Source organism: Phyllobates terribilis, unplaced genomic scaffold (genome assembly GCF_046119375.1).
Source record: "Phyllobates terribilis strain yellow unplaced genomic scaffold, ASM4611937v1 Scaffold_1__5_contigs__length_1240528914, whole genome shotgun sequence".
Classification (NCBI taxonomy): domain Eukaryota; kingdom Metazoa; phylum Chordata; class Amphibia; order Anura; family Dendrobatidae; genus Phyllobates; species Phyllobates terribilis.
In genome coordinates, this window is record NW_027362761.1 from 1,155,939,753 (window position 1) to 1,156,073,593 (window position 133,841).

Below are 133,841 nucleotides of genomic sequence, written 5' to 3' on the forward strand. Positions count from 1 at the left end.
TGATGGAGGTCTGTATAGATGGATTAATAGAACAAGTCCCACACACTGCTAGAAGCCCAAATATTTTTTCAGAGGTAGATGCAGAAAAAAATTATATTCAGTTTGCAACCTGATGGAGGTCAGTATAGATGGACTAATAGAACAAGTCCCACACACAGCTAGAAGCCCAAATATTTTTTCAGAGGTAGATGCAGAAAAAAATTATATTCAGTTTGCAACCTGATGGAGGTCTGTATAGATGGATTAATAGAACAAGTCCCACACACTGCTAGAAGCCCAATATTTTTTCAGAGGTAGATGCAGAAAAAAAATATATTCAGTTTGCAACCTGATGGAGGTCTGTATAGATGGATTAATAGAACAAGTCCCACACACTGCTAGAAGGCCAAATATTTTTTCAGAGCTAGATGCAGAAAAAAATTATATTCAGTTTGCAACCTGATGGAGGTCAGTATAGATGGACTAATAGAGAAAGTCCCACACACAGCTAGAAGCCCAAATATTTTTTCAGAGGTAGATGCAGAAAAAATTATATTCAGTTTGCAACCTGATGGAGGTCTGTATAGATGGATTAATAGAACAAGTCCCACACACTGCTAGAAGGCCAAATATTTTTTCAGAGCTAGATGCAGAAAAAAATTATATTCAGTTTGCAACCTGATGGAGGTCAGTATAGATGGACTAATAGAACAAGTCCCACACACTGCTAGAAGCCCAAATATTTTTTCAGAGCTGGATGCAGATAAAAATTATTTTTAATTTGCAACCTGATGGAGGTCAGTATAGATGGACTAATAGAGAAAGTCCCACACACAGCTAGAAGCCCAAATATTTTTTCAGAGGTAGATGCAGATAAAAAATATTTTTAATTTGCAACCTGATGGAGGTCAGTATAGATGGACTAATAGAACAAGTCCCACACACAGCTAGAAGCCCAAATATTTTTTCAGAGGTAGATGCAGATAAAAAATATTTTTAATTTGCAACCTGATGGAGGTCAGTATAGATGGACTAATAGAACAAGTCCCACACACAGCTAGAAGCCCAAATATTTTTTCAGAGGTAGATGCAGAAAAAAATTATATTCAGTTTGCAACCTGATGGAGGTCTGTATAGATGGATTAATAGAACAAGTCCCACACACAGCTAGAAGCCCAATATTTTTTCAGAGGTAGATGCAGAAAAAAAATATATTCAGTTTGCAACCTGATGGAGGTCAGTATAGATGGACTAATAGAGAAAGTCCCACACACTGCTAGAAGGCCAAATATTTTTTCAGAGCTAGATGCAGAAAAAAATTATATTCAGTTTGCAACCTGATGGAGGTCAGTATAGATGGACTAATAGAACAAGTCCCACACACTGCTAGAAGCCCAAATATTTTTTCAGAGCTAGATGCAGAAAAAAATTATATTCAATTTGCAACCTGATGGAGGTCAGTATAGATGGACTAATAGAACAAGTCCCACACACTGCTAGAAGGCCAAATATTTTTTCAGAGCTAGATGCAGAAAAAAATTATATTCAGTTTGCAACCTGATGGAGGTCAGTATAGATGGACTAATAGAACAAGTCCCACACACAGCTAGAAGCCCAAATATTTTTTCAGAGGTAGATGCAGAAAAAAATTATATTCAGTTTGCAACCTGATGGAGGTCTGTATAGATGGATTAATAGAACAAGTCCCACACACAGCTAGAAGCCCAATATTTTTTCAGAGGTAGATGCAGAAAAAAAATATATTCAGTTTGCAACCTGATGGAGGTCAGTATAGATGGACTAATAGAGAAAGTCCCACACACTGCTAGAAGGCCAAATATTTTTTCAGAGCTAGATGCAGACAAAAAATTATTTTTAATTTGCAACCTGATGGAGGTCAGTATAGATGGACTAATAGAGAAAGTCCCACACACTGCTAGAAGGCCAAATATTTTTTCAGAGCTAGATGCAGAAAAAAATTATATTCAGTTTGCAACCTGATGGAGGTCAGTATAGATGGACTAATAGAACAAGTCCCACACACAGCTAGAAGCCCAAATATTTTTTCAGAGGTAGATGCAGATAAAAATTATTTTTAATTTGCAACCTGATGGAGGTCAGTATAGATGGACTAATAGAACAAGTCCCACACACAGCTAGAAGCCCAAATATTTTTTCAGAGGTAGATGCAGAAAAAAATTATATTCAGTTTGCAACCTGATGGAGGTCTGTATAGATGGATTAATAGAACAAGTCCCACACACAGCTAGAAGCCCAATATTTTTTCAGAGGTAGATGCAGAAAAAATATATATTCAGTTTGCAACCTGATGGAGGTCAGTATAGATGGACTAATAGAGAAAGTCCCACACACTGCTAGAAGGCCAAATATTTTTTCAGAGCTAGATGCAGAAAAAAATTATATTCAGCTTGCAACCTGATGGAGGTCAGTATAGATGGACTAATAGAATGATGCTATGCCCAAAAGATTTTACTTCACTAGGTGCAGTAAAAAAATTGGTATTCTATACACAGGTGGTATATCTTGCAACACAGATAGGCTACTCCACTGACTAACACACTCTGCAATAGGCCAAAAAGGATTAGCTTTGCTAGATTCAGCCAAATGCTGTGAAAAAAACTTGCACAGCACTGGCACAGACCTGCCTGGCAAAAACTGATAGGAACTGATATAACCTAGTCCTGAAAAGGACTGCAATTACAATTAGTCTTTACTCTCACAATCTATCTATTTAAGAGCACAGACCTGCCTGATAAAAGTCGTAGGAAATGCTGTAACCTAGTCCTTAAAAGGACTGCAATCGCAACTATTCCCTACTCCCAAGCTATCTGTAGATTTGTGCGAAAATTGGCTTGAAATTAACAAGGTATAGCGCACACAGCAACAGCGGTGCCGTCTAACACGCAGCTGCAGCAGTGAGAAAATGGTGGCGACGGGGAAAATGGCTGGGTCTTATAGGGCAAGGACATGTGACATACACAGCCAATGACACATGCCCTTGCTTGTGTGAAAAAAAGCACTTCGCTCCGTGTGTGCGCTGCTGATAGGCTGACAGATTGCACCTCCCCACTGTAAATGCGGGAAAGAGAAAAAAAAATGGAGATCTTCATTATTCCTGCAGAGATCCATCCCCTGCCCCTCCCCCCACCCCGCTGTACACTCAAACTGCGTATTAACATTAATTTTCATCATTACTGAGAAAAAATCCAGTTATGATTTTGGTGCACGAACAGTTGTCGAACATAACCTCGAACAGCCGAATTTTTCTCAAATCGCTCGTGTTCGCCGAACGGCTCGAACACCGCCCAAAACAGCTCGAATTTGAGATTGGCAAACAGTTCGAGTAGAACAACGCTCATCTCTAGTCCCCACTATGCTGCCCCTTCTCTTTACTCTACCCTCCATTTACTATGTGACCTAAAACTGCACCCCACCCCTGTTTACAGTAAAAGTCACTTTAATCTTCAGCTGTAATATGGAGCACTTACCTACCCCACTGTCTTTGCTGCTTCTGAGGAACTGCAGTATAACGTCATCAAGGTGATGAAGCACCATCACACCGACGCATATCAGGGCAGGGAGCTTACAGACGTGAATACCATTGAATCGAGGGAGCAAGAAACTGTGACATTGTCCTACACTCAACCAGTTCTCCAAACTGGCTATCATTTTAACATCCAGTTTGGTCAAAACTGTGAGATCTGTCCCAAACAGATCCATGAGAGCACAGGTGTATCTAGGTTTTCTGGCATCCAAGGCAATAATTCAGTTTGATGCCACCCCCCCCCCTTCCCCGATTTGCACACTTAGTTGCATGCCGACGAGCTGCTCTCCCTAATTTTCTCAATGTTCAGCGAAAATCAGAGAAGTTGGAAGATGAGGTAGTTGTCACATTACCGTAAGTATGAAAATCGCATTTGACTGAAGTGGCCATATGATATCCACAAGGAACTCTAAAAAAGAAATTTATTCAGCAAGCAGAGCTGAATCCTGACAGTGAGGATATTGCACACTGTTAGGATTGGCTACAGGGCTTCATTTTAAAATTAAAGGGCTTGTCCAGGTTTGAGATAAAAGTCTGCAGTCACTCTATTTGACTGCAGGCTTCTGAATTCTCACAGCGCATGCACTGCACACTTTTGGGTTTCTCCCTTGCACAAGTATGCGATTTGTATACTTCTGGCCACATTCTAACTAGACGTGTCCGGCCTCACTCAATTCATTTTCATTGAGTGAGGCCACACATGTCTAGTCGGCACTTGATCACATGTATGTAAATTGCCAGCACCAGAGAATTGTGAAAGCGTGCCGTGCACATTGGGAGAATTCAGAAGTCTGCAGTCACATAGAATTGAACACTGTGAGCCGGCGCGCTGCACGTTCTGTGAGCCGGCTATCAGCTTGACAGCTGGCTCAGAGAATGGCCAACTCCCAGTCCGGGGGTGGCTATATCCAGCCGCCGGGGGAGACACTTCAGATCGCTGCATTAGGCAGCCCGACTGCACCCGGAGCGCAATACAGTATTAAATCTAGCATTAAATGTGCTTATTGCATTCTATTTTAATTGCCTCAGTGTTTTCTTAAAATACAATGCTACATACTGGTGAGAGGGGACTAAGAGAGTGCTAATGAAAGTTAGGAGGTGCAAAATATTTGCTTTGCTCTGGACACTAGCAACCCACGCTATAGCAAAGTATTTTTAATAAATTTTCTACAACAGCAGAGCAGTCTTTCAGACAATTGGACAGTCTTTTAGGGAGGCATACACAAGGAAACAAAATACATTCCCTTTTCAGGTAAAAAGAATATTTACCTTTTCACATCCGTGTCTTAGAACAACAATGACAGCGGATATCAACCATGAAAAAATGAATAGTGCTCTAGGTATGTCAGACTAGAGATGTGTGTGCTTTTATCGTACAAGGGAATAACAAGTACTGTATAAACACTTGTTACATCAGACTGTCAGTTTTTACCATTTGTTATTATTATTTTTACATATACAGTGGTGTGAAAAAGTGTTTGCCCCCTTCCTGATTTCTTATTCTTTTGCATGTTTGTCACACTTAAATATTTCAGATAACAAAGCAAATTTAAATATTAGACAAAGATAACACAAGTAAACACAAAATACAGCTTTTAAATTAATGTCTTTATTATTAAGTGAAAAAGAAATCCAAACCTACAGGGCCCTGTATGAAAAAGTGATTACCCCCTAAACATAATAACTGGCTGGGCCGCCCTTAGCAGCAACAACTGCAATCAAATGTTTGCGATAACTGGCAAGGATTCTTTTAAAACGCTCTGGAGTAATTTTGGCCACTCATCTTTGCAAAACTGTTGTAATTCAGCCACATTGAAGGGTTCCTGAATATGAACCATCTTTTTAAGGTCATGCCACAGCATCTCAATCAGATTAAGGTCAGGACTTTGACTAGGCCACTCCAAGGTCTTAATTTAGTTTTTCTTAAGCCATTCAGAGGTGGACTTGCTGGTGTGTTTTCAATCATTTTCCTGCTGCATAACCCAAGTGCGCTTCAGCTTGAGGTCATGAACAGATGGCCGGTCATGCTTCTTCAGGATTTTTTGGTAGACAGCAGAATTCATGGTTTCATTTACCACAGCAAGTCTTCCAGGTCCTGAAGCAGCAAAACAGCCCCAGACCATGACACTACCACCACCATATTTTATTGTTGGTATGATGTTCCTTTCCTGAAATGCTGTGTTACTTCTACACTAGATGTAATGGGACATACAGTGGGGAAAATTAGTATTTGATACACTGCCGATTTTGCATGTTTTCCCACCTACAAAGAATGGAGAGGTCTGTAATTTTTTATTGTAGGTGCACTTCAACTATGAAAGACAGAATCTAAAAAGAAAAAAACAGAAAATCACATTGTATGATTTTTAAATAATGAAATTGCATTTTATTACATAAAATAAGTATTTGATCACCTACCAACCAGCAAGAATTCTGGCTGTCACAGACCTGTTAGTTTTTATTTAAGAAGCCCTCCTACTCTGCACTCAATACCTGTATTAACTGCACCTGTTTGAACTTGTTACCTGTATAAAAGACACCTGTCCACACACTCAATCAATGGGCAAGACCAGAGAGCTGTCTAAGGACACCAGGGAAAAAATGATAGATGTGCACAAGGCTGGGATGGGCTACAGGACAATAGGCAAGCAGCTTAGTGAGAAGCTGTTGGCACAATTATTAGAAAATGGAAGAAACACAAGATAATTGTCAATCTTCCTCAGTCTGGGGCTCCATGCAAGTTATCACCTCGTGGGGTAAGAGTGATTCTGAGAAAGGTCAGGAATCAACCCAGAACTACATGGGTAGACCTGGTCAATGACCTGAAGATAGCTTGGACCACTGTCTTAAACATTACCATTAGTAACACACTACACCGTCATGGATCAAAATCCTGCAAGGCATGCAAGGTCCCCCTGCTCATGCCAGCACATATCCAGGCCCGTTTGAAGTTCACCAATAACCACCTGGATGATCCAGAGGAGGCATGGGAGAAGGTCATGTGGTCAGATGAGACCAACGTAGAACTTTTTGGTATAAACTCCACTCGCCATGTTTGTAGGAAGAAGAAGGATGAGTACAACCCCAAGAACACTGTCCCAACTGTGAAGCATGGTGGGTGAAACATCATACTTTGGGGGTGCTTTTCTGCAAAGGGGACAGGATGACTGTGTAGTAGAAGTGGAGGCGATGGTTTTCACCCCTGTTACTCTAAAGGGTTAATTGTTTGTTCCTGTAGATAGAACCCTCTGGGACTACAGTTTGGCCTAGGTAGAGTTAACTGAAACGGCCGGTCCATTAGAGTTAGTGTGAGGAACTGGAAATAGAGTTCAGTCAGTGTCGTGCAGTTCAGTAATAGCCAGCAGGCTCCAATTAGGGGCTGCTAGGGACAATGTTGGCCTAGAATCCCAGGCAGTGTATGGCCAGGGAACCCCTCCACATGAGTCCCCTTTGCCGGTCTGGGAATCTTAAGGTAGACTTCGGGACCTGGGGGCACATTCTGTCTGCGAGGCTGCAGAAGAATTCAGGACTAAAACTTTAAGAGGCGGAGTGAGATGGGATCCGGATATACTGTCAATGGTGAGGAAGAATTCCTGGAGCTAGAGAAGAAAGCAACAGGGATGCTTCATCTAGAACCGGGGCTGAAGTTGTATCCGGTACCTGTGGCAAAGATGACAATCCGTTGGGCCTTTTCCTTTATACCTGCCTGTAAATACTGCCAGTTACCAAGTAAATTTCTGGTTGTTTTTATGAACTCTATGTCCTCTGAATTGATTGCTGCCCTGGTTCCAGAAGACAAATACCTGGAGTCAGAAAAGGCCTTCAGGCCAGAAGTAAGTGGGGAGCGCCACATGCACAGCAGCACACCAGGACGGGGACACGATTTGTCTGTAGGGTGCCAAAGCAAGTGGAAGCACAGCTCACCCACGACTAGCTTTTTTGGGCACCTTAAAACTGCACCGTATTGAAGGGAGAATGGATGGGGTCATATATTGTGAGATTTTGGCCAACACCTCCTTCCCTCAGTAAGAGCATTGAAGATGGGTCATGGCTGGGTTTTTCAGCATGACCCGAAACAGAGCCATGGCAACTAAGGAGTGGCTCCGTAAGAAGCATTTCAAGGTCCTGGAGTGGCCTAACCAGTCTCGAGACCTGAACCCAATAGGAAATCTTTGGAAGGAGCTGAAACTCAATGTTGCCCAGCGTCAGCCCCGAAAGATCATGAGAAGATCTGTATGGGGGAGTGAGCCAAAATCCCTGCTGCAGTGTGTGCAAACTTGGTCAAGAACTACAGGAAACATCTGACCGTTGTAATTGCGAACAAAGGTTTCTGTACCAAATATTAAGTTCTGTTTTTCTATTGTATCAAATACTTATTTCATGTAAAAAAAAATGCAAATGAATTATGTAAAAATCATACAATGTGATTTTCTGGATTTTTCTTTAAGATTCTTTCTCTCACAGGTGGAGTGTACCTACTGTATGAAAACAATTACAGACCTCTCCATTCTTTGTAGGTGGGAAAATTTGCAAAATCCGCATTGTATCAAATACTTATTTTCCCCACTGTACACCTTCCAAAAAGATCAACTTTTGTCTTGTCAGTCCACAAAGTATTCTCCCAAAAGTCTTGGCGATCATCAAGATGTTATCTGGCAAAACAGAGATGAGCCTTTAAGTTCTTTTTGCTCAGCAGTGGTTTTTGTCTTGGAACTCTGGCATACATGCCATTTTTGTCCAGTCTCTTTCTTATGGGGGAGTCATGAACAATGACCTTAACTGAGCCAAGTGAAGCCTGCAGTTCTTTGGATGTTGCTGTGGGGTCTTTTGTGACCTCTTGGATGAGTCGTAGCTGTGCTCTTGGGGTAATTTTGGTCAGCCAGCCACTCCTGGCAAAGTTCACAACTGTTCCATGTTTATTTATTTATTATTTATTTATTTTACTCACTTATATAGCGCCATTAATTCCACAGCGCTTTACAGACATTATCTTTGTTTTCAGCATTTATGGATAATTGCTCTCACTGTGGTTCGCTGGAGTCCCAAAGCTTTAAAAATTGCTTTATAAGCTTTTCCAGACTGATAAATCTCAATTACTTTGTTTCCCATTTGTTCTTGAATTTCTTTGGATCGCAGCATGATGTCTAGCTTTTGAGGATCTTTTGGTCTACTTCACTTTGTCAGGCAGGTCCTATTTAAGTGATTTCTTGATTGAGAACAGGTGTGGCAGTAATCAGGCCTGTATTTGGCTAGGGAAATTGAACTCAGCTTCCCAAAGATGTGAAAAACCACAGTTAATTTATGATTTAAGGGGGGAATCACTTTGTCACACAGGGCCCTATACAATGGGGAAAAAAAGTATTTAGTCAGCCACAAATTGTGCAAGTTCTCCCACTTAAAAAGATGAAAGAGGCCTGTAATTGACATCATAGGTCGACCTCAACTATGAGAGACACAATGAGAAAACAAATCCTGAAAATCACATTGTCTGATTTGGAAAGAATTTTTTTTCAAATTTTGGTTCACCACTGATTGCTTTGAAATTTTGACAATGTTGCATTCGAATACACGCATGTTTTTATATACCTACTATGTTTTTATTTACCAGCTGTTGGATGCAAAAGCAACAGCGAGAGGTGGGGTGTTACGAGCTCAGTTCCAGGCTGACTCTCCCGGCCGCTCGACATTCTCCCCACCTTAGTGACATCTCATTCATAAACCCTTCATCCTCTCCTTCATTCGCCCCAGCCGCTGCCTGTGCTCTGCTCCCTTCGTGTCCCCTGTGGGGGTTGTGGGGAAGGGGAATGACGATACAGTCTGTTCGAGGCCAAAAGACGCTGCTGCTCATCACCACCACCGCCTGAGAGTCGGCCACCTCTGCTCTCCGGCACCCCTGCTGCTGCAGCTTCTTCTTCTCCAGCAGGTGAGTCTTATTTCCAACTGCACAACAACAAGCGGGGGAGGGAGGGAAGGAGAGAGGGAAGCTGCACGGAGAGGCACAGGCTGCGGCCTCCGCTCTGGTCGCTGAGCTGGGCCTGAGCCTCACCTCAGTGGGTGGATAGCGAGCGACTGCAAATCCCACTGCGCCAACGGCGGGGCCGGCGCTGTGATCTGGCTGGTATAAGCCTGGAACTTGTCAAGCAGATCACCCCCTCCTCCTGTGCCGCCTGCCTTCATCTCTGCGCCCCCTCCTGTCACATTCCCTCTGTACTAGGGAATTGCATAACTAGCAATCCCTGACATGTCCGGCTCCATTGTGACACCTGACAGCAAGTACCGACCTCTTTAATGACCTGTGCTGAGTACAGGCCTGCAGGGGTCACAGGGTACAGGCTGCCACCATCCCTGCCTGATGGGCACAACTATCAACAGCGCCAGCATTGCCCCATCTGATTGATATATATCTCTATATAAATAAAAATATAAGTATATATTATATATATATATATATATATATATATATATATATATATATATACATATATATATATATATATATATATATATATATATATATACAGTACAGACCAAAAGTTTGGACACACCTCATTTAAAGATTTTTCTGTATTTTCATGACTATGAAAATTGTACATTCACACTGAAGGCATCAAAACTATGAATTAACACATGTGGAATTATATACTTAACAAAAAAAGTGTGAAACAACTGAAAATATGTCTTATATTCTAGGTTCTTCAAAGTAGCCACCTTTTGCTTTGATGACTGCTTTGCACACTCTTGGCATTCTCTTGATGAGCTTCAAGAGGTAGTCACCGGAAATGGTCTTCCAAGAATCTTGAAGGAGTTCCCAGAGATGCTTAGCACCTGTTGGCCCTTTTGCCTTCACTCTGCGGTCCAGCTCACCCAAAACCATCTCGATTGGGTTTAGGTCTGGTGACTGTGGAGGCCAGGTCATCTGGCGTAGCACCCAATCACTCTCCTACTTGGTCAAATAGCCCTTACACAGCCTGGAGGTGTGTTTGGGGTCATTGTCCTGTTGAAAAATAAATGATGGTCCAACTAAACGCAACCCGGATGGAATAGGATGCCGCTGCAAGATGCTGTGGTAGCCATGCTGGTTCAGTATGCCTTCAATTTTGAATAAATCCCCAACAGTGTCACCGGCAAAGCACCCCCACACCATCACACCTCCTCCTCCATGCTTCACGGTGGGAACCAGGCATGTAGAGTCCATCCGTTCACCTTTTCTGTGTCGTACAAAGACATGGTGGTTGGATAAAAGATCTCAAATTTGGACTCATCAGACCAAAGCACAGATTTCGACTGGTCTAATGTCCATTCATTGTGTTCTTTAGCCCAAACAAGTCTCTTCTGCTTGTTGCCTGTCCTTAGCAGTGGTTTCCTAGCAGCTATTTTACCATGAAGGCCTGCTGCACAAAGTCTCCTCTTAACCTTCGTCAGGCTGCATCATTTTACAACGTTAACAGGCTGCAGAGGTACAATTGTACCTTCATATATACCTCCACTGTGGGAAGACTTTCTCCTTTACTTGGTTTCAGAAACTAAAGTTCATTCAGCTACAAATGTTATGCTGATATCTATTGGCCAGTGTTGTTACTGCTCACTTATGTTGCTGTCAATTAAGTTGATTCAAACTGGGAGTGGCTTCTACTTCTCTTCCTGCCTCCCTCCTCTCAGTAGCCATTTTGCTGTTCATCTCATTGCTGTGAGCACACACATTTCTAGGCTTGTGAAGTCTTCAATTTCTTGGATACGAAGGTAGGAAAGTCTCACAGCATCTAACAGCCAGTTATACCTTCATTCGCCTTATGTGGGGACAGAACAGTCAAAAATTGTCTTTGAGCCTGGACTTGGCTTACATATATTTTGTATGAAACTTATCACTATAGGTATGATTTTTATACGAAAAATGGATAATAATTAGTATCTACATATTGTTTTACGATGTTTTACTTATATTCAGCACAAAATAAAGATGGTGGCTCTGTTACAATTTTCCTATTGGTCGAAAAAACAGTCGAAGATGGAATGAAAAGTCTGAAACCGTATACGGTTTACATAATATATAAATGACATTTATAAATAATTATCACTAGAAATAATTTACTTTTTTATCTGCACTTTAGAATTGAATTTCATTCTACTTGCCACGTGTTACTGAACTAAATTCGGAAGCCAAAATTCATCTACCAAGTCATCATGAGTGATAGTGATGCTGGATCTAGTTTCCGCCATAATCCAAGAAAACGTGTTTGTAGGTTAGTATCATTTTGTGAAAAGCCAATAATGTAGTATTGTGTAGTATTTCGGAAAATTATTTATTTTTCATTTTTTCATATTTACAGATTTACGTCTGACGAAATAATGCGAATGCTAGAAGAATCTGATTCTGAGCATGAGGAAGAACCATATGTTGCATCTGATGATGAAAACTATGTACCACAAGTGGATGTTACTGAAGAAGATTCAGACATTGAACAAGAAATGGTCATAGAGCAGGAAAAAGAATACGACTCAGACGAAAGTGTTGAGGATGAGTCTGTGCCTCAAAGTGCAGGCGACATTTGGACTGCTAAGGATAAAACTCAATGGTGTAGTGATCCACCGCCAAATGCACAAACAAAATCTCGTAATGTCCTACGAAAAAGAGGTGGCCCTGCAGCAATCAGCAACCTGTATACAGAAAAGAGCTATTCAAGTCAATCATGACTCCAGAGATGTGTGACATCATATTACGAGAAACGAATCGAAAGGCCAAGAGAGATTGTGATGCTTACAACAACGAACGGGTACAACGTTTTCCTGATTCTTCTGAACGGCCACCACAAAAAACATTCAAGCAATTTACTGAAACTGAACTCCATGCATTTTTGGGCATACTGATTGCTGCTGGTGTGCACAGAGACAACAAAGATAATCTGGAGGAAATGTGGAATGTTGCTGCTCTGCCTCTTATACGTGCAGCCATGTCTCGTGACCGCTTCAAGATGATACTCAGATTTATCAGATTTGACAACGAAAATACACGTGCAGAACGTGTGCAAACAGATAAAGCTGCACCAATACGGGACATCTGGACAATGCTGAACAGAAATCTGGAGAGAGCCTACAAGCCATATAATTGTATCACCGTCGACGAGCAATTATTTCCATTTAGAGGCCATACTAAATTTACCCACTATATACCTTCAAAACCAGCTAAATATGGCATAAAGATTTTCTGGGCTTGTGACTCGTCAAACGCCTATCCACTACAAGGTCAGCTCTACACTGGGAAACCAACTGATGGTCCTCGACAAGTAAACATTGGTGAACGAACAGTATTGGACCTAGTGAGCTCGTATAAAGGCTCTGGAAGAAATGTCACCACCGATAACTTCTTTACAACCATGGAACTAGCTAAGGTATTGAACTCCTGGAACATGACACTAGTTGGTACAGTGAGAAAAAACAAAAGGTTCCTACCTAGCAACATGCAGCCTGCCAAAGAAAGGCCTGTAAACTCGACATATTTTGCCTACAATCATGATGCAACAGTCTGTTCATATGTACCAAAGAAGAACAAATCAGTCGTGCTTCTATCATCTATGCACATGACGGGAGAAGTTGAAGAGACACTAGCAGCCAAGCCAGAGATAATAAAATACTACAACAAAACAAAAGGCGGAGTTGATGTTATGGATAAAATGTTGGGAGAGTACACTGTGAAACGACGAACATTACGTTGGCCTCTGGCATTTTTCTACAATATGATTGACGTCACTGGGTTAGCATCCTACATCATCTACAGAGAACACAATCCAAGCTTCAGGACAAAGGATCAACGAAGAAAGTTCCTGAAAGATCTCGCAAATCAGCTGTGTATGCCTGCAATTGAAGAACGTAGTACAAACCGAATGATGGTGAGAAACCATTTTCTTCGAGGTGCAGTAGAAATGGTGCTTGGACGATGCATTCTGGTAGCATCGCAAGCAGCAGCTGGCCCTCAAATACCTCATGGTAGTCGTGGACCCTCCCCTGTTGTTGGTAGTTGCTATGTCTGCCGAGACCTGAGGTGAAAACAACGTAAGACTAGAAAGTCTTGTGTGGTTTGTGTGAAACCCATTTGCGATGAACACTCGGTAGCAAAGACAACATGCATTACTTGCGAAGAAAATAAATAAAAAAAGTTTCTTACATTTTCTTTTATAATGTAAATGAACAGTTTTTTTACTTGTTTCTAATAATAAAATAGCATTATCATTAAAAAAAATATTATTCTTTTTTCCTTGCATTATCTTCATTCAAAATATATGAGGGTACATTTGTACCTATGCAGCTTGTTATGGATGCAAAAATATCTCGACCCCTTATCTCAGAAGGGGGTGGAGACATTTTATTGAAATTTGGCCAATATATTCTGGACCAAAACTGCAGAGATGTCACGAAATTTCAGCCCTCTACGGCTTTTCGAAAAAAAGTTATTGCAATTTTAAAACGGAATAGTTACAATTGTATCTACTCAGCCGGACGAAGGTTAACAGTTGTTGAAGAGATGTGTCTGCTGCTAGAACTCTGTGTGGCATTGATCTGGTCTCTAATCTGAGCTGCTGTTAACCTGCGATTTCTGAGGCTGGTGACTCGGATAAACTTATCCTCAGAAGCAGAGGTGACTCTTGGTCTTCCTTTCCTGGGCGATCCTCATGTGAGACAGTTTCTTTATAGCGCTTGATGGTTTTTGCAACTGCACTTGGGGACACTTTCAAAGTTTTCCCAATTCTTCGGACTGACTGACCTTCATTTCTTAAAGGAATGATGGTCACTCTTTTTTCTTTACTCAGCTGCTTTTTTCTTGCCATAATACAAATTTTAACAGTCTACTCAGTAGGACTATCAGCTGTGTATCCACCAGACTTCTGCACAACACAACTGATGGTCCCAACCCCATTTATAAGGCAAGAAATCCCACTTATTAAACCTGACAGGGCACACCTGTGAAGTGAAAACCATTTCCGGTGACTACCTCTTGAAGCTCATCAAGAGAATGCCAAGAGTGTGCAAAGCAGTCATCAAAGCCAAAGGTGGCTACTTTGAAGAACCTAGAATATAAGACATATTTTCAGTTGTTTCACACTTTTTTGTTAAGTATATAATTCCACATGTGTTAATTCATAGTTTTGATGCCTTCAGTGTGAATGTAGAATTTTCATAGTCATGAAAATACAGAAAAATCTTTAAATGAGAAGGTGTGTCCAAACTTTTGGTCTGCATTGTATGTGTATATATAATCAATTTAAATACAAATGAATGTTGCATTTGAATGCACGCATGTTTTTATATACCTACTATGTTTTTATATACCAGCTGTTGGATGTAAAAGCAACACATACTATACCCCAACAAAAAATATCGTATACCCACAAGCATTGTGAAATTAAATATTTTAGAAATGTGCGCTTTCTCTTTTCTTTGTTTTCCATTTAACCAGACTGAGCCACAGCAACGCGTGGCCGGGTACAGCTAGTATCAAATAAAAAAAAATTAAAACCGCCAAAAAAAAAGTCCAAAAAAAACATCAGAAAAGACACTTCTTAGAAAGCAGTTTTCTTGAAGCGTTTTCTGCTTCAAAAACAATGTGGGTATGCTGGCATCTTTAACAAGACGTGTGCACATATCCTTATTGTGCAGGCAGATTAAACCAATAGATAATGTATTATTTTTTTTAGATACAGAAATGCCCATGTCGTGCTCCCTCCTTATTCAGCGCCTGTTGCAATTGCCCAGTAACACCTCTCAACCATAGCCTTTAGGGATGGGTGTACTTGGTAATTGTCCAGTTGGTGTGATTTACACAAATCAGAGTATACTGATGTAGGAATGGGGATAGATATGTACAGTAATGGATATCATTTTTTAGGGGAGAGGGATAGGAATTTATGGGCAAAGTCCATTATCAGTTGTGTCATACTCCTTCCATTTTTGGATGATGGATTGAACAGTGATCCGTGAGATGTTCAGTACTTGGGCTATTTTTTTTTTATAACCTAACCCTGCTTTACTCTTCTCCACAACTTTATCCCTGACCTGTCTGGTGTAATCCTTGGTTTTCATTATGCTGTTTGCTACCTAATGTTCTCAAACAAATCTCTGAGGCCTTCACAAAAGGTGAACTCAAATTAATAACTATGTGACTTCTGGAGGTAATTGGTCACTCGTGATTTTTTTTAGGGGTATCAGATTAAAGGGGTCTGAATACAAATGTACCATATTTTTCGGACTATAAGACGCACCTAGGTTTTAGAGGAGGAAAATAGAAAAAAAATGTAAGCAAAAAATGTCCCCATGATGCCCTGTTAAGGGGGAGGGGGTCTGTTGCTGACAATGTATTAGGGGTAATGTCCCCCAATTCTGTTAATATCCCCCATCCTGGTATGCATGGCCCCCACATCTCTCTTCCTGGTATGTATGGCATCCTTCATCCTGGTATGTATGCCCCCCCCTCACACCCATCCTGGTATGTATGGCACCTTCATCCCTCTTCCTGATATGTATTGCACTCTTTATCCCTGTATATATGGCCCCCCTCATCCTGGTATGTATGGCACCCTTCATCCCTTTATGTATGGCCCCCTCATGCCTCATCCCTGTATGTATGACCCCCCTCATCCTTGTATATATGGCTCCTCTCATCCCTCTTTCTGGTATGTATGGCACCCTTCAACCCTGTATGTATGGCCCCCCTCATCCTGGTATGCTTGGCACCCCCTGTTCCCAGTCACGCTGCACAGAAAAAAAAAATATATATATATATATACTCACCTCCTCTCTGCTCCATCGCTGTGTCCCGCTCTGCCTCCTCAGGGTTCTCACTGTGTGAGCCGGGCATGGCGTAACTGCCATGCGCCCTCACACAGCGAGATGCTGTGCTGGAATAGTCACTGCTCCCCACGCCGGGACTGCGTGCGTGGGGAGCAGTGACCATTCATTCTCCCTAATAGTGCGCACACTGCGGCTCTTGCAGTGCTCAGTGGTCAACATGCCCGCTATTAAAGACCATGAATATTCAGCCCCGGCGTGGGGAGCAGTGACTATTCCGGCATAGAATGGGACACAGCGATGGAGGAGAGAGGAGGTGACTATAATTGTTTTTTTTTTTCTGTGCAGCGCGACGGGGATCAGGGGCTGCCAAGCATACCAGGATGACGGGGGCCATACTTACAGGGATGAAGGGGGCCATACATACCAGGAAGAGGGATGAAGGTGCCATACATACCACAATGGGTGTAAGGGGGGCCATACATAACAGAATGAAGGGTGCCATACATACCAGGAAGAAGGATGAGGGGGGCCAAACATACCGGGATGAGGGATAAGGGGGGCCATACATACAGGGATAAAGGGTGCCATACTTACCTGGAGCCACGCTGCAGGCACAGTGTGCCGGCTATTAAGGAAAATGAATATTCACTGCTCCCCACACCCATGGGGCACACTGACAGCTGAGCAGCATCTGAAACAACAAATACTGGAAGCCTGTGCTAGCATTTCTTCTGCGGTGTTGCTATCAGTGTGTCAACAGTGGGAGAAGAGGGTTGCATTGACAATCCAACACAATGGGCAGCACTTTGAACACATTTTATAAGCACGTTTTTTAGCACCTTTTTAGCAATCCGCCATTGTGTGCACATATTCTTTACTTTACACAATCTTAGGTCTTGTTTAGTTTCATAAGCTCCTGCACTTGGTTCTTCTGACGCTTATCTGATCTGCGGACTGGATTCAGATAGGAAGCTCTGGTATATGAATTTAATATAAAGGTCTGTGATCTGAATATATTTAGGTCGTTTTTTTAACAGGGTCTGAACATATATAATATTCAGCATTGCTACGTCTGCTGCAGAATTGCATGACTGCAGCCTATGCCTCAAAACTTTACAGAAGTGTGACCTTACCTGAATACCTGTATCTGGCAGTTCTATGCAAATTAGGTGGAGGCTTCTCTGCATGTGATTCTGCTTCCTTATACCGTACTTGTATATAATAAGCTCACAGCTGCCACAGATCTTGTATCCCTGCTGGTGGATGTACAGTACATTGAATGAGGGCGGCTCATCAACAGAAGGATTTTAATGTGGACGTAGGAGTCAAAATAATTGTAAGTCAATTTACTTTGTAGTTTTCCTCTAAAACATTTCAAAATACATCTGATAACATAGTATAAAAGTGCAACGTGCAGAAAACAATTCAAAATATGGATATAATAGGAAGAATGAGATGTTTCAAAACCGCACAGCTTTTCGCTGACATGGGAACTTTTTTTTAGCTTTTACCTCTTATCATATTTGCTTGCTTTATTAGTTGTGGGCATGTTGTTCTCATCTACTTTAGTATTTTCTGTGACTGGGCTACATACTGTATCTTGTTTTCCTTGGTGGCTCCAGGGAGACGCCTGGACTCTATTTTTAATGATCAAAGTGTGATAATTATTAATTAACTGTGGCACTATGCAGTGTTCCTGAGTCCCAAAATCTGTAAGAGGGACACTGAACTAGATTAAAATAATGTTATAAAACTAGAATGTCACATACATAATAATGATGACAATTGTAATACTGTTAATTATTGCACACAGCAATAGCACAGTAAAGAGATAATAGATACACCATCAAAATGCGTGATTCATGCAAATATTGACAAACAGTGATGTCACAGTACAGGGATAATACACACATTTATGTCACAGTACAGGGATAATAAGCACAGTGATGTCACAGTACAGGGGTAATAATCACAGTGATGTCACAGTACAGGGATAATACACACAATGATGTCACAGTACAGGGATAATAAGCACAGAGATGTCACAGTACAGGGATATTGCACACAGTGATGTCACAGTGCAGGGATAATAAACACAGTGATGTCACAGTACAGAGGTAATAAACACAGTGATGTCACAGTACAGGGATATTGCACACAGTGATGTCACAGTACAGGAGTAATAAACACAGTGATGTCACATTACAAGAATAGTAAATACAGGGCTGTCACAGTAAATGAATCTTAAACACTGTGATGTCACAGTACAGGGATAATAAACACAGCGATGTCACAGTAAAGGGATAATACACAGTGATGTCACAGTACAGGGATAATAAACACAGCGATGTCACGGTACAGGAATACTAAACTCAGTGATGTCACAATACAGGGATAATACACACAGTGATGTCACAGTACAGGGATAATACACAGTGATGTCACAGTGCAGGGATAATAAACACAGTGATGTCACAGTACAGAGGTAATAAACACAGTGATGTCACAGTACAGGGATATTGCACACAGTGATGTCACAGTGCAGGAGTAATAAACACAGTGATGTCACATTACAAGAATAGTAAATACAGGGCTGTCACAGTAAATGAATCTTAAACACTGTGATGTCACAGTACAGGGATAATAAACACAGCGATGTCACAGTAAAGGGATAATACACAGTGATGTCACAGTACAGGGATAATAAACATAGCGATGTCACAGTACAGGAATACTAAACTCAGTGATGTCACAATACAGGGATAATACACACAGTGATGTCACAGTACAGGGATAATACACAGTGATGTCACAGTGCAGGGATAATACACAGTGATGTCACAGTACAGGGATAATAAACACAGCGATGTCACAGTACAGGAATACTAAACACAGTGATGTCACAGTACAGGGATAATAAACACAGCGATGTTACAGTACAGGAATACTAAACTCAGTGATGTCACAGTACAGGGATAATACACACAGTGATGTCACAGTACAGGGATAATAAACACAGTAATGTCACAGTACAGGGATAATAAACACAATAATGTCACAGTACAGGGATAATAAACACAGTGATGTCACAGTACAGGGATAATACACGGTGATGTCACACTACAGGGATAATATACACAGTAATATCACAGTACAGGGATAATACACACAGTGATGTCACAGTACAGGGATAATACACACAGTGATGTCACAGTAAAAAATAATAAACACAGTGATGTTACAGTACAGGGATAATAAACACAGCGATGTCACAGAACAGGGATAATAAACACAGTGATGTCACAGTACAGGGATAATAAACACAGCGATGTCACAGTACAGGGATACTAAACACAGCGATGTCACAGTACAGGGATAATAATCACAGCGATGTCACAGTACAGGAATACTAAACACAGTGATGTCACAGTACAGGGATAATACACACAGTGATGTCACAGTACAGGGATAATAAACACAGTGATGTCACAGTACAGGAATTATACACACAGTGATGTCACAGTACAAGGATAATAAACAAAATGATGTCACAGTACAGGAATACTAAACACAGTGATGTCACAGTACAGAGATAATACACACAGTGATGTAACAGTACAGGAATACTAAACACAGTGATATCACAGTACAGGAATACTAAACACAGTGATGTCACAGTACAGGGATAATAAGCACAGTGATGTCACAGTGCAGGGATAATATACACAGAGATGTCACAGTACAGGGATAATATACACAGCGATGTCACAGAACAGGGATAATAAATAGTGATGTCACAGTACAGGAATAATAAACACAGTGATGTCACAGTACAGAGATAATACACACAGTGATGTAACAGTACAGGAATACTAAACACAGTGATATCACAGTACAGGAATACTAAACACAGTGATGTCACAGTACAGGGATAATAAGCACAGTGATGTCACAGTGCAGGGATAATATACACAGAGATGTCACAGTACAGGGATAATATACACAGTGATGACACAGTACAGGGATAATACACAGTGATGTCACAGTACAGGGATAATATACACAGTAATATCACAGTACAGGGATAATACACACAGCGATGTCACAGTACAGGGATAATACACACAGTGATGTCACAGTAAAAAATAATAAACACAGTGATGTCACAGTACAGGGATAATAAACACAGTGATGTCACAGTACAGGGATAATAAACACAGCGATGTCACAGTACAGGGATACTAAACACAGCGATGTCACAGTACAGGGATAATAATCACAGCGATGTCACAGTACAGGAATACTAAACACAGTGATGTCACAGTACAGGAATAATACACACAGTGATGTCACAGTACAGGGATAATAAACACAGTGATGTCACAGTACAGGGATTATACACACAGTGATGTCACAGTACAGGGATAATACACACAGTGATGTCACAGTACAGGAATACTAAACACAGTGATGTCACAGTACAGGAATACTAAACACAGTGATGTCACAGTACAGGGATAATAAGCACAGTGATGTCACAGTACAGGGATAATAAGCACAGCGATGTCACAGTACAGGGATAATAAATAGTGATGTCACAGTACAGGAATAATAAACACAGTGATGTCACAGTACAGGGATAATACACAGTGATGTCACAGTACAGGGATAATAAACAGTGATGTCACAGTACAGGGATAATACACAGTGATGTCACACTACAGGGATAATATACACAGTAATATCACAGTACAGGGATAATACACACAGCGATGTCACAGTACAGGGAAAATACACACAGTGATGTCACAGTAAAAAAAAAATAAACACAGTGATGTTACAGTACAGGGATAATAAACACAGCGATGTCACAGTACCGGGATAATAAACACAGCGATGTCACAGTACAGGAATACTAAACACAGTGATGTCACAGTACAGGGATAATAAGCACAGCGATGTCACAGTACAGGGATAATAAATAGTGATGTCACAGTACAGGAATAATAAACACAGTGATGTCACAGTACAGGGATAATACACAGTGATGTCACAGTACAGGGATAATAAACAGTGATGTCACAGTACAGGGATAATACACAGTAATATCACAGTACAGGGATAATACACACAGCGATGTCACAGTACAGGGATAATACACACAGTGATGTCACAGTAAAAAATAATAAACACAGTGATGTTACAGTACAGGTATAATAAACACAGCGATGTCACAGTACAGGGATAATAAACACAGCGATGTCACAGTACAGGGATAATAAAAACAGCGATGTCACAGTACACGAATACTAAACACAGCGATGTCACAGTAAAGGGATAATAAACACTGTGATGTCACAGTACAGGAATACTAAACACAGTGATGTCACAGTACAGGGATAATACACACAGTGATGTCACAGTACAGGGATAATACACACAGTGATGTCACAGTACAGGGATAATAAACACAGTGATGTCACAGTACAGGGATTATACACACAGTGATGTCACAGTACAGGGATAATAAACAAAATGATGTCACAGTACAGGAATACTAAACACAGTGATGTCACAGTACAGAGATAATACACACAGTGATGTCACAGTACAGGAATACTTAACACAGTGATATCACAGTACAGGAATACTAAACAAAGTGATGTCACAGTACAGGGGTAATAAGCACAGTGATGTCACAGTACAGGGATAATATATACAGAGATGTCACAGTACAGGGATAATAAGCACAGTGATGTCACAGTACAGGGATAATAAACAGTGATGTCACAGTACAGGGATAATAAACACAGTGATGTCACAGTACAAGAATAATAAACATAGTGATGTCACAGAACAGGAATAATACACAGTGATGTCACAGTACAGGGATAATATACACAGTGATATCACAGAACAGGGATAATACACACAGTGATGTCACAGTACAGGGATAATACACACAGTGATGTCACAGTATAAAAATAATAAACACAGTGATGTTACAGTACAGGGATAATAAACAAAGCGATGTCACAGTACAGGGATAATAATCACAGCGATGTCTCAGTACAGGGATAATAAACACAGCGATGTCACAGTACAGGGATAATAAACACAGCGATGTCACAGTACAGGAATACTAAACACAGTGATGTCACAGTACAGGGATAATAAACACAGCGATGTCACAGTCCAGGAATACTAAACACAGTGATGTCACAGTACAGGGATAATACACACAGTGATGTCACAGTACAGGGATAATAAGCACAGTGATGTCACAGTACAGGGATAATACACACAGTGATGTCACAGTACAGGGATAATAAACACAATGATGTCACAGTACAGGGATTATACACACAGTGATGTCACAGTACAAGGATAAACAAAATGATGTCACAGTACAGGAATACTAAACACAGTGATGTCACAATACAGGGATAATAAGCACAGTAATGTCACAGTAAAGGGATAATATAGACAGTGATGTCACAGTACAGGGATAATAAGCACAGTGATGTCACAGTACAGGAATAAAACACACAGTGATGTCACAGTACAGAGATAATAAGCCAAGTGATGTCACAGTACAGGGATTATACACACAGTGATGTCACAGTACAGAGATAATAAGCACAGTGATGTCACAGTACAGGGATAATATACACAGTGATGTCACAGTACAGGGATAATATACACAGTGATGTCACAGTACAGGGATAATAAGCACAGTGATGTCACAGTACAGGGATAATACACACAGTGATGTCACAGTAGAGGGATAATAAGCACAGTGATGTCACAGTACAAGGATAAGAAGCACCGTGATGTCACAGTACAGAGATAATACACACAGTGATGTCACAGTACAGGGATAATACACACAGTGATGTCACAGTACAGAGATAATAAGCACAATGCAGTCACAGTACAGAGATAATACAAACAGTGATGTCACAGTACAGGGATAATATAAATTGTGATGTCACAGTACAGGGATAATATAAACAGTGATGTCACAGTACAGGGATAATATACACAGTGATGTCACAGTACAGGGATAATAAACACAGTGATGTCACAGTAGAGGGATAATAAGCACAGTGATGTCACAGTACAGGGATAATAAGCACAGTGATGTCACAGTACAGAGATAATACACACAGTGATGTCACAGTACAGGGATAATATACACAGTGATGTCACAGTAAAGGGATAATATACACAGTGATGTCACAGTACAGGGAAAATAAACACAGTGAGGTCACAGAACAGGGATAATAAGCACAGTGATGTCTCAGTACAGGGATAATACACACAGTGATGTCACAGTACAGGGATAATATACACAGTGATGTCACAGTACAGGGATAATACACACAGTGATGTCACAGTAGAGGGATAATACAAACAGTGATGTCACAGTACAGAGATAATAAACGCAGTGATGTCACAGTACTGAGATAATAAACGCAGTGATGTCACAGTACAGGGATAATACACACAGTGATGTCACAGTACTGGGATAATAAACACAGTGATGTCACAGTACAAGGATAATAATCACAGTGATGTCACAGTAAAGGGATAATACACACAGTGATGTCACAGTACAGGGATAATACAAACAGTGATGCTACAGTATAAAAATAATAAACACAGTGATATCACAGTACAGGGATAATAAACACAGCGATGTTACAATATAAAAATAATAAACACAGTGATGTCACAGTACAGGGATAATAAACACAGCGATGTCACAATACAGGGATAATAAACACAGTGATGTCACAGTACAAGAATAATAAACATAGTGATGTCACAGAACAGGAATAATACACAGTGATGTCACAGTACAGGGATAATATACACAGTGATATCACAGAACAGGGATAATACACACAGTGATGTCACAGTATAAAAATAATAAACACAGTGATGTTACAGTACTTGGGTAATAAACAAAGCGATGTCACAGTACAGGGATAATAAACACAGCGATGTCACAGTACAGGGATAATAAAGACAGCGATGTCACAGTACAGGAATACTAAACACAGTGATGTCACAGTACAGGGATAATACACACAGTGATGTCACAGTACAGGGATAATAAGCACAGTGATGTCACAGTACAGGGATAATACACACAGTGATGTCACAGTACAGGGATAATAAACACAATGATGTCACAGTACAGAGATTATACAAACAGTGATGTCACAGTACAAGGATAATAAACAAAATGATGTCACAGTAAAGGAATACTAAACACAGTGATGTCACAATACAGGGATAATAAGCACAGTGATGTCACAGTAAAGGGATAATATATACAGTGATGTCACAGTACAGGGATAATAAGCACAGTGATGCCACAGTACAGGAATAAAACACACAGTGATGTCACAGTACAGAGATAATAAGCCAAGTGATGTCACAGTACAGGGATTATACACACAGTGATGTCACAGTACAGAGATAATAAGCACAGTGATGTCACAGTACAGGGATAATAAGCACAGTGGTGTCACAGTACAGAGATAATACACATAGTGATGTCACAGTACAGGGATAATGCACACAGTGATATCACAGTACAGGGATAATAAACACAGAGATGTCACAGTACAGGGATAATAAGCACAGTGATGTCACAGTACAGAGATAATACACACAGTGATGTCACAGTACAGGGATAATATACACAGTGATGTCACAGTACAGGGATAATAAGCACAGTGATGTCACAGTACAGGGATAATACACATAGTGATGTCACAGTAGAGGTATAATAAGCACAGTGATGTCACAGTAAATAGATAATACACACAGTGATGTCACAGTACAGGGATATTACACACAGTGATGTCACAGTACAGGGATAATAAGCACAGTGATGTCACAGTACAGGGATAATACAAACAGTGATGTCGCAGTACAGGGATAATAAGCACAGTGATGTCACAGTACAAGGATAAGAAGCACAGTGATGTCACAGTACAGAGATAATACACACAGTGATGTCACAGTACAGGGATAATACACACAGTGATGTCACAGTACAGAGATAATACGCACAATGCAGTCACAGTACAGAGATAATACAAACAGTGATGTCACAGTACAGGGATAATATAAACAGTGATGTCACAGTACAGGGATAATATAAACAGTGATGTCACAGTACAGGGATAATAAACACAGTGATGTCACAGTAGAGGGATAATAAGCACAGTGATGTCACAGTACAGGGATAATAAGCACAGTGATGTCACAGTACAGAGATAATACACACAGTGATGTCACAGTACAGGGATAATATACACAGTGATGTCACAGTAAAGGGATAATATACACAGTGATGTCACAGTACAGGGATAATAAACACAGTGAGGTCACAGAACAGGGATAATAAGCACAGTGATGTCACAGTACAGGGATAATACACACAGTGATGTCACAGTACAGGGATAATATACACAGTGATGTCACAGTACAGGGATAATACACACAGTGATGTCACAGTACAGGGATAATATACACAGTGATGTCACAGTACAGGGATAATACACACAGTGATGTCACAGTACAGGAATAATACAAACAGTGATGTCACAGTACAGAGATAATAAACGCAGTGATGTCACAGTACTGAGATAATAAACGCAGTGATGTCACAGTACAGGGATAATACACACAGTGATGTCACAGTACAGGGATAATAAACACAGTGATGTCACAGTACAAGGATAATAATCACAGTGATGTCACAGTAAAGGGATAATACACACAGTGATGTCACAGTACAGGGATAATACACACAGTGATGCTACAGTATGAAAATAATAAACACAGTGATGTCACAGTACAGGGATAATAAACACAGCGATGATACAATATAAAAATAAAAAACACAGTGATGTCACAGTACAGGGATAATAAACACAGCGATGTCACAGTACAGGGATAATAAACACAGTGATGTCATAGTACAGGGATAATAAACACAGCGATGTCACAGTACAGGGATAATAAACAAAGCGATGTCACAGTACAGGAATACTAAACACAGAAATGTCACAGTACAGGGATAATAAATAGAGCGATGTCACAGTACAGGAATACTAAACACAGTGATGTCACAGCATAGGGATAATAAGCACAGTGATGTCACAGTACAGGGATACTAAGCACAGTGATGTCACAGTACAGGGATAATATACACAGTGAAGTCACAGTACAGGGATAATAAGCACAGTGATGTCACCGTACAGGGATAAAAAACAGTGATGTTACAGTACAGGGATAATAAACACAGCGATGTCACAGAACAGGAAAAATAAACACAGTGATGTCACAGTACAGGGATAATAAGAAGAGTGATGTCACAGTACAGAGATAATACACACAGTGATGTCACAGTACAGGGATAATAAACACAGCGATATCACAGTACAGGGATAATAAACACAGCGATGTCACAGTACAGGAATACTAAACACAGTGATGTCACAGTACAGGGATAATAAACACAGCGATGTCACAGTACAGGAATACTAAACACAGTGATGTCACAGCATAGGGATAATACACACAGTGATGTCACAGTACAGGGATAATACACACAGTGATGTCACAGTACAGGGATAATAAGCACAGTGATGTCACAGTACAGGGATAATACACACAGTGATGTCACAGTACAGAGATAATACACACAGTGATGTCACAGTACAGGGATAATAAGCACAGTGATGTCACAGAACAGGGATAATACACACAGTGATGTCACAGTACAGGGATAATAAACACAGTGATGTCACAGTACAGGGATTATACACACAGTGATGTCACAGTACAGAGATAATAAACACAGCGATGTCACAGTACAGGAATACTAAACACAGTGATGTCACAGTAGAGGGATAATATACACACAGTGATGTCACAGTACAGGGATAATAAGCACAGTGTTGTCACAGTACAGGGATAATACACACAGTGATGTCACAGTACAGGGATAATAAGCACAGTGATGTCACAGTACAGGGATAATAAGCACAGTGATGTCACAGTACAGAGATAATAAGCCAAGTGATGTCACAGTACAGAGATAATACACACAGTGATGTCAGAGTACAGGGATAATATACACAGTGATGTCACAGTACAGGGATAATAAGCACAGTGATGTCACTGTACAGGAATAATACATACAGTGATGTCACAGTAGAGGGATAATAAGCACAGTGATGTCACAGTAAATAGATAATAAGCACAGTGATGTCACAGTACAGGGATAATACACACAGTGATGTCACAGTACAGGGATAATAAGCACAGTGATGTCACAGTACAGGGATAATACAAACAGTGATGTCGCAGTACAGGGATAATAAGCACAGTGATGTCACAGTACAAGGATAAGAAGCACAGTGATGTCACAGTACAGAGATAATACACACAGTGATGTCACAGTACAGAGATAATACACACAGTGATGTCACAGTACAGGGATAATAAGCACAGTGATGTCACAGTACAGGGATAATATAAACAGTGATGTCACAGTACAGGGATAATAAACACAGCGATGTCACAGTACAGGGATAATAAACACAGCGATGTCACAGTACAGGAATACTAAACACAGAAATGTCACAGTACAGGGATAATAAATACAGCGATGTCACAGTACAGGAATACTAAACACAGTGATGTCACAGCATAGGGATAATAAGCACAGTGATGTCACAGTACAGGGATACTAAGCACAGTGATGTCACAGTACAGGGATAATATACACAGTGAAGTCACAGTACAGGGATAATAAGCACAGTGATGTCACCGTACAGGGATAAAAAACAGTGATGTTACAGTACAGGGATAATAAACACAGCGATGTCACAGAACAGGGAAAATAAACACAGTGATGTCACAGTACAGGGATAATAAACACAGCGATATCACAGTACAGGGATAATAAACACAGCGATGTCACAGTACAGGAATACTAAACACAGTGATGTCACAGTACAGGGATAATAAACACAGCGATGTCACAGTACAGGAATACTAAACACAGTGATGTCACAGCATAGGGATAATACACACAGTGATGTCACAGTACAGGGATAATACACACAGTGATGTCACAGTACAGGGATAATAAGCACAGTGATGTCACAGTACAGGGATAATACACACAGTGATGTCACAGTACAGAGATAATACACACAGTGATGTCACAGTACAGGGATAATAAGCACAGTGATGTCACAGAACAGGGATAATACACACAGTGATGTCACAGTACAGGGATAATAAACACAGTGATGTCACAGTACAGGGATTATACACACAGTGATGTCACAGTACAGAGATAATAAACACAGCGATGTCACAGTACAGGAATACTAAACACAGTGATGTCACAGTAGAGGGATAATATACACACAGTGATGTCACAGTACAGGGATAATAAGCACAGTGTTGTCACAGTACAGGGATAATACACACAGTGATGTCACAGTACAGGGATAATAAGCACAATGATGTCACAGTACAGGGATAATAAGCACAGTGATGTCACAGTACAGAGATAATAAGCCAAGTGATGTCACAGTACAGAGATAATACACACAGTGATGTCACAGTACAGGGATAATATACACAGTGATGTCACAGTACAGGGATAATAAGCACAGTGATGTCACAGTACAGGAATAATACATACAGTGATGTCACAGTAGAGGGATAATAAGCACAGTGATGTCACAGTAAATAGATAATGCACACAGTGATGTCACAGTACAGGGATAATACACACAGTGATGTCACAGTACAGGGATAATAAGCACAGTGATGTCACAGTACAGGGATAATACAAACAGTGATGTCGCAGTACAGGGATAATAAGCACAGTGATGTCACAGTACAAGGATAAGAAGCACAGTGATGTCACAGTACAGAGATAATACACACAGTGATGTCACAGTACAGAGATAATACACACAGTGATGTCACAGTACAGGGATAATAAGCACAGTGATGTCACAGTACAGGGATAATATAAACAGTGATGTCACAGTACAGGGATAATATAAACAGTGATGTCACAGTACAGGGATAATATACACAGTGATGTCACAGTAGAGGGATAATAAGCACAGTGATGTCACAGTAGAGGGATAAGCACAGTGATGTCACAGTACAGGGATAATAAGCACAGTGATGTCACAGTACAGAGATAATACACACAGTGATGTCACAGTACAGGGATAATATACACAGTGATGTCACAGTAAAGGGATAATATACACAGTGATGTCACTGTACAGGGATAATAAACACAGTGAGGTCACAGAACAGGGATAATAAGCACAGTGATGTCACAGTACAGGGATAATACACACAGTGATGTCACAGTACAGGGATAATATACACAGTGATGTCACAGTACAGGGATAATACACACAGTGATGTCACAGTAGAGGGAAAATACAGTGATGTCACAGTACAGAGATAATAAACGCAGTGATGTCACAGTACTGAGATAATAAACGCAGTGATGTCACAGTACAGGGATAATACACACAGTGATGTCACAGTACAGGGATAATAAACACAGTGATGTCACAGTACAGGGATAATAATCACAGTGATGTCACAGTAAAGGGATAATACACACAGTGATGTCACAGTACAGGGATAATACACACAGTGATGCTACAGTATAAAAATAATAAACACAGTGATGTCACAGTACAGGGATAATAAACACACCGATGTTACAATATAAAAATAATATACACAGTGATGTCACAGTACAGGGATAATAAACACAGCGATGTCACAGTACAGGGATAATAAACACAGCGATGTCACAGTACGGGGATAATAAACACAGCGATGTCAAAGAAAAGGGATAATAAACACAGCGATGTCACAGTACAGGAATACTAAACAGAAATGTCACAGTACAGGGATAATAAACAAAGAGATGTCACAGTACAGGGATAATAAACACAATGATGTCACAGTACAGGGATAATAAGCACAGTGATGTCACAGTACAGGGATAATATACACAGCGATGTCACAGTACAGGGATACTAAGCACAGTGATGTCACAGTACAGGGATAATATACACAGTGAAGTCACAGTACAGGGATAATAAGCACAGTGATGTCACCGTACAGGGATAAAAAACAGTGATGTTACAGTACAGGGATAATAAACACAGCAATGTCACAGAACAGGGAAAATAAACACAGTGATCTCACAGTACAGGGATAATAAACACAGCGATGTCACAGTATAGGGATAATAAACACAGCGATGTCACAGTACAGGAATACTAAACACAGTGATGTCACAGTACAGGGATAATAAACACAGCGATGTCACAGTACAGGAATGCTAAACACAGTGATGTCATAGCATAGGGATAATACACACAGTGATGTCACAGTACAGGGATAATACACACAGTGATGTCTCAGTACAGGGATAATAAGCACAGTGATGTCACAGTACAGGGATAATACACACAGTGATGTCACAGTACAGAGATAATACACACAGTGATGTCACAGTACAGGGATAATAAGCACAGTGATGTCACAGAACAGGGATAATACACACAGTGATGTCACAGTACAGGGATAATAAACACAGTGATGTCACAGTACAGGGATTATACACACAGTGATGTCACAGTACAGAGATAATAAACACAGCGATGTCACAGTACAGGAATACTAAACACAGTGATGTCACAGTACAGGGATAATATAAACAGTGATGTCACAGTACAGGGATAATATACACAGTGATGTCACAGTACAGGGATAATAAACACAGTGATGTCACAGTAGAGGGATAATAAGCACAGTGATGTCACAGTACAGGGATAATAAGCACAGTGATGTCACAGTACAGGGATAATAAGCACAGTGATGTCACAGTACAGAGATAATACACACAGTGATGTCACAGTACAGGGATAATATACACAGTGATGTCACAGTAAAGGGATAATATACACAGTGATGTCACAGTACAGGGATAATAAACACAGTGAGGTCACAGAACAGGGATAATAAGCACAGTGATGTCACAGTACAGGGATAATACACACAGTGATGTCACAGTACAGGGATAATATACACAGTGATGTCACAGTACAGAGATAATACACACAGTGATGTCACAGTACAGGGATAATATACACAGTGATGTCACAGTACAGGGATAATACACACAGTGATGTCACAGTACAGGGATAATACAAACAGTGATGTCACAGTACAGAGATAATAAACGCAGTGATGTCACAGTACTGAGATAATAAACGCAGTGATGTCACAGTACAGGGATAATACACACAGTGATGTCACAGTACAGGGATAATAAACACAGTGATGTCACAGTACAAGGATAATAATCACAGTGATGTCACAGTAAAGGGATAATACACACAGTGGTGTCACAGTACAGGGATAATACACACAGTGATGCTACAGTATAAAAATAATAAACACAGTGATGTCACAGTACAGGGATAATAAACACAGCGATGTTACAGTAAAGGGATAATAAACACAGCGATGTCACAGTACAGGAATACTAAACACAGTGATGTCACAGCATAGGGATAATAAACACAGTGATGTCACAGTACAGGGATAATAAGCACAGTGATGTCACAGTACAGGGATACTAAGCACAGTGATGTCACAGTACAGGGATAATATACACAGTGAAGTCACAGTACATGGATAAAAAACAGTGATGTTACAGTACAGGGATAATAAACACAGCGATGTCACAGAACAGGGAAAATAAACACAGTGATGTCACAGTACAGGGATAATAAACACAGCGATATCACAGTACAGGGATAATAAACACAGCGATGTCACAGTACAGGGATAATAAACACAGCGATGTCACAGTACAGGAATACTAAACACAGTGATGTCACAGCATAGGGATAATACACACAGTGATGTCACAGTACAGGGATAATACACACAGTGATGTCACAGCACAGGGATAATAAGCACAGTGATGTCACAGTACAGGGATAATACACACAGTGATGTCACAGTACAGAGATAATGCACACAGTGATGTCACAGTACAGGGATAAAAAGCACAGTGATGTCACAGAACAGGGATAATACACACAGTGATGTCACAGTACAGGGATAATAAACACAGTGATGTCACAGTACAGGGATTATACACACAGTGATGTCACAGTACAGAGATAATAAACACAGCGATGTCACAGTACAGGAATACTAAACACAGTGATGTCACAGTAGAGGGATAATATACACACAGTGATGTCACAGTACAGGGATAATAAGCACAGTGTTGTCACAGTACAGGGATAATGCACACAGTGATGTCACAGTACAGGGATAATAAGCACAGTGATGTCACAGTACAGGGATAATAAGCACAGTGATGTCACAGTACAGAGATAATAAGCCAAGTGATGTCACAGTACAGGGATTATACAAATAGTGATGTCACAGTACAGAGATAATAAGCACAGTGATGTCACAGTACAGGGATAATATACACAGTGATGTCACAGTACAGGGATAATAAGCACAGTGGTGTCACAGTACAGAGATAATACACATAGTGATGTCACAGTACAGGGATAATGCACACAGTGATATCACAGTACAGGGATAATAAACACAGAGATGTCATACAGGGATAATAAGCGCAGTGATGTCACAGTACAGAGATAATACACACAGTGATGTCACAGTGCAGGGATAATATGCACAGTGATGTCACAGTACAGGGATAATAAGCACAGTGATGTCACAGTACAGGGATAATACATACAGTGATGTCACAGTAGAGGGATAATAAGCACAGTGATGTCACAGTAAATATATAATACACACAGTGATGTCACAGTACAGGGATAATACACACAGTGATGTCACAGTACAGGGATAATAAGCACAGTGATGTCACAGTACAGGGATAATACAAACAGTGATGTCGCAGTACAGGGATAATAAGCACAGTGATGTCACAGTACAAGGATAAGAAGCACAGTGATGTCACAGTACAGAGATAATACACACAGTGATGTCACAGTACAGGGATAATACACACAGTGATGTCACAGTACAGAGATAATAAGCACAATAAAGTCACAGTACAGAGATAATACAAACAGTGATGTCACAGTACAGGGATAATATAAACAGTGATGTCACAGTACAGGGATAATATACACAGTGATGTCACAGTAGAGGGATAATAAACACAGTGATGTCACAGTAGAGGGATAATAAGCACAGTGATGTCACAGTACAGGGATAATAATCACAGTGATGTCACAGTACAGAGATAATACACACAGTGATGTCACAGTACAGGGATAATATACACAGTGATGTCACAGTAAAGGGATAATATACACAGTGATGTCACAGTACAGGGATAATAAACACAGTGAGGTCACAGAACAGGGATAATAAGCACAGTGATGTCACAGTACAGGGATAATACACACAGTGATGTCACAGTACAGGGATAATATACACAGTGATGTCACCGTACAGGGATAATACACACAGTGATGTCACAGTACAGGGAAAATACAGTGATATCACAGTACAGAGATAATAAACGCAGTGATGTCACAGTACTGAGATAATAAACGCAGTGATGTCACAGTACAGGGATAATACACACAGTGATGTCACAGTACAGGGATAATAAGCACAGTGATGTCACAGTACAGGGATAATAAGCACGGTGATGTCACAGTACAGAGATAATACACACAGTGATGTCACAGTACAGAGATAATACACATAGTGATGTCACAGTACAGGGATAATGCACACAGTGATATCACAGTACAGGGATAATAAACACAGAGATGTCACAGTACAGGGATAATAAGCACAGTGATGTCACAGTACAGAGATAATACACACAGTGATGTCACAGTGCAGGGATAATATGCACAGTGATGTCACAGTACAGGGATAATAAGCACAGTGATGTCACAGTACAGGGATAATACATACAGTGATGTCACAGTAAAGGGATAATAAGCACAGTGATGTCACAGTAAATATATAATACACACAGTGATGTCACAGTACAGGGATAATACACACAGTGATGTCACAGTACAGGGATAATAAACACAGTGATGTCACAGTACAGGGATAATACAAACAGTGATGTCGCAGTACAGGGATAATAAGCACAGTGATGTCACAGTACAAGGATAAGAAGCACAGTGACGTCACAGTACAGAGATAATACACACAGTGATGTCACAGTACAGGGATAATACACACAGTGATGTCACAGTACAGAGATAATAAGCACAATAAAGTCACAGTACAGAGATAATACAAACAGTGATGTCACAGTACAGGGATAATATAAACAGTGATGTCACAGTACAGGGATAATATACACAGTGATGTCACAGTAGAGGGATAATAAACACAGTGATGTCACAGTAGAGGGATAATAAGCACAGTGATGTCACAGTACAGGGATAATAATCACAGTGATGTCACAGTACAGAGATAATACACACAGTGATGTCACAGTACAGGGATAATATACACAGTGATGTCACAGTAAAGGGATAATATACACAGTGATGTCACAGTACAGGGATAATAAACACAGTGAGGTCACAGAACAGGGATAATAAGCACAGTGATGTCACAGTACAGGGATAATACACACAGTGATGTCACAGTACAGGGATAACATACACAGTGATGTCACAGTACAGGGATAATACACACAGTGATGTCACAGTACAGGGAAAATACAGTGATATCACAGTACAGAGATAATAAACGCAGTGATGTCACAGTACTGAGATAATAAACGCAGTGATGTCACAGTACAGGGATAATACACACAGTGATGTCACAGTACAGGGATAATAAACACAGTGATGTCACAGTACAGGGATAATACAAACAGTGATGTCGCAGTACAGGGATAATAAGCACAGTGATGTCACAGTACAAGGATAAGAAGCACAGTGACGTCACAGTACAGAGATAATACACACAGTGATGTCACAGTACAGGGATAATACACACAGTGATGTCACAGTACAGAGATAATAAGCACAATAAAGTCACAGTACAGAGATAATACAAACAGTGATGTCACAGTACAGGGATAATATAAACAGTGATGTCACAGTACAGGGATAATATACACAGTGATGTCACAGTAGAGGGATAATAAACACAGTGATGTCACAGTAGAGGGATAATAAGCACAGTGATGTCACAGTACAGGGATAATAATCACAGTGATGTCACAGTACAGAGATAATACACACAGTGATGTCACAGTACAGGGATAATATACACAGTGATGTCACAGTAAAGGGATAATATACACAGTGATGTCACAGTACAGGGATAATAAACACAGTGAGGTCACAGAACAGGGATAATAAGCACAGTGATGTCACAGTACAGGGATAATACACACAGTGATGTCACAGTACAGGGATAACATACACAGTGATGTCACAGTACAGGGATAATACACACAGTGATGTCACAGTACAGGGAAAATACAGTGATATGACAGTACAGAGATAATAAACGCAGTGATGTCACAGTACTGAGATAATAAACGCAGTGATGTCACAGTACAGGGATAATACACACAGTGATGTCACAGTACAGGGATAATACACACAGTGATGTCACAGTACAGGGATAATAATCACAGTGATGTCACAGTAAAGGGATAATACACACAGTGATGTCACAGTACAGGGATAATACACACAGTGATGCTACAGTATAAAAATAATAAACACAGTGATGTCACAGTACAGGGATAATAAACACACCGATGTTACAATATAAAAATAATAAACACAGTGATGTCACAGTACAGGGATAATAAACACAGCGATGTCACAGTACAGGGATAATAAACACAGCGATGTCACAGTACAGGGATAATAAACACAGCGATGTCACAGTACAGGAATACTAAACACAGAAATGTCACAGTACAGGGATAGTAAACACAGAGATGTCACAGTACAGGGATAATAAACACAGCGATGTCACAGTACAGGGATAATAAGCACAGTGATGTCACAGTACAGGGATAATATACACAGTGATGTCACAGTACAGGGATACTAAGCACAGTGATGTCACAGTACAGGGATAATATACACAGTGAAGTCACAGTACAGGGATAATAAGAACAGTGATGTCACCGTACAGGGATAAAAAACATTGATGTTACAGTACAGGGATAATAAACACAGCAATGTCACAGAACAGGGAAAATAAACACAGTGATGTCACAGTACAGGAATACTAAACACAGTGATGTCACAGTACAGGGATAATAAACACAGCGATGTCACAGTACAGGGATAATAAACACAGCGATGTCACAGTACAGGAATACTAAACACAGTGATGTCACAGTACAGGGATAATAAACACAGCGATGTCACAGTACAGGAATACTAAACACAGTGATGTCATAGCATAGGGATAATACACACAGTGATGTCACAGTACAGGGATAATACACACAGTGATGTCACAGTACAGGGATAATAAGCACAGTGATGTCACAGTACAGGGATAATACACACAGTGATGTCACAGTACAGAGATAATACACACAGTGATGTCACAGTACAGGGATAATAAGCACAGTGATGTCACAGAACAGGGATAATACACACAGTGATGTCACAGTACAGGGATAATAAACACAGTGATGTCACAGTACAGGGATTATACACACAGTGATGTCACAGTACAGAGATAATAAACACAGCGATGTCACAGTACAGGAATACTAAACACAGTGATGTCACAGTAGAGGGATAATATACACACAGTGATGTCACAGTACAGGGATAATAAGCACAGTGTTGTCACAGTACAGGGATAATACACACAGTGATATCACAGTACAGGGATAATAATCACAGTGATGTCACAGTACAGGGATAATAAGCACAGTGAAGTCACAGTACAGAGATAATAAGCACAGTGATGTCACAGTACAGGGATAATACACACAGTGATGTCACAGTACAGAGATAATAAGCACAGTGATGTCACAGTACAGGGATAATATACACAGTGATGTCACAGTACAGGGATAATATACACAGTGATGTCACAGTAGAGGGATAATAAGCACAGTGATGTCATAGTACAGGGATAATACACACAGTGAAGTCACAGTACAGGGATAATAAACACAGTGATGTCACAGTACAGGAATACTAAACACAGTGATGTCACAGTACAGGGATAATAAACATAGCGATGTCACAGTACAGGAATACTAAACACAGTGATGTCATAGCATAGGGATAATACACACAGTGATGTCACAGTACAGGGATAATACATACAGTGATGTCACAGTACAGGGATAATAAGCACAGTGATGTCACAGTACAGGGATAATACACACAGTGATGTCACAGTACAGAGATAATACACACAGTGATGTCACAGTACAGGGATAATAAGCACAGTGATGTCACAGAACAGGGATAATATACACAGTGATGTCACAGTACAGGGATAATAAACACAGTGATGTCACAGTACAGGGATTATACACACAGTGATGTCACAGTACAGAGATAATAAACACAGCGATGTCACAGTACAGGAATACTAAACACAGTGATGTCACAGTAGATGGATAATATACACACAGTGATGTCACAGTACAGGGATAATAAGCACAGTGTTGTCACAGTACAGGGATAATACAAACAGTGATATCACAGTACAGGGATAATAAGCACAGTGATGTCACAGTACAGGGATAATAAACACAGTGATGTCACAGTACACGGATAATAAGCACAGTGTTGTCACAGTACAGGGATAATACACACAGTGATATCACAGTACAGGGATAATACACACAGTGATGTCACAGTACAGAGATAATAAGCACAGTGATGTCACAGTACAGGGATAATACACACAGTGATGTCACAGTACAGAGATAATAAGCACAGTGATGTCACAGTACAGGGATAATATACACAGTGATGTCACAGTAGAGGGATAATAAGCACAGCGATGTCATAGTACAGGGATAATACACACAGTGAAGTCACAGTACAGGGATAATAAAGACAGTGATGTCACAGTACAGGGATAATAATCACAGTGATGTCACAGTAAAGGGATAATACACACAGTGATGTCACAGTACAGGGATAATATACACAGTGATGTTACAGTATAAAAATAATAAACACAGTGATGTCACAGTACAGGGATAATAAACACATCGATGTTACAATATAAAAATAATAAACACAGTGATGTCACAGTACAGGTATAATAAACACAGCGATGTCACAGTACAGGAATACTAAACACAGAAATGTCACAGTACAGGGATAATAAAAACAGCGATGTCACAGTACAGGAATACTAAACACAGAAATGTCACAGTACAGGGATAATAAACACAGTGATGTCACAGTACAGGGATAATACACACAGTGATGTCACAGTACAGGGATAATAAGCACAGTGATGTCACAGTACAGGGATAATACACACAGTGATGTCACAGTACAGGGATAATAAACACAGTGATGTCACAATACAGGGATTATACACACAGTGATGTCACAGTACAAAGATATTAAAAAAAAAAAAGTCACAGTACAGGAATACTAAACACAGTGATGTCACAATACAGAGATAATACACACAGTGATGTCACAGTACAGGGATAATATACACAGTGATGTCACAGTACAGGGATAATAAGCACAGTGATGTCACAGTACAGGGATAATATACACAGTGATGTCACAGTACAGGGATACTAAGCACAGTGATGTCACAGTACAGGGATAATATACACAGTGAAGTCACAGTACAGGGATAATAAGCACAGTGATGTCACAGAACAGGGATAATAAGCACAGTGATGTCACAGAACAGGGATAATACACACAGTGATGTCACAGTACAGGGATAATACACACAGTGATGTCACAGTACAGGGATAATAAACACAGCGATGTCACAGTACAGGAATACTAAACACAGTGATGTCACAGTACAGGGATAATAAACACAGCGATGTCACAGTACAGGAATAATAAACACAGTGATGTCACAGTACAGAGATAATACACACAGTGATGTCACAGAACAGGGATAATAAGCACAGTGATGTCACAGAACAGGGATAATACACACAGTGATGTCACAGTACAGGGATAATACACACAGTGATGTCACAGTACAGGGATAATAAACACAGTCATGTCACAGTACAGGGATTATACACACAGTGATGTCACAGTACAGAGATAATAAACACAGCGATGTCACAGTACAGGAATACTAAACACAGTGATGTCACAGTAGAGGGATAATATACACACAGTGATGTCACAGTACAGGGATAATAAGCACAGTGTTGTCACAGTACAGGGATAATACACACAGTGATGTCACAGTACAGGGATAATTAGCACAGGGATGTCACAGTACAGGGATAATAAGCAGAGTGATGTCACAGTACAGAGATAATAAGCACAGTGATGTCACAGTACAGGGATAATACACACAGTGATGTCACAGTACAGGGACAATATACATAGTGATGTCATAGTACAGGGATAATATACACAGTGATGTCAGAGTACAGGGATAATATACACAGTGATGTCACAGTACAGGGATAATAAGCACAGTGATGTCACAGTACAGGGATAATAAGCACAGTGTTGTCACAGTACAGAGATAATACACACAGTGATGTCACAGTAGAGGAATACTAAACACAGTGATGTCACAGTAGTGGGATAATATACACACAGTGATGTCACAGTACAGGGAAAATAAACACAGTGTTGTCACAGTACAAGGATAATAAACAAAATGTTGTCACAGTACAGGAATACTAAACACAGTGATGTAACAGTACAGAGATAATACACACAGTGATGTCACAGTACAGGAATACTAAACACAGTGATGTCGCAGTACTGGAATACTAAACACAGAGATGTCACAATACAGGGATAATAAGCACAGTGATGTCACAGTACAGGGATAATATACACAGTGATGTCACAGTACAGGGATAATAAGCACAGTAATGTCACAGTACAGGAATAATACACACAGTGATGTCACACTACAGAGATAATAAGCACAGTGATGTCACAGTACAGGGATTATACACACAGTGATGTCACAGTACAGAGATAATAAGCACAGTGATGTCACAGTACAGGGATAATATACACAGTGATGTCAGAGTACAGGGATAATGAGCACAGTGGTATCACAGTGCAGAGATAATACACACAGTGATATCACAGTACAGGGATAATATACACAGTAATCTCACAGTACAGGGATAATATACACAGTGATGTCACAGTACAGGAATTATATACACAGTGATGTCACAGTACAGGGATAATATACACAGTGACGTCACAGTACAGGGATAATAAGCACAGTGATGTCACAGTACAAGGATAATACACACAGTGATGTCCCAGTAGAGGGATAATAAGCACAGTGATGTCCCAGTACAGAGATAATACACACAGTGATGTCACAGTACAGGGATAATAAGCACAGTGATGTCACAGTACAGGGATAATAATCACAGTGATGTCACAGTACAGGGATAATACACACAGTGATGTCACAGTACAGAGATAACAAGCACTGTGATGTCACAGTACAGGGATAACATACACAGTGATGTCACAGTAGATTGATAATAAACACAGTGATGTCACAGTAGAGGGATAATAAGCACAGTGATGTCACAGTACAGGAATAATAAGCACAGTAATGTCACAGTACAGAGATAATACACACAGTGATGTCACAATACAGGGACAATATACATAGTGATGTCATAGTACAGGGATAATATACACAGTGATGTCACAGTACAGGGATAATAAACACAGTGATGTCACTGTACAGGGATAATAAGCACAGTGATGTCACAGTACAGGGATCATAAGCACAGTGTTGTCACAGTACAGAGATAATACACACAGTGATGTCACAGTACAGGGATAATATACACAGTGATGTCACAGAACAGGGATAATACACACAGTGATGTAACAGTACAGGGATAATACACATAGTGATGTCACAATACAGGGCTAATATACACAGTGATGTCACAATACAGAGATAATACAAACAGTGATGTCACAGTACAGGGATAATACACACAGTGATGTCACAGTACAGGGATAATACACCCAGTGATGTTACAGTACAGGGATAATACACACAGTGATGTCACAGTACAGATATAATTAAAACAGTGATTTCACAGTACAGAGATAATAAACACAGTGATGTCACAGTACAGGGATAATACACACAGTGATGTCACAGTACAGGGATAATACACACAGTGATGTCACAGTATAAAAATAATAATCAAAGTGATGTCACAGTACAGGGATAATAAACACAGTGATGTCACAGTACAGGGATAATAAACACTGCGATGTCACAGCACAGGGATAATAAACACAGCGATGTCACAGTACAGGAATACTAAACACAATGATGTCACAGTACAGGGATAATACACACAGTGAAGTCACAGTAAAGGGATAATACACACAGTGATGTCACGGTACAGGGATAATAAGCACAGTGATGTCACAGTACAGGGATAATAAACACAGCGATGTCACAGTACAGGGATAATAAACACAGCGATGTCACAGTACAGGAATACTAAACACAGTGATGTCACAGTACAGGGATTATACACACAGTGATGTCACCGTACAGGGATTATACACACAGTGATGTCACAGTACATGGATAATATACACAGTGATGTCACAGTACAGGGATAATAAGCACAGTGGTGTCACAGTACAGAGATAATACACACAGTGATGTCACAGTACAGGGATAATACACACAGTGATGTCACAGTACAGGGATAATATACACAGTGATGTCACAGTACAGGGATAATAAGCACAGTGATGTCACAGTGCAGAGATAATACACACATTGATGTCACAGTACAGGGATAATATACACAGTGATGTCACAGTACAGGTATAATATACACAGTGATGTCACAGTACAGGGATAATGAGCACAGTGATGTCACAGTACAGGGAAAATACACACACTGATGTCACAGTACAGGGATAATAAGCATAGTGATGTCACAGTACAGAGATAATACACACAGTGTTGTCACAGTACAGTGTTAATATACACAGTGAAGTCACAGTACAGAGATAAAGCACACAGTGATGTCACAGTACAGGGAAATTACACACAGTAATGTCACAGTACAGGAATAATAAGCACAGTGATGTCACAGTACAGGGATAATAAACACAGTGATGTCACAGTACAGAGATAATACACACAGAGATGTCACAGTACAGGGATAATACACAAAGTAATGTCACAATACGAGATAATAAGCACAATGGAGTCACAGTAGAGGGATAATATACACAGTGATGTCACAGTACAGGGATAATATACACAGTGAGGTCACAGTACAGGGATAATATACACAGTGATGTCACAGTACAGGGATAATAAGCACAGTGATGTCACAGTACAGGGATAATAAGCACAGTGATGTCACAGTACAAGGATAATATACACAGCGATGTCACAGTACAGGGGTAATATACACAGCGATGTCACAGCACAGGGATAATAAACACAGCGTTGTCACAGTACAGGAATACTAAACACAATGATGTCACAGTACAGGGATAATACACACAGTGATGTCACAGTAAAGGGATAATACACACAGTGATGTCACGGTACAGGGATAATAAGCACAGTGATGTCACAGTACAGGAATAATACACACAGTGATGTCACAGTACAGGAATACTAAGCACAGTGGTGTCACAGTACAGAGATAATACACACAGTGATGTCACAGTACAGGGATAATACACACAGTGATATCACAGTACAGGGATATTAAGCACAGTGATGTCACAGTGCAGAGATAATACACACAGTGATGTCACAGTACAGGGATAATACACAAAGTGATGTCACAGTACAGAGATAATAAGCACAATGGAGTGACAGTAGAGGGATAATATACACAGTGATGTCACAGTACAGGGATAATATACACAGTGATGTCACAGTACAGGGATAATAAGCACAGTGATGTCACAGTACAGAGATAGTACACACAGTGATGTCACAGTACAAGGATAATATACACAGTGATGTCACAGTACACTGGTAATATACACAGTGATGTCACAGTACAGGGATAATAAGCACAGTGATGTCACAGTACAGGGATAATACACACAGTGATGTCACAGTACAGGGATAATATACACAGTGATGTCACAGTACAGGGATAATAAGCACAGTGATGTCACAGTACAGAGAATATACACACAGTGATGTCACAGCACAGGGATAAGACACACAGTGATGTCACAGTACAGGGATAATACACTCAGTGATGTCACACTACAGGGATAATACACAAAGTGATGTCACAGTACACGGATAATAAGCACAGTGATATCACAGTACAGGGCTAATATACACAGTGATGTCACAGTACAGGGATAATACACACAGTGATGTCACAGTTCAGGAATAATAAACACAGTGATGTCACAGTACAGGGATTATACACACAGTGATGTCACAGTACAGGGATAATAAACACAGCGATGTCACAGTACAGAAATACTAAACACAGTGATGTCACAGTACAGGGATAATACACACAGTGATGTCACAGTACAGGGATAACAAGCACAGTGTTGTCACAGCACAGGGATAATACACACAGTGATGTCACAGTACAGGGATAATAAACACAGCGATGTCACAGTACAGGAATACTATACACAATGATGTCACAGTACAGGGATAATACACACAGTGATGTCACAGTAAAGGGATAATATACACAGTGATGTCACAGTACAGGGTAATGAGCACAGTGATGTCATAGTACAGGGATAATACACACAGTGATGTCACAGTACAGGGATAATAAGCATAGTGATGTCACAGTACAGAGATAATACACACAGTGTTGTCACAGTACAGTGTTAATATACACATTGAAGTCACAGTACAGAGATAATACACACAGTGATGTCACAGTACACGGATAATACACACAGTAATGTCACAGTACAGGGATAATAAGCACAGTGATGTCACAGTACAGGGATAATAAACACAGTGATGTCACAGTACAGAGATAATACACACAGTGATGTCACAGTACAGGGATAATACACAAAGTGATGTCACAGTACAGAGATAATAAGCACAATGGAGTGACAGTAGAGGGATAATATACACAGTGATGTCACAGTACAGGGATAATATACACAGTGATGTCACAGTACAGGGATAATAAGCAGAGTGATGTCACAGTACAGGGATAATAAGCACAGTAATGTCACAGTACAGAGACAGTACACACAGTGATGTCACAGTACAAGGATAATATACACAGTGATGTCACAGTACAGGGGTAATATACACAGTGATGTCACAGAACAGGGATAATACACACAGTGATGTCTCAGTACAGGGATAATAAACACAGTGATGTCACAGTACAGGGATAATATACACAGTGATGTCACAGTACAGGGATAATAAGCACAGTGATGTCACAGTACAGAGAAAATACACACAGTGATGTCACAGTACAGGGATAATACACTCAGTGATGTCACAGTACAGGGATAATACACTCAGTGATGTCACAGTACAGGGATAATACACACAGTGATGTCACAGTACAGGGATAATAAGCACACTGATATCACAGTACAGGGCTAATATACACAGTGATGTCACAGTACAGGGATAATACACACAGTGATGTCACAGTTCAGGAATAATAAACACAGTAATGTCACAGTACAGGGATTATACACACAGTGATGTCACAGTACAGGGATAATAAACACAGCGATGTCACAGTACAGGAATACTAAGCACAGTGATGTCACAGTACAGGGATAATACACACAGTGATGTCACAGTACAGGGATAACAAGCACAGTGTTGTCACAGTACTGGGATAATACACACAGTGATGTCACAGTACAGGGATAATAAACACAGCGATGTCACAGTACAGGGATAATAAACACAGCGATGTCACAGTCCAGGAATACTAAACACAATGATGTCACAGTACAGAGATAATACACACAGTGATGTCACATTACAGGGATAATACACACAGTGATGTAACGGTACAGGGATAATATACACAGTGATGTCACAGTACAGGGATAATAAGCACAGTGATGTCACAGTACAGAGATAATACACACAGTGATGTCACAGTACAGGGATAATACACACAGTGATGTCACAGTACAGGGATAATAAGCATATTGATGTCACAGTACAGAGATAATACACACAGTGTTGTCACAGTACAGTGTTAATGTACATAGTGAAGTCACAGTACAGGGATAATAAACACAGTGATGTCACAGTACTGAGATAATACACACAGTGATGTCACAGTACAGGGATAATACACAAAGTGATGTTACAGTACAGAGATAATAAGCACAATGGAGTCACAGTAGAGGGATAATATACACAGTGATGTCACAGTACAGGGATAATATACACAGTGATGTCACAGTACAGGGGTAATATACACAGTGATGTCACAGTACAGGGATAATATACACAGTGATGTCACAGTACAGGGATAATATACACAGTGATGTCACAGTACAGGGATAATATACACAGTGATGTCACAGTACAGGGATAATAAGCACAGTGATGTCACAGTACAGAGAAAATACACACAGTGATGTCACAGCACAGGGATAAGACACACAGTGATGTCACAGTATAGGGATAATACACTCAGTGATGTCACAGTACAGGGATAATACACAAAGTGATGTCACAGTACAGGGATAATAAGCACAGTGATATCACAGTACAGGGCTAATATACACAGTGATGTCACAGTACAGGGATAATACACACAGTGATGTCACAGTTCAGGAATAATAAACACAGTGATGTCACAGTACAGGGATTATACACACAGTGATGTCACAGTACAGGGATAATAAACACAGCGATGTCACAGTACAGAAATACTAAACACAGTGATGTCACAGTACAGGGATAATACACACAGTGATGTCACAGTAGAGGGATAACAAGCACAGTGTTGTCACAGTACAGGGATAATACACACAGTGATGTCACAGTACAGCGATAATAAACACAGCGATGTCACAGTACAGGAATACTATACACAATGATGTCACAGTACAGGGATAATACACACAGTGATGTCACAGTAAAGGGATAATATACACAGTGATGTCACAGTACAGGGTAATGAGCGCAGTGATGTCATAGTACAGGGATAATAAATACAGTGATGTCACAGTACAGAGATAGTACACACAGTGATGTCACAGTACAAAGATAATATACACAGTGATGTCACAGTACAGGGGTAATATACACAGTGATGTCACAGTACAGGGATAATACACACAGTGATGTCTCAGTACAGGGATAATACACACAGTGATGTCACAGTACAGGGATAATATACACAGTGATGTCACAGTACAGGGATAATAAGCACAGTGATGTGACAGTACAGAGAAAATACACACAGTGATGTCACAGCACAGGGATAAGACACACAGTGATGTCACAGTACAGGGATAATACACTCAGTGATGTCACAGTACAGGGATAATACACAAAGTGATGTCACAGTACAGGGATAATAAGCACAGTGATATCACAGTACAGGGCTAATATACACAGTGATGTCACAGTACAGGGATAATACACACAGTGATGTCACAGTTCAGGAATAATAAACACAGTGATGTCACAGTACAGGGATTATACACACAGTGATGTCACAGTACAGGGATAATAAACACAGCGATGTGACAGTACAGAAATACTAAACACAGTGATGTCACAGTACAGGGATAATACACACAGTGATGTCACAGTACAGGGATAACAAGCACAGTGTTCTCACAGTACAGGGATAATACACACAGTGATGTCACAGTACAGGGATAATAAACACAGCGATGTCACAGTACAGGAATACTATACACAATGATGTCAGTACAGGGATTATACACACAGTGATGTCACAGTAAAGGGATAATATACACAGTGATGTCACAGCACAGGGTAATGAGAACAGTGATGTCATAGTACAGGGATAATACACACAGTGATGTCACAGTACAGGGATAATAAGCATAGTGATGTCACAGTACAGAGATAATACACACAATGTTGTCACAGTACAGTGTTAATATACACATTGAAGTCACAGTACAGAGATAATACACACAGTGATGTTACAGTACAGAGATAATAAGCACAATGGAGTCACAGTAGAGGGATAATATACACAGTGATGTCACAGTACAGGGATAATATACACAGTGATGTCACAGTACAGGGATAATAAGCAGAGTGATGTCACAGTACAGTGATAATAAGCACAGTGATGTCACAGCACAGAGATAGTACACACAGTGATGTCACAGTACAAGGATAATATACACAGTGATGTCACAGTACAGGGGTAATATACACAGTGATGTCACAGTACAGGGATAATACACACAGTGATGTCTCAGTACAGGGATAATACACACAGTGATGTCACAGTACAGGGATACTATACACAGGGATGTCACAGTACAGGGATAATAAGCACAGTGATGTCACAGTACAGAGAAAATACACACAGTGATGTCACAGTACATGGATAATACACACAGTGATGTCACAGTACAGGGATAATATACACAGTAATGTCACAGTACAGGGATAATAAGCACAGTGATATCACAGTACAGGGCTAATATACACAGTGATGTCACAGTACAGGGATAATACACACAGTGATGTCACAGTTCAGGGATAATAAACACAGTGATGTCACAGTACAGGGATTATACACACAGTGATGTCACAGTACAGGGATAATAAACACAGCGATGTCACAGTACAGGAATACTAAACACAGTGATGTCACAGTACAGGGATAATAGACACTGATGTCACAGTACAGGGATAATAAGCACAGTGTTGTCACAGTACAGGAATAATACACACAGTGATGTCACAATACAGGGATAATATACACAGTGATGTCACAGTACAAGGATAATAAACAAAATGTTGTCACAGTACAGGAATACTAAACACAGTGATGTCACAGTACAGAGATAATACACACAGTGATGTCACAGTACAGGAATACTAAACACAGTGATGTCACAATACTGGAATACTAAACACAGTGATGTCACAATACAGGGATAATAAGCACAGTGATGTCACAGTACAGGGATAATATACACAGTGATGTCACAGTACAGGGGTAATAAGCACAGTGATGTAACAGTAGAGGAATAATACACACAGTGATGTCACAGTACAGAGATAATAATCACAGTGATATCACAATACAGGGATTATACACACAGTGATGTCACAGTACAGAGATAATAAGCACAGTGATGTCACAGTACAGGGATAATATACATAGTGATGTCACAGTACAGGGATAATAAGCACAGTGGTGTCACAGTACAGAGATAATACACACAGTGATGTCACAGTACAGGGATAATACACAGTGATATCACAGTACAGGGATAATATACACAGTGATGTCACAGTATAGGGATAATAAGCACAGTGATGTCACAGTACAGAGATAATACACACAGTGATGTCACAATACATGGATAATAGACACAGTGATGTCACAGTACAGGGATAATAAGCACAGTGATGTCACAGTATAGGGATAATAAGCGCAGTAATGTCACAGTACAGAGATAATACACACAGTGATGTCAAAGTACAGGGACAATATACACAGTGATGTCACAGTACAGGGATAATATACACAGTGATGTCACAGTACAGGGATAATATACACAGTGATATCACAGTACAGGGATAATAAGCACAGTGATGTCACAGTACAGGGATAATAAGCACAGTGATGTCACAGTACAGAGATAATACACACAGTGATGTCACAGTACAGGGATAATATACACAGTGATGTCACAGTACAGGGATAACACACACAGTGTTGTCACAGTACAGGGATAATACACACAGTGATGTCACAGTACAGGGATAATATACACAGTGATGTCATAGTACAGAGATAATACAAACAGTGATGTCACAGTACAGGGATAATACACACAGTGATGTCACAATACAGGGAAAATACACACAGTGATGTCACAGTACAGGGATAATAATCACAGTAATGTCACAGTACAGGGATAATATACACAGTGATGTCACAGTACAGGGATAATAGGCACAGTGATGTCACAGTACAGGGATAATACACACAGTGATGTCACAGTACAGGGATAATATACACAGTGATGTCACAGTACAGGGATAATACACACAGTGATGTCACAGTACAGGGATAATAAACACAGCGATGTCATAGTACAGGGATAATAAACACAGCGATGTAACAGTACAAGAACACTAAACACAGTGATGTCACAGTGCAGGAATATTAATCACAGTGATGTCACAGTACAGGAATACTAAACACAGTGATGTCACAGTAGAGGGATAAGATACACAGTGATGTCACAGTACAGGGATAATAAGCACAATGATGTCACAGTACAGGGATAATACACACAATGATGTCACAGTACAGGGAAAATAAGCACAGTGATGTCACAGTACAGGAATAATACACACAGTGATGTCACAGTACAGAGACAATAAGCACAGTGATGTCACAGTACAGGGATTATACACACAGTCATGTCACCGTACAGAGATAATAAGCACAGTGATGTCACAGTACAGGGATAATATACACAGTGATGTCACAATACAGGGATAATAAGCACAGTGGTGTCACAGTACAGAGATAATACACACAATGATGTCACAGTACAGGGATAATACACTTAGTGATATCACAATACAGGGATAAGAAGCACAGTGATGTCACAGTACAGAGATAATACACACAGTGATGTCACAGTACAGGATAATACACACAGTGATGTCACAGTACAGGGATAATACACACAGTGATGTCACAGTACAGGGATAATACACACAGTGATGTCACAGTACAGGGATAATATGCACAGTGATGTCACAGTACTGGGATAATATACACAGTGATGTCACAGTACAGGGATAATATACACAGTGATGTCACAGTACAGGGATAAAAAGCACAGTGATGTCACAGTACAGGGATAATATACATAGTGATGTCACAGTACAGGGATAAAAAGTACAGTGATGTCACAGTGCAGAGATAATAAACACAGTGATGTCACAGTACAGGGATAATACACACAATGATGTCACAGTACAGGGAAAATAAGCACAGTGATGTCAAAGTACAGGAATAATACACACAGTGATGTCACAGCACAGAGATTATAAACACAGTGATGTCACAGTACAGAGATAACAAGCACAGTGATGTCACAGTACAGGGATAATATACACAGTGATGTCACAGTACAGGGATAATATACACAATGATGTCACAGTACAGGGATAATAAGCACAGTGATATCACAGTACAGGGATAATACACACAGTGATGTCACAGTACAGGGATAATATACACAGTGATGTCACAGTACAGGGATAATAAACACAGTGATGTCACAGTACAGGGATAAAACACACTGTGATGTCACAGTACAGGGATAATAAACACAGTGATGTCAATAAACTATTATTATTATTATTATATTATTATATGTCACAGTACAGGGAAAATACACACAGTGATGTCACAGTACAGGGATAATACACACAGTAATGTCACAGTAAAGGGATAATAAACACAGTGATGTCACAGTATAGGGATAATAAACACAGCGATGTCACAGTACAGGGATAATAAACACAGCGATGTAACATTACAAGAACACTAAACACAGCGATGTCACAGTGCAGGAATATTAAACACAGCGATGTCACAGTACAGGAATAATAAGCACAGTGATGTCACAGTAGAGGGATAAGATACACAGTGATGTCACAGTACATAGATAATAAGCACAGTGATGTCACAGTACAGGGATAATACACACAATGATGTCACAGTACAGGGAAAATAAGCACAGTGATGTCACAGTACAGGAATAATACACACAGTGATGTCACAGTACAGAGACAATAAGCACAGTGATGTCACAGTACAGGGATTATACACACAGTCATGTCACCGTACAGAGATAATAAGCACAGTGATGTCACAGCACAGGGATAATATACACAGTGATGTCACAGTACAGTGATAATAAGCACAGTGGTGTCACAGTACAGAGATAATACACACAATGATGTCACAGTACAGGGATAATACACACAGTGATATCACAATACAGGGATAAGAAGCACAGTGATGTCACAGTACAGAGATAATACACACAGTGATGTCACAGTACAGGATAATACACACAGTGATGTCACAGTACAGGGATAATACACACAGTGATGTCACAGTACAGGGATAATAAACACAGTGATGTCACAGTACAGAGATAATAAGCACAGTGATGTCACAGTACAGGGATAATATACAAAGTGATGTCACAGTGCAGGGGTAATGCACACAGTAATGTCACAGTACAGGGATAATACACACAGTGATGTCACAGTACAGGGATAATACACACAGTGATGTCACAGTACAGGGATAATATACACAGTGATATCACAGTACTGGGATAATATACACAGTGATGTCACAGTACAGGGATAATAAGCACAGTGATGTCACTTTGCAGAGATAATAAACAGTGATGTCACAGTACAGGGATAATACACACAATGTTGTCACAGTACAGGGAAAATAAGCACAGTGATGTCACAGTACAGGAATAATACACACAGTGATGTCACAGTACAGAGACAATAAGCACAGTGATGTCACAGTACAAGGATTATACTCACAGTCATGTCACCGTACAGAGATAATAAGCACAGTGATGTCACAGTACAGGGATAATATACACAGTGATGTCACAGTACAGGGATAAAAAGCACAGTGATGTCACAGTACAGGGATAATATACATAGTGATGTCACAGTACAGGGATAAAAAGCACAGTGATGTCACAGTGCAGAGATAATAAACACAGTGATGTCACAGTACAGGGATAATACACACAGTGATGTCACAGTACAGGGATAATAAGCACAGTGATATCACAGTACAGGGATAATATACAAAGTGATGTCACAGTAAAGGGATAATATACACAGTGATGTCACAGTACAGGGATAATACACACAGTGATGTCACAGTACAGGGATAATAAACACAGCGATGTTACAGTACAGGGATAATAAACACAGCGATGTCACAGTACAGGAATACTAAACACAGCGATGTCACAGTTCAGGGATAATAAGCACAGTGATGTCACAGTACAGGGATAATATACACAGTGATGTCACAGTACAGGGATAATAAGGACAGTGATGTCACAGTACAGAGATAATAAGCACAGTGACGTCACAGTACAGAGATAATGAGCTCAGTGATGTCACAGTACAGGGATAATCTACACAGTGATGTCACAGTACAGGGATAATCTACACAGTGATGTCACAGTACAGGGATAATAAGCACAGTGATATCACAGTACAGGGATAATACACACAGTGATGTCACAGTACAGAGATATTAAGCACAGTGATGTCACAATACAGGGATTATACACACAGTGATGTCACCGTACAGAAATAATAAGCACAGTGATGTCACAGTACATGGATAATATACACAGTGATGTCACAGTACAGGCAAAATAAGCACAGTGATGTCACAGTACAGGAATAATACACACAGTGATGTCACAGTACAGAGATATTAAGCACAGTGATGTCACAATACAGGGATTATACACACAGTGATGTCACCGTACAGAAATAATAAGCACAGTGATGTCACAGTACATGGATAATATACACAGTGATGTCACAGTACAGGGATAATAAGCACAGTGTTGTCACAGTACAGAGATAATACACACAGTGATGTCACAGTACAGGGATAATACACACAGTGATATCACAGTACAGGGATAATATACACAGTGTTGTCACAGTACAGGGATAATAAGCACAGTGATGTCACAGTACAGAGATAATACACACAGTGATGTCACAGTACAGGGATAACATACACAGTGATGTCACAGTACAGGGATAATATACACAGTGATGTCACAGTACAGGGATAATGAGCACAGTGATGTCACAGTACAGGGATAATACACACAGTGATGTCACAGTACAGGGATAATATGAATAGTGATGTCACAGTACAGAGATAATACACACAGTGTTGTCACAGTACAGTGTTAATACACACAGTAAAGTCACAGTACAGAGATAATACACACAGTGATGTCACAGTACAGGGATAATACACACAGTAATGTCACAGTACAGGGATAATAAGCACAGAGGTGTCACAGTACAGGGATAATAAGCACAGTGATGTCACAGTACAGGGATAATAAGCACAGTGGTGTCACAGTACAGAGATAATAAGCACAGTGGTGTCACAGTACAGGGATAATACACACAGTGATGTCACAGTACAGGGATAATAAACACAGTGATGTCACAGTACAGGGATAATATACACAGTGATGTCACAGTGCAGGGGTAATGCACACAGTAATGTCACATTACAGGGATAATACACACAGTGATGTCACAGTACAGGGATAATACACACAGTGATGTCACAGTACAGGGATAATATACACAATGATGTCACAGTACTGGGATAATATACACAATGATGTCACAGTACAGGGATAATATACACAGTGATGTCACAGTACAGGGATAAAAAGCACAATGATGTCACAGTACAGGGATAATATACATAGTGATGTCACAGTACAGGGATAAAAAGCACAGTGATGTCACAGGGCAGAGATAATAAACACCGTGATGTCACAGTACAGGGATAATACACACAGTGATGTCACAGTACAGGGATAATAAGCACAGTGATATCACAGTACAGGGATAATATACACAGTGATGTCACAGTAAAGGGATAATATACACAGTGATGTCACAGTACAGGGATAATACACACAGTGATGTCACAGTACAGGGATAATAAACACAGCGATGTCACAGTACAGGAATACTATACACAGTGATATCACAGTACAGGGATAATAAGCACAGTGATGTCACAGTACAGGGATAATATACACAGTGATGTCAGTACAGAGATAATAAGGACAGTGATGTCACAGTACAGAGATAATAAGCACAGTGACGTCACAGTACAGAGATAACGAGCTCAGTGATGTCACAGTACAGGGATAATCTACACAGTGATGTCACAGTACAGGGATAATCTACACAGTGATGTCACAGTACAGGGATAATAAGCACAGTGATATCACAGTACAGGGATAATACACACAGTGATGTCACAGTACAGAGATATTAAGCACAGTGATGTCACAATACATGGATTATACACACAGTGATGTCACCGTACAGAAATAATAAGCACAGTGATGTCACAGTACATGGATAATATACACAGTGATGTCACAGTACAGGGAAAATAAGCACAGTGATGTCACAGTACATGAATAATACACACAGTGATGTCACAGTACAGAGATATTAAGCACAGTGATGTCACAATACTGGGATTATACACACAGTGATGTCACCGTACAGAAATAATAAGCACAGTGATGTCACAGTACATGGATAATATACACAGTGATGTCACAGTACAGGGATAATAAGCACAGTGTTGTCACAGTACAGAGATAATACACACAGTGATGTCACAGTACAGGGATAATACACACAGTGATATCACAGTACAGGGATAATATACACAGTGTTGTCACAGTACAGGGATAATAAGCACAGTGATGTCACAGTACAGAGATAATACACACAGTGATGTCACAGTACAGGGATAATATACACAGTGATGTCACAGTACAGGGATAATATACACAGTGATGTCACAGTACAGTGATAATGAGCACAGTGATGTCACAGTACAGGGATAATATACACAGTGATGTCACAGTACAGGGATAAAAAGCACAGTGATGTCACAGTACAGGGATAATAAACACAGCGATGTCACAGTACAGGAATACTATACACAATGATGTCAGTACAGGGATAATACACACAGTGATGTCACAGTAAAGGGATAATATACACAGTGATGTCACAGTACAGGGTAATGAGCACAGTGATGTCATAGTACAGGGATAATACACACAGTGATGTCACAGTACAGGGATAATAAGCATAGTGATGTCACAGTACAGAGATAATACACACAGTGTTGTCACAGTACAGTGTTAATATACACATTGAAGTCACAGTACAGAGATAATACACACAGTGATGTTACAGTACAGAGATAATAAGCACAATGGAGTCACAGTAGAGGGATAATATACACAGTGATGTCACAGTACAGGGATAATATACACAGTGATGTCACAGTACAGGGATAATAAGCAGAGTGATGTCACAGTACAGTGATAATAAGCACAGTGATGTCACAGTACAGAGATAGTACACACAGTGATGTCACAGTACAAGGATAATATACACAGTGATGTCACAGTACAGGGGTAATATACACAGTGATGTCACAGTACAGGGATAATACACACAGTGATGTCTCAGTACAGGGATAATACACACAGTGATGTCACAGTACAGGGATACTATACACAGGGATGTCACAGTACAGGGATAATAAGCACAGTGATGTCACAGTACAGAGAAAATACACACAGTGATGTCACAGTACATGGATAATACACACAGTGATGTCACAGTACAGGGATAATATACACAGTGATGTCACAGTACAGGGATAATATACACAGTGATGTCACAGTACAGGGAAAATAAGCACAGTGATGTCACAGTACAGGAATAATACACACAGTGATGTCACAGTACAGAGATATTAAGCACAGTGATGTCACATAACTGGGATTATACACACAGTGATGTCACCGTACAGAAATAATAAGCACAGTGATGTCACAGTACATGGATAATATACACAGTGATGTCAAAGTACAGGGATAATAAGCACAGTGTTGTCACAGTACAGAGATAATACACACAGTGATGTCACAGTACAGGGATAATACACACAGTGATATCACAGTACAGGGATAATATACACAGTGTTGTCACAGTACAGGGATAATAAGCACAGTGATGTCACAGTACAGAGATAATACACACAGTGATGTCACAGTACAGGGATAATATACACAGTGATGTCACAGTACAGGGATAATATACACAGTGATGTCACAGTACAGTGATAATGAGCACAGTGATGTCACAGTACAGGGATAATATACACAGTGATGTCACAGTACAGGGATAAAAAGCACAGTGATGTCACAGTACAGGGATAATAAACACAGCGATGTCACAGTACAGGAATACTATACACAATGATGTCAGTACAGGGATAATACACACAGTGATGTCACAGTAAAGGGATAATATACACAGTGATGTCACAGTACAGGGTAATGAGCACAGTGATGTCATAGTACAGGGATAATAAGCATAGTGATGTCACAGTACAGAGATAATACACACAGTGTTGTCACAGTACAGTGTTAATATACACATTGAAGTCACAGTACAGAGATAATACACACAGTGATGTTACAGTACAGAGATAATAAGCACAATGGAGTCACAGTAGAGGGATAATATACACAGTGATGTCACAGTACAGGGATAATATACACAGTGATGTCACAGTACAGGGATAATAAGCAGAGTGATGTCACAGTACAGTGATAATAAGCACAGTGATGTCACAGTACAGAGATAGTACACACAGTGATGTCACAGTACAAGGATAATATACACAGTGATGTCACAGTACAGGGGTAATATACACAGTGATGTCACAGTACAGGGATAATACACACAGTGATGTCTCAGTACAGGGATAATACACACAGTGATGTCACAGTACAGGGATACTATACACAGGGATGTCACAGTACAGGGATAATAAGCACAGTGATGTCACAGTACAGAGAAAATACACACAGTGATTTCACAGTACATGGATAATACACACAGTGATGTCACAGTACAGGGATAATATACACAGTGATGTCACAGTACAGGGATAATAAGCACAGTGATATCACAGTACAGGGCTAATATACACAGTGATGTCACAGTACAGGGATAATACACACAGTGATGTCACAGTTCAGGGATAATAAACACAGTGATGTCACAGTACAGGGATTATACACACAGTGATGTCACAGTACAGGGATAATAAGCACAGTGATGTCACAGTACAGAGATAATACACACAGTGATGTCACAGTACAGGGATAATATACACAGTGATGTCACAGTACAGGGATAATATACACAGTGATGTCACAGTACAGTGATAATGAGCACAGTGATGTCACAGTACAGGGATAATATACACAGTGATGTCACAGTACAGGGATAAAAAGCACAGTGATGTCACAGTACAGGGATAATAAACACAGCGATGTCACAGTACAGGAATACTATACACAATGATGTCAGTACAGGGATAATACACACAGTGATGTCACAGTAAAGGGATAATATACACAGTGATGTCACAGTACAGGGTAATGAGCACAGTGATGTCATAGTACAGGGATAATACACACAGTGATGTCACAGTACAGGGATAATAAGCATAGTGATGTCACAGTACAGAGATAATACACACAGTGTTGTCACAGTACAGTGTTAATATACACATTGAAGTCACAGTACAGAGATAATACACACAGTGATGTTACAGTACAGAGATAATAAGCACAATGGAGTCACAGTAGAGGGATAATATACACAGTGATGTCACAGTACAGGGATAATATACACAGTGATGTCACAGTACAGGGATAATAAGCAGAGTGATGTCACAGTACAGTGATAATAAGCACAGTGATGTCACAGTACAGAGATAGTACACACAGTGATGTCACAGTACAAGGATAATATACACAGTGATGTCACAGTACAGGGGTAATATACACAGTGATGTCACAGTACAGGGATAATACACACAGTGATGTCTCAGTACAGGGATAATACACACAGTGATGTCACAGTACAGGGATACTATACACAGGGATGTCACAGTACAGGGATAATAAGCACAGTGATGTCACAGTACAGAGAAAATACACACAGTGATGTCACAGTACATGGATAATACACACAGTGATGTCACAGTACAGGGATAATATACACAGTGATGTCACAGTACAGGGATAATATACACAGTGATGTCACAGTACAGGGAAAATAAGCACAGTGATGTCACAGTACAGGAATAATACACACAGTGATGTCACAGTACAGAGATATTAAGCACAGTGATGTCACAATACTGGGATTATACACACAGTGATGTCACCGTACAGAAATAATAAGCACAGTGATGTCACAGTACATGGATAATATACACAGTGATGTCACAGTACAGGGATAATAAGCACAGTGTTGTCACAGTACAGAGATAATACACACAGTGATGTCACAGTACAGGGATAATACACACAGTGATATCACAGTACAGGGATAATATACACAGTGTTGTCACAGTACAGGGATAATAAGCACAGTGATGTCACAGTACAGAGATAATACACACAGTGATGTCACAGTACAGGGATAATATACACAGTGATGTCACAGTACAGGGATAATATACACAGTGATGTCACAGTACAGTGATAATGAGCACAGTGATGTCACAGTACAGGGATAATATACACAGTGATGTCACAGTACAGGGATAAAAAGCACAGTGATGTCACAGTACAGGGATAATAAACACAGCGATGTCACAGTACAGGAATACTATACACAATGATGTCAGTACAGGGATAATACACACAGTGATGTCACAGTAAAGGGATAATATACACAGTGATGTCACAGTACAGGGTAATGAGCACAGTGATGTCATAGTACAGGGATAATACACACAGTGATGTCACAGTACAGGGATAATAAGCATAGTGATGTCACAGTACAGAGATAATACACACAGTGTTGTCACAGTACAGTGTTAATATACACATTGAAGTCACAGTACAGAGATAATACACACAGTGATGTTACAGTACAGAGATAATAAGCACAATGGAGTCACAGTAGAGGGATAATATACACAGTGATGTCACAGTACAGGGATAATATACACAGTGATGTCACAGTACAGGGATAATAAGCAGAGTGATGTCACAGTACAGTGATAATAAGCACAGTGGTGTCACAGTACAGAGATAGTACACACAGTGATGTCACAGTACAAGGATAATATACACAGTGATGTCACAGTACAGGGGTAATATACACAGTGATGTCACAGTACAGGGATAATACACACAGTGATGTCTCAGTACAGGGATAATACACACAGTGATGTCACAGTACAGGGATACTATACACAGGGATGTCACAGTACAGGGATAATAAGCACAGTGATGTCACAGTACAGAGAAAATACACACAGTGATGTCACAGTACATGGATAATACACACAGTGATGTCACAGTACAGGGATAATATACACAGTGATGTCACAGTACAGGGATAATAAGCACAGTGATATCACAGTACAGGGCTAATATACACAGTGATGTCACAGTACAGGGATAATACACACAGTGATGTCACAGTTCAGGGATAATAAACACAGTGATGTCACAGTACAGGGATTATACACACAGTGATGTCACAGTACAGGGATAATAAACACAGCGATGTCACAATACAGGAATACTAAACACAGTGATGTCACAGTACAGGGATAATATACACTGATGTCACAGTACAGGGATAATAAGCACAGTGGTGTCACAGTACAGGAATAATACACACAGTGATGTCACAATACAGGGATAATATACACAGTGATGTCACAGTACAAGGATAATAAACAAAATGTTGTCACAGTACAGGAATACTAAACACAGTCATGTCACAGTACAGAGATAATACACACAGTGATGTCACAGTACAGGAATACTAAACACAGTGATGTCACAATACTGGAATACTAAACACAGTGATGTCACAATACAGGGATAATAAGCACAGTGATGTCACAGTACAGGGATAATATACACAGTGATGTCACAGTACAGGGATAATAAGCACAGTGATGTAACAGTAGAGGAATAATACACACAGTGATGTCACAGTACAGAGATAATAATCACAGTGATATCACAATACAGGGATTATACACACAGTGATGTCACAGTACAGAGATAATAAGCACAGTGATGTCACAGTACAGGGATAATATACATAGTGATGTCACAGTGCAGGGATAATAAGCACAGTGGTGTCACAGTACAGAGATAATACACACAGTGATGTCACAGTACAGGGATAATACACAGTGATATCACAGTACAGGGATAATATACACAGTGATGTCACAGTATAGGTTTAATAAGCACAGTGATGTCACAGTACAGAGATAATACACACAGTGATGTCACAATACATGGATAATATACACAGTGATGTCACAGTACAGGGATAATAAGCACAGTGATGTCACAGTATAGGGATAATAAGCGCAGTAATGTCACAGTACAGAGATAATACACACAGTGATGTCAAAGTACAGGGACAATATACACAGTGATGTCACAGTACAGGGATAATATACACAGTGATGTCACAGTACAGGGATAATATACACAGTGATATCACAGTACAGGGATAATAAGCACAGTGATGTCACAGTACAGGGATAATAAGCACAGTGATGTCACAGTACAGAGATAATACACACAGTGATGTCACAGTACAGGGATAATATACACAGTGATGTCACAGTACAGGGATAACACACACAGTGTTGTCACAGTACAGGGATAATACACACAGTGATGTCACAGTACAGGGATAATATACACAGTGATGTCATAGTACAGAGATAATACAAACAGTGATGTCACAGTACAGGGATAATACACACAGTGATGTCACAATACAGGGAAAATACACACAGTGATGTCACAGTACAGGGATAATAATCACAGTGATGTCACAGTACAGGGATAATATACACAGTGATGTCACAGTACAGGGATAATAGGCACAGTGATGTCACAGTACAGGGATAATACACACAGTGATGTCACAGTACAGGGATAATATACACAGTGATGTCACAGTACAGGGATAATACACACAGTGATGTCACAGTACAGGGATAATAAACACAGCGATGTCATAGTACAGGGATAATAAACACAGCGATGTAACAGTACAAGAACACTAAACACAGTGATGTCACAGTGCAGGAATATTAAACACAGTGATGTCACAGTACAGGAATACTAAACACAGTGATGTCACAGTAGAGGGATAAGATACACAGTGATGTCACAGTACAGGGATAATAAGCACAATGATATCACAGTACAGGGATAATACACACAATGATGTCACAGTACAGGGAAAATAAGCACAGTGATGTCACAGTACAGGAATAATACACACAGTGATGTCACAGTACAGAGACAATAAGCACAGTGATGTCACAGTACAGGGATTATACACACAGTCATGTCACCGTACAGAGATAATAAGCACAGTGATGTCACAGTACAGGGATAATATACACAGTGATGTCACAATACAGGGATAATAAGCACAGTGGTGTCACAGTGCAGAGATAATACACACAATGATGTCACAGTACAGGGATAATACACTCAGTGATATCACAATACAGGGATAAGAAGCACAGTGATGTCACAGTACAGAGATAATACACACAGTGATGTCACAGTACAGGATAATACACACAGTGATGTCACAGTACAGGAATAATACACACAGTGATGTCACAGTACAGGGATAATATACACAGTGATGTCACAGTACAGGGATAATATGCACAGTGATGTCACAGTACTGGGATAATATACACAGTGATGTCACAGTGCAGAGATAATAAACACAGTGATGTCACAGTACAGGGATAATACACACAATGATGTCACAGTACAGGGAAAATAAGCACAGTGATGTCACAGTACAGGGATAATATACACAGTGATGTCACAGTACAGGGATAATATACACAATGATGTCACAGTACAGGGATAATAAGCACAGTGATATCACAGTACAGGGATAATACACACAGTGATGTCACAGTACAGGGATAATATACACAGTGATGTCACAGTACAGGGATAATAAACACAGTGATGTCACAGTACAGGGATAAAACACACTGTGATGTCACAGTACAGGGATAATAAACACAGTGATGTCACAGTACAGGGAAAATACACACAGTGATGTCACAGTACAGGGATAATACACACAGTAATGTCACAGTAAAGGGATAATAAACACAGTGATGTCACAGTATAGGGATAATAAACACAGCGATGTCACAGTACAGGGATAATAAACACAGCGATGTAACATTACAAGAACACTAAACACAGCGATGTCACAGTGCAGGAATATTAAACACAGCGATGTCACAGTACAGGAATAATAAGCACAGTGATGTCACAGTAGAGGGATAAGATACCCAGTGATGTCACAGTACATGGATAATAAGCACAGTGATGTCACAGTACAGGGATAATACACACAATGATGTCACAGCACAGGGAAAATAAGCACAGTGATGTCACAGTACAGGAATAATACACACAGTGATGTCACAGTACAGGAATAATACACACAGTGATGTCACAGTACAGAGACAATAAGCACAGTGATGTCACAGTACAGGGATTATACACACAGTCATGTCACCGTACAGAGATAATAAGCACAGTGATGTCACAGCACAGGGATAATATACACAGTGATGTCACAGTACAGTGATAATAAGCACAGTGGTGTCACAGTACAGAGATAATACACACAATGATGTCACAGTACAGGGATGATACACACAGTGATATCACAATACAGGGATAAGAAGCACAGTGATGTCACAGTACAGAGATAATAAGCACAATGGAGTCACAGTAGAGGGATAATATACACAGTGATGTCACAGTACAGGGATAATATACACAGTGATGTCACAGTACAGGGATAATAAGCAGAGTGATGTCACAGTACAGTGATAATAAGCACAGTGATGTCACAGTACAGAGATAGTACACACAGTGATGTCACAGTACAAGGATAATATACACAGTGATGTCACAGTACAGGGGTAATATACACAGTGATGTCACAGTACAGGGATAATACACACAGTGATGTCTCAGTACAGGGATAATACACACAGTGATGTCACAGTACAGGGATACTATACACAGGGATGTCACAGTACAGGGATAATAAGCACAGTGATGTCACAGTACAGAGAAAATACACACAGTGATGTCACAGTACATGGATAATACACACAGTGATGTCACAGTACAGGGATAATATACACAGTGATGTCACAGTACAGGGATAATATACACAGTGATGTCACAGTACAGGGAAAATAAGCACAGTGATGTCACAGTACAGGAATAATACACACAGTGATGTCACAGTACAGAGATATTAAGCACAGTGATGTCACAATACTGGGATTATACACACAGTGATGTCACCGTACAGAAATAATAAGCACAGTGATGTCACAGTACATGGATAATATACACAGTGATGTCACAGTACAGGGATAATAAGCACAGTGTTGTCACAGTACAGAGATAATACACACAGTGATGTCACAGTACAGGGATAATACACACAGTGATATCACAGTACAGGGATGATATACACAGTGTTGTCACAGTACAGGGATAATAAGCACAGTGATGTCACAGTACAGAGATAATACACACAGTGATGTCACAGTACAGGGATAATATACACAGTGATGTCACAGTACAGGGATAATATACACAGTGATGTCACAGTACAGTGATAATGAGCACAGTGATGTCACAGTACAGGGATAATATACACAGTGATGTCACAGTACAGGGATAAAAAGCACAGTGATGTCACAGTACAGGGATAATAAACACAGCGATGTCACAGTACAGGAATACTATACACAATGATGTCAGTACAGGGATAATACACACAGTGATGTCACAGTAAAGGGATAATATACACAGTGATGTCACAGTACAGGGTAATGAGCACAGTGATGTCATAGTACAGGGATAATACACACAGTGATGTCACAGTACAGGGATAATAAGCATAGTGATGTCACAGTACAGAGATAATACACACAGTGTTGTCACAGTACAGTGTTAATATACACATTGAAGTCACAGTACAGAGATAATACACACAGTGATGTTACAGTACAGAGATAATAAGCACAATGGAGTCACAGTAGAGGGATAATATACACAGTGATGTCACAGTACAGGGATAATATACACAGTGATGTCACAGTACAGGGATAATAAGCAGAGTGATGTCACAGTACAGTGATAATAAGCACAGTGATGTCACAGTACAGAGATAGTACACACAGTGATGTCACAGTACAAGGATAATATACACAGTGATGTCACAGTACAGGGGTAATACACACAGTGATGTCACAGTACAGGGATAATACACACAGTGATGTCTCAGTACAGGGATAATACACACAGTGATGTCACAGTACAGGGATACTATACACAGGGATGTCACAGTACAGGGATAATAAGCACAGTGATGTCACAGTACAGAGAAAATACACACAGTGATGTCACAGTACATGGATAATACACACAGTGATGTCACAGTACAGGGATAATATACACAGTGATGTCACAGTACAGGGATAATAAGCACAGTGATATCACAGTACAGGGCTAATATACACAGTGATGTCACAGTACAGGGATAATACACACAGTGATGTCACAGTTCAGGGATAATAAACACAGTGATGTCACAGTACAGGGATTATACACACAGTGATGTCACAGTACAGGGATAATAAACACAGCGATGTCACAATACAGGAATACTAAACACAGTGATGTCACAGTACAGGGATAATATACACTGATGTCACAGTACAGGGATAATAAGCACAGTGGTGTCACAGTACAGGAATAATACACACAGTGATGTCACAATACAGGGATAATATACACAGTGATGTCACAGTACAAGGATAATAAACAAAATGTTGTCACAGTACAGGAATACTAAACACAGTGATGTCACAGTACAGAGATAATACACACAGTGATGTCACAGTACAGGAATACTAAACACAGTGATGTCACAATACTGGAATACTAAACACAGTGATGTCACAATACAGGGATAATAAGCACAGTGATGTCACAGTACAGGGATAATATACACAGTGATGTCACAGTACAGGGATAATAAGCACAGTGATGTAACAGTAGAGGAATAATACACACAGTGATGTCACAGTACAGAGATAATAATCACAGTGATATCACAATACAGGGATTATACACACAGTGATGTCACAGTACAGAGATAATAAGCACAGTGATGTCACAGTACAGGGATAATATACATAGTGATGTCACAGTGCAGGGATAATAAGCACAGTGGTGTCACAGTACAGAGATAATACACACAGTGATGTCACAGTACAGGGATAATACACAGTGATATCACAGTACAGGGATAATATACACAGTGATGTCACAGTATAGGTTTAATAAGCACAGTGATGTCACAGTACAGAGATAATACACACAGTGATGTCACAATACATGGATAATATACACAGTGATGTCACAGTACAGGGATAATAAGCACAGTGATGTCACAGTATAGGGATAATAAGCGCAGTAATGTCACAGTACAGAGATAATACACACAGTGATGTCAAAGTACAGGGACAATATACACAGTGATGTCACAGTACAGGGATAATATACACAGTGATATCACAGTACAGGGATAATAAGCACAGTGATGTCACAGTACAGGGATAATAAGCACAGTGATGTCACAGTACAGAGATAATACACACAGTGATGTCACAGTACAGGGATAATATACACAGTGATGTCACAGTACAGGGATAACACACACAGTGTTGTCACAGTACAGGGATAATACACACAGTGATGTCACAGTACAGGGATAATATACACAGTGATGTCATAGTACAGAGATAATACAAACAGTGATGTCACAGTACAGGGATAATACACACAGTGATGTCACAATACAGGGAAAATACACACAGTGATGTCACAGTACAGGGATAATAATCACAGTGATGTCACAGTACAGGGATAATATACACAGTGATGTCACAGTACAGGGATAATAGGCACAGTGATGTCACAGTACAGGGATAATACACACAGTGATGTCACAGTACAGGGATAATATACACAGTGATGTCACAGTACAGGGATAATACACACAGTGATGTCACAGTACAGGGATAATAAACACAGCGATGTCATAGTACAGGGATAATAAACACAGCGATGTAACAGTACAAGAACACTAAACACAGTGATGTCACAGTGCAGGAATATTAAACACAGTGATGTCACAGTACAGGAATACTAAACACAGTGATGTCACAGTAGAGGGATAAGATACACAGTGATGTCACAGTACAGGGATAATAAGCACAATGATATCACAGTACAGGGATAATACACACAATGATGTCACAGTACAGGGAAAATAAGCACAGTGATGTCACAGTACAGGAATAATACACACAGTGATGTCACAGTACAGAGACAATAAGCACAGTGATGTCACAGTACAGGGATTATACACACAGTCATGTCACCGTACAGAGATAATAAGCACAGTGATGTCACAGTACAGGGATAATATACACAGTGATGTCACAATACAGGGATAATAAGCACAGTGGTGTCACAGTGCAGAGATAATACACACAATGATGTCACAGTACAGGGATAATACACTCAGTGATATCACAATACAGGGATAAGAAGCACAGTGATGTCACAGTACAGAGATAATACACACAGTGATGTCACAGTACAGGATAATACACACAGTGATGTCACAGTACAGGAATAATACACACAGTGATGTCACAGTACAGGGATAATATACACAGTGATGTCACAGTACAGGGATAATATGCACAGTGATGTCACAGTACTGGGATAATATACACAGTGATGTCACAGTGCAGAGATAATAAACACAGTGATGTCACAGTACAGGGATAATACACACAATGATGTCACAGTACAGGGAAAATAAGCACAGTGATGTCACAGTACAGGGATAATATACACAGTGATGTCACAGTACAGGGATAATATACACAATGATGTCACAGTACAGGGATAATAAGCACAGTGATATCACAGTACAGGGATAATACACACAGTGATGTCACAGTACAGGGATAATATACACAGTGATGTCACAGTACAGGGATAATAAACACAGTGATGTCACAGTACAGGGATAAAACACACTGTGATGTCACAGTACAGGGATAATAAACACAGTGATGTCACAGTACAGGGAAAATACACACAGTGATGTCACAGTACAGGGATAATACACACAGTAATGTCACAGTAAAGGGATAATAAACACAGTGATGTCACAGTATAGGGATAATAAACACAGCGATGTCACAGTACAGGGATAATAAACACAGCGATGTAACATTACAAGAACACTAAACACAGCGATGTCACAGTGCAGGAATATTAAACACAGCGATGTCACAGTACAGGAATAATAAGCACAGTGATGTCACAGTAGAGGGATAAGATACCCAGTGATGTCACAGTACATGGATAATAAGCACAGTGATGTCACAGTACAGGGATAATACACACAATGATGTCACAGTACAGGGAAAATAAGCACAGTGATGTCACAGTACAGGAATAATACACACAGTGATGTCACAGTACAGGAATAATACACACAGTGATGTCACAGTACAGAGACAATAAGCACAGTGATGTCACAGTACAGGGATTATACACACAGTCATGTCACCGTACAGAGATAATAAGCACAGTGATGTCACAGCACAGGGATAATATACACAGTGATGTCACAGTACAGTGATAATAAGCACAGTGGTGTCACAGTACAGAGATAATACACACAATGATGTCACAGTACAGGGATCATACACACAGTGATATCACAATACAGGGATAAGAAGCACAGTGATGTCACAGTACAGAGATAATACACACAGTGATGTCACAGTACAGGATAATACACACAGTGATGTCACAGTACAGGGATAATACACACAGTGATGTCACAGTACAGGGATAATAAACACAGTGATGTCACAGTACAGAGATAATAAGCACAGTGATGTCACAGTACAGGGATAATATACAAAGTGATGTCACAGTGCAGGGGTAATGCACACAGTAATGTCACAGTACAGGGATAATACACACAGTGATGTCACAGTACAGGGATAATACACACAGTGATGTCACAGTACAGGGATAATATACACAGTGATATCACAGTACTGGGATAATATACACAGTGATGTCACAGTACAGGGATAATATACACAGTGATGTCACAGTACAGGGATAAAAAGCACAGTGATGTCACAGTACAGGGATAATATACATAGTGATGTCACAGTACAGGGATAAAAAGCCCAGTGATGTCACTTTGCAGAGATAATAAACAGTGATGTCACAGTACAGGGATAATACACACAATGTTGTCACAGTACAGGGAAAATAAGCACAGTGATGTCACAGTACAGGAATAATACACACAGTGATGTCACAGTACAGAGACAATAAGCACAGTGATGTCACAGTACAAGGATTATACTCACAGTCATGTCACCGTACAGAGATAATAAGCACAGTGATGTCACAGTACAGGGATAATATACACAGTGATGTCACAGTACAGGGATAAAAAGCACAGTGATGTCACAGTACAGGGATAATATACATAGTGATGTCACAGTACAGGGATAAAAAGCACAGTGATGTCACAGTGCAGAGATAATAAACACAGTGATGTCACAGTACAGGGATAATACACACAGTGATGTCACAGTACAGGGATAATAAGCACAGTGATATCACAGTACAGGGATAATATACACAGTGATGTCACAGTAAAGGGATAATACACACAGTGATGTCACAGTACAGGGATAATAAACACAGCGATGTTACAGTACAGGGATAATAAACACAGCGATGTCACAGTACAGGAATACTAAACACAGCGATGTCACAGTTCAGGGATAATAAGCACAGTGATGTCACAGTACAGGGATAATATACACAGTGATGTCACAGTACAGGGATAATAAGGACAGTGATGTCACAGTACAGAGATAATAAGCACAGTGACGTCACAGTACAGAGATAACGAGCTCAGTGATGTCACAGTACAGGGATAATCTACACAGTGATGTCACAGTACAGGGATAATCTACACAGTGATGTCACAGTACAGGGATAATAAGCACAGTGATATCACAGTACAGGGATAATACACACAGTGATGTCACAGTACAGAGATATTAAGCACAGTGATGTCACAATACAGGGATTATACACACAGTGATGTCACCGTACAGAAATAATAAGCACAGTGATGTCACAGTACATGGATAATATACACAGTGATGTCACAGTACAGGCAAAATAAGCACAGTGATGTCACAGTACAGGAATAATACACACAGTGATGTCACAGTACAGAGATATTAAGCACAGTGATGTCACAATACAGGGATTATACACACAGTGATGTCATCGTACAGAAATAATAAGCACAGTGATGTCACAGTACATGGATAATATACACAGTGATGTCACAGTACAGGGATAATAAGCACAGTGTTGTCACAGTACAGAGATAATACACACAGTGATGTCACAGTACAGGGATAATACACACAGTGATATCACAGTACAGGGATAATATACACAGTGTTGTCACAGTACAGGGATAATAAGCACAGTGATGTCACAGTACAGGGATAATACACACAGTGATGTCACAGTACAGGGATAATATGAATAGTGATGTCACAGTACAGAGATAATACACACAGTGTTGTCACAGTACAGTGTTAATACACACAGTAAAGTCACAGTACAGAGATAATACACACAGTGATGTCACAGTACAGGGATAATACACACAGTAATGTCACAGTACAGGGATAATATACACAGTGATGTCACAGTACAGGGATAATGAGCACAGTGATGTCACAGTACAGGGATAATATACACAGTGATGTCACAGTACAGGGATAATGAGCACAGTGATGTCACAGTACAGGGATAATACACACAGTGATGTCACAGTACAGGGATAATATGAATAGTGATGTCACAGTACAGAGATAATACACACAGTGTTGTCACAGTACAGTGTTAATACACACAGTAAAGTCACAGTACAGAGATAATACACACAGTGATGTCACAGTACAGGGATAATACACACAGTAATGTCACAGTACAGGGATAATAAGCACAGTGGTGTCACAGTACAGGGATAATAAGCACAGTGATGTCACAGTACAGGGATAATAAGCACAGTGGTGTCACAGTACAGAGATAATAAGCACAGTGGTGTCACAGTACAGGGATAATACACACAGTGATGTCACAGTACAGGGATAATAAACACAGTGATGTCACAGTACAGGGATAATATACACAGTGATGTCACAGTGCAGGGGTAATGCACACAGTAATGTCACAGTACAGGGATAATACACACAGTGATGTCACAGTACAGGGATAATACACACAGTGATGTCACAGTACAGGGATAATATACACAATGATGTCACAGTACTGGGATAATATACACAGTGATGTCACAGTACAGGGATAATATACACAGTGATGTCACAGTACAGGGATAAAAAGCACAGTGATGTCACAGTACAGGGATAATATACATAGTGATGTCACAGTACAGGGATAAAAAGCACAGTGATGTCACAGGGCAGAGATAATAAACACAGTGATGTCACAGTACAGGGATAATACACACAGTGATGTCACAGTACAGGGATAATAAGCACAGTGATATCACAGTACAGGGATAATATACACAGTGATGTCACAGTAAAGGGATAATATACACAGTGATGTCACAGTACAGGGATAATACACACAGTGATGTCACAGTACAGGGATAATAAACACAGCGATGTCACAGTACAGGAATACTATACACAGTGATATCACAGTACAGGGATAATAAGCACAGTGATGTCACAGTACAGTTATAATATACACAGTGATGTCACAGTACAGGGATAATAAGGACAGTGATGTCACAGTACAGAGATAATAAGCACAGTGACGTCACAGTACAGAGATAACGAGCTCAGTGATGTCATAGTACAGGGATAATCTACACAGTGATGTCACAGTACAGGGATAATCTACACAGTGATATCACAGTACAGGGATAATACACACAGTGATGTCACAGTACAGAGATATTAAGCACAGTGATGTCACAATACAGGGATTATACACACAGTGATGTCACCGTACAGAAATAATAAGCACAGTGATGTCACAGTACATGGATAATATACACAGTGATGTCACAGTACAGGGAAAATAAGCACAGTGATGTCACAGTACAGGAATAATACACACAGTGATGTCACAGTACAGAGATATTAAGCACAGTGATGTCACAATACTGGGATTATACACACAGTGATGTCACCGTACAGAAATAATAAGCACAGTGATGTCACAGTACATGGATAATATACACAGTGATGTCACAGTACAGGGATAATAAGCACAGTGTTGTCACAGTACAGAGATAATACACACAGTGATGTCACAGTACAGGGATAATACACACAGTGATATCACAGTACAGGGATAATATACACAGTGTTGTCACAGTACAGGGATAATAAGCACAGTGATGTCACAGTACAGAGATAATACACACAGTGATGTCACAGTACAGGGATAATATACACAGTGATGTCACAGTACAGGGATAATATACACAGTGATGTCACAGTACAGGGATAATGAGCACAGTGATGTCACAGTACAGGGATAATACACACAGTGATGTCACAGTACAGGGATAATATGAATAGTGATGTCACAGTACAGAGATAATACACACAGTGATGTCACAGTACAGGGATAATACACACAGTGATGTCACAGTACAGGGATAACACACACAGTGTTGTCACAGTACAGGGATAATACACACAGTGATGTCACAGTACAGGGATAATATACACAGTGATGTCATAGTACAGAGATAATACAAACAGTGATGTCACAGTACAGGGATAATACACACAGTGATGTCACAATACAGGGAAAATACACACAGTGATGTCACAGTACAGGGATAATAATCACAGTGATGTCACAGTACAGGGATAATATACACAGTGATGTCACAGTACAGGGATAATAGGCACAGTGATGTCACAGTACAGGGATAATACACACAGTGATGTCACAGTACAGGGATAATATACACAGTGATGTCACAGTACAGGGATAATACACACAGTGATGTCACAGTACAGGGATAATAAACACAGCGATGTCATAGTACAGGGATAATAAACACAGCGATGTAACAGTACAAGAACACTAAACACAGTGATGTCACAGTGCAGGAATATTAAACACAGTGATGTCACAGTACAGGAATACTAAACACAGTGATGTCACAGTAGAGGGATAAGATACACAGTGATGTCACAGTACAGGGATAATAAGCACAATGATATCACAGTACAGGGATAATACACACAATGATGTCACAGTACAGGGAAAATAAGCACAGTGATGTCACAGTACAGGAATAATACACACAGTGATGTCACAGTACAGAGACAATAAGCACAGTGATGTCACAGTACAGGGATTATACACACAGTCATGTCACCGTACAGAGATAATAAGCACAGTGATGTCACAGTACAGGGATAATATACACAGTGATGTCACAATACAGGGATAATAAGCACAGTGGTGTCACAGTGCAGAGATAATACACACAATGATGTCACAGTACAGGGATAATACACTCAGTGATATCACAATACAGGGATAAGAAGCACAGTGATGTCACAGTACAGAGATAATACACACAGTGATGTCACAGTACAGGATAATACACACAGTGATGTCACAGTACAGGAATAATACACACAGTGATGTCACAGTACAGGGATAATATACACAGTGATGTCACAGTACAGGGATAATATGCACAGTGATGTCACAGTACTGGGATAATATACACAGTGATGTCACAGTGCAGAGATAATAAACACAGTGATGTCACAGTACAGGGATAATACACACAATGATGTCACAGTACAGGGAAAATAAGCACAGTGATGTCACAGTACAGGGATAATATACACAGTGATGTCACAGTACAGGGATAATATACACAATGATGTCACAGTACAGGGATAATAAGCACAGTGATATCACAGTACAGGGATAATACACACAGTGATGTCACAGTACAGGGATAATATACACAGTGATGTCACAGTACAGGGATAATAAACACAGTGATGTCACAGTACAGGGATAAAACACACTGTGATGTCACAGTACAGGGATAATAAACACAGTGATGTCACAGTACAGGGAAAATACACACAGTGATGTCACAGTACAGGGATAATACACACAGTAATGTCACAGTAAAGGGATAATAAACACAGTGATGTCACAGTATAGGGATAATAAACACAGCGATGTCACAGTACAGGGATAATAAACACAGCGATGTAACATTACAAGAACACTAAACACAGCGATGTCACAGTGCAGGAATATTAAACACAGCGATGTCACAGTACAGGAATAATAAGCACAGTGATGTCACAGTAGAGGGATAAGATACCCAGTGATGTCACAGTACATGGATAATAAGCACAGTGATGTCACAGTACAGGGATAATACACACAATGATGTCACAGCACAGGGAAAATAAGCACAGTGATGTCACAGTACAGGAATAATACACACAGTGATGTCACAGTACAGGAATAATACACACAGTGATGTCACAGTACAGAGACAATAAGCACAGTGATGTCACAGTACAGGGATTATACACACAGTCATGTCACCGTACAGAGATAATAAGCACAGTGATGTCACAGCACAGGGATAATATACACAGTGATGTCACAGTACAGTGATAATAAGCACAGTGGTGTCACAGTACAGAGATAATACACACAATGATGTCACAGTACAGGGATGATACACACAGTGATATCACAATACAGGGATAAGAAGCACAGTGATGTCACAGTACAGAGATAATAAGCACAATGGAGTCACAGTAGAGGGATAATATACACAGTGATGTCACAGTACAGGGATAATATACACAGTGATGTCACAGTACAGGGATAATAAGCAGAGTGATGTCACAGTACAGTGATAATAAGCACAGTGATGTCACAGTACAGAGATAGTACACACAGTGATGTCACAGTACAAGGATAATATACACAGTGATGTCACAGTACAGGGGTAATATACACAGTGATGTCACAGTACAGGGATAATACACACAGTGATGTCTCAGTACAGGGATAATACACACAGTGATGTCACAGTACAGGGATACTATACACAGGGATGTCACAGTACAGGGATAATAAGCACAGTGATGTCACAGTACAGAGAAAATACACACAGTGATGTCACAGTACATGGATAATACACACAGTGATGTCACAGTACAGGGATAATATACACAGTGATGTCACAGTACAGGGATAATATACACAGTGATGTCACAGTACAGGGAAAATAAGCACAGTGATGTCACAGTACAGGAATAATACACACAGTGATGTCACAGTACAGAGATATTAAGCACAGTGATGTCACAATACTGGGATTATACACACAGTGATGTCACCGTACAGAAATAATAAGCACAGTGATGTCACAGTACATGGATAATATACACAGTGATGTCACAGTACAGGGATAATAAGCACAGTGTTGTCACAGTACAGAGATAATACACACAGTGATGTCACAGTACAGGGATAATACACACAGTGATATCACAGTACAGGGATGATATACACAGTGTTGTCACAGTACAGGGATAATAAGCACAGTGATGTCACAGTACAGAGATAATACACACAGTGATGTCACAGTACAGGGATAATATACACAGTGATGTCACAGTACAGGGATAATATACACAGTGATGTCACAGTACAGTGATAATGAGCACAGTGATGTCACAGTACAGGGATAATATACACAGTGATGTCACAGTACAGGGATAAAAAGCACAGTGATGTCACAGTACAGGGATAATAAACACAGCGATGTCACAGTACAGGAATACTATACACAATGATGTCAGTACAGGGATAATACACACAGTGATGTCACAGTAAAGGGATAATATACACAGTGATGTCACAGTACAGGGTAATGAGCACAGTGATGTCATAGTACAGGGATAATACACACAGTGATGTCACAGTACAGGGATAATAAGCATAGTGATGTCACAGTACAGAGATAATACACACAGTGTTGTCACAGTACAGTGTTAATATACACATTGAAGTCACAGTACAGAGATAATACACACAGTGATGTTACAGTACAGAGATAATAAGCACAATGGAGTCACAGTAGAGGGATAATATACACAGTGATGTCACAGTACAGGGATAATATACACAGTGATGTCACAGTACAGGGATAATAAGCAGAGTGATGTCACAGTACAGTGATAATAAGCACAGTGATGTCACAGTACAGAGATAGTACACACAGTGATGTCACAGTACAAGGATAATATACACAGTGATGTCACAGTACAGGGGTAATACACACAGTGATGTCACAGTACAGGGATAATACACACAGTGATGTCTCAGTACAGGGATAATACACACAGTGATGTCACAGTACAGGGATACTATACACAGGGATGTCACAGTACAGGGATAATAAGCACAGTGATGTCACAGTACAGAGAAAATACACACAGTGATGTCACAGTACATGGATAATACACACAGTGATGTCACAGTACAGGGATAATATACACAGTGATGTCACAGTACAGGGATAATAAGCACAGTGATATCACAGTACAGGGCTAATATACACAGTGATGTCACAGTACAGGGATAATACACACAGTGATGTCACAGTTCAGGGATAATAAACACAGTGATGTCACAGTACAGGGATTATACACACAGTGATGTCACAGTACAGGGATAATAAACACAGCGATGTCACAATACAGGAATACTAAACACAGTGATGTCACAGTACAGGGATAATATACACTGATGTCACAGTACAGGGATAATAAGCACAGTGGTGTCACAGTACAGGAATAATACACACAGTGATGTCACAATACAGGGATAATATACACAGTGATGTCACAGTACAAGGATAATAAACAAAATGTTGTCACAGTACAGGAATACTAAACACAGTGATGTCACAGTACAGAGATAATACACACAGTGATGTCACAGTACAGGAATACTAAACACAGTGATGTCACAATACTGGAATACTAAACACAGTGATGTCACAATACAGGGATAATAAGCACAGTGATGTCACAGTACAGGGATAATATACACAGTGATGTCACAGTACAGGGATAATAAGCACAGTGATGTAACAGTAGAGGAATAATACACACAGTGATGTCACAGTACAGAGATAATAATCACAGTGATATCACAATACAGGGATTATACACACAGTGATGTCACAGTACAGAGATAATAAGCACAGTGATGTCACAGTACAGGGATAATATACATAGTGATGTCACAGTGCAGGGATAATAAGCACAGTGGTGTCACAGTACAGAGATAATACACACAGTGATGTCACAGTACAGGGATAATACACAGTGATATCACAGTACAGGGATAATATACACAGTGATGTCACAGTATAGGTTTAATAAGCACAGTGATGTCACAGTACAGAGATAATACACACAGTGATGTCACAATACATGGATAATATACACAGTGATGTCACAGTACAGGGATAATAAGCACAGTGATGTCACAGTATAGGGATAATAAGCGCAGTAATGTCACAGTACAGAGATAATACACACAGTGATGTCAAAGTACAGGGACAATATACACAGTGATGTCACAGTACAGGGATAATATACACAGTGATATCACAGTACAGGGATAATAAGCACAGTGATGTCACAGTACAGGGATAATAAGCACAGTGATGTCACAGTACAGAGATAATACACACAGTGATGTCACAGTACAGGGATAATATACACAGTGATGTCACAGTACAGGGATAACACACACAGTGTTGTCACAGTACAGGGATAATACACACAGTGATGTCACAGTACAGGGATAATATACACAGTGATGTCATAGTACAGAGATAATACAAACAGTGATGTCACAGTACAGGGATAATACACACAGTGATGTCACAATACAGGGAAAATACACACAGTGATGTCACAGTACAGGGATAATAATCACAGTGATGTCACAGTACAGGGATAATATACACAGTGATGTCACAGTACAGGGATAATAGGCACAGTGATGTCACAGTACAGGGATAATACACACAGTGATGTCACAGTACAGGGATAATATACACAGTGATGTCACAGTACAGGGATAATACACACAGTGATGTCACAGTACAGGGATAATAAACACAGCGATGTCATAGTACAGGGATAATAAACACAGCGATGTAACAGTACAAGAACACTAAACACAGTGATGTCACAGTGCAGGAATATTAAACACAGTGATGTCACAGTACAGGAATACTAAACACAGTGATGTCACAGTAGAGGGATAAGATACACAGTGATGTCACAGTACAGGGATAATAAGCACAATGATATCACAGTACAGGGATAATACACACAATGATGTCACAGTACAGGGAAAATAAGCACAGTGATGTCACAGTACAGGAATAATACACACAGTGATGTCACAGTACAGAGACAATAAGCACAGTGATGTCACAGTACAGGGATTATACACACAGTCATGTCACCGTACAGAGATAATAAGCACAGTGATGTCACAGTACAGGGATAATATACACAGTGATGTCACAATACAGGGATAATAAGCACAGTGGTGTCACAGTGCAGAGATAATACACACAATGATGTCACAGTACAGGGATAATACACTCAGTGATATCACAATACAGGGATAAGAAGCACAGTGATGTCACAGTACAGAGATAATACACACAGTGATGTCACAGTACAGGATAATACACACAGTGATGTCACAGTACAGGAATAATACACACAGTGATGTCACAGTACAGGGATAATATACACAGTGATGTCACAGTACAGGGATAATATGCACAGTGATGTCACAGTACTGGGATAATATACACAGTGATGTCACAGTGCAGAGATAATAAACACAGTGATGTCACAGTACAGGGATAATACACACAATGATGTCACAGTACAGGGAAAATAAGCACAGTGATGTCACAGTACAGGGATAATATACACAGTGATGTCACAGTACAGGGATAATATACACAATGATGTCACAGTACAGGGATAATAAGCACAGTGATATCACAGTACAGGGATAATACACACAGTGATGTCACAGTACAGGGATAATATACACAGTGATGTCACAGTACAGGGATAATAAACACAGTGATGTCACAGTACAGGGATAAAACACACTGTGATGTCACAGTACAGGGATAATAAACACAGTGATGTCACAGTACAGGGAAAATACACACAGTGATGTCACAGTACAGGGATAATACACACAGTAATGTCACAGTAAAGGGATAATAAACACAGTGATGTCACAGTATAGGGATAATAAACACAGCGATGTCACAGTACAGGGATAATAAACACAGCGATGTAACATTACAAGAACACTAAACACAGCGATGTCACAGTGCAGGAATATTAAACACAGCGATGTCACAGTACAGGAATAATAAGCACAGTGATGTCACAGTAGAGGGATAAGATACCCAGTGATGTCACAGTACATGGATAATAAGCACAGTGATGTCACAGTACAGGGATAATACACACAATGATGTCACAGTACAGGGAAAATAAGCACAGTGATGTCACAGTACAGGAATAATACACACAGTGATGTCACAGTACAGGAATAATACACACAGTGATGTCACAGTACAGAGACAATAAGCACAGTGATGTCACAGTACAGGGATTATACACACAGTCATGTCACCGTACAGAGATAATAAGCACAGTGATGTCACAGCACAGGGATAATATACACAGTGATGTCACAGTACAGTGATAATAAGCACAGTGGTGTCACAGTACAGAGATAATACACACAATGATGTCACAGTACAGGGATCATACACACAGTGATATCACAATACAGGGATAAGAAGCACAGTGATGTCACAGTACAGAGATAATACACACAGTGATGTCACAGTACAGGATAATACACACAGTGATGTCACAGTACAGGGATAATACACACAGTGATGTCACAGTACAGGGATAATAAACACAGTGATGTCACAGTACAGAGATAATAAGCACAGTGATGTCACAGTACAGGGATAATATACAAAGTGATGTCACAGTGCAGGGGTAATGCACACAGTAATGTCACAGTACAGGGATAATACACACAGTGATGTCACAGTACAGGGATAATACACACAGTGATGTCACAGTACAGGGATAATATACACAGTGATATCACAGTACTGGGATAATATACACAGTGATGTCACAGTACAGGGATAATATACACAGTGATGTCACAGTACAGGGATAAAAAGCACAGTGATGTCACAGTACAGGGATAATATACATAGTGATGTCACAGTACAGGGATAAAAAGCCCAGTGATGTCACTTTGCAGAGATAATAAACAGTGATGTCACAGTACAGGGATAATACACACAATGTTGTCACAGTACAGGGAAAATAAGCACAGTGATGTCACAGTACAGGAATAATACACACAGTGATGTCACAGTACAGAGACAATAAGCACAGTGATGTCACAGTACAAGGATTATACTCACAGTCATGTCACCGTACAGAGATAATAAGCACAGTGATGTCACAGTACAGGGATAATATACACAGTGATGTCACAGTACAGGGATAAAAAGCACAGTGATGTCACAGTACAGGGATAATATACATAGTGATGTCACAGTACAGGGATAAAAAGCACAGTGATGTCACAGTGCAGAGATAATAAACACAGTGATGTCACAGTACAGGGATAATACACACAGTGATGTCACAGTACAGGGATAATAAGCACAGTGATATCACAGTACAGGGATAATATACACAGTGATGTCACAGTAAAGGGATAATACACACAGTGATGTCACAGTACAGGGATAATAAACACAGCGATGTTACAGTACAGGGATAATAAACACAGCGATGTCACAGTACAGGAATACTAAACACAGCGATGTCACAGTTCAGGGATAATAAGCACAGTGATGTCACAGTACAGGGATAATATACACAGTGATGTCACAGTACAGGGATAATAAGGACAGTGATGTCACAGTACAGAGATAATAAGCACAGTGACGTCACAGTACAGAGATAACGAGCTCAGTGATGTCACAGTACAGGGATAATCTACACAGTGATGTCACAGTACAGGGATAATCTACACAGTGATGTCACAGTACAGGGATAATAAGCACAGTGATATCACAGTACAGGGATAATACACACAGTGATGTCACAGTACAGAGATATTAAGCACAGTGATGTCACAATACAGGGATTATACACACAGTGATGTCACCGTACAGAAATAATAAGCACAGTGATGTCACAGTACATGGATAATATACACAGTGATGTCACAGTACAGGCAAAATAAGCACAGTGATGTCACAGTACAGGAATAATACACACAGTGATGTCACAGTACAGAGATATTAAGCACAGTGATGTCACAATACAGGGATTATACACACAGTGATGTCATCGTACAGAAATAATAAGCACAGTGATGTCACAGTACATGGATAATATACACAGTGATGTCACAGTACAGGGATAATAAGCACAGTGTTGTCACAGTACAGAGATAATACACACAGTGATGTCACAGTACAGGGATAATACACACAGTGATATCACAGTACAGGGATAATATACACAGTGTTGTCACAGTACAGGGATAATAAGCACAGTGATGTCACAGTACAGGGATAATACACACAGTGATGTCACAGTACAGGGATAATATGAATAGTGATGTCACAGTACAGAGATAATACACACAGTGTTGTCACAGTACAGTGTTAATACACACAGTAAAGTCACAGTACAGAGATAATACACACAGTGATGTCACAGTACAGGGATAATACACACAGTAATGTCACAGTACAGGGATAATATACACAGTGATGTCACAGTACAGGGATAATGAGCACAGTGATGTCACAGTACAGGGATAATATACACAGTGATGTCACAGTACAGGGATAATGAGCACAGTGATGTCACAGTACAGGGATAATACACACAGTGATGTCACAGTACAGGGATAATATGAATAGTGATGTCACAGTACAGAGATAATACACACAGTGTTGTCACAGTACAGTGTTAATACACACAGTAAAGTCACAGTACAGAGATAATACACACAGTGATGTCACAGTACAGGGATAATACACACAGTAATGTCACAGTACAGGGATAATAAGCACAGTGGTGTCACAGTACAGGGATAATAAGCACAGTGATGTCACAGTACAGGGATAATAAGCACAGTGGTGTCACAGTACAGAGATAATAAGCACAGTGGTGTCACAGTACAGGGATAATACACACAGTGATGTCACAGTACAGGGATAATAAACACAGTGATGTCACAGTACAGGGATAATATACACAGTGATGTCACAGTGCAGGGGTAATGCACACAGTAATGTCACAGTACAGGGATAATACACACAGTGATGTCACAGTACAGGGATAATACACACAGTGATGTCACAGTACAGGGATAATATACACAATGATGTCACAGTACTGGGATAATATACACAGTGATGTCACAGTACAGGGATAATATACACAGTGATGTCACAGTACAGGGATAAAAAGCACAGTGATGTCACAGTACAGGGATAATATACATAGTGATGTCACAGTACAGGGATAAAAAGCACAGTGATGTCACAGGGCAGAGATAATAAACACAGTGATGTCACAGTACAGGGATAATACACACAGTGATGTCACAGTACAGGGATAATAAGCACAGTGATATCACAGTACAGGGATAATATACACAGTGATGTCACAGTAAAGGGATAATATACACAGTGATGTCACAGTACAGGGATAATACACACAGTGATGTCACAGTACAGGGATAATAAACACAGCGATGTCACAGTACAGGAATACTATACACAGTGATATCACAGTACAGGGATAATAAGCACAGTGATGTCACAGTACAGTTATAATATACACAGTGATGTCACAGTACAGGGATAATAAGGACAGTGATGTCACAGTACAGAGATAATAAGCACAGTGACGTCACAGTACAGAGATAACGAGCTCAGTGATGTCATAGTACAGGGATAATCTACACAGTGATGTCACAGTACAGGGATAATCTACACAGTGATATCACAGTACAGGGATAATACACACAGTGATGTCACAGTACAGAGATATTAAGCACAGTGATGTCACAATACAGGGATTATACACACAGTGATGTCACCGTACAGAAATAATAAGCACAGTGATGTCACAGTACATGGATAATATACACAGTGATGTCACAGTACAGGGAAAATAAGCACAGTGATGTCACAGTACAGGAATAATACACACAGTGATGTCACAGTACAGAGATATTAAGCACAGTGATGTCACAATACTGGGATTATACACACAGTGATGTCACCGTACAGAAATAATAAGCACAGTGATGTCACAGTACATGGATAATATACACAGTGATGTCACAGTACAGGGATAATAAGCACAGTGTTGTCACAGTACAGAGATAATACACACAGTGATGTCACAGTACAGGGATAATACACACAGTGATATCACAGTACAGGGATAATATACACAGTGTTGTCACAGTACAGGGATAATAAGCACAGTGATGTCACAGTACAGAGATAATACACACAGTGATGTCACAGTACAGGGATAATATACACAGTGATGTCACAGTACAGGGATAATATACACAGTGATGTCACAGTACAGGGATAATGAGCACAGTGATGTCACAGTACAGGGATAATACACACAGTGATGTCACAGTACAGGGATAATATGAATAGTGATGTCACAGTACAGAGATAATACACACAGTGTTGTCACAGTACAGTGTTAATACACACAGTAAAGTCACAGTACAGAGATAATACACACAGTGATGTCACAGTACAGGGATAATACACACAGTAATGTCACAGTACAGGGATTATAAGCACAGTGGTGTCACAGTACAGGGATAATAAGCACAGTGATGTCACAGTACAGGGATAATAAGCACAGTGGTGTCACAGTACAGGGATAATAAGCACAGTGGTGTCACAGTACAGGGATAATAAGCACAGTGATGTCACAGTACAGGGATAATACACACAGTGATGTCACAGTACAGGAATAATTCAGTGATGTCACAGTACAGGGATAATAAGCACAGTGATGTCACAGTACAGGGATAATACAGTGATGTCACAGTACAGGGATAATATACACAGTGATGTCACAGTACAGGGATAATAAGCACAGTGGTGTCACAGTACAGGGATAATAAGCACAGTGATGTCACAGTAGAGGGATAACGCACACAGTGATGTCACAGTATAAAAATAATAAACACAGTGATGTCACAGTACAGGGATAATACACACTGTGATGTCACAGTACAGGGATAATAAACACAGTGATGTCACAGTACAGGGATAATAAGCACAATGGTGTCACAGTAGAGAGATAACGCACACAATGTTGTCACAGTACAGGGTTTGGAAACACAGTAATTAAAGGGTGCTTATCACTTTTAAAAACTTTTTTTTTACATTATATGGGCTGCAAAGTTGATTGGTGGGTGTGTGGGTTCTGAAACCGCCAATGATTGCTCAAAACATTGCTCTCAAATGTGCAGCTCTGGCAGGAGAGAGTACAAACAAAGCAGTGTATGGGCTGTATATTCTATTCGTTCGTACACTACCTTCATGGAGTGGTGTATAGACCCATAGAGTCTGTGCGACCACTTCGGCAGGAGCTACATACTTCAGATTGGTGTTTTGAGCAATCATTGGGAGTCTCATGACCTGCACATGAGGATTAACATTATTTCTGATTGTTAATGACTTGTGTCCTGTATTTTCCCTGGTTTCCATCCCACACACTATCTCTAATTTGCAATTGACTGTGAATTAGTGGCTGGAGAACAGCTGCTATGATGTGTCCCATACATTAAACACACAAAGGGATTCCTGCTCTTTTTCCTTTTCTAGCACACAGACATGAGCATCAAAGGTATAGAGGAAATTATACAGCAGTACTGAGCAGTGTAGATGGTAATCCAACACCAGGATATATTTACAAATATTATTGATTCATGTAAAGTTTGTTAGAAGTACAGTTCCCATTTAGGCTTCTATGGATGTTAGTTTTTCTTCTCACTAAGTTTTTTTCTTCCATTAAATATATACACTAGGAAGTCTCCCGATGTTTACGCCTAGCAGACGGTAGGCTGCAACGCTATCAGGAGCGGGTGGTGGAGAACCCATTAAAGAAGAAGAAGCTTGGAAACCATATTAGTGAGTACAGATTACTTGCATGAGGTGCTAGACTTGAGTTTTTGCATGACATAGGCCCTAATCAACAATGGAAGCAAGTTTTTCACCCTGCAAAGAGAGACTTTGGCAATGGTAAACTGAAGGTTGGCAGTTATGACTGGGACCTATCCCGAGCTGACCAAGTGAAGAGTGGAGTAGTGCGACTGCTTTACCAAGTGGATGTCATGGAGCAGTTAGTGAATTAAACAAGTGACTGTTATGGGTCATGGGATGATTCTGGAAGGTGAGATATCCTCCATCAGCCTGGAGTCATTAGCTCTGATGGCACTGTGGGAATAGTCAGCCTGGTGAGGGAATCAGTGTTGAGTGAGCGAGAGAGTGCTCAAATCCGGAGTGGCAGTGGATAGACCCTGTATGGAGTTAAGGGAGATCTTTATCTTTGTGGACCTGAAAATAATTATTTGATATCTACTGTAGTTACCCTGCAAGTCTGAAGAGTGGCCTGGTAGTTTAGTCCCGGACTAGACTGGACTGTGGAGTAGACGGTGGAAGCGGTGTTGCAGCGGGAGCTCTTGAGAATCAGTTCCACGGAGAGAAGACTGCTCTACTGTCCTGCCCTGTTCCATTTTTGGGGTATATTTGGTTAATTTTACAATATTAACTTTCATTCTAAATAAGTGTTTATTCACAAACCACCCTTCTTTCTGTGAAGACACAAAGATTATTTCCTCGTAAAAAAAGTACAATTGCTGGTACTAGAATCTAAACATACAGTATACCGGAATGCAGTAATTCCAGTTCAGTCTGGCCTGATCATCATCGCATCGCGTGTCATTACATAAGGCATTTATGCCATGGCTTACTTACATATATTTATTTTACTACATGTGCAAATATTTTCTACAGGATTTTTTAAAACCCTTATTTTCTTGCCAGAACGTCAAAAATTTTGCATGCATTATATGACTTCCAGGATCACTTTCAGGAGTATAAATCTTTAGCTGCATTTTTATAGGGGATATCTACATTCCAGTAAATAAAGCATATAACAATCACCTGTTTCCTTTTTCCCTTCTGCTTCTTTAAATTATGCATACAAGCAGTTTTTGGCATCTTACAACAAAAATCTAAACAGTGCAGAACTCACAATAAAATTAGACTGAGTATTATATGCAAAGTATAACATAGCGTATAACGGCACAGGTCACCAGTAACTTCACCCGTGGTCACAGGTCAAGGAAGGGGAGGTCCATTGCTTAGTCAATCTTCATCAGATTTAATTTCACCAGTCTTACATTTGATTGGCTGAGCAGTCATTTATGTGTGTCAGGAGGGATCGGCAAGTAGAAAGCAGAGTTGACCCAAAAAGCCTCAGATTAGGAAAGATCATTGATCACTTTTGTTTTTTATGTTATTTTGACATATTGGCTCTGTCACCCTTTTAAAAGCCTTGCGCCCCTTTGCATATGTAAGACATAGAGAAGACCACCAGTGAGGACCTCTTCCTATGAGAGAGAGCTGAGAAACACTCAGAAACACTGAATTGTTTGGACAAGGATCGTAAACATTGTAGACAATTAAGGTCCTCCATATAATTCTACATTTCTCCTGCAGTGCTCATCATAGAAGAAACATTTGGCCAGACTCTAGTAATAACACTGATCTCGGGTGGTTGGTAAAACCCAAACCCATGGTAAAACCCAACTGACCGCCGAACCAACTTACATTGACAAAGCACTGTCTTCTTCATGACACGATGAGGTCCAGTTTGTCTTATGCATTATGATTTCTTCTTCAGGGGAATTACTCTAAATGGCTACATGGGACAATGAATATCAAATTCCTACAGGTGAGATCACAAGGCCACTCTTAGATATAGCCCACTCATTATTTTCTTAAACAGGACCTGTCACTTGCCATAAATATGTATTTTTTTTCCTGGTTTAAATGCTGGTGTTCTCCGGAATCTGGTGGTTTTTTTTGTTCTTTTGCCTCTCTGTGCCTGAAATATGCCCCTCTATTCCCTGTATATGAATCTTGTCTTGTTAGCCAATGGGGCGTGTTCCACATTTTTTATATGGGAGTCTTTTTAAATCTCATGCCCCCTTGGCAATAAGACTAGATTTACAGACAGAGAAGAGGAGGCCATATCTCAGGAATGGAGAGGCTCAGGAACAAAAGAAAAACCACCCCAGATTCAGAAGAACAGCGTTATTTACAACTGGGGGAAAAAACGTACATCTTTATAACAAGTGACAGGCTATTTTTAAAATCTAATAGGACCCAAGGTTCTAATGCCATTTTGGAAAAAAATAATCCAATTGCCAAGGATGTTAATGAATGTCGATCATTATCTTCCTGACCCCTCTATAGACAGCTGTTTCAGGGTGCTTGCCACTCATCAGTGTGGAGCAAGGTTTGACTTATACTGAAAAGGAATCACCACTAATAAATTATTTCCCATTATTAGTCTGGAATAACTTTATATAATAGAATAAATAAATTGAATCTGTAAAAATTGTTCTTCAATGATTTTTCAATAATTAATAGTAATGTTCTAATCTACATTAATCTGTGTCTTTTTCAGATACACATGATCTAGAGAGACGTAAGTACGGTAGTGTTTTTGCTACAATAGACATTATTGATAAAATGGATCTTTTGGTATATTAGATTGATCTTGTTAAAGGGGTTGTCCACTACTTGGACAACCCCTTCTTACATACTGTTTTCCACAGTATAAAATAGAGATAGCAGATACTCACTGCCTGCACCGTTCCAGAGATGTTGGTGCCAGATTTCTTGGCACTCACATTACATTGTTATGCCACGAGAGCACTGCAGCCAAACAATGGCCACAAATGGGCTTCTTCGTTCAAACTTCCCTTGGATGAAACTTTGACATCCTAAGGGAAGTGAGAGCACTGCAGCCGCTGATTGACTGCAGCACGGTGTTACACCGGCACCAAGATACCCTGTGCCAATATTGCTGGAATGGTGCAGAAGGTGAGTATCTCTGTTATTTTTATTTTTCGCTAAGGAATACAGTATTTAATAAGGGGTTATCCAAGTAATAGACAATTAAAAATGTAATTAAATGTAATTAGCTGGGGAATAGATATGTACAGAATATCCTGGAGGATGCTGGAAAAAGAGGAGATGGCACCCTGGTGTCCATGTGCTCATTTAGGCATGGATAACAGAGGAGTGTAAGAAATATGGACCTTAAAGGGGTTGTCCACTACTACTAGGACAAATCCTTCTCATTCTGAATGTTTGCTCCCATTAAAATAAAGACACATACTCACTTGTGGTGCCAGCAGTGTTCCATCGGTGTCGGCAGTGTTCCATCGGTGTCGGCAGTGTTCCATCGGTGTCGACAGTGTTCCATCGGTGTCGACAGTGTTCCGTAGGTGTCGGCAGTGTTCCGTAGGTGTCGGCAGTGTTCCGTAGGTGTCGGCAGTGTTCCGTAGGTGTCGGCAGTGTTCCATCGGTGTCGACAGTGTTCCATCGGTGTCGGCAGTGTTCCGTAGGTGTCGGCAGTGTTCCGTAGGTGTCTGCAGTGTTCCGTAGGTGTCGGCAGTGTTTCGTAGGTGTCGGCAGTGTTCCATCGGTGTCGGCAGTGTTCCGTAGGTGTCGGCAGTGTTCCGTAGGTGTCGGCAGTGTTCCATCGGTGTCGGCAGTGTTCTATCGGTGTTGGCAGTTTTCCATCGGTGGCGGCAGTGTTCCATCGGTGTCGGCAGTGTTCCATCAGTGTCGGCAGTGTTCCGTAGGTGTCGGCAGTGTTCCGTAGGTGTCGGCAGTGTTCCATCGGTGTCGGCAGTGTTCCATTGGTGTCGGCAGTGTTCCATCGGTGTAGGCAGTGTTCTATCGGTGTTGGCAGTGTTCCATCGGTGTCGGCAGTGTTCCGTAGGAGTCGGCAGTGTTCCATCGGTGTCGGCAGTGTTCCATAGGTGTCGGCAGTGTTCCATCGGTGTCGGCAGTGTTCCATCGGTGTCGGCAGTGTTCCATCGGTGTCGGCAGTGTTCTATCGGTGTCGGCAGTTTTCCATCGGTGTCGGCAGTGTTCCATCGGTGTCTGCAGTGTTCCATTGGTGTTGGCACTCACTTTCCCGGGGATCACATGAGATTGTTGTCGGACTTACAAGTAAACAAGATGAAGTGAGCGGCCAAAGGCAGCTCTCACTTCCTCCTGATTACTTATATGACTGAAGGTGGGGACAGCAACACCAGCGCAGATTGGGCTCAGAGCTCACCAGATGTAACAACCGCACATGAGCCCCGAGAACGAGAGTGCCGACACTTGATGTGAGTGTAGGTGCTTTTATTTTAACAGGGTCAAACATTCAGAATGAGAAGGGGTTTTCTAGTAGTGGACATTCCCTTTAAGAAGGTGGCATGATCAAGCAAAGAAACATTTGCAGTGCGCTTTCTCTCTGGAGTACATCACTTATTGTAAGGGTATGTGGTGTTTCGCAGCATTTTTGTTGCATTTTATATGCATATTAACATGCAGTACCAGTATTATGAATGAGATTTCTAAAATCTCATGCACACACAGTTTTATTATTCTGAGAGTATTTTGAGCCCCGCTGCATTCTTGCCAAGTCACATCTTATGAATTCTTTCAGCGTTTTTGCAAAAAGCGTTTTGTGAAAAATGCAAGCAAAAGTGCTGCAAAAAAACAAAAGTAAAAATGCAACAGAAAAGTATTTTTTCTGCCACAGTTCTGGTTTTTGGAGTGGAAAAAAAAGGCTGCAAAAACGCAACATGTGAACTAAAACTTGGTGAGTGTGACTGTAAGGGCTACAGAAATAGTTTTTGCCACCATGTCGTGGAACCTGAGGCAACTCAAAAGACACAACTACAACTTATAGAGACTCTAATGTTATCCATGATAATGCCTGGATCAAGATATATATGTGGTCCTAGTGACAGCAATAAACCCGTGGGCTGTCTGTTTATCTCACTCTGGGCTTACAAGGAACATTCACCCAGATAGACATAGGCTTCCCAAGGCTGGTGGACCCTGACATCAGTCCAGGTTCGCCTGGTGGCATCCCTAATCAGAGTCAAACGGGTGCAAATAATAAAGGGATCAAAACTGTGAAAACATCAATATTCAAGATTTAATATGTATAGTACATTTTTAAATACTTCTCTACACAATCCCCACGACGCCCTGTATATACTGACGTGATGCCAAATAAAATCTGTGAACTGAGTATTAATGCAATCTGCTCTATATTGTGGCAGTGAGGACACTGAGGTCACCTCTCACACTGAACTGCACAGATGAAGAAGAGCCGATAATTCCTAATGGTGATCACCGACCACGGACTCCTCCGGGTGAGCACAACGGACTCCTTAAAAAAAAAGCATCATTTCTGTCTTCTGTCTCAAAATTTAATAGAACCCGAGGACCATGTGCCTCTTTGATATATATTATTAGCTGCAGAGAAAATCGAACAGTAATTAAGTCAAAATCGAGTCAATTAAAGAGTTTATACCAAGAATGGAATTTACCCCATATCCATAGAACAGAAGATAACCCGCTGATCCCAAGACTCTATGAATGGGGCAAAGCTCGAGCATGCACACCTCTGCTCCATTCATTCTCAATGTAAGTGTCGGAGAGCGCATGCTCGACCTCTGCTCTATTTAGTTATTAGGATTGGTGGACCCTAAGCAATCAGGGGATCCAATCCGGGTACAAATCCTCTAATATTTGTGAAAACACCGAACTATGCAGCTGGAAACTCATTGCCCTCCCTTTCTTTAAAAGGGTTTTCATGTCAATTGCGGGTCTGCCTCTATTGCTGCCATCTTTGTCTTCCTATGAAGCCCAGCCACAGGCTGAGCTTCATAAAAGACCTTGATTTTTATCATACTCTATAGTATACTGTATCATAGAACACGGTATAAGCGGACAATCAATTGCAAGTTCAAGTTAATAAGGAGGACTAAAAAAATATAAAGTAGACATTTTATTTCACTATTTTATTATCATTATTTTTTTGTATTAGTTTATTTATCGATTGCGATTATTGCATTTTTAGGTCCCTTAAGAAACCCAGAAGAAGAAAGTAAGTATTGAAAGTTACCTTCAAGAAAAGTAATTTAATTTCTAATTATACATTAAAGGGGCAGTTGGCCATCTAGGTTAATTAAATTTTACATAAATGAGCTTAAAATAGTAAGTTATACAACCTACTAATATGTTTCTACTATCACTCATGCCCCAGTAGTCAGCTGTACCTTCCAGTCCGTTACATGTATGGCACAGGCTGCCTGCACAATTATAGAGCGGACTCAGTAGCTGAGCCTGCACCATACACGGTGGGTTACAGCTGTGTTATACAGACAGCACCTGTCTCTCATGGCAGTGATTGGAGGTAGCTAATATTCTTCTACTTAACCACTTAACTGCCTTTGTCAATCTTTGACAACAACTTTTAAACATTACAATCTGTGCACAGGTCTGTTCCAATGCCCATTCGGCAGGGCAGTTTGGGGCCTATTGAAGGGCCCCTGAGCCGCCAGGATTTGTTAAATTAACTACATAGAACAATATACAAGTACTACAACCGATCAAACAATCACAGGTTCAAGTAAAAGAATAAAAAAAGTTGTTTTTCTTAAATAAGTTTTTAATGTGTGAATCAGTACCTTTTCCCAATACCCACTCCCCCCCCAAAAAAATTATATTTTGTATCTATGTAAGTCCACAAATGTCCAATGTCTGAAAATATAAAATTACTTAATCCATTTCGTAAACAGCAGAATAAAAAAAAAAATTGCGACAAATTATTTTTTTTTTCTTTTTTTTTTTTTACAAAGTTCTGATTTTTTTTAAAAGAAAAATGATACAAGTTTGGTATCACTGTAATTGGACAGACCTAAAGAATCATATTTCTAGGTCATTTTTTTTACTGCACACTAAACAAAACCTCAAAAACAATGGCAGAACTGTATTTTTTTTTCACCATTCCACCCCAGTTAGAATTTTTTTCCCCATTTTTCAGTACATTATATGGTAAAGTGAATAGTGTCTTTCAAAGTTACAAATCTTTTTGCCATAAACTGACTCTCATATGGTAATAAAGACATAAAAAAATAGTTATGGATCTCGGAAGAAGGGAAGGGAAAAGTGCAAAAATGAAAATTGTTCCCTTTGTTAAACATTTAAATACATAATTTTCTGCCGACTTATTACCTTTAAAAAGGCTTTATGAGATTAGACATCTGCAATTTTTTTTTAATCTTGTCCTATTATTGTTCGGGCACAGTACGGCTGCACATATCATATGTCCGTCTCTGTATCCTACTCCACAACGTAAAAATGTTTTTTCTAACTTTCATGAATTTTTCATAGTATGGTTCAGAATGTCTAATTGTGTGAATATTATATTATATAGGTATGTACTATAAATTGTTGGTTTTGCTTCCTTTATAGTAGATATAATTAAGGACCTCATGGACATAAATATTGAGGAACTTGGACGCCTCATAGTGAAGGTGCTTCAGCACTCCAACCGGCCGGTGCAAGATGGTAAATCGCATTATTAATTTATCCATTGTCTACATAGATGGCAATGACTCCTTTCAAAGCTGGGACAAGGTATTTTGGTTCCCTAGCTAGATGAAGCCAATGGCACCCCCACCCTAAAGCAAAGGAATGGGTCAGAGGTAAAAGGGCCCTTAATGCACATTCCCCTACGATGGGTTAGATAACAAGCTCTGATGACCACTTCCACTTATATTGTTACCTTTTGCACAAAAAAATATCAGCAAAAGTAAAAAAAAAAAAGTAATGTACTTTAGGGATGTGCACAGCCCCTCATTTCATGACCCCCCTGCACAGCCCCTCATTTCATGGCCCCCTGCACAGCCCATCATTTCATGGCCCCCCATTTACAGCACCTCATTTCATGGCCCCCCATGTACAACACCTCATTTCATTGCCCCCTGCACAGCTCATCATTTCATGCCCACCTTGCACAGTTCCTCATTTCAAGGCCCCCTCACACAGCCCCTCATTCTATGCCCCCCCGCACAGCACCTCATTTCATTGCCCCCCGCACAGCCCTTCATTTCATGCCCCACTGCACAGCCCCTCATTTCAAAGTGTATTTTCTGTATTTTTATGTCCTTTGTCCACTTTTTCAGCTCTATGTCCTGCAAGAAGGAAAAGAAGTTTGATGGAACTTCAAGATGATTTCCGGTCTAAAATGGACCAACTGAAGAAAGCAGTGGGAGGTATCTATCATAAATGCCTTCCTATAGTGTAAACTCTAAACTCTTCTATTGATATTTAATTTTTTGCTTTTATCTGTTTTAGCCCTTTCATCTGAGAGACCCTCAAAACGTAAGTAAACATGAATCCTATTTTAATGCTCCTCCTTAATAACATGCACATTGCAGTACCATGATTCTATACAACTTCCCATTTGTAGAAAATCATCATATGATACCCATAAACTTCCATGGGGTCTTATTCTGCTTCTGTTTGGCCCAATTTTGTTGTTGCAATGCTTTTTTGTTGAATTTTATATGAAACCTGTTGAAAAGTAATGAGATAAAATACGGTGTCACATTGTGCGCCATTCAGAATCATAAAGCGTCCTGTATAAAACCTTAAAGGGGTGGTCAAGGATTCCAAAAAGGGTTGTTTTTTTTTCCAGAAACAGTGCCACATCTGAGTATAGGTCATATCTGGTATTGCTGCTCATTGACAGAAATTAATAATGGTAATTTTTCTTTTTATCTCTAGCGTTTTGTGAATACGATATCTACTTTTTGATATCTCAAATAAAAGATGATGACTGGATTCATCTAATGAGACCACTTGGCCTTGAAGAACATATGAAAGCATGTTGTAGTCTCTATAGTAATAGACTAGAGCAAAAATACCAAATGCTACAGATTTGGCTAAATAGGCCCCAAGATGGAAAAAAGAGCCATAAAGAACAGCTGGTAGATGTATTGATGGTCATCGGCTATGAATACCTTGCTTCAATGTTTAAAAATGGGTCTATCAGATCCGGTAAGCAAAATAACTCTCTACAATTTATCTATTGACTTATTATTAAAACTAAATGATTTTCTGATTTGAGGTGAGGTTAGATGCATGTAATAAAAGCGCCATTTGGGATTTACTTGGGGGGTAACTTTGTTGACTTTTTCTCTTCTCTTATCTCATATATTACATACATTGCAGTGGATATTTATTTATTTTACTCACTTATATAGCGCCATTAATTCCACAGCACTTTACAGACATCATCACTGTCCCCATTGGGGCTCACAATCTAGATTCCCTATCAGTATGTCTTTGGAGTGTTAGTAGGAAACTGGAGGAAAATCCCGCAAACACTGGGAAAACATACAAACTCCTTGTAGATGTTGTTCTTGGTGGCATCTGAACCCAGGACCCCAGTGCTGCAAGGCTGCAGTGCTAACCACTGAGCCACCGTGCTGCCCTCCAAATAATCCCCAACCAGTAATTATCATAGCGCTAATCCTAGTCCAATTATATCATTCCATTTTGTACCTGAGCTTCTTGGTCACTTCAACTTCACAATTGACCAGGACAGATCAAGCAGATCACAAATTTCACAAAGTGACTTGTTTGCAAAGGTGCCATCCTTAAAATCCCCAAGCTTTTCATTATGACCTTGGCTTCTACCAGTGTTTATTTCAGTGAAAATGGTATGGATGTGTGATGGATTTCATTCACCTTTTGTTTGCAATTACATTAGCTTAAAAGGGGTATTTTAATGTTATTAAATTGTTTTAATTAGTTAAAAAGTTTGAAAATAAGCAAGTTTGTAATGGACTTGCTTTTTCTACCTTTTGTCATTTTCCTGTATCAAGAGCTTTATCTTACATAGTGTACAGATGGTTCCCATGGAGTTCAGCCACTAGCGCCTGCCAAGACCCTGGCCAAGTGTACCCAGTAGTTAATTTCCAGGAGAGAAGTTAACTCCTAACATCCCAATCACCTCTCTCCAGCCCATTAATTTCTATACAGCAGTAAGCTGTTCACCTTCCTCTCCCTCCCTGTCAGTTCCTGACAAGCAGGTCTCCAAGTTGACGCGCCCCCTGGGACATATTCCTTTTTGAGGGGAATACCCGGCACCGGATCAGATGGGGGGTTGTAGTCTCCGAGCGGCTGTGACCCGGTCCCGTGCCCAGGGCGTCAAGCTAAGTGTTATGTGGCAGTCCTTACTGATGTTATTAAAGTTCGTTGTGTCGACTACGCCACCCGTTGTGATGCGGTCACTGTGGCCGCCGCTGCAGCAGGGTCCGCTGAGGCTGATGGTGGATGCGCAGCTTGGTGGGATAACCCCCAACGGGAGGGGTATAGCCTCAGAGGGGACAGGCGCAGAGGATGGGGGTTGTGGTGGTGCGGTGCAGCCGGTAATGATGACAGACTCGGGTAGTGCAGTTAAGGGTCTTTACTTACTGCAGATGTTCCTGGTCACTCTAGCTCCAAGTGACCTCCCGAGCCGTGCTGCGTCCACCAGGTCCTGGATCCGGTCAACCCCCAAACAAGTCCGGAGCGTGGCCCTGAGCTCTCCCTCTGTCCTTTCTTCAGCCGTCCCCACCAGTGATTCACCTAAATCCAGCTCCCTCGGGCCTTCTGTTGGGCAACCTTTGGCCTCAGGTTCCCTGACCCTCCATGTGGTGTGCCTTCAGGGTGAATGTAGTGGGTGACCGTGACAGACTCTGCCCACGGTCTCCGGTCTCTGGCTGGGGAATGTCTTTACCCCCACCAGCTTGGGTTCCGGTACCCTTCTGCTGACTCCTCACCCGGTGTTCTTATTTGGGTTCTTGGGTCCCTTCTTTGTCCCCCTCTGGGTCTTTCTGTACTCCACTCTCTCACTCTTCAGGCTCAGGTCTGTTCTGCTCCCTTGCTGCAGGCTGACTTCCTCTGCAGCAGACTTACTCTCTGCGTCTGACCCTGATCTTTGATGGTGCCCACCTTATATAGCCCTCTATGTGTGAGCTCAGGTGACCAGCACCCAATGAGCTCCTACCACTACCCAGACTGCTCCCCCTATCTGCCCCTACACTACATGGGATGTTCCTCCCCCCTCCCACTCCAGCCAGGAACAGGCTCGGTCGCACCTGCACATTTCTAAGTGGGAGTGCCGTCGGCCTGCTCCTCTGGAATGGGATGTATGTAGTGCATGCAGTCTATCTGAGCTCAGTTCCACACTCCTTCCTTACCCGGGAGTGGAATATCACACCTCTGGGTTGAGGTGCAATACTCCTGTAGCAGCCGAATCCTCAGGGTGCTACATTCCCCCCTGGTAAATCACAGCACGTCCTCGGGCTGCAAAGACAAAAAACACCAAAACATACAACATTTTATAAACATGTAAAACATATTAAATATTATACGAAATACTATATAAATATATATATAAACTTTTTCAGGTAAACAACATTCTCGTCGTCTCTTTCTCTCTTCTGTTCCTCTGGTCACTGTGCAACTCGTGACCAGGTAGAGTGCGACAGTCTTTTAGAAAAATGGTTTTTCCTATAAAACCGGTAGGGGGCGCTTTAGCAAGCGCAACTATGTACAGGGGAATTTTGGCCGTTCTCAGTCCCCGGCCAGGTAAAGGGAAAGGGATGGCTGCTCACAGTCCTCAGCCTGGTATGGAAAGGGTTACAGGTAACAGTTCGCTGGTCCCAACGGGGACTATTTTAGCAGCAACAACAGTTCCAGTTTCAGTTTCAGTTCCGATTCACTGTGCCCCGACAGGCAACTATATACAGTCTCCTGCTCTGCCGCACTCAACGGCGTCTGCCTCCTGCTCTTATCTTACGGCTGGTGGTTTCTTCAGACCCGTCCGGGTCCTCTTGCTCCTCCTCCTCGCACCGCAACTCCTCCTCCGTCAAGCGATGCACGTGGAGGGCGTAAGGTCCCTTGGCACACTTGTGCCGGGTGAACGTTACCTCATCACCGACGTAGAGGTCACGGCCTTTGTGACCCTCTGGCAGGTGGGACTCGACGTCCCGTCGTGTAACGAAGACGTCACCCATGGTGTTCCGGTCCCTTATGAAGCCCCACCCATGCTGCGCATTAAACTTTATTACCGTCCCGATGGTACGGGGACGATCTGCTGCACGGGGGTCCCTTCTGGTCCGACTCTTTTGCTCCGCGCTGCGGGTCTGGGCCCATTGCTCTTTGGCCTGCCTCTCCTCCCGCTCTCTCTTGAACTCTGCCAGCTGTTGACGGCAACACTCTGTGCGCGCTGCTGCAGCTGCCCGAGTCTCTCCGGTGAACCCCATCAGATCTTCTCCCTTGGGGTCCCACGCAAATTGAGCCTCTTCTAGGGGAGGCGAGACCCGAGTCACGGGCTTTGGAGCCGGGATCAGGGGCTCACACAGGGGACCTAGTTGCTTCTGCCGCTCCAGCTCAGGGTACCCTTCGGGCCAGATGAAGGGCCGCCCGTCCGGCCATGTGAGCTGGCCGAAGAGGTCCTCCCCCAGGTGTGGCACCCTTGGTATTGCGGGCGCGGGCGCGGTGGTGATGGCGCCCGGGTTGCCCAGGCCTTGCGGCCAGGCCTGGGGCACCTGGAAGGTGAAGGGCACCGTTAGGACGGCGGCGCCCTGGGTTACCTGGCCTTGCGACCAGGCCGGAGGCTCCGCGGAGGTAGATGGCTCTGCTTTGGATGCGGCGCCCGGAAATGCTAGGCCCTGTGACCAGGCCGGAGGCTCCTCTTCCGGCGCCACGCTCCGGGTCACGATGCGTGACGTCATCGGGGTCGCGACGGCGGCTTCCGGTCGGGGCCTAGTCGGTGGCGATGTCATGGCGGTCTCGGGTACGGCCGGGGGACCTTCGGGCTCTGCGACGGGGAGCTGGGGCAGGTAAGCGGTCTTCCGGTATGGGGTATAGGCATCCCCCTTACCTGCTGCCATGCGTCTCGCTCCCTCTTCTGCGCCGTCTCCGGCCTTGGGTCCTCCCGCGTCATCCGCAGAGGCAGTCGATGTCTTCTTCCAAGGGAGCGGGTTAAGTGGACGGGTTCCAGCTTGCTGGGCCATCTCCCGGCCCCACTCCGCCAGGATCTCCCTCTGCACTCGGGCCATCCTTCCCGCGAGGCCCTCCAGGGCACTCCGCGCGCACTCCCGATCTCGGGGAAGCTGCGCCAGGATCTCCGCTAAGCCTAGCGGGGTTGCTGACTCCAGCAGGCTCCTGACCATCGGGTCGGTGCTGCTCTGCTCTGCTTCCGGCAGGCTCCTGGCCAGCGGGCCGGTGCTGCTCTGCTCTCCTCCTTCTTCCTCCAGCAGGCTCCTGGCCAGCGGGCCGGTGCTGCTCTGCTGCCGCTCCATTCCCGGGTCTACTCTTTCTCTCCTCGACTCCGGGTGAGCTTCTCCGCTACTCCTCATTAGACCTCTTGCCTCCGGGTGCGCTCGTTCTACACTGCTCCAAGCGACACCCATCTTTGCTCTTTTCTTTCGTCCCCTCCCACTTCGAGGGCGGTCCCGGGGCAACTCGGTGACTGTCAGCTCCAGGGGGAGTTCTTTCACGCTGACAGACACCTCCAGCATCACAGTCTCTGTTGGTGGGGGCGGTTTCCACTTTTGGCGCCATTTTCTGTCCCGGCCCACGATGGGATGTGGCCTCTTGCCCTCCTTTGGCACGCCCATAATGGCGTCCGCTGCTCTTCCAAGGCGGGAAATCTGCGGTTTTGGCGGGAAGCGTCGCCCAGTGGCGGGAAACTCTGCAGATGGCGGGAACAAGCTGGAAATGGCGGACAATCGGCGGGAAACGACTGGTGATGGAGTCCGATGGCGTGGACCCTCCGGAACCGGCAGGAGTCTTCTTTCTAAGGTAAACTTGCACTTTTCTTCAGGCACGCAGTACCCGGGTGTTGCGGGCACGTAATCCTGCCGACTACGCCAAAGTTGACGCGCCCCCTGGGACATATTCCTTTTTGAGGGGAATACCCGGCACCGGATCAGATGGGGGGGTTGTAGTCTCCGAGCGGCTGTGACCCGGTCCCGTGCCCAGGGCGTCAAGCTCAGGTTTATGTGGCAGTCCTTACTGATGTTATTAAAGTTCGTTGTGTCGACTACGCCACCCGTTGTGATGCGGTCACTGTGGCCGCCGCTGCAGCAGGGTCCGCTGAGGCTGATGGTGGATGCGCAGCTTGGTGGGATAACCCCCAACGGGAGGGGTATAGCCTCAGAGGGGACAGGCGCAGAGGATGGGGGTTGTGGTGGTGCGGTGCAGCCGGTAATGATGACAGACTCGGGTAGTGCAGTTAAGGGTCTTTACTTACTGCAGATGTTCCTGGTCACTCTAGCTCCAAGTGACCTCCCGAGCCGTGCTGCGTCCACCAGGTCCTGGATCCGGTCAACCCCCAAACAAGTCCGGAGCGTGGCCCTGAGCTCTCCCTCTGTCCTTTCTTCAGCCGTCCCCACCAGTGATTCACCTAAATCCAGCTCCCTCGGGCCTTCTGTTGGGCAACCTTTGGCCTCAGGTTCCCTGACCCTCCATGTGGTGTGCCTTCAGGGTGAATGTAGTGGGTGACCGTGACAGACTCTGCCCACGGTCTCCGGTCTCTGGCTGGGGAATGTCTTTACCCCCACCAGCTTGGGTTCCGGTACCCTTCTGCTGACTCCTCACCCGGTGTTCTTATTTGGGTTCTTGGGTCCCTTCTTTGTCCCCCTCTGGGTCTTTCTGTACTCCACTCTCTCACTCTTCAGGCTCAGGTCTGTTCTGCTCCCTTGCTGCAGGCTGACTTCCTCTGCAGCAGACTTACTCTCTGCGTCTGACCCTGATCTTTGATGGTGCCCACCTTATATAGCCCTCTATGTGTGAGCTCAGGTGACCAGCACCCAATGAGCTCCTACCACTACCCAGACTGCTCCCCCTATCTGCCCCTACACTACATGGGATGTTCCTCCCCCCTCCCACTCCAGCCAGGAACAGGCTCGGTCGCACCTGCACATTTCTAAGTGGGAGTGCCGTCGGCCTGCTCCTCTGGAATGGGATGTATGTAGTGCATGCAGTCTATCTGAGCTCAGTTCCACACTCCTTCCTTACCCGGGAGTGGAATATCACACCTCTGGGTTGAGGTGCAATACTCCTGTAGCAGCCGAATCCTCAGGGTGCTACAAAATCACCGCTCTCACTTTCCTGAGCCATATGCTTGTTCAAATGTCCTGTTATCTCTATATTAAAATATAGTGATAACAGTTGTGGTAGATCGCTAACTCAGCTGCACACAGAGGCTGACATAGGTACGCTGTCTCTTTAAAACTTTTGGTTGGTTTACTAAAATGCAGCATAAACCAACACCGAGTCCATAAAAGAAAACACGGCCTTTTGGGCAAAACAGGGAAAACAAAGCAAAATGGTAACACAAAAGCACAGTCTTTGTGGTAGCAGGGATCCACCTGCTCAGAGTTCAGCAACTCCACATGGTTCAGGTCAGCTCAACACAAACAGATCTGCAGTTCCTCTCTCCAGATCTACTGAACTCTTAATGCCTCAGCAGGCTAAGTATTTAAACCCCAGACCACACCCTGAGGTGGAGATATGGTGAATGACCTCCTACCCTTCACAATGGTCATTCACAAAAAAACACTCCCTTTTAAAATGGAGTTTAACCCTTCTCAACAAATAACATGCTGGAGAAAACTTCATGATTTTAATTTACGGAAGCTAATAGCCTCAGGGAAACATATTTCCCCTGCAGCACTTTATCAGAGACTTTGTCACACAGTGTACACTCCAGAACAAATCACTATTAGCTGAATGCATTACAGCAGCACTTGTGCTGAGTTTTATAATTATACTAATACTACAGTTCTGCTACTAACCAGAATTGTCAATCAAGGAGGAGAGCTCGCCCTGCCAGAAACAAGGAAGTAAGGAGACTGCAGAGTTGTGAGCGACTCAAGAGACAAGTTGAGGCCATATAGTCATAATTCAAAGTGAATGACATAGATTAAGTCTAATTCTGGTTGCATCATATAATGACAAGAAGAATTAGAACATAAATGCTATGGACACTTTTGACATGGAGATCAAATATTTTCACATGGTATATTGGTTACCGTTAGTTAATAAAATTACACTACAATTCAGTCTGCAATATTCATTCATTTACAGACCCCCCTCATATACAGTTTGCAGCCAGATAAAAGTTTCAGATTTTTCTCTCGTGGTAGTATATCTACCAGTAATATAGGTTGGATGTGAGCTCTGTGTGTATCCAGGGTGCTGCTGTCCTGTCAGCACAGCTTCTATCCTGCACTCATTTCCTCTTTATGTGATTTACTTGAATCTTTAGCATGTTTCTCTGCCCTCTCTGAGACTATAGATGTCTTCCCCCCTTTCCACACTATGGAGATCTGTGTCTGACCCTCTCCCCTTCCCTGCTGTTAACTTTAACACAAAAAGAAAGGAGGTGATAAGCAGAGAAAGCCATCAGAAACATTTTTGCAAATGAACTGAGTTACATAAAAGACAGAGACATTCTGCAGAAACAAAATGGTGGAAAATGATAATGAAGACTTTTTAGAAAGTTGCTTAAAGAAGCACTCCTGTTATTTTATTTGCTAAAATTGTTTAAATATATATGGTGTTTGCTGTAAGAGCAATCAAATACTTACCAATTGCCGTCTTCCCCAGCTTACAGCGCTGCGCCAGTCCTTTTTGCACTCACGCGACTGCCGGTTCACACTGGGTTTTATGTAAAAGCCAGAAGTCTCTTTTGCAATCTAAGTCTATGGACCCTTGTTCTGACGCTCCATAGACTTACACTGTAAAAGCCACGTTCATCTCACACAATGATCCCAATGAGAAGAGGACTGGAGAGGTGCTAGAAGCCAGGAATCGGTAAGTATTTGATTGCACTTACAGCGCATTAATTTACACAGGTTTTGAAAATAAAAAAATAAAATAACGAGAGTGCTTCTTTCACTTTGCATTTGGGGAGCAAGTGAACAATAAAACAAATCTGTGGAAAGGTGCTCATAGACTTTAAAAACTATACTCTAGAATTAGTATAATTACAAATGAAAGCAAAAAGTGAAGACACATGCAGGCTTCCTCAAAGACAATTCTAAAATATGGGTTGAAAAAAAATAAACCAGTTCTTAAATTCGGAAAGCGAACTGATGAATTCTTACTATATTTTCTTTTCTTCACAGCTCCTCAATTAAGATAATAGGATCACTACAGTAAGTATAAACTATACAGTATATGAAGCTACCATTGTCATTTTCACAAACATTTCTATAGACAATAATAATATTGAAAGATATCTTGATGCATTTACAAGCGTGCTCATCACACATCGGTCATATCATTCATTTATCACAGTGGGAATGAAAAAAAAACACCAGCAGTCATCCTTAGATCTCAGGCACAAATCAGATTTTCTCATGTTCAAGAAAAATGGGCCAATTCTTTTGATCAGAGTTGTGGTCTGAGTGTGAAAACAAATAATAAAAAGCTTCTCCACCTTCTCCTGATAATCCATTTAAAATCTGACCACACGCGGATGATTGCATTGCCAAATTAGATTCAAGACTCTGATACAGAGACAGAATTCTTATCTCCTTCTCCTGTGTTTAGCAGCCGCTCGCTGCACCGGATTACAAAGCAGCAGTGGCTCTCATGGACAGGAGAAGGAGAAAAAGTACAACAGGTCTCCTTCTCGTGTGTATAATGGCTGCACGCTGCTGTGTGATCTTTTGTGTAGTGAGTAGCCGCTATACAAAGGAAAGGGAGATGACAGGGCGTGCACACAGTGTCCGTGTGTGTGTGCAGCCAGTGTCCATGTGTGTGCATCCAGTGTCCGTGTGTGTGTGTGCACCTAGTGTCCGTGTGTGTGTGTGCACCCAGTGTCCGTGTGTGTGTGTGCACCCAGTGTCCGTGTGTGTGTGTGCAGCCAGTGTCCATGTGTGTGCACCCAGTGTCCGTGTGTGTGCATCCAGTGTCCGTGTGTGTGCATCCAGTGTCCGTGTGTGTGTGTGCATCCAGTGTCCGTGTGTGTGTGTGCACCCAGTGTCCGTGTGTGTGTGTGCACCCAGTGTCCATGTGTGTGTGTGCACCCAGTGTCCGTGTCTGTGTGCATCCAGTGTCCGTGTCTGTGTGCACCCAGTGTCCGTGTCTGTGTGCACCCAGTGTCTGTGTCTGTGTGCACCCAGTGTCTGTGTCTGTGTGCACCCAGTGTCCGTGTGTGTGCACCCAGTGTCCGTGTCTGTGTGCACCCAGTGTCTGTGTCTGTGTGCACCCAGTGTCCGTGTGTGTGTGTGTGCACCCAGTGTCGGTGTGAGTGTGTGTGCACCCAGTGTCCGTGTGTGTGTGTGTGCACCCAGTGTCCGTGTGTGTGTGTGTGCACCCAGTGTCCGTGTGTGTGTGCACCCAGTGTCCGTGTGTGTGCACCCAGTGTCCGTGTGTGTGTGCACCCAGTGTCCGTGTGTGTGTGTGTGCACCCAGTGTCCGTGTCTGTGTGCACCCAGTGTCCGTGTCTGTGTGCACCCAGTGTCAGTTTCTGTGTGCACCCAGTGTCCGTGTGTGCAGCCAGTGTCTGTGTGTGTGTGCACCCAGTGTCCGTGTGTGTGCACCCAGTGTCTGTGTGTGTGCACCCAGTGTCCGTGTCCGTGTGTGTGCACCCAGTGTCCGTGTCCGTGTGTGTGCACCCAGTGTCCGTGTCTGTGTGCACCCAGTGTCCGTGTCTGTGTGCACCCAAGGTCCGTGTCTGTGTGCACCCAGTGTCCGTGTCTGTGTGCACCCAAGGTCCGTGTCTGTGTGCACCCAGTGTCCGTGTCTGTGTGCACCCAGTGTCCGTGTCTGTGTGCACCCAGTGTCCGTGTGTGTGTGTGTGCACCCAGTGTCCGTGTGTGTGTGTGTGCACCCAGTGTCCGTGTGTGTGTGCACCCAGTGTCCGTGTGTGTGTGTGTGTGCACCCAGTGTCCGTGTGTGTGTGTGTGCACCCAGTGTCCGTGTGTGTGTGTGTGCACCCAGTGTCCGTATGTGTGTGCACCCAGTGTCCGTGTGTGTGTGCATCCAGTGTCCGTGTGTGTGTGCACCTACTGTCCGTGTGTGTGTGTGTGCACCCAGTGTCCGTGTGTGTGTGTGTGCACCCAGTGTCCGTGTGTGTGTGTGTGCACCCAGTGTCCGTGTGTGTGCACCCAGTGTCCGTGTGTGTGTGTGTGCACCCAGTGTCCGTGTGTGTGTGTGTACCCAGTGTCCGTGTGTGTGTGTGTGCACCCAGTGTCCGTGTGTGTGTGTGTGTGCACCCAGTGTCCGTGTGTGTGTGTGTGCACCCAGTGTCCGTGTGTGTGCACCCAGTGTCCGTGTGTGTGTGCACCCAGTGTCCGTGTGTGTGCAGCCAGTGTCTGTGTGTGTGTGTGTGTGCACCCAGTGTCCGTGTCTGTGTGCACCCAGTGTCCGTGTCTGTGTGCACCCAGTGTCAGTTTCTGTGTGCACCCAGTGTCCGTGTGTGCAGCCAGTGTCCGTGTCTGTGTGCACCCAGTGTCAGTTTCTGTGTGCACCCAGTGTCCGTGTGTGCAGCCAGTGTCTGTGTGTGTGTGCAGCCAGTGTCTGTGTGTGTGCAGCCAGTGTCTGTGTGTGTGCACCCAGTGTCCATGTCTGTGTGTGTGCACCCAGTGTCCATGTCTGTGTGTGTGCACCCAGTGTCCGTGTCTGTGTGTGTGCACCCAGTGTCCGTGTGTGTGTGCACCCAGTGTCCGTGTGTGTGTGCACCCAGTGTCCGTGTGTGTGCACCCAGTGTCCGTGTGTGTGCACCCAGTGTCCGTGTCTGTGTGCACCCAGTGTCCGTGTCTGTGTGCACCCAGTGTCCGTGTCTGTGTGCACCCAGTGTCCGTGTCTGTGTGTGTGCACCCAGTGTCCGTGTGTGTGTGTGTGCACCCAGTGTCCGTGTGTGTGTGCACCCAGTGTCCGTGTGTGTGTGTGTGCACCCAGTGTCCGTGTGTGTGTGCACCCAGTGTCCGTGTGTGTGTGTGTGCACCCAGTGTCCGTGTGTGTGTGCACCCAGTGTCCGTGTGTGTGTGCACCCAGTGTCTGTGTGTGTGTGTGTGTGCACCCAGTGTCCGTGTCTGTGTGCACCCAGTGTCCGTGTCTGTGTGCACCCAGTGTCAGTTTCTGTGTGCACCCAGTGTCCGTGTGTGCAGCCAGTGTCCGTGTCTGTGTGCACCCAGTGTCAGTTTCTGTGTGCACCCAGTGTCCGTGTGTGCAGCCAGTGTCTGTGTGTGTGTGCAGCCAGTGTCTGTGTGTGTGCAGCCAGTGTCTGTGTGTGTGCACCCAGTGTCCATGTCTGTGTGTGTGCACCCAGTGTCCATGTCTGTGTGTGTGCACCCAGTGTCCGTGTCTGTGTGTGTGCACCCAGTGTCCGTGTGTGTGTGCACCCAGTGTCCGTGTGTGTGTGCACCCAGTGTCCGTGTGTGTGTGCACCCAGTGTCCGTGTGTGTGCACCCAGTGTCCGTGTGTGTGCACCCAGTGTCCGTGTCTGTGTGCACCCAGTGTCCGTGTCTGTGTGCACCCAGTGTCCGTGTCTGTGTGTGTGCACCCAGTGTCCGTGTGTGTGTGTGTGCACCCAGTGTCCGTGTGTGTGTGCACCCAGTGTCCGTGTGTGTGTGTGTGTGCACCCAGTGTCCGTGTGTGTGTGCACCCAGTGTCCGTGTGTGTGTGTGTGCACCCAGTGTCCGTGTGTGTGTGCACCCAGTGTCCGTGTGTGTGTGCATCCAGTGTCCGTGTGTGTGTGCACCTACTGTCCGTGTGTGTGTGTGTGCACCCAGTGTCCGTGTGTGTGTGCACCCAGTGTCCGTGTGTGTGTGTGTGCACCCAGTGTCCGTGTGTGTGTGTGTGCACCCAGTGTCCGTGTGTGTGTGTGTGTGTGCACCCAGTGTCCGTGTGTGTGCACCCAGTGTCCGTGTGTGTGTGCACCCAGTGTCCGTGTGTGTGCAGCCAGTGTCTGTGTGTGTGTGTGTGCAGCCAGTGTCCGTGTCTGTGTGCACCCAGTGTCAGTTTCTGTGTGCACCCAGTGTCCGTGTGTGCAGCCAGTGTCTGTGTGTGTGCACCCAGTGTCTGTGTGTGTGCACCCAGTGTCCGTGTGTGTGTGTGTGCACCCAGTGTCCGTGTCTGTGTGTGTGCACCCAGTGTCCGTGTGTGTGTGCACCCAGTGTCCGTGTGTGTGTGCACCCAGTGTCCGTGTGTGTGTGCACCCAGTGTCCGTGTCCGTGTGTGTGCACCCAGTGTCCGTGTCCGTGTGTGTGCACCCAGTGTCCGTGTCCGTGTGTGTGCACCCAGTGTCCATGTGTGTGTGCACCCAGTGTCCGTGTGTGTGTGCACCCAGTGTCAGTGTCTGTGTGCACCCAGTGTCAGTGTCTGTGTGCACCCAGTGTCAGTGTCTGTGTGCACCTAGTGTCAGTGTCTGTGTGCACCTAGTGTCAGTGTCTGTGTGCACCTAGTGTCAGTGTCTGTGTGCAGCCAGTGTCCGTGTGTGTGCAGCCAGTGTCCGTGTGTGTGCAGCCAGTGTCCGTGTGTGTGCAGCCAGTGTCAGTGTGTATGCAGCCAGTGTCAGTGTGTGTGCAGCCAGTGTCAGTGTCTGTGTGCAGCCAGTGTCCGTGTGTGTGCAGCCAGTGTCTGTGTGTGTGTGCAACCAGTGTCCGTGTGTGTGTGTGTGCAACCAGTGTCCGTGTGTGTGCAGCCAGTGTCCGTGTGTGTGTGCAGCCAGTGTCCGTGTGTGTGTGCAGCCAGTGTCCGTGTGTGTGTGCAGCCAGTGTCCGTGTGTGTGTGCAGCCAGTGTCCGTGTGTGTGCACCCAGTGTCCGTGTGTGTGCACCCAGTGTCCTAGTGTGTGTGTGCACCCAGTGTCCTAGTGTGTGCACAGTGTCCGTGTGCACACAGTGTCCAAGTGTGTGTGTGCACCCAGTGTCCATGTGTGTGCACCCAGTGTCCGTGTGTGTGTGCACCCCGTGTCCGTGTGTGTGCACCCAGTGTCCATGTGTGTGCAGTCTCATCTCTCTCCTGTCAGCATTGACTGCTGCTGCTTTAAGATCCTGTGTGCAGTGAGCGGCCACTGTGCACAAGAGAGGGATAAAAATGTGCACACACTGTGTGCACTCATTCATTCCCCTGCATGTCAGTGTGTGCTCCTTCTCATCCCTGTCCGGTCAGCATTAGCCGCCACTGTATTGGCTGCTACACCAATAGGAGAGTGGGTTGATAACTCTGCCCCTGCGCACACTGACACTGTGTATTCAGACCCCCGGCTGCTCCAGTGTCAGTATGTGGAGGGCAAGGGAGTGTTATCAGTTCAATGCTCCAAAGCAAGTGCTGCCAATCACCATGAGGAGAGGGGCGTAGTATTATATTTGAAGGGGGACGGAAGGATGCACCCTCATTTACATATGTGATAAAACAGTTTTTTATATAATAAAAAAATGATAACATGCAAATCATAAAGCAATATTAACTTTTACATTTAGTGTCTGTGAACAATGCAATGTAAGATTAGAAAAAAAAAAGTTGCCTTTTCCGGCCACCGACTGTAAACAGCACCACTACTGTCCATATGCCGTGTCTGGTACTGCAGCTGAGCTCTATTAAAATAAATTGAGATTTCATCTGACACTGTACATGGATAAGATTGGTGAGGCTTCTAAATAAAAGCAGCTCCTTTATAGCTTGCACTAACTTCTGCAATAACTTTCTATACTCACAGGTTTCGCCATCAGTGTGGCCACCTCTAGGCACCAGAAGTTTCTCTATATTCACCGGTCGTCGTTATTCGACAAGGATGTCAACACCTTCAATCTACACTACCGTCTTATTGATCCCTCAGTTATTTCATATGAAGTTTTGGACTTACCTTGCGTAAATTATGACATTTTTTGTGTGGCTCCATCAGGTGTATACTTCAAACTTACATGCACATATAATATATGGTATTTCTTCATCATTATGTAGTTTCCACTTCAGGGGGAAGGTAGAATTGAGGGAATCTCCCAAAATTTGATTTGGGCAGATATGCTCAATCATGGGGGAAAGTGGTGAGGGAGAGGAAATGCGTACACACGTGGAACCTAGCCCGTGGCGGCACCTACCGGAAGAGAGAACTGAAGAGCAAGACCGGACAGGGAGCAGCTGGCTGCAATTTTGCTGGATAAACACCAATCGAGTGCCCAAAATTTTGGATTTGTTTGAATCCAAATTTTGAGGAAAACTGGTGTAACAAATTTAACTCGATCTGCACATTTCTAGTTTATAAGGGTTACGATGAGAATAAAAACTGGGGGAAACGCATTTCTCTACTTGAGGCCTGAGATCATATTCCTATTTTATATATTTTTAATATCTCAGGACTTGTACGTGTACACCTGTGGGTTTCCTAAAATGTGAAAGTACTGTACAGTCTCAGTATTTTAATTTGAAAGTACCACCCAAATTTTTTCTGTATACTTTGTATAAATTTATGTATTTACCATCTAAAATGTGTTTATTTATAATAAATGAATTGTATTGCAATTCTTTATGCGTTTTGACATTTGGCAGAGTTGTTCTGTTCAAAAGGGACAAAAATACATTAAAGGGGTTGCAGGATACCGGTCATACTAAGACATACAAGAGTCACAGGGAAGAAAATAGATTTTCCCTATACGATTGGTTTAAAAACGATTTACTAGAGGTCTCAGAAGCTTTACCTTTATCTGTAATGGATGACCCATTACAAATATCCTATTTTGTACACAGCCTTAGGCTGTTAGGCCAGGGGTCTCAAACTCGGCTGGGTATATGGGCCGCACATGGAAAAAATTAGAATTTGGGGGGGTCGCATTCTTTGCAGGTCAAAGTGACATTTTTAGTGATACCATTTTTTTTGTATACACCATCTGAACATTTTTGCTGTGTTTATTTTTTATAGCTTGGGTCGTTACAGATGTGCCGATAATAAACGTGCACTTTTTTGTGTTTACTTTAGTTTATATATAAAACAGCATTTTTAGTGGCAAAATATTTTTTCATGCTTTATTTTTAATTTTTACAATTTTGCTTCCTCAAATTGGCCACATACAATAATATTGTTTTACCATTAGGACCATATAGTAATTCTGGCAAACATCTAGTAATGTGCCCCATCCTGGTGTTCCCAATCTTGTAATAATGTGTCCCCATCTTGCAGTAATGTGCCTCATCCTGGTCCCCATCTTGTAGTAATATGTCCCATCCTGGTGGTCCCCATCTTAAAGTAATATGCCCCATCCTGGTGGTCCCCATCTTGTAGTAATGTGCCCCATCCTGGTAGTTCACATCTTGCAGTAATGTGCCCCATCCTGGTGGTTCCCATCTTGCAGTAATGTGCCCCATCTTGGTCCTCATCTTGTAGAAATGTGCCCCATCCTGGAAGTCCCCATCTTGTAGAAATGTGCCCATCCTGGTCCCCACATTGTAGTAATATGCCCCATCCTGGTGGTTCCCATCTTGTAGTAATATGCCCCATGCTGGTGGTCCCCATCTTGCAGTAATGTGCCCCATCCTGGTCCTCGTATTGGAGTAATGTACCCCATCCTGGTGGTCCCCATCTTGCAGTAATGTGCCCCATCCTGGTCCATGTCTTGGAGTAATGTGCCCCATCCTGGTGGTCCCCATCTTGCAGTAATGTGCCCCATCCTGGTGGTCCCCATCTTGCAGTAATGTGCCCCATCCTGGTGGTCCCCATCTTGTAGTAATGTGCCCCATCCTGGTTCTCGTCTTGGAGTAATGTCCCCCATCCTGTAGTAATGCCCCATCCAGGTCCCCATCTGGTTGAATTGTCCCCTGCGCTGTTCTTCACACACATAAAAAAAGAAAAAAAAAAGATTGTTCTCACCTGTCCTCCGTTCCCTCAGCGTCCTTTGTGCACATGCGGCCCGCAGGCACAGACCCCTTGATGATCCCGACCTGGTCCAGGAGGAGCCACCGACAGCAGCGCTGCATTGAAGCGCAGAGACCGGCTCTCTGCACAGCATTTCTAATGCCAGCCACCGGCCAATCAGAGGCCAGCAGCTGATTGAGATCAGTGCTTTGTGATGGTCACCTCAAAACATTGACTTTGCTATCCTTAAGCCACTGTGTTACCATTTTGGCAGTATGCTTTGGGTCATTGTCGATTTGGAAGACCCATTTCCACCCAAGCTTTAACATCCTGGCTGAAGTGTTGAGATGTTGCTTTAGTATTGCCACATAATCTTCTTTTCTCATGATGCCATCTATTTTGTGAAGTGCACCAGTCCCTCCTGCAGCAAAACAACCTCACAACATGATGCGGCCACCCCCGTGTTTCACAGTTGGGATGGTGTTCTCAGGCTTCCAAGCTTCTCCCTTTTTTCTTCAAACGTAACGATGGTCATTATGCCCAAAAAGTTCAATTTTAGTTTCATCAGACCGCAGGACACATCTCCAAAAATTAAGGTCTTTGTATCTGTGTGCATTTGCAAACATTAATCTGGCTTTTTTATGTTTCTTTTGGAGTAATGGCTTCTTCCTGGCAGAGTGGCCTTTCAGCCCATGTTGATACAGTAATCATTTCACTGTGGTTATTGACACAATCTGACCAGCTTCCGCAATCATCTTCACAAGGTCTTTTGCTTTTGTCCTTGGGTTGATATGCACATATCGGACCAAAGCACATTCATCTCTGGGACACTGTCTCCTTCCTGAGCTGTATGATGGCTGGACATTCTCATCTTGTTTGTACTTGCATATAATTGTTTGTACAGATGAACGAAGCACCTTCAGGTATCTTGAAATTGTACCCAAGGATGAGCCAGACTTGTACAAGTCCACAATTCTCTTCCTGATATCTTGGCTGATTTCTTTAGACTTTCCCATGATGCTACACAAAGAAGCAGTGGGTTTCAGGTGTGCATTAAAATACATCCACAAGTGTGTCTCTAATTAACTCAGATGTTGCCAAAAAAAACTATCAGAAGCTTCCAAACACATGATATCATCATATGGGCAGTCCAGAATTGTTTAAAGGCATAGTAATCTTAGTGTACGTAAACCTTTGACTTTGCAGTAAGTAATAAAAATTCTGTCAGGGAGATCTTAAGAAAATATGAACCATTTCTCCCAAACCCCTCTTCACCCCTCCCTTATCCACCATTTGTCACAAGAGGGGAGCTGACAGTCCAGCATCCTTCTCTGCAAATTATCACCTACAGAAGTGACTGTAAAGCTATAACCTAATTAAAATGCGAGAGTCTTTCTCCCTGGCAGAGGCAGGGGAGAATTAAACACAGACCTGTGAAATAGACACCTCCAGCATAAGGGCAGAGATGGAAGGAAAGAGGAAATAGCTTGTTTAGGTTCAAAAGGGGTTTAACACAAACTCCAGGATGTCTGGAGCCGATACAAATATGAAATATTGGAAGTTTCATAACTCTGCTAATAATGGGACACATATTTTTAGTGGCAGGGTCAGCCAAGGAAAAAGATCCTTATTTTTTCGTAACCGAAAGCCCCTCTGGGGGCTGTGGCGCGAAAGTAACAAAATAGCAGATTGCAACCACGCCATGTGTGGTCTCTAAATGAAGGTAAAATCATAATAGAAAAAATTGTATCACTTTTGGGCTTCTGGGATCAACCAGCCATAAGTTATCCCAAAAACCAGAGATCTTAAATAAAATGTGCAGGCTGGAGACCAGCCCCCGTGATGTCAGCATAGGGGGTGTGTGGGCCAGTCTCCCCTTATGCATAAAAGGATCCATTGAGGATAGATGAGCATTCTTTGCAGGGAGTATATATTTATTATAGCAATGAATCCTGTTCGATAACAGTCAAATCTGGAGTGTCTCCCCTCCACCTATGTTGAGTCGTCCCTGCGAACTGTATAGAGTAAGTTTCTTTATTAATCCTTATTATTTTGTGTAACTGCCTATGTATTGTATTGTCCACTTTTGTAAAATCTTGCATATTTTTCATAACACTGCCTCCCTTTTGGATTAAATATAAAATGTAATAGTCCTTTTTTCTTTTGTCCTGTAATCATTCCCTCCCCCGAAGCTATATACGCTACCAGAACGCAGGTGTCCGACCAGGCCTGTATTATATTTCAAATCTGGATGGTGGAGGCAGCGAATAATAATAATTGGGCTATCGTAAAGCTGACAGTAACCGTACAGGGCGTATACACATATTCCATGCGTTGGAATCCAGAAGTGTCACGCCATACGCTCACTAGTCGCTTGCCGACACCTACGTAGTGAGTAGTCAGGTTTGTGTGCTTGCGAATCCCTGACGAAATTTTGACAGAGTGACGGTAACGGTGAGATATTGTGTGATCTCCCTAGTGTCGTCTCTGTGCGTCCCTGACAAATGCCTTAAAACATTCTCTCTCTCTCATTATTCTGGCATTTGGTAAATATTTAAAATTATGGTAATCCTAATTGAACTAAAATGGGAAAGGTTTATTCTGATTTTATGTCAGATATTGAGAAAAACATGCATATGTGTCTTTTTATATAGGGTATGTAAACTTCTGGTTTCAACTTATGCCACTTAACCCTACAAGAGGGTTTTTTTCCATTCGAGACTGTACTATTGAGGATATTATGGTAATGTACCTCCTAAATGGACATACCACATCCTTATTTTAACAACAATGGGGTACCACGGTCATATTGACACCCAATTATACACATTGTCTCCTAACCTCACCCCTGAATTATTACAAAATACCAGTGATTGTCTTTCCGCTATCTCTAACATTATGCCCTCTCTCTATCTGAAACTGAACCCTTCAAAAACTGAACTTCTTGTGTTTCCTCCCTCCACTAACCTACTTATGCCCAATATTGCCATCTCCGTGTGTGGCTCCACCATTACTCTCCAGCAACAAGCCTGCTGTCTTGGGGTCATACTTGATTCAGATCTTTCCTTCTCTCCCCACATCCAATCACTTGCTCGCTCATGTCATCTACACCATAAAAACATTTCTAGAATTCGACCTTTTCTTACCTTTGACTTTACAAAAACTCTTACTGTTGCTCTAATTCATTCTCGTCTGGACTACTGCAATTCTCTACTAATCGGTCTCCCTCTTACTAAACTTTCCCCTCTCCAATCTGTCCTGAATGCAGCAGCCAGGATCATATTCCTCGCCAACAGCTACACTGATGCCTCCACCCTGTGCCAGTCATTGCACTGGTTACCCATCCGCTAGAGAGTTCAATATAAACTCCTCATCCTCACCCACAAAGCGCTCCATGCTTCAGAACAGCCCTACATCTCCTCCCTCATCTCAGTGTACCATCCTACCCGCGCCCTCCGTTCTGCTAATGACCTAACATTAACATCCTCAATAATCTGAACCTCCCACTCCCGTCTCTAAGACTTCTCAGGTGCTGCGCCAATTCTTTGGAATGCACTACCCAGGACTCTTCGATTAATCCCCAATACCCACAGTTTTAAGCGTGCCCTAAAAACATATTTCTTTAGACTGGCCTATCGCCTCACCTCAGTTATCTAACTATCCCTTTTTTCCCATACAAAATTTCCTTCAAAATCAGGACCCATGTATCATCTGTTAACACATTCCTATGTACTTAATAGACTTCTGTGTCTGGACTTGTTCACATACTGGTTGGTGACTGGCTCATTCAGCAATATGTGATTACCCTATTTATTACATTGAAGTACAATACAAGCAATTGTTACCTTTCGTGTCTCCCCTATTTCCTCATAGATTGTAAGCTTACGAGCAGGGCCCTCTCTCCTCCTGGTATCTGTAGATTTATGTGATTATTGTTATTCTGTAACGTCTTTTATTGTCTTTACAAGTCCTGTCTAAAACGTAAAGTGCTGTAGAATATGTTGGCGCTATAGAAATAAAAATTATTATTATATTGCACATAGGAATATGCAGTCTCATTACCAAGCACTACTGTGGGATAACATGTGTTGGTATCCCCTTCCTTTTTACTCCCCTGATGATTCCCAATGATGAAAAGCGTCGGGAGTAGAGATGAGCGTTGTTCGACTCGAACTGTTCGCCAATCTCAAATTCGAGCTGTTTTGGGCGGTGTTCGAGCCGATCGGCGAACAGGGACAATTTGAAAAAAATTTGGCTGTTCGAGGTTATGTTCGATAACTGTTCGTGCACCAAAATCATAACTGGATTTTTTCTCAGTAATGCTGAAAATGAATGTTAATATGCAGTTTGAGTGTACAGAGGGGCTTGGGGGAGGGGCAGGGGATGGATCTCTGCAGGAACAATGAAGATCTCCATTTTTTTTTCTCTTTCCCGCATTTGCAGTGGGGAGGTGCAATCTGTCAGCCTATCAGCAGCGCACACACGGAGCGAAGTGCTTTTTTTCACACAAGCAAGGGCATGTGTCATTGGCAGTGTATGTCACATGTCCTTGCCCTAAAAGACCAAGCCATTTTCCCCGTCGCCACCATTTTCTCACTGCTGCAGCTGCGTGTTAGACGGCACCGCTGTTGCTGTGTGCGCTATAACTTGTTAATTTAAAGCCAATTTTCGCACAAATCTACAGATAGCTTGGGAGTAAGGAATAGTTGTGATTGCAGTCCTTTTAAGGACTAGGTTACAGCATTTCCTACGACTTTTATCAGGCAGGTCTGTGCTCTTAAATAGATAGGTTGTGGGAGTAAAGACTAATTGTAATTGCAGTCCTTTTCAGGACTAAGTTACATCAGTTCCTATCAGTTTTTGCCAGGCAGGTCTGTGCCAGTGCTGTGCAAGTTTTTTTCACAGCATTTGGCTAAATCTAGCAAAGCTAATCCTTTTTGGCCTATTGCAGAGTGTGTTAGTCAGTGGAGTAGCCTATCGTTGTTGCAAGCTACACTACCAGTGTATAGAATACCAATTTTTTTACTGCACCTAGTGAAGTAAAACCTTTTGGGCATAGCATCATTCTATTAGTCCATCTATACTGACCTCCATAAGGTTGCAAATTGAATATAATTTTTTTTCTGCATCTAGCTCTGAAAAAATATTTGGGCTTCTAGCAGTGTGTGGGACTTGGTCTATTAGTCCATCTATACTGACCTCCATAAGGTTGCAAATTGAATATAATTTTTTTTCTGCATCTAGCTCTGAAAAAATATTTGGGCTTCTAGCAGTGTGTGGGACTTGGTCTATTAGTCCATCTATACTGACCTCCATCAGGTTGCAAATTAAAAATAATTTTTTTCTGCATCTAGCTCTGAAAAAATATTTGGGCTTCTAGCAGTGAGTGGGACTTGTTCTATTAGTCCATCTATAATGACCTCCATCAGGTTGCAAATTGAATATAATTTTTTTCTGCATCTAACCCAGCCAATAGTTTTGGCCTAATACCACAGTTTGGCCACTCAGCTCTGCTCGGTTCCCATCCATTGTTTTTTTGTGCAAACAACTCCAGAGTTGTGAATTAGTTAACCACCAAAATGAGTGGAAAAAGGCCTGCTGCTGGTGGAAAGGGGAATAGGCGTGTTGGGAAGGGGAAAAAAGGTTCTGTCCGTGGGGTAGGTGTTAAAGCAACAGTAACATCTGCAGAAGAAAGACCATCTTCCAGCCAAACTAAAATGTCTACTTCTTTTAGTGGACAATGTGATAAGATCCCTTTCTTACGGCCACGCCAATCGCTACAAATTCCAGATGAGGCACAAAAACAGCAGGTGCTTCAACGGATATCAAGTGCTCCTTTAAGTGGGCTCTCCTCCACATCAACTTCAACATCACAAATACTCCAGTCCTCAAAGGTGTCACCCCAATCGCACTTGCTTCCTCACAGCTCCCAAATCTCCAACTGCCCGTCTGAGTATGAGGTAGAACAGATGGTTGAGTCTGCAGAGCTGTTTACTCATACTATAGCCTGGGAATCAGAGGTCTGCTCCAGCGCTTCTGTGAATCCAGACGAGGAAATGATCTGCACTGATGCCCAGAATCTTTATGAGTCGGATCCAGGACCAGACGCTGAAGGTTCCGACCATAATGTAGACCCTCATTCCCAAACTGTAACTCATGTTGGTGGAGACAATGAGGAAGACGATGATGAGACTCAAATACCTGATTGGAGCGACAACTTTAGTTTTTTGTCAGGGCAAGAACAGGTTGGCTCTGAGGACGACGGGTGTGATAACACACAGGGTGATGATGATGAGGTCGGAGATCCCACTTACTGTCAACCCACAGTCAGCCAAGAGATGAGGTCAGCAGAGGAGGTGGAGGAAGATGCTAGTGACGACGAGGTCAGGTTGCGCCTTCCTGGACAGAGACGTAGTACTGGAAGCACGTCAACAACTGCATCCTCAAACACAACTCTGCCTCTCACCACAAGTTGTGGTGGCTCTTCAGGTCGCATGGGTGCTAAGCCTTACATAGCCTGGGCATTTTTTCAGATCGATAAAGATGACCCAACTCGTGTTATCTGTAACATTTGTCAGCAAAAGCTAAGTAGAGGCCAAAAAATACATAGTTTGAGTACTTCATGCATGAACCGGCACATGGACATGAAGCATAAGTTGCAGTGGGAAGCTCACTGTGCTACAATGTGGCCTAGCCGGCCGGGCCAACCACCGTCTGCCATATCTTGTGCATCCGCGGCCTCTTCATCCTCTGTGACTCGGGGGACAGCAGTCACACCTGTTTTGGGACGCAGACCTGCCACCTCTTTACCCGCAACAGCCAGCGTGATTGGCAGGTCATCATTTTCTTTGGAGGTGGTAACACCAGCTGGTGTTGAGCGCTGTCCGACATCGATAGCACCACCTTTGGATCAATGCAACCTATCATGTCCGCCTGCATCTTCCTCACAGACCGGCAGTTTGCCGGGGACATCCTTATCAACCGCGTCTAAGCACAATAGCCAGCCCTCGGTCCCTCAGATGTGGACAAGTAAAAGACCATTTCCTCCTAGCCATGAGAAAGCTAAGAGGTTGAATTTCACCATCTGCAAGCTCTTGGCTACAGAAATGCTGCCTTTCCGCCTGGTGGACACAGAGGATTTTCGAGACCTTATGTCCGTCGCAGTGCCCCAGTACCAGATGCCCAGTCGGCACTACTTCTCAAAGAAAGGTGTGCCTGCGCTCCACCAGCATGTCGCACACACCATCACCGCTTCTTTGAGAAACTCTGTGTGTGACAGGGTACATTTCACCACAGACACTTGGACGAGTAGGCATGGACAGGGGCGTTACATGTCGCTGACTGGGCACTGGGTAACTATGGTAACAGCAGGACAAGGGGCTGCCGTCCCCACGAGTTGTGCGTCAATCCTCTTTATCTCAAAGTTCCTCCACTGCTTCTGCCTCCTCAACCTCCTCTCGGTCCTCCACCTGCACCCAAAGCCTGTCTGGTCATGCCACAAGCTTTCTAACTGCGCAGAAGGGATCCTGCACACATCCTTACTATGCTGGCAGTAGGGCTCAACGTCATCAGGCGGTTTTTACTTTGAAATGTTTGGGAAATGTGAGTCACACAGCTGAGGAGTTGTGGTCAGCTCTGGAGAACCAATTTCATGAATGGTTGTCTCCACTGGACCTGAAACCAGGGAAGGCCGTGTGCGACAATGCTGCAAACCTGGGTGCGGCCCTTCGCCGGGGCAATGTCACACACGTGCCTTGTATGGCTCACGTGTTGAACCTGGTTGTCCAGCAATTTTTAGCCCACTATCCCGGACTAGATGGCCTTCTGCAGAGGGCACGGTCGCTGTGTGCTCACTTCCGCCGTTCGCATCCCGCAGCTCAGCGACTTACATCTCTGCAGAAGTCGTTGGGCCTGCCACTTCACCGGCTAAAATGCGATGTGCCTACCCGGTGGAATTCAACTCTGCACATGTTGCAGCGACTGTGGCAGCACTGACAAGCACTGGTGCAATACGTTCTGACGTATAGCCTGGGCCAACGAGATCCAGAGGTGGGGCAAATCACGCTGGAGGAGTGGTCTCAGATCAGGGACCTATGCACCCTTCTGCACAGTTTTGAAATGGCGATGAAGATGTTTAGTGCTGACGATGCCATTATCAGCATGACTATTCCGGTGATTTACATGCTGGAGCACATGTTAAACAGAATTCGGAGTCAGGTGGTGGCACAAGAGGAGGTGGAGGAAGTAGAGGAGGAGGAGTTGTATGCGGAAGGGCTAACATCTGCAAGGTCCAGACGGTCGGCAGCACCAAGGCGGCAGGCATGTGAGGGTGGGGGAGATGGTTTTACCAGGGCGCATGGTAGCAGCCAAACTAGTGAGGAAGGTGCAAGAGCCCAGGAAGAAGTGGAGGACGAACTGATGGAAGACTCATCAGATGAGGGAGACCTTGATCACATTTTTGTTGTGCGAGGTTTGGGGGAGAGGACAGAGGAAGGAAGCATGATTGTTATCTCACCACCAACACAACAGGGACTTGGTGCTCCTGGATGCGCAAGACACATGAGTGCCTTCTTGCTGCACTACCTGCAACATGACCCTCGAATTGTGAGAATTAGAAATAATCCTGACTACTGGGTTGCCACACTGTTAGATCCCCGGTACAAAAGTAAATTTGCAGAAATTATTCCTGCCATAGAAAGGGATGCACGCATGCAGGAGTATCAGCAGAGACTGTTGCAGAATCTTACATGTGCTTTTCCACAAAACACCAGTGGTGCACGTAGTGAATCTCACAGTTCCAACTTGCCAACCGTGGGACCGTCGAGTGTTCAGCACTCAAACCGTAACAGAAACACAGTATCTGCTGGTAACATCAATTTTGCGGAATCATTTCACCACATTTTTAGCCCATCCTTTGCAAGGCCACAGGAGACAAGAAGACTGACACATAGTCAACGCCTAGAGACGATGGTACAGGAGTATCTCCAAGTAAACATTGAAGCCATGACTGTGTCACTGGACCCTTGCTCTTTTTGGGCTTGCAATCTGGATAAATGGCCGGAGCTAGCCACTTACGCCTTGGAGATCTTGTCATGCCCCGCAGCCAGCGTTCTGTCTGAACGTGTGTTCAGCGCTGCTGGTGGTGTGCTGACATAAGCGCACCCGGCTCTCCACTGATAATGTAGACAGACTCACGTTCATAAAGATGAACAAATCATGGATCCGAAACGACTTTTCTACCCCTGTGTCATCATGGGGAGAGTAAAAGCTTGATGATTGGTTAAAATCACCTCACAAACTGTTTTAAGCTTTCAAATTAATAATTATGTTTATCTGTATCTTGGCTGGAAAATAGTTTGGGCTTTGTAGCAGTGTGCAGCACTGATTCTAATAGGCCATCTATACTAAGCTCCACCAGATTTAAAATTACTAATCATGTTTATCTGTATCTTGGCTGGAAAATAATTTGGGCTTTGTAGCAGTGTGCAGCACTGATCCTATTAGGCCATCTATACTAAGCTCCACCAGATTTAAAATTAATAATAATTTTTAGCTGCATCTAGCCCGGAAAATAATTTTGGGGCTCCGAGATGCGCAAGACACATAAGTGCCTTCTTGCTGCACTACCTGCAACATGACCCTCAGATTGTCAGAATTCTAAGTAATCCTGACTACTGGGTTGCCACACTCTTAGATCCCCCACACTCTTCGATCAACCTTTTCATTTTAATAAAGATCAAAAAATGGTAATTTTTGAAATTATAAGCATTAGCAGGATATTAGAAACTGAAATCAGTTTTCAACTCAAAACTTTATTCTAGGTGATGTTACATTTGCACATAGGACCCCTTGTTCGAAAGGAGCTTCTGAACTCTCTCGTCCATTGAATTTGTCAGGTTTTGGATGGTTTCTGCTTCAATTGTTTTGCATGAGGACAGAATACCCTCCCAGAGCTGTTGCTTAGATGTGAACTGCCTCCCGCCATCATAGACACTCCTTTTGATGATGCTCCAGAGGTTCTGAATGGGGTAGAGGTCAGGGGAGCATGGGGGTCACAGCATAAGTTTGTCCCCTTTTATGCCCATATCAGCCAGAGATGCAGATGTGTTATGTGCAGCATGAGACGGTGCATTATCATGCATAAAAATGATGTTGCTGTGGAATACACGGTTCTTCTTCTTGAACCATGGCAGGAAGTGCTGTTTGAGAAACTCCACATACATTATGGAGTTCATCTTTACCCCTTCAGGGATCCTAAAGGGGCCAACAATCTCTCTCCCCATGATTCCAGCCCAAAACATTACTCCACCTCCTCCTTGTTGGCGCTGTAGCCATGTTTGCGTGGGGTGTCCATCAACCAGCCATCCTCCACTCCATCCATCTGGACCATCGAGCGTTGCACGGCACTCATCCGTGAACAAAACAGTTTTGAAATCAGTCTTCATGTAATGTTTGGCCCACTGGAGCCGTTTCTGCTTGTGTGAAGTGGATAGAGGAGGTCGACAGGATGGCGTACGCACAGCTGCAAACCTCTGAAGGACCCTGCATCTTGTTGTTCGGGGGACGTTGGAGGCACCAGCAGCTTCAAAAACTTGTCTGCTGCTATGACAAGGCTTTTTTGCCGCTGCTCTTTTAACCTGACATAATTGCCTGTAGGAAAGAGTCCTCAATTTGCCCTTATCAGCACGCACATGTGTGTACTGTGAATCAGCTACATACTTCTTGATTGCCAAGACACTTCATCCTGATCATCGCACAATGTTGATTGTAGTCATGCCTTGACCTAAACACTCCACAATTTGTTGCTTTTCAGCAGCCGACACATCCTTTTTCTTTCCCATTTTGGCAGAAAATGTAGGCTGCTTAATAATGTGGGACAGCCTTCTTAAGTAGTCTTGCCTTTCATTGGACACACCTGCCAAACTAATTAGCACAGGTGTCTGCAATTGCTTACAGTGATATAAAGAGCCCTGACACACATCACCATCAATGAGTTTAACTGACAAACAAACAAATTCTTCCCTTATCACTCCTAAACACTTTTTGCATAATAATTTGGAACACAGTGTACATGTGCTTTTCCACAAAACACCAGTGGTTCACGTAGTGAATCTTACAGTTGTAACTTGCCAACCGTGGTCTGTATGGAGTTGTTCAATAAAGGGCCCAAAATTAAGATAACATAGACCGGAGAGGTCTCTATGAATAGGAATTCCTAAGTATTTGATACCCTGTGAGGGCCAGGCAAAGGGAAAGTTGGACTGGATGGAATCCTGTATGGATTTGGGGAGGGAGACATCGAGGGCCTCAGACTTCGCTGCATTGATTTTAAAATTTGACCATGTAAGTGATCTATTTCAGCCATAACAGCAGGGATGGATATATGTGATTGAGTGATATATACTAGGACATCATCAGCAAATAGAGAGCACTTGTACTCGGTGCCTCCCACCTCAATCCACCTAATATTGGGGTTATGGCGAATTGATGAGAGCAGGTGCTCCGTCACTAGGATGTATAAGAGAGGGGACAGAGGACATCCCTGCCTTGTCCCATTGGTGATTGTGAAAGGTGATGAAAATGTTCTGACGCGCTCCCTGGGGCTTGGGACACCCGGAGCCGGACCCTTTTTGGTGGATGCTGGTGGTTGTAGTCTCCGTGGCGGCGACCCGGGTCCGTGGCTCAGGGCGGTCAAACCAGTGGCGGAACTATTTATGTGGTTTTGATGTTTAAATGTCCGACTACGCCACCCGTGGATTGCGGTCAGAGTGAACCGCCGCTGCAGGGCAGACCGCTGAGGCTGGTGTTGTGGGTGCAGCAGAGCATAGCATAACTCCCCAAGGGAGGAGTATAGCCTCAGGGCAGTGTATGCGGAGGATGGGGGTGATGGTGTAGGGCAGCAGCAGTAACGACACGGAGTCAGTGATGCAGTCCAGGGCCTTTACTCACAGTTCTTATTATCCAGACCACGTCTGCAGGTAACGGCTGCCCACGTCGTACTGTGCTTACCAGGTGAGGGGCTCAGACAACTCCCAGATAACTTTGGAGCGCTTCACAGGACCCCCTTTGTGTGTCCTTTGTCTGGCATTTCTTACCAACGCTTCTGTCCGGCTGCCTCGGGCCTCCTCTTGGTAAACTTGGCGCCAGTTTCCCTGACCCTATGTGGTGCCTTCCTAGCGGGTGTAGCGAGGGGCTGCGCCACATAAAATGTCACAGCCTCCGGTTTCTAGCTGAGGGTCGTTTCCTGCCTCCACTAGTTTCGGGGACCGGTCTCCCCCTTTGGCCTGACCCCTCCACGCAGGTGGATTCGGGCGTGCGGTGGCGACTCGCCCGTCCGCACCCCTGGGATCCCTTCGTTCCTCGTTCCTGGAGCCTTCTCCGCTCCTCTTCCTTTCTTCTCCCTCTTCCAGGCCTGGGCCTCTGTTACTAGGCCCGCCTCCGGAGCAGAGCTCATGCAGAGCCCCTGCTCCCTGTCACTTCTGCTCAGACTTCTCTGCACTGAACTAAGATGGTGCCCACCTTTTATACTTCCTTCTCACTGCACCCAGGAACTGCTTCCTCCCTGCTCCTGCACTACAGGGTTCCTATTCCTCAGTGTTCCCTCCCCCCACTCCAGCCAGGGACAGGGACTGTCGTGCCCATCTCAGAGGCATATTGGTCGCCCTGCCCCACGGCAATGTGGTGTAATGCATGCAGGTGTCGGGTCCTGATCCACACTCCATCCTTACCTGAGAGTGAGATATCACACCTCTGTAGCAACCAAGCCCTCGGGGTGCTACAGTTCCATTTATCTTCAGCCTAGGTGACGTATTGCGATACAGGGCCGTGATTTTGGCTATAAAAGGGTCCCCTAGAACCCTATCCCAAGCTTTTTAAGAGAATAATATATGGCGTGCCAGGAGACTCTATGGAATGCTTTCTCAGCATCCAATGAGAGTATCTAATTACAAATTTTTAACTGCATCTAGCCCAGGAAATACTTTGTGCCTAGTAGCAGTGTCTGCTAGTCAGCGGATTATCCCAGCTGTTAAGCAAGCTACACTACCTGTAGTTTGGACACTTAATATTTTCAAAGGAAATGCTTCGGGACCCCGGGATACTCAGTGAAGAGCATCAGGAGGCACCCCAAGGCATAGGGGCTGGGACTGGCGGTAGGACGCCTTGCGGTGGACCGCCGAGCTCAATCCTTATAAAAGCTTTTTAACTACAGCAGCTTTAGTGGACGCTACTGGAGCTGGAATTACGCAGCTGCTGACATGAGACTTGCCCTCCAATAGATCCTTGTAAAAGGATTTAAAGTGTATTCATTCAAATTAGAGAGACAATTTAAATTAAAAAGCTTAGACCTGCCTCCACCACAGGGGGCTCGCTCGACCCACCAGCGGACAGGCACCAGTATTGGGAGAGGGGGGCTGACCGTCAGGGTCCACCGCGGCTCTGGCACAAACCCGGCGACACGGAGGTGGCACGGGCAGGAACAGACTGGCCGTGTCGGCTTCTCACTTTTTGGATTTTAGAAGGGCATGACATGCCTATATCTGTGTCTCCCCCTCCTTTTACTCCTCCACCTCTTTTCTTTTCGCATGACTATATGTACTTGTCACTTTTCCATGTGTTAGTTGTGTCTTCTGAGCAGTTTGTCAGCTTTTGGATACCTTTGAAGGTGTTTTCTATGTGTTTCTATGTGTTTTTGTTTGCCTGCCATTGGTTTTAACGGTGTTCGAAGGTGTTCAACGAACAGTTCGACGAACAGTTCGGCGAACACAAGGGTGTTCAACGAACCGAACCGAACTCGAACACTACGGGGGTGGCTCATCACTAGTCGGGAGGCTGTATGAACACGATCCTAACCTAACCTACAGTGGGAACAGAAAGTATTAAGACCCCTCTAAATTTTTCACTCTGTTTCATTGCAGCCATTTGGTAAATTCTAAAAAGTTCATTTTTTTTCTCATTAAAGTACACTCTGCAAATGTATTAAAAAAGAAAAACTGAAATATCACATGGTCATAAGTATTCAGACCCTTTGCTCAGTATTGAGTAGAAGCACCCTTTTGAGCTAGTACAGCCATGAGTCTTCTTGGGAATGATGCAACAAGTTTTTCACACCTGGATTTGGGAATCCTCTGCCATTCTTCCTTGCAGATCCTCTCCAGTTCCGTCAGGTTGGATGGTGAACGTTGGTGGACAGCTGTTTTCAGATCTCTCCAGAGATGCTCAATTGGGTTTAGGTCAGGGCTCTGGCTGGGCCAGTCAAGAATGGTCACAGAGTTGTTTTGAAGCCACTTCTTTGTTATTTTAGTTGTGTGCTTAGGGTCATTGTCTTGTTGGAAGGTGAACCTTCAGCCAAGTCTGAGGTCTAGAACACTCTGGAAGAGGTTTTCATCCAGGATATCTCTGTACTTGGACGTATTCATGTTTCCTTCAATTGCAACCAGTCGTTCTGTCCCTGCAGCTGAAAAACACGCCCATAGCATGATGCTGCCACCACTATGTTTCACTGTTGGAAGTGTATTGGGCAGGTGATGAGCTGTGCCTGGTTTTCCCCACACATGCCGCTTAGAATTATCACCAAAAAGTTCTATCTTTGTTTCATCAGACCAGAGAATCTTATTTCTCATAGACTGGGAGTCCTTCATGTGTTTTTGAGCAAACTCTATGCGGGCTTTCATATGTCTTGCACTGAGGAGAGGCTTCCGTCAGGCCATTCTGCCATAAAGGCCCGACTGGTGGAGGGCGGCAGTGATAGTTGACTTTGTGGAACTTTCTCCCATTTCCCTACTGCATCTCTGGAGCTCAGCCACAGTGATCTTGGGGTTCTTCTTTACCGCTCTCGCCAAGGCTCTTCTCCCACGATTGCTTAGTTTGGCTGGACAGCCAGGTCTAGGAAGACTTCTGGTGGTCCCAAACTTCTTCCATTTTAGGATTATGGAGGCCACTGTGCTCTTAGGAACCTTGAGTAATGCAGAAATTCTTTCGTAACCTTGGCCAGATCTGTGCCTTGCCACAATTCTGTCTCTGAGCTCCTTGGGCAGTTCCTTAGAGCTCATGATTCTCATTCGGTCTGACATGCACTGTGAGCTGTGAGGTCTTATATAGACAGGTGTGTGCCTTTCCAAATCAAGTCCTATCAGTTTAATTAAACACAGCTGGACTCCAATGAAGTAGTAGAACCATCTCAAGGAGGATCACAAGGAAATGGACAGTATGTGACTTAAATATGAGTGTCTGAGCTAAGAGTCTGAATACTTATGACCATGTGATATTTCAGTTTTTCTTTTTTAATAAATTTGCAAAAATTTCTACATTTCAGTTTTTTTTCAGTCAAGATGGGGTGCAGAGTGGACTTTAACCCCTTAACAACATTAGACATACTAATACGCGTCTGTGCCCTGGGACTTAAGAGCCAGACCCGTATTAGTACGTCATCGCGATCGTGCGCGCACACAGGCTGTGCGGGCGCGATCGCCGCCGGGTGTCAGCTGATTGTCACAGCTGACACCCGGTACTATGTGCAGGGAGCGGTCCTGCACCGCTCCCAGCACATTAACCCCCGCAATGCTGCGATCGAAGTCGATCGCAGCATTGCGGTGGCAAGGGGAGGTGATCGCAGATACTCACCTCCTCTTCCGGCCTCCAGCGCTGTCTGCCGTGGCTTCCAGGATGTTGCCATGACGACCCGATGTCGTCGTGACAACATCCGGGTCACCATACAACAGGAAGATTGTTTGGACATGCGCAGTGCATCTCCAAACTATCTTCTCCCTGTCCAGCGCTGACAGCCTGCATGGCACAGGGATGGTGCTTCATTCCTGTGCCATGCAGGCGATCAGAATAAAAAAAGTGAAAGTCCCAGAGTGGGACAGAGTAAAAAAGTATAAAAACTGTCAGAAAGTGAAAAAAAAAAAATTGTACAAAAAAAAAATATATATATAATTCACCAAAAATAAAAATATAATGTACCTATCAATAAATATTATTATTATAAAAAAAAAAAAAACAATAAAAGTACACATATTTGGTATCGCTGCATCCGGAACAACCTGACCTATAAAACTGTCCCACTAGTTAACCCCTTCAGTGAACACGGTAAAAATAAAAAATAAAAAACTAAGCAAAAAACAATGCTTTATCATCATACCGCCAAACAAAAAATGGAATAACACGCGATCAAAAAGACGAATATAAATAAAAATGGTACCGCTGAAAACGTCATCTCGTCCCACAAAAAACAAGCCGCCATACAGCTCCATCAGCCGAAAAATAAAAAAGTTATAGCTCTCAGAATAAAGCTATGCTAAAAAATAATTTTTTCTATAAAATTGCTTTTATTACGTAAAAGTGCAAAACATAGAAAAACTATATAAATGTGGTACCGCTGTAAACGTACTGACCCGAAGAATAAAGCTGCCTTATCAATTTTACCACACGCGGAACAGAAGAAAAAAAAACAAAAAAAACAATTCCTGAATTGTTGTTTTTTGTTTATTCTGCCTCCCAAAAATCGGAATAGAAAGCGATCAAAAAATGTCACGTGCCTGAAAATGGCACCAATAACAACATCAAGTCATCCCGCAAAAAACCCATTCAATGTGACAGTAGCAAGGGGATGTGTATGCAGGATCAGACTACACATATTTGTTTGTAGTCTGTAACCATGGCAACACATAGGTTTGTGTAGGAGCTGTAGACACATATCAATAGGATATTCTTTAATCCATTTACAAAATTGCTTTTCTTTTAGAAAAATGGACCACAAATGATTCCAGTAATGTAACAGCAAAGACCGATCACACTCAACCTCCTTGCTCCCTAGAATGTTCAAATATATATTTTTGGAGAATAGGAAAAGAAAGCCTTAGCAACTGGAATTCAAGTTAAAATGGCAGTAAGGGTTTCGAAAAACATGTCTGCTTTATTTCAGAAAAAATCATCACCCCTATGCATGAGTTGTATGGCATATTGGAGCCCAACTCCATTCACTTCAAAGTGGCTGAGTTGCAATACCAGTCATAACCTTTGGTCGGGGATGGCGTGCTATCTGGGGAAAAAAAAAAGCATATAGCACAAGTGTGAATCAAATAGTTCAGATAAGTTAAAAGGGAATATCTGGGATCAGAAAGGCCGCCTTATCCAACACATATGAGAGCTGCCGTGTATGCAATGAGACTTAGGGTATATGCACACATTGTGGTTTCCCACGAAAAAAAACAAAAATGCAGTGTTTTACAGTACCAGCAGTGAAGGGTATTTTTGAAGTTTCATGCACACGTTGTTTATTTTTTCCTTGCAGTTTTGAAGCCATTTCACATCTGCAGCGTGTTAATTCTTTCAATGATTTTGCAGCATTTTTCACCCATTCAAATGAATGGGAAAAAAAATGCATAAAAAAAGTGTACAAAAACCACAAATTTTAAGAAGCGTTTTCCTTCTAACATATCAGTATTTGCAGCAGATTTTTTTGCTGCGAAAATTGAATATGTGCACATACCCTTACCATCAATGTTTATATGTAGTGGCAGCAAGGAATGATGTAATAAATATATATTTAGTGGGTGGGCATAGTTTTTAATTAAGAAAATGATTTAACTTTTCATGAACTGTCCAAACACACACACAAAAAATGAAGATTTTGGGTACCTCTTTCTTGGAGCCTTCATTGGGGGACGCAGGAAACCATGGGTGTATGCTGCTGCCACTAGAGATTTAACATTATGCAAAAAAAAGTTAACTCCTCCCCACCAGTATATACCCACCAACTGGCACGAAGCTAATCAGTTAGTGAGAAAGCAGTAGGAGAAGCAACATGAACATGAACAACCATAAAATAATCAAAACAACAGTAAACAAGGGCGGATGCTGTGTCCCCCAATGAATGCTCAGAGAAAGATTTTACGGTAGGTATCCAAAATCATAATTTCTCTATCGCTTCATTGGGGGGACACAGGAAACCATGGGACGTCCAAAAGCAGGCCCAAGGGTGGGTAAAAGAGTAGTACCCTCAAGTCAGAGCTTGGGCCACTGCAGCTTGCAGGACCTTCCTACCGAAGTTCGCATCCAACGAGACGTAGGTTGAATAAAGACCTAGGTCCATCAAGTTCAACCTTTCTGTCCCAATTGTACTCCCTTTGACAACCTTTGGGAATTATGAACAGCGAGTCTGAACGTCTGAAGGTTCTGGAAAAGTAGAGACTGAGGTCTCTTACCAGGTCCAGTTTGTTTAGAGACAGCACTAACAGATGAGAGGGGGATGGGCAAAAGGAAAGAAAAACAATGTCCTCATTGAGGTGAAATGCAGAAAACACCTTAGGGCTCTTTCACACGTCAGTGTGTCAGGTACGTGTGGTGACAGTTTCCACACGTACTGGGGACACTGACACACGCAGACCCATTCAAATCTATGGGTCTATGCCCATTTTTTACACACTGTACGGTCCGCAAAATGTCTCACGCTGAACACACACGGATGACATCCGTGTCATCAGTGTTACACATACAGGCGCCTGGGAATCAGTGTACAGTTAGCGCTGTTCCCAAGTGCTGGGTGCTGAACGCTTCCCTCATCATTGTCCCTTGCTTGCGCTGTGATCAGCACGAGCAACGGACAATGTTCGGAGTAGTAGTTTGCTCCCGCAGTGTCCATGTGTAAAAATAATGAACAAATAAAGTAGCACACTGTAACACTGAGTATATAGATATGAAATATGAAATATGAATAGCATAACTGCTGTAAAAAATAGAAATAAATGAAAAATTTTTTTAGCGCATGAAATATGAAGTATGGAAAATGAATAGCATTACTGCTGTAAATAAATGAGAAATCTTAGCGCATAAATTGGCCAATTCATGTGTACCTGACAGCCGCGGTAAGGCGTTTCTTGATGTCAGGACCTACCAATGTGAATACCTCTCTAAGAGACCTCCGTCTGCTTATGTGTGGGAAAGACAGATCCTGATGCATTTAAAACCACCTGCGGTATGGGGGTGGGGGTGGAGTGCTCAGTCAACGCTAAATCTAGTAACAAAGAAAATGACGGCACTTCCACTACAAAAACTAGGTGTGAACAGGTGCTTACTAAGAGCAGCTACCTCCATATATAATGAACAAATAAAGTAGCACACTGTAACACTGAGTATATAGATATGAAATATGAATAGCATAACTGCTGTAAAAAATAAAAATAAATGAAAATTTTTTTTTAAAAAAAAATTTTTAGCGCATGAAATATGAAGTATGGAAAATGAATAGCATTACTGCTGTAAATAAATGAGAAATCTTAGCGCATAAATTGGCCAATTCATGTGTACCTGACAGCCGCGGTAAGGCGTTTCTCGATGTCAGGACCTACCAATGTGAATACCTCTCTAAGAGACCTCCGTCTGCTTATGTGTGGGAAAGACAGATCCTGATGCATTTAAAACCACCTGCGGCATGGGGGTGGGGGTGGAGTGCTCAGTCCACGCTAAATCTAGTAACAAAGAAAATGACGGCACTTCCACTACAAAAACTAGGTGTGAACAGGTGCTTACTAAGAGCAGCTACCTCCATATATAATGAACAAATAAAGGTAGCTGCTCTTAGTAAGCACCTGTTCACACCTAGTTTTTGTAGTGGAAGTGCCGTCATTTTCTTTGTTACTAGATTTAGCGTGGACTGAGCACTCCACCCCCACCCCCATGCCGCAGGTGGTTTTAAATGCATCAGGATCTGTCTTTCCCACACATAAGCAGACGGAGGTCTCTTAGAGAGGTATTCACATTGGTAGGTCCTGACATCGAGAAACGCCTTACCGCGGCTGTCAGGTACACATGAATTGGCCAATTTATGCGCTAAGATTTCTCATTTATTTACAGCAGTAATGCTATTCATTTTCCATACTTCATATTTCATGCGCTAAAAAATTTTTTCATTTATTTCTATTTTTTACAGCAGTTATGCTATTCATATTTCATATCTATATACTCAGTGTTACAGTGTGCTACTTTATTTGTTCATTATATATGGAGGTAGCTGCTCTTAGTAAGCACCTGTCCACACCTAGTTTTTGTAGTGGAAGTGCCATCATTTTCTTTGTTACATGTGTAAAAATAAGACTAAAATAATAAAATCCTAATACTCACCTGTCCGGAGATGTTCCCCACTGTAATCCTCTGGCCGCTGATGCCGAGGAGCCAGGGAGAATGAGCCACTCCAGCGTGCAGGCCCCGGAGCTGCACTGAGCTCAGTGAGTGACAGTACACTGCTCCTAAGCTCAGCTCCGGGCCCCACTCGCTGGAGCGGCTCATTCTCCCCCACGTCAGTGGTCAGAGGATTACAGCGGGGGACATCTCCGGACAGGTGAGTATAAGGATTTTATTATTTTAGTCTTATTTTTACACATGGACACTGCAGGAGCAGACTACTACTCCTAACATTGTCCCTTGCTCGTGCTGATCACAGCACGAGCAAGGGACAATGATGAGGGCAGCGTTCAGCACCCGGCGCTTGGGAACAGAGTTAACTGGATTGCTGATTCCCAAACAACGGTATGTGTGCTCCTGATGCGTCACACATACACGGACATCTCTGGTACGGGTTTTTCCGGTACTGCCATCCAAGCGGCTTCGTCAGGGCAGGTCCTACCCTGAACACGATACGTGTGGGCCTCATGTCGACCTTGATACCTTATACCATTTGCTATTTCCCCAATTGGTATTCCACTTGGTAATCTATTTTTCCTGTTTCAATTTGCATCTATGGGTATTTGATTTGACTTAGTCCCTTGAGATCAGATCTCAGCTAGGCTCAGTTGAGCCTGATTTACTACACACTGGTATACACCTACATACCCTTATGTGTATCTGTACAGTTTGGGCATAATACTATCAGCTACCCTTCCCCAGGGACACCTGGGTTTGGGCTTATATTCATGTTTATTTTTGCAAATTTATGATTATCGTGGTTATATTTTGATTCTTACTTTTGTATTCATGCATGATATTATAGGGTTGCATTGGTTTTGATCCTGTATTTTCTGGATCAAGATTACTTGCAATAACTATTTTTTTGCACATGGTCTACATTATGGTCTGTGGTCTCTGTTTTTAATTGTTTTTAGTGTTTTTTGGTGTGCAATAAAATTTGTTAAAATTTCTTGATATTTATGGTCTGCTACTTGATGTGCATATGCTTTCTGCATTGTTACTTTCCTTCTCCCCTTCATTATAGGTAGGCATCTTGAATGTCCAGAGCATAGGAATTCCTCAGTTTCCATGGAGGCTATCACCGACCGAAGTGACTCCATTCTGAAGTAGCGTAGTCGGACATGTCTGTTCACCAGTTTGAGATCCAGGATGGAACGAATGGAGCCATCCCTCTTTGAGTTATAATAAAAACTTGAAAAGACTGCTGGCGGGAAAACAGGGACGATGACCCCTGCCTCAGAGAGTGAGCAGATATCCTTGAAAAACCCAGGAATGAGGAAAGGATTCTTTGGTGGGGAGGACGTGCAAAAAACGAAAATGAGGGGTAGAAAATTCTATTTTATAACCGTGTGAGATGACGTCTCAGACCCTGGGGTCATCGACCACTGACAGCCACTCATTTCGGAATTGAAGGAGATATCCACAGACACTGAGAGGCTTCCCATGTGGGAGCGGACCCATCATGCCAAGGAAAATCCAGGTCTGGAAGGCTGGCGCTAGTGGGTTTGTGGGTGCTGGCCTGAAGGGAGGCCTCTTCCTCTCTTGACGGTCTGGACTGGGAAACTCCAAAAGGGACGGAAGTGTACTGTGCAATGTTTGGGAGGTGGGCTCTTAGGCTTCTGTTGAAGAGTGAAGTACCCCTTACACCCCCTACCATGGCATTGGAAATTATCTTGTCTAATTCTTTTCCGAAAAGATGTGAGCCCTGGAAGTGGAGGCTGATAAGGGACCTTTTAGAAGCTGTGTCTGCATGCCATGCCTTCAACCATAAGACCCTGCGGATGGTGATGATGTGGCCAGCCCTCAGGGTGAAGCAAGCGGCTGTGTTGAGGGAAGCTGTCAGGAGGTACGTCCCTGGGTAACCGATTTGGTTCACCGATTTGGAAAGTGGGGGAGGCTGACAAGATACAATGGCAGAGGCGTTTCTGCCCAGGCTGAAACTGACTTGGCTACCCATTTTGCTGCAAAGGACAGGCACAGCCCGCGGCCTCGAAAGCTCATTTGGCGAGGGCTTCAGTCTGTCAGAGGTCTCCTTTAAAGGAGGCTGTATCAGAGAGGGAGCATGGTGTTAGTGAAGAGCTGGGAGACCGGTGGGTCCACTGACGGAGACTCTGCTCATTTCTGAAGCACTTCAAATGCAAAGATACAAGAGATCCATGTGTTTTTTTTCTCAGAAAACACTTATCTGGGTGCTCCCATTCCATAGTGAAGATTCCCGTGCACTTTTTGTGATTGGCCAACGATCGGGGAGGGCGCTTAATCTTTCTGAAACATACGGTCTGCTCAGATCAAGAGGTTTCTGCGTCCTCTATGTTAAGGGTCTGATTAATAGCTGAAATCAGACAATCTACCATGTCTCGTAGTTTGGAGATCTGTTCAGAGTGTAGATCAGAATAAGACTCAGACTGGGGATCTAACTCCTGCGCGGCTGGTGCTTCGGAGAGAAGGGAAGGGGAGAGGGATAGGATTCTGGAGGACGGAGAAGATGACGAGGAGCTAGTGCGGGGACGCTTTTTAGAATCCCTGGAACTCCTGCGTGATGTAACCTTTTGGGTTTGTGGGGCAGCGGAGTCCAGGACACTGAGGGGAGCGAATGGGGGTCTAGTGCCAAGGCAGAGTTAGGTAGCCATTCTAGGACTGAAACCAAAGTCTGGGATACCGTGGTAAGATCGGCTACTGACTGGGAGAGAGTTGGAGGGAGGTGCACGCTTGTTTCGGGCAGCAAATTAAATGGGTTGCAATTTGTGCAGAGGGACGAGTTCTGACCAGAGGGGAAATCTTTCTTACAAGTGGAACAAGAAAAATACAGAAGGAATATAAGAGGTAATGTGCTAAGGTGAGCTATACGGGGATGAGAACTGCACCCCTGGAGGCAACGCTGAAGTCGGTGGGGTGTGGAGGGATCCGGTGGATGCTGCATTGCATAGCAGCTGCTGCGGGACCACAAGCCAGCAACTGAAGATTGAGGTGGTGCCAGCAAAAGTGCACATAGGATTCCCGCTTGTTGACAGGTGGAGACGGTGCTGGGAAATAGCACGCAGAGCTTCCCGCTTGTTGACAGGTGGAGACGGTGCCGGGAAATAGCACACAGAGCTGCAGCAAGCTGGGAAACAGGGACTTTCTGATTGGTCGAAAATGGTGGGGCGGCAGCGCAGAGACGGTGCTCGTGATTGGCCGGGTGTGTGGTTCGGCCTCGGGAATAGGCCCAGGATGGAGCCAGGGGCTAAATTTAACTATGACGGCCACGGGAAAGTGCAGGGGAGTGCGACACACAAGTGCTATTAATTCCCTGCACAGTCAGGAGTTAGAGGTTTATATATTTTTAAAGGAGCCCCCCTCACTGCCTGGTTGGGGAATACCTGTACTG

The 133,841-nt window shown here is 42.3% G+C and overlaps 1 protein-coding gene across 2 annotated transcripts; it reads left to right on the forward strand.

Moving 5' to 3' along the window:
- Positions 1-17,532: 17,532 nt before the first annotated feature.
- LOC141172859 (uncharacterized) lies at positions 17,533-109,302 on the forward strand. 2 transcript variants are annotated; one of them, XM_073657462.1, is made up of 13 exons: positions 17,533-17,660; positions 85,360-85,462; positions 85,919-86,074; positions 87,240-87,290; positions 88,029-88,049; positions 90,697-90,789; positions 91,500-91,526; positions 92,897-92,992; positions 93,610-93,699; positions 93,782-93,808; positions 94,214-94,486; positions 102,619-102,648; positions 108,161-109,296. In XM_073657462.1, the coding sequence occupies exons 4-12, from the start codon at positions 87,254-87,256 to the stop codon at positions 102,633-102,635; spliced, it is 681 nt and encodes a 226-aa protein (XP_073513563.1). In that variant the 5' UTR covers positions 17,533-17,660; positions 85,360-85,462; positions 85,919-86,074; positions 87,240-87,253; the 3' UTR covers positions 102,636-102,648; positions 108,161-109,296. The 2 variants fall into 2 exon arrangements, with proteins under 2 accessions (XP_073513563.1, XP_073513572.1); XM_073657471.1 differs by lacking the exon at positions 94,214-94,486 and having other exon boundaries at positions 108,161-109,302.
- The last annotated feature ends 24,539 nt before the right edge of the window (positions 109,303-133,841 follow it).

Coding starts and splice junctions, on each gene's coding strand:
- LOC141172859 (XM_073657462.1), top strand. CDS start 87,254: ATGGCTACATGGGACAATGAATATCAAATTCCTACAG. Junction 92,993..93,609: donor CAACCGGCCGGTGCAAGATG/GTAAATCGCATT, acceptor CCACTTTTTCAG/CTCTATGTCCTGCAAGAAGG. Junction 93,700..93,781: donor ACTGAAGAAAGCAGTGGGAG/GTATCTATCATA, acceptor TATCTGTTTTAG/CCCTTTCATCTGAGAGACCC.